Here is a 144,179-nt window from a genome sequence, read left to right as displayed (position 1 = left end):
TTTGCAGTGGAAAGGGCGAAGCATGTGCTGGCCTGGTCCAGTACAGTTCTGTAGCTGGGTGAGTTGGAGCTCTGATCTCAGAGCTCTCCTTGCTCTTGCACCATTTAAACAGCAGGATTGCCAGAAGTTTCTGCACAGTGGTCAGGGAAGGCATCTTCACTGCCTGCACAGTCCTAAACAGCCTAACACAATCTCTCATGTACCAGCCACACAGACCCTGCACCACAATATGTAACCGGGGAAATTTTTCTATTAAACAACCTTGAGCAACTGAACGATGGCTCCTCTTTTCCCTCTCTTCATTCCTTTTTCTGTTTGGTTTTCTTTTTTGTGAATTAATGCTAGATTTATTGCCTTGGGTGAGTTTTTCAAAGCATGCACAGTTGGCCTAATCCTGTTGCTGTTGAAGCCACTGGGACTTTTGCCAATGCTTTTAACAAGAACAGAGTTAGGCCAGTGCTGTCAGCTTTGAAGCCCCCGCTTTGTGTGTACTCATGTGAAGGTGGGGAACAGGGTGCAGATAAAATGAGAGCCAGTCTAAACCTGGATCCAGCTAAGAAAAAATAATGCAAGCAAAACCTTTCCTGTGTTTCAAAGAAATTTCTTCATTCATTTCTTGCATCAGTCGCAAAAAGCATCAAACAGATTTTGTAACCAGCACCTGAACTGTGGAAATGTTCCCCTCTGTGGGGTTATAGCTTGTTTTAAGCTGATTTAATTTACCTTTTGAAGATAGCTGTATTTCAGTGGAAAAGTGTGCAGAACACACCTTTTGTCTTCAAGTGCACCTATGAATAGTCTGCTAGAAATTCATACTTAGTCAGGAATTTTAAAACCAGAAGGGATTGTCACATAGTTACACTGTCAGCATAAAACAGTTTATAAAGGTACAGCCAACAATTTCAATATTCACCCACAGCTTCTCTGTGAGTTATAGTAACTTATAGAATATTTAAGTGTGTGTGCTTTCAGAGCTATAAATAGGGAAATATATACATAATCTACTGGACTGGGTGCACCACAAAGAGAGAAAGCATTATCAAGACTGAAACAGGAAAATTATTGTGAAAGACAAATTAAAATGAAAGAAGAATTTTTTTGTTGTTGTTGTTGTTTTATTTCTGAACTGCAGTAATATATTATTGTTGCCTTTAAATATATAGATTTTTTCATTTTTTTAAAGTATTGATTTGATCTGTTATGATAGCTAGATTGGACAAAGATTATACTAATAAACACAAAATGTTTTCATAAGCTAAACTTCTTCATCTGCATCCAAGAGTAATACTAAGAAGAGCATTTCTCCAGATAGTTTATTACATTGCCTTGATTTAGGCTGTGCCAAGAGAGATGATAAACAGGCTTCAACTTGATTGAAACACTCTTGCTGGTGTTAACATTTCAGGCAAGAAAGAAATGACAGTTTTTACAAATTGAAAAAAAAACCCAAAATTCAAAAAATTTGTGGTTTCCATAAACTACCAAATACAAGTGATTATACAATATTATTTTTAAAAGCCCTCAAGAATCTTTGGTAAAAAAAAAAGCAAAAAAGTAAAAGGCTGGATAAGAAACCTCCGAATTCTGGTCCTATGCTCTGTGTCCTTCTCAATGTCCAAGTCTCATGATAGTTTGGTTATCTTCCTAAAGCCTTTGATGCTAAACTTAAATGACTGCTTCAGAAATACAATTTTTTTTCAACAAAATAAAAAAAGGTTGTCTTCCTGGCAGTGGAATATATATATTTAAAATAAACTCTCCAGGTTTACCATTGAACAAGCCGTTAAAGTCTGTTTCTTTTCTTCTTCTTTTTTTTTTTTTTCTTTTAATCTTTCCCAAATCCCAGCAAGGGTGTAAATAGGGCTGGAGAACAATCTGCACATATTTAGGCAAATCAAAGTTCATGCTTGGTTTCTTGTAATCGTGGGCAAGTTTTCATGTTGTAGGAGCTATTAAACAGAGGTAAATAATCTCTACCTCAGAAAATCCCCGAGGACAAAGTATCAGGGCTCAAGAGCTATCATTCCCTGATTGCTTTGCATGTGCTTATATTCCTGCTCCCATATTCTTAGCCAAAGAAATTTGTGTGCAAATATTTTCAGTGGACACTATGCTTTGTGGACCTTCACCTGACTCAGATGGTATGTCGCTGCAACTAAACACAAGAGGCCCAGTGAACAAAGTTTCTGGAAAGAGGGTTTGGGACTGTGTGACATAATGAAGACTGTGCTATACCAGAGTGGATTTTTAGAGACTGAAACTCAAGGTAATGGCTATATGCCCCTGAGTGTAGCAAGGAGGCATGTAAGGATATAAGGGCATGCAGCCCCTCCAGGGTTGATTTGGAGGATGGTGTACTGCAGAGGGAGCCAACTCTGATGCAACACCTACGCTGTGGTTTGGTGGGAATGTTCCCTTAAGATACCTGTCCCTAGAACCAAGACTAGCTTCATCTTGGACAAGGTCAGTCAAGTAGAGCAGAGAGGTGAATCAGTAGTCAATCTGTCTCAGCTATCTGGAATCCAAGGCTCTTGTTTGCTGCCTGGCCCCTGTTTATGTAATAATGTAAATGTAGCCAATGTGACTATTGTGAGTTTTGGGAAGAGCATTTAATTAGCAATTACATCATGCTCTAGCATTGTACAGAATTACTTAGTGTTGTTGTACAAAATTTTAAAAAAAAATATCCTAAAAATCTTTCTTAGAATCACTTTCATGGTGTTTGAATGTATTACTGTCAAGACCATTCTCAGTCCTAGCTTGCAGATATCTTCTCTAAAATAATTCAAGAGCCTTGAAGGGTGCCTCTTTGGAACGTGTTTCCTGGTCTATTTTAAACCACATTTTCACTTCTGCTTTAAATTTAGTATTTGACTGTGTTTCTTTAAAGGTTTTTTCATGTGCTCTTCCTGTAAGAGCTTTGAATGTGTCTCTGAAAACCACTAAACAACAAAGTTGTTGTTGCCATTGCTGCTTGATCTGTCTGGGAGGCCAGTCCCACACAAACCTCCTTCTCTCTCCAGAATGCTGCATATTGTAAATACAACAACAACTTTCAGTTTAGTCAGAGGAGAAAAATGCAGTAGCTTTCTCTTCTTTCAGATCATGAATTAATTTTTTGTTTTGGGTATACCAGTTTCAATAGCTGCACAGTCATTTACGTTAACCAAAAGGCTTCAGCTATAACAAAAAACATGCGGGATGTGGTGAGATGGCTTTTAAAATCTGCCATTCTGGAATTGAACACAGCATTATATGTACTGTGTTCCCAGCTTTTCATTCCTTTTTCCACTTTTAAAGCTCTGCATGTGCTGTAATCCCAGATATTTAGTTGAGAAATTATATTAAAAGGATATTTCAATCATGTAGCAGGAAGATGTATGTTTTCTGTCTGAGTCAGTGAACTCTGACACTTCACACTGTAAGAAGTCTAGCTCTATTCACGTGACTGAAAAGAAACTCAGGGAAAGACAAACTAAAGGAAGAGGAAAGAACAGTATTATTCGTATTATATCTGCTCTCCAAATGTAAATCAAAAAGTATCCTTCCATTCCATAGGAGTTTTTGAGAGATTGCAACATTTTTTCCCATGCTGAAATGGGAATTGAAGCATAGGGAAATATCAAAAATTAACAGCTAAAAATTAATCCAAATCTGGAAAAAGAAGAGGGCAGGCAATTCCAATTGTATCTGCCAGTCTGATTTTACTGCTTGTTTCTGCTTAACTAATTGTTGCCAGCTGTCTTAATGTATGCTTAGAAGGTAGCAATGTTTTAGCACAAAAGATATCTAACAGTGATATTGGTGATGTTATTTCAGCTTTTTCAGCTCCAACTCAACTAGGCAATTAAACATGTTTTCAGTATGTTATTTCTTCATGCCAGAAAGGGCTGCAAATCAGAACTTTCCCCGTGTACTTCTCCGATAATGTAAGTGAAAGCATTTTACACCAATAAAAACTGTAGCTCTGAGGAGGGCAGAAGATCTCTTTGGACTTTGTGTTTGTGGAGGCAGTGGAGTGGATGGATGGGAGGAATGGAGAGGGGAAGGTAAACAAACTACAGTTTATCTAGTTCTGTAATGCGCTACTGTCTAAGGCTGTACATTGGCATGACCTCATGTCTTCCCATTCTCCAGTCAGATAGAGAATTTTCTTTAAAACTGTGGTCAGGAACAGTCCCCATCCAAAACATTTCACAGAAATATAATTAGATATAATTCAGAGACAGAATTTTTTAATAATTTAGATTTTCAGAGAACCTCCTTCCAGCAAATACAATCAGATCCTGAAGGCATGGGCTGTCTCTGAGAGAATCCAGCATGTGCCAGGGGAGTGGCCCTGCAGGGAAGATGGATAGCCCTTGCCACAGAACTTCCTTGCTACTAGGAATTTCAGGGCCTAGAGTGTCTTAACTTATAGCCAAAATTTAGAAATTCAGGACGTCTAGTGTCAGCAGCTGTATGCCAGCTCAAATGTTTAGACTGCAGATATGTCCAGCACTTCTTAAGTCTGTCATGTAGCCTACCCCACTTATCAATGGAAGATCTCTCCAATCTTTCAAATTAAAATGCATTAAAGTTACTTTTAAAACAAGAAAGAATAAAAGAGTCAGATCACCTGTACTAAACCACACTTCCTGCATCCATAAAAAAGTGTTTTAGTGAAAAAACTTCCATCATTACTTCTTCTTGACCCATGGGCAGTCTGCCCATGTGTAGTACAGCTTCCGTGCATGTTGTCATTCTTTCACCCTTTTTTGTGGATAGATTTCTAAACCTGAGAGGTCTGTCATCTACTATACTTGTGATTCTAGATATTTTTTGAAGTCTGAGTATTGAATATCCAATCATCACTGATCAAATCCTGATAACATGGAGATCTGATTCTTTCATGTATATTGTCTTGAAATCAGAATAAAGCAGAAAAAATGTATTTGCTGTTACAGAGGATACACAAAGAAGTGTACTTAGAGAGAAACAGAATCAAAATCTTGAAGAGCCAATAGAATAGAGATGTAAATCACTGCCTCTCAGTACAGCCAGGCAATGCACAAGTATGGCTTCTAACAAAGCCCTAAGGAAAGTGTTTTCCTTTCACACAAAAAATGCTTATGCCCAGTCAAGCTGAAGAATGAAATCTTGGGGAGGGGAATTAAAAAAGGAATTGAAAGTTTCAAGTAAAAAGAAATTTCAAGCCAGAGTGGGAATTTTTTTGTTTGATAATTTAGAATTTCCCACGAGAAACAGATTTCACTGAAAAAAATTCCAAATCCACTTCCATTTCCTTGTTTGGTCTTCATAGCAAGCCATGCCGGAATTGACCTCCTAAGTGCTGAACCCCAGACTTCTCTAACTGCATGCACAGTAGTCTGCACCAGTATAAGGTGATTTGCTCCTTTGTTCTGTTTGAAAAGACTCCGTAATTTAAAGCTGTGAACCATGGCTATGCTTGGGTTTCTGCCAGCATAAACTGTTGTTATATACAACTCTTCTTCCTCCTTGCTTTAGAAAATGAACATATTCCTTCATAGTTTGTGTTTTTACAATGTAAAGCGAACTAGACTACTCTAGTGTCTTTACAACATAGAATCACTTCTTTCTTCTCTGTTCCTCTCTCATTATAATCCAAACTAACCTTTCCTAAATACAACATCCAAGTTCGAATTTATTTGTACAAGAGATGTTTAATCATAGAATCATAAAAAGGTGTGGGCTGGAAGGGACAAAGACTACCTAGTTCCAGCCCTCCTGCCTGGGCAGGAATACCTCCTTTTATACCTGGCTGCTTAAAGCCCCATCCAGCCTGGCCTTTAACACTTCCAGGGATGGGGCATTTACAATTTCTCTTAACAACCTCTTCCAGTGCTTTGCCAATCTCACAATGAAGAATTTCTTCTCACCATTCTCACAATGAGAATTTCTTCCTAGCATTCAATCTAAACCTGCCTCCTTTCAGTTTAAAGCCATTAACCCTTATCCTCTCACTACACTCCCTTTTGAAAGGTCCCTCTTCAGCTTTCTTGTAAGCCTCCTTTAGAAAGGGGGCTGAGAGGTGTCTCCAAAATTTCTTTTTTCCAGTCTGAACAAGCCCAAATCCCTCAGTCTGTCTTCATAGGAGAAGTGTCCATCCTTCTGATTATATTCATGCTCTCCTCTGGACCTGCTTCAATGAGTCCATTCCCTGGGTATGTTGAGAGTCTGTTGCATTAAGGTTAAGCAATTTGGCCAGGACATAAACCCCCTTGCATTCCACCTGGTCCTCGGAGATCAAAGAGGCTGGGTGTGACTAGGCTTAATCTCTGATTTTAATCCATTTGGTACTAGAAGTCTCGTCATGTTCAATAAGAATTTGTGGTATCATAGATTCATGAATGGTGAAATTGACCAGTAAGAAACTTTGGATCCAGTCGCTTCAGTAATAACTTTGCAATCACAGATTCACAAATACTGTGGTTTATTGAAGCAACAGACATACAGATTCAGCATTGTTGCTGCTGAATGCAATAGCTGCAATAGAGCTCTAATAACAATAATACTGTGCTCACCGGGGTAATAGTAAGAACCATCCTACTAAGAAGCTCAGGAAGAAGGTGTTTCTCCTTGGGAGGAGGGAGAGGAGGGTTGTCAGTCAGCTGTTGGTAAGATGATTTTGAGTTTTTCTCCCAACTTAGGTGAAATTCCTACCCATATGTACAACCCAGTCTTATCCCCTCCTTCCCTGTTACATGCAACATGACCTAAGCAGACAGTTTGAGTAATATGGTCATACGCATGGAAGCATGTACTTCATTATACTTACTAGTATTTGCAGGACATGTATTTTAATGCACAAATTCAGGGCAAGAGAAAGTGGCCTCAAGCTACACCATGGAAAAGTTCAGGTCAGACATCAGGAAGAATTTCCTCACTAAACAGGTTGTCAAGCACTGGAACAAACTGGAAGTACTCAAGAAACAGCTGGACTTAGTGAGAGCTATGGTTTAGTTGGCAAGGTGATGATCAGTCAAAAGCCTGGATGATTTTGGAGGTCTTTTCCAGCCTGAGTCATTCTATGACTTCATGATTCTAAAAGTTACATTTTGGGTGATGGTTCTCTTTGAAGTTCCAATCACATGACTGTTGCTTTCTGTGCAGTTCATCAGAGCCATTCCCCATCCAAACTGCACAGGACCTTGTCCTTCAGCCAACTCATGCGTTCTTGATGCGCATTATGCAGTCTCCATCCCCAAGGATAACGAAGCAGGTACACAGTGCAGGCCATAGGCAGCAAGCCTTGGGCCCTGCTGGATCTTTCACCATCATCCCACGGGGTGCAGTGCTCCAGGTGGGGTCTCACAAGTGACAAGTGGAGGGGTCTGACTGTAACAGCATTCCATTTCTGATGGGGGTACTTCTAATACACACCAGCAGTGTGTTTGCCTTTGTTTCTGACTGCATCACATTGCACGCCTATAACACCTTTTTACTCAACTTCAACTAAGCTGTTATTTCTCACAAGTCATTTTCAATGGATCTTTTTATTAGGGTCACTACAGGGTAAAATTCTTCATAATCCAATTACAAAAAAATTATTTTTCTTCTAAAAATGTGGAGTAGTTTTATCACAGTGTTTCTGATGGCATGAAGTGCTAAGAAATTTTAGCGTGGAGGGATTTCTGTGCTCTGAAAAGTACCCTGTGGCTTTTCCACATACAGAAAATCTTGAACAGTTGTGCCAAAAAAAAGTCTATTGCAGATTGCATAATTTTTATAACTAGCTTCATATAATTCCTTTGGATCTTTTTACATCTGAGTCAGCACCAAAAATATGAAGGACATTCTGAAAAAATACCTAATTTAAACTAACAAGGAATTAAAGGAATTTCAGGAGGATCTCTTGAAGCTTAACTTCCTAAATGTGAAAATCTTACAGTAAATTCACAAAATCTTTGCTTGCCCTTACCATTGACTCTTCATCCTCATTCTGTTCTTTCTGGTGATTGACATGAGACTTGCTAAAAACTTCATGGGATTGCCTTGCCTAATGCAGAGAAAATTTGGGTGTATTACTTCTTCCACATCAAGCAACACAGCCTCTGCAACTACATTTTTAAAACCACACCACTGAGAGGTCACTTTGCCAAAGGAGAATGACTGAAGTATTTGTCTAGGTTTCAGAATTGCCCATAGTTAAACAATCTTTAATCAAAAAATACCATTCCAAGGAAAATGATACTACCTAACATTAGGCATATAAGAATACAGAAAACATAGATGTATTTTGTGAACAGAAAATGAAATTTATGTATTGAGACTTTTTAAACTTTTTGCATTTCTCTTCAAACTGAAAACTGTTCTTACTTTAAGTATGTATTTTATCTTCTGTTGCAGAAGTGGTGTATATCCTTATACATTTACTTACCAAAATCCATCTGTACTTATCACCTTCTGTCTCTCCATCAGACATATAACAAAAGTAATGAATTTTATGCAGTAAAATGCAAATAGTTCCAGAAACATGCTTATGTGTAAGTAATCTGGGCAGTTAAATTTTACTACTGGAAGACTGATGATGATTTTTTCACTTCTAAAACTAGAGAGCTAGAATGGATTTAGAATTTCTTCTCATGGAGCAGCATCAGGTGTTTGCACTGGTGAGGCCATACCTTAAGTACTGTGTCCAGCTCTGGGTCCTCACTACAAGGACATTGAGGTGGTGGAGATGTTGAAGAGTCTGGAATACAAATACTATGAGAAGGGCTTTAGGGAACCTAGAGAGAAGGAGGCTCGGTAGTGACCTTATCACTGTCTACCACTGCCTGAAATTGCAGCTGGGAGGGTCAGTCTCTTCTCCTAGGCAACCAGTGACAGGGCAAGAGGACGTCACCTCAAGCTGCACCAGGGGAGGCTGGACAGCAGTAGGAATTTTTTCATGGGAAGGGTGGTTAAGCATTGGAATGGACTGCCATCCAAACAGTGGAGTCACCATCCAAATGGTGGAGTCACCACCCCTGGAGGTGATCAAGAAAGAACAGACTGGATGTGGCACTTAATGCCGTGATCTAGTTAAGAGGGTGGTATTTTTAAAGGTGGGACTTGATAATCCCGGAGGTCTTTTACAGCCTAAATGATTCTGTGGTTCTGTGATTTTGGTGCCAACCTTGAGTGATCAAAGAAGAAGAGAAAGGAGAAAGGGGGGGAAAAAATTCTAATCACAAAAAGCTGAAGGTGTTGGTAAAAACAATGAGAACTAAATAAAAATGCATGTTGAGGGCTGCTTATTTACCTAAAGATGTTTGGATTTGCAGTGTTCCTCTTTCATGTTCTATGCAATAGGGCAGTTTGTGGAATGATATTATTTATGTACATTTTTTTTAGTGAAAGATGGGATTATGATGTAGTCATTAGATCCTTAAGAGATATGTTAGACTGTGAGAAGTGTCAAAATGGTGTGTCATTATCATTGATGTGAGAACTTCTGACTTAGGGAGTAGATTTTGGAACATATATTGAGGAACTTCTGACATTTAGAGTAGATTTTGAAAGTACAGCAGCAATTGCCTCTGAAACTTGTAGTGACAGATTTAGAAAGACATGTACATAAAAATACCCACTAAGTAGAACACTGAGACTGCTATGGAATGTGATGTGGAACTAGAAATGATGTACCTAGTGGCTCAATATGATGCTATGCTTTTCCTCCTAATAGCAGTAAGGTTTTCATGCATGTGGGCAACTGAATAGGCTTTAGCAAAATTACCGCAGCTGCTGATATGGAATAATTATTTATGGAGGTTAAAAAGCATGGCATTGAAAAAACAGAGTTTATAAAACAAGCAGAATAGTCCAACAAAATCCAAAGATTCATACTATGATAGAGTTGTAGTTTAGCTTTTGTCCTCTACATCTCCATGGTTTGGTAATTCCAAGATGTATTTCAAGTCATTCAGACAAATAAATGAGAATAACTGTCTTCCTGGGTAATTATTATTAATTCTGAAATATAATTCATAAAATCATGGAAAATGGCAATGTTAAGCAAATTATATTCACACTCTACTTCATAGAACTGGGCCACCTTAGATTTAAAAATCAGTTTTGTAGCAAGAACTAACAAGAAATATCAGCACAGTCTTCTTCTCAGAGACAAGCTACTGATTAACACTGAGTCCATGATATTTAAATTATACTGGGTACTGGCACTTTGCCAGTACAAAACTGTGTCAGTTGCAACACATATGTTTCATGTGTTGTATATAGCCATTGGATAGGTGGTTATATTAGTCTCACCTGAAAAATACTTAGAAGTAAAGAAAATTCATTGCATGTGTTTCCCTGAATTCTGCCTGAGGGACAGAACAAGGAGTGCTGCACTGGCAAGCCTTTTTCAGCCCTCACCCTCAAACTCATTGACACTAATCAAGGAAGGGCAGCAAGGAGACAGTTGATGAAAGATCTTCCCAGGCTCCTTCAAACTGATTTGGTTTAGAAACCACTTCAAAGGATGTGGTCAGGAGCACAGCTCTTCATTTTACATCTGTGGAGCTGCATCTGTGAGGTCTCTCCTCCTCATCTTCTCCACTCTGTCCTGGGCTGTCTGATGAATATTGAACTTGGCTGCATGGTTTTCTCTTTTACAGAAAAGGTACAATTACTTTTTTTTTTCCTAAGTACCATCACAAGAATATTCTACCTGGCATTAAATAAAACACTCAAAACAGAGCCAGCCACTTACAACAAATAATTTAGAACCTGTAATACTAGAACTTCAAAGGGAATTCCCATCCATTACAACTAATGAATGAGAACCACACTCCTTTGATAACTCAGTAGGCTATATGTGGTTTTACTCCATAACCTTCCAATTGTATGTAGACTTCTTCATTTGGAATAAAAACCCAAGTATGAATCTTCAGGACATGTGAGACAGACTAAACCTCCTGTTGCAACTTCACTCTGCAGGGTCTGTTTTGCACACACTCTCTGGATTTTCATAGTCTCTGAAAGACCTGAATGCTTAAGGGTTGCAACTATTTCAAATTCAGCTGGAGTCTGATATAGCTCTTCAGTTGAATGCTAAGCATTTTTGTCGTCTGTGGGAAGGGTTGGTCTCAGAAAATCAACAGAGATGGAAAAGAATAAACTGAGATTCATTTATAGAGTTCTATTTTGGTAAAAGCCAGCCAGGATTCTATATTTCACCTTGTTTAGACTAGTTAATTTAAAGGATATGGTGTTCAAAAAGTAAGGCCTTGGATAACAGGATCATGCTCCACCTTCAGCGGCTGACAGTTTTGTCTGAGCAAGAACAGCATGGCATGGTGCACAGTAACAGCAGATATGTCTGAGAGTGCTGGTCACATTTCTGCATGCATAGACACTAACCAGAACTGTACACACTGAGTGTTTAATTGTCGCTTTGCTGCATGGTAACAGCTGATACTACTCAGACCTTCCCCTCCTCTTTTTGGGAATTTCCCTCGAGTGCGTGGAGTCTAATGCAATGGCCAAATACAGCTCAACTGTGTCTAACTCTGGTGTGGTTTAGTGACAATGATATTCAGGATATAAATATCCTAATTCTGGCTTAACCTTGGGCCACCAGACTGCATGACAAGTATGCAGAAGACCAAATACGTGCTTGGAGGACTGTAACTTACAGCTGCCACAGTTGACAGGCATTCCCATTCAGAAAGCCCCTAGGGATTCACAAATAACTATCACACTACCTTCTGAAATACTGCTGGCAAGGACTTATTCAATTTTATGACCCCTGGTCTTTCTCAGGACAGTTGCACATCTGTCTTGGGTTTGGTTTTTTTTTCCCACCATTGCTTGCCCTTTTTACTGCATGGCACTTTAAACCGTCAGTATTGAAGTCCTTTAAAAGCCACCCATAATTTGCAGCAAAACACAGGACCTTTTCACAGGATTAATGCCTTGAAAACTGTTAATGAGTCTCATTAATAGCTGGAAAGTAATCCTGATATCATTGCCTGATTCCAGAAGAAAAGAGAAATCATACTTTGCTTCTTCGTGAGGAAGCTAGGTGAGGGAAACTGGTGAGGGAATTATTTGACTCCACAAATAGCTACTGTTCCATCTGACAAGGAATATCAGAAGTATATAGATATTTATGAAGAAGCCTACAGAGTGTCATAACAGGACTTAGAAAATTGATCAATTATTTTTCATCATTCATTTTAGGCACACTAATAGCTATCTCACACTCACTACAACTGCAGCTGAAAATTTGTAGCAAGAAGGAATATTCTGCAAATGCTGGAGAGCAAGAACTGTTTTAGCTCTAGAAAAAGCAGCAGATGGAATGCACTGCATGAATATGGCCAATATATCCAAACCAAACTTTACAAATCAAACTAAATATAAATAGTGCTTAAGGAATGGCATGCACAGGGACTCTTCACAAGTACTTCTCTAATTCTGGAAATCCCATAAGGACTTCCACAAAAAGTACACACTGAATGATTATTAGGAAAAACTCATCTGTCAATGGATTTATTTGCAAAGATCGGGTTTCATTGTCTGTCTTACAAATCTACACATTACTTCATCCTGATAATATCACTATAAGGTTGTATGGTGTTGGCCAAGGTTAAATAGCACTCACTTTATTTCAATCTACAAACTGAAGTCAATCAACATGCCTTGATATCACTCCTCCAAATTCTCGACAGAACTGAATAATAAAGAAGAGGTAAATCAAACCTAACTACTTTAGCTCCAGCCAGTCTGTCTCCACTCAGAGCATCCATTCAGCTGGGAAGTACATCAAAATTTATAGCACAGACATTTACCGTGAAAGGCTTTAACACTATGAGGAATCCTATACTCGTGCCTTGAAAGCCAATGATATGACATAGAGCCTATATTTGCACTGTCCTAAGCAGTGCTCAGTAGCTGACTACAGCAGCAAGCAAAAGTATTTTTTAGGCTGTGAATGTTATTTTGTCTGTGTACACTGATACTGGATTTGTTTTCCTCAAAGCTGAAAACAACAAAACATCAAAAATGGTAACAGCTCCAGCCTTTTTATTCTCTCTCCAACTGAGAGTAAGGAATCCCAGAATACCGATGTCATTCTCCATCAAAAAGTTGGGCAACACATTCCTATTTTCAATATCATGAATGACACAGAGCAGAAAAAATCTTGCAGTATATAGAGAAAATCTACTTTCATAGACAATGGGAGTTCATGAAAATAACTGAGATTGCAAACATTTATATTGCTGACAACCTCATGATTTAATTCTCAGCATTATCAGTGATAATATGAAAGAGATGAGTATCTGAATTACTCTCTTAACATGAAACAATAATCATCTTGCTTGGACAAACTCTCACAGCTTCTTAGAAGGACACTTTAGTGTATCAGAGGGAGCCGAAAGAAACCTCTGTTTCCTCTTTCAACCATAAGTCTAATTACATTGCATTTTCCTTGTGAGAAATAGATGTGGCTAAAGCCATGCGTAAGACATATTCCACTGTGTTTTTCTTTATGTTTGGACAAGTGGAAATAAGGTGAATTAGTTCCACACTATTTTTTTCAGATTGGGGTCCAGATGTAGAAGGCAATTGCCCAGCTGTTGGAGTGCATACTCTTTGCAACATTTGTTTTGTTAACAATTTGTATGACAAAGCCTGAATGTTAGTAAGAGGGGTACCTATCCAAGATTTTCGATCCTCAATGGACATGCAAACAGGTAAACAACTTTATGTTAATGCAGAAGAAATCTTCATGCATTCCTGAGTAATCAGCTGTCCTCATTGTTAAGCCACAACAACAGTACATAGCATGTTTTATATGTATTGTATGGCTTCACCACAAAGAAATACAATCGTTTTCTGCAATCCTAGTCAAAATATTATTATTATAAGCATATTATTACAGATTATATGACATCTTTCAGTGAGGGAGTTCTAGTTGTATTTATGTTGACCCAGCATTTCAGTTGCTTTTCTTCACTATTTAAAGGTTTTCTAGGTAGAAACTCTTCTTAGTTTGTCTGGGCATTTTTTTATAACTAATTGGGTGATAATATTTATCTCTTTATTCTTCCTACCCAGAAAAGTCCAGCATTTCAAAATCTCCTTGCCTGTTTCTCTCTAAGTTTACTTCAGCAAATCTTGGAAAAAAAGTTATGCTTAGAACTTAACAGAGGTACCAGCTGTAATGGACAGAATGTTTCAGCTTGAGTGACTATCATTTCAAAAGCAACTTCCCTTCCTGGCCTATATTTACTCTCAATAATTCATATTTTCCCTACCCCGGTGCCTTTGTCTTCTCTTGTGTTTGCTAATTGCTGACCAATGGCTATGCATTCACTTTTCAGGAGGGCTTTTAATCAGACATGACCGATGCATATTAAGAAAAAAGCAAGTGAAAAGCTGAAACACAGCACCATAAGGCAAGCTAGTGAAGTCAAGCATGGCCTGAGTTGCTAACACTGACAAGTTTATCTTTTGATAAAACTCCTTTTCTTTGCCGAAGCAAGTGAGTAGGGGACTGTTTTTATTCTGTTATAAAGCTTCTAGATGTGAGAAAAGTAAGAATTTCTTCTCTATAAGGTACTAGCAAATTGGAAGAGAATGATATTGCACGTTGCCCCAAAATGTCTTCAGAAGTTTCAACATTTCTTTGGAAAGAGAAAATTCATATTTGATTTCATTTCAGATATTTCAAATCAAACTCCCCAACCACAACAGAAGTAACAGCAGCTCTTAAGTGCTACTCTCTGGGACTTGGCAAAGCTGAAAACACTCCTGGACTGCTGATTTCTAGGGCAACATACAGGATAGGAGCTCTCAGGGGTGCCAACCCATTGAGTCTTAGGTCAAAAACCTAAGGATGCATTATAGGTACATGCCAAGCATACGGCTGAGCAAACTGGCAAACCCCGATAGAAATTTGTCTGGCAGCCAATCTTGGCAGCTCTCCTTGCAGGAAGTGTTCTTAGTCTGTCCCAAGATTCCCAGGTTAGTATTTTCTTGTGAGTGGATTTCATGTTATTTAGTTCACATTTTTTAACAGAAATAGATCCATTTGCACATTTCTGAGCAGTTCTAGCGAAATTTGTTACTAGAGCGTGGTGGTTTGACAGGAAATGAGTCTGCTGAAATGCTGTGGTCAGGCCAATGGGTGCTCAGATTTTAATATTGGCACCTGGTTTGGCCACTGGAACATTGGATCCGCCTCTGAGAACACAGGGTTAAAAGCAGAGCTCTGCCGTGGTAGGCTCCCTTTGGATTTCCAGCGAGGGAAGCAGGTCGGACCTCCCCTGCCCAGCTCTGCACTGCTGGGCGGGGGAGGGGAAGGCCATGTGGCCCGGGAGAGGTAGGCCTAACCCCGAGGGTGCAGGGCGGGAAGAAAGAAGTACCGGGAGAGTGCAGCCTGTGCTTGTGACTCTGTCACCTTGAAACTTGATAAACATGTGCCAGCAGCAGGCAGCACGGCTGAGAAGGATAGGAAGGGAGGGTGCACCAAGAAAGAGTCCAGCCGCTTGTAGGTGCTTTTAACTCTTTGTGGACAATGAAAACTTTACAGAACATTAACCCTTCCTAGAAGAGTGATAAGAGTAGAGGATGAAGAAGGGAATGGGCAAGTGATGAAGGTCTGGGCCAGAGAGAGAGATGTCAGAAGAATTGAGAGGATGGAGTAGCATTTTTGCTAGACTCTTTTTTTTGTATAGCCATGGGCTGTTTCCTTGTGATACAGAGACTGCTTCCAGGGGGGGGCAGTGCCTCAGAACCAGGAGGGTTCAGTGTGGGTACCCCTCGGCCCCAGGGAGTGCAAAAAATGTGGGGGAGACAAGTGTCCCAAAGGAGAGACTGTCCCCTTTTTTGCAATGAGAAAAGGCATCCTTAAAAGACGACCCTAGAAGCAGCTCTGGTCCGTGTTCAGTGGTGAGAGCACTGAACATGAAGGAAGAGATCACGATGGCACAAGAAAGACTCCTCTTGATGAACTGAAAATTGATTGTTTGAAATGTGGTGCCGGACCAAGAGTCGTTGATTTGGGGGAATGTATTATATTGGGAATTTGGTGGGGAGGAGGAGGAGGAGCTGTATTTGTGAAGTTTTCATTTTCCTTGTGTGTTTCTTTTTTTTCTTTCCCTTATAGTTTAGTTAATAAATTCTTCTTTATTTCTAAGTGGGAGCCTGCTTTGCTTATTCCTGGTCGCATGTCACAGCAGACACCAGAGAGAAGGTACTTTCATGGGGGCACTGGCATTGTGCCAGCGTCAAAACATGACATAGGGTTACCAGTAACAGCTGGTAATGGACAGAATGTATAGATATAATCAAGCATCAGTAACAGCTGGTAATTGCCAGAATATGTATTATATATAACATATATATAATATATATTATATATACAAAATATAAAATATATAATATATAATATCTCTAATATATATAATATCTCTAATATTTATTATAGATATAATATATATTATATATATATAATCAGGCATTATTCCCATTATCTCAGATTCCCCTGGCTTTGTTTTTGGTGAATTCATTTTCACTCTAGACAACTTATTAAATCCTGTCACCTGTGACATCCTTTAATTCACAATTCTTACTGAGCTTGAGTTCTGAGTCACATCCTTCATATTACAGTCACTAGCTTGATCTTTTCCAGCCAGAGGTCTTTCTCCTCACTAACCTTCCAGACAAATTCTGCTGCTTCTCAAAAGTTCTAACCTCCCTTCCTGTTGTGAAGAAATATTTTCTAAGAAAGGAAGATTCACATACAGTGAATTTGGTTTGCTAGAGCAGCTAGTTTTAAACATACATTGTTCAAGCAATTCTAAAATATATTAAGACATGCCTAATTAAGATGTAGCTGAAGCTACCTACTGTGCCCTGCGTTATGTAGAACCATGCTCTGAACTGACTAGCATTAATAAAAGGCTGAGGACCCCTTGGGATTCTAATAAACTATTTCTGATTATCCACAGGCTGTCCTGTTTTTCCATTCACAGTGGCAAGCCCTGTTTTTCTACACTAATGAAAGTTTTCGACAAATCCTCACCTTATATCAGCATCTTACCTCATTTTAGTTAAATTTCCCAACACACCTCAACACGTGTGAAATAGCAAACATGGATTGCTGTCATGTCTGCAGTTTTCTCATATTATGCATTTTCTGAGATGAAAACCTTTTCAAACTCCTTCCTACTCTGAAATATATTGAAGGCCTTCTGTGCATACCTATTATTTGTCACAGATGACCTCTGAAATGCAGTAAGATTTGCTTAAACATGCTTCATCAGAGAGTGTACCATATATATCACTTGTGTCTTCTGAAAATATTAACTTGAGATATTTTCAAGACTATGTTTTATTCTAGAGATTGTATTTTGAAGAAATGTCTCTGTGAAGAAAGCTGGCTGGCCATATGTATTCATAACACGTATACAAAGCTCAAACACCTGCAATTCAGATACTTAAGGTTTTTCAATAATCCCTTAGTGAATCTGATTCCATGGGGCAAAGCTGAGCTACATTGAGTCCAACTTCCATATGCTGTCTGACAATACCGCTTCAAGAGAAACTCTTCTCACGTCTTAAATTAACATAGAGAAGCAGCTCCCCAGGAATCTGTGAGATCAGAAGAATAGTTTGGTGTCACCTTGAGTGCTGTCAAGCACAAAGGATGACCAAAATAGATACAGCTCTGTTCCAGTACATTATGGTTACCATATGTGACTTAGGAAGTACATATTATGATATCTCATGACAACGTCTACCCAAGCAAAAACAACAGGAACCTTTCCCACCAATATATTATTACAACTCATTCACGGATTTCTCAGCTGCAACTGCAACTGTTGCATGTTCTTACTCTGTGAATAATCCAACTCTTGCCTATAAAAGTACAGATATTAATTAAAAGTGAATCTATAGTTAATTCGCTGTTTGTGCTGGTTTTAATGCTGTAATCTAATAATGGGATTTCAAATACGGGATAGGGATGATGAGTTAACTACATGTGGCAAGGTTTATTGCCAGGTCACAGCCAGGGTGAAAGGTTCTGGGGCTACAGGCTGGAGAGACAAAGGTCAGCCAGCAAAGGGCATAGTCACACGCAGCTCATTAGCTTCCTAGGAAGCAGCCTGCAGCAGCAGAGAAGGAGAAAAAGGGGAAGGGAGTTCCTAGTGAAATTCATAGGGTAAGGTTTGATCTTAAACTGTAATGAAGAGTTGCTACAGATTTTTTTATTCTTTCATGCTATTTCTACATTAAAATATGTTTAAACAGTTCTCCTATCTTGCTGTGGCTTTCTAAGAACTTAGTGGCAAAAATCACAGAGAACTGTTCTTCCATATGGATAGGAAAATACACAGGATGTTACAGGTTTCAGATCATTACTCCGAAATTTCAGTCTTCCCAAAGTGGATATTTACAGTTATGATTAAAAAGAGAGGGGAGGTATTGTATAGCAATCATGTCTTCAAGACTTGTTTGTTACAGAGGAGACTCTGCAGGTCTTCAAAGAATCAGTCTTTATTTTCACCAAAGACCAAAGGTGTTAGTAGATTGCATCTGGATTTGTCTTGTAGACTGAGTTCTGGTGGTGGTTTCTTCAGAGGAGAATGGATTCAGACATTTCCTAACAAGAGCAGATGAAGGAACTTGCAGAGATTGTAATTCACTGAGAGAATCTGAATAATTAGCAGCAACTTGCTTTTAGCTGGTGTGTAGCACAGATCAGTAGCAAGTCACATCATGCTGTCATAGCAAGCAGGAGTCTGATAAATGCTGTAGCATGATGGTTGTAAAGCATCCAGCATCTTGGGAGCCTGCGTGGGCTAACCCTGTACATGGCTGGAGTATAGGCATATCATGCTTGCTGTTCAATTATGCCAGCCACCAAGTAAAATATGAGGGAATACTTCAATAAATGCCAGAGTTTGGCATCTGCCAGTAGTGCAGCATGAAGTATGCTGTAAGAACTGGAAGAGAAAAGAAAAGGAGCTGTCTTTATAAAAGTCTTGTGTCCTGTCTTTGAATGGGATTAAAACCGGCAGACAGAAGTGCATATTGAAAATTGTTCCCAGCCATGTTGGTATAGACACAGTTGTAGAAAATAACTGCAACTATACCTTTAAAATAGATTATAATTTTGTTAGGAGTATGATTTTTATGCAATTCTGCCTGAAACTAGTGTGAGAGCTTATGAAAGACAAAACACCTCATATATAGTCTGTACCCACTTCACAAGTACAGGCCTTTCTTACTCACTCCCTTCTAAATTCAGGCTGGTTTTCTGGCTTTGAGTTACCTGCTGCTGAGAAAAGACTTGAGCAAAAACTGCAGTAGTCATCTCAAGTCGTTTGCACATGCTTCTGTAGACACCTGAAACAAGATCCGAGCCTATTTACAAAACAAAGTGGGGGACATATATGAAAGATAAGAAGTAAGAACAAGAAGATTTTGTTACCTTGCTCACAGACAAGAAAAAGCTGTGAATCATCTGGGGCCTGGTTTGGAGCCTTCAGGCTATCGCAGAGAAAATACAGGTGTCTGTCAGCAAACTGTGAACCTGGACAGAAGGGTAGTACAGAAAGATTCACACAGTTTATGTGAAACCAAAAATGATTGACAAATTTTAGTCAGGCAAGAAAACCTGATCTCCATGCTTAACTTAAAGGCATTAAGGGCTTCTTATTTAAAGATTAGACTGCTCAGGAAAATAATTGTTCACCCTTTAATGACAAACTGAGAGAGATATATTCAATTCTACAGGAATCTTTCAAGGAACAAGAACAGATGAAGGAAAGAATAAAAGAATAACTCTGGTTAGTATGGAACAAGAGCAAAGGTAAGAAGGGGAAGAAGGAGGCAGTGTGAAGTAAAGAAAGCAGGATGGAGATGTGGTGATCCACAGTGTTTGGAGGAAAAAATTACCTTGCCCTGTGGCACAGGAAAAAAGGAGCAGCATCTGCAGTGTCTGTCAGCCTTAACTGCCATATTTATGATTATAACACCTGATCAGCAAACCATTTGATTGCAGCTGGACTGGGAAACCAGCTGCCGTTACTGCTGAGATAAGCAGCAGTATTCATGTGGTGGCATGTGGCTGAGAATTGGCGAGGTGTGCTCTGAGGCCAGTGGGTAACTGCTAGCTGTTGATAGGAAACCCGCAAAATGAGAAGTGTTGCTGCAGACACCATCATAGCTGGAACACGGAGGGTTTCCTTCTCTGCTGAGCAGCAGTGCAGTGTGAACTCAGATCACAGCACAACACAAAAACATCTTCGGGAGTATTGCTTTAGGGTCTGAGTAGCATGATGCCAGATAGAAAACAAAATTTTAGAGGGAATGATTCAATCTAGAATTGCCTTAGCTTTGGTGGATACGCCTGAGGCTAGTGTCAGCTGCAGTTCTGGCTCTGTAGAGGTTTTCATCTTCTGCATCCAAGCCCCTGATGAAGGCACTTTTTGTAATTCGTGTTCTTGAACTACATGAAGACTGATTCCGGGGTTATTAAGTCCTGTTTAAAACTGTCTGCTTAACTACACTGCATGCGGTTAGCATTATCACCTCAACGGCAGTAGGGAAAATTCCAGGTCAGGTAGTTTTCAGAACTAGCAACTGTCTTCCATGCTCAGTTCAGTGATGTGTTTAAGTCTGAACTGAGCATGGAAGACAGTTGCTAGTTCAGCCCAGAAGCACTGACAGTGCAATAGTAAATGGTTTTTACAAGTGCCACTGGGTACACTGCCGGCTTGGAAACCCTTACCATACAAGAGGTATCTGCTCAGCTACATGGATCTGTCACTTGGAGAACAAGTAGCTGACATCCAGTACTAGGTTAACATTTGTCCACATAAGAGGATGTCAAGGGGTAATGATGCACATGCTTATCACAAGTACTTATCACCAGTGCTTATCAGAAGTTTCTGTTATGATGGAGAAGTAGTAATCCGTCTTTTCCATTCAGTTTGGTTTTGGTTGTTTTTTTCAGGAGATGGGCAGAAAGAGAAGGGACCAGGACAGTTCATCTATGATTTAGATGAAAGTTCACTATTAGGGCATGGTTTTTACTTCCTGAATTGCATCCTGAGTTGTTTACTGGAGTCAACAATAGAGAAGAGATTGGAGAACTTGGGTCATTCTTCAAATGAAGAAACTTTATTGTACTTGCAATTTTGCTGGCACAATTCCTCCATTTTGTCAGCTAAGTCTCTTACTGTGGCCTGTATAAAAAAGGAAAGTTTTAGAAAAAAATCTGACTCTTCATGCACAACAGGAGGTGACTGAGGGGGAGAGAAATTTTTAGGAATGTTAATAATTTATATGTGACATGAAGTGAGGAAGAACATTTTGTATTCCATCCACTTCTGCCTGAACAAGCTTCAAGTTGTCATCCTTCTCCCTGCTAAAATAAATGCTAAGCATTACTAATGACCAATGAACTTCATTGCTCAGAGCATTTGTGAAAACCAGTTTTTGGATCCACTGAGAAGTGAAGCTGTATTTCTTTCCCAGAAAAAATTCCAAAGTTTTTCACTGAAAGAAGACTCAAAATCCTACAGTTACTACAATGAAAACAAAGCTAAGGAATTTAAATTATTGGAATATGATCCCAATATTACAAGGTGGAACATGCGTGGGCTCGTCTGACCCTTGCTGCTGGGCCAAAGGCGGCAGCTGTGGTGTTTCACCTCAGAGACACCTTTGGCTGGCTGGAGGTTGCAGCTGGGCACTGGAAAGAGGTCCAGGCATGGAGGAACTCAGTTTACCTCTGGTGGAAAGGCTTCAGGCGGCAGTGAAGAGGAAAAGGAGACAGATTCTGCAGACGGTTTAGTCCAGAGTTTTATTCCATGGTCACAGACACCTGAATCTTAGGTAACAGCTCCAACAGAGTGCTGACCGCATGGTCCTGGCTCATTTAAAGCCCCGGGACAGGGGCAGGGGCAGGGACAGGTGAGCACCAACCAGGTGGGAGGAGGAGGGTCTCAGCGGATAAACGACACTTGGCTATGCCAATGACCCCAGGCCTGAGGGGCATCTTTCGAACTTGACAACCACATGCCTTGCTGGAATGTTAAGACTGACTGACAACCCAGCAAGGGGGTGAGGGGGAGGGGGAAGGGAGAGGTATTGCCGCACCTGGGAAGGGACTGGGAAATCTAAAATAGGAAATGAGCTCACACTGCAACATTAAGTAGTTGATGAATTGTATTAATAAGTAACCAAGAGATTATAACACTATGACTGGCTTATGTGATGCATCATTCATGCTGTTTCTGCAATTCTGCAGAAAAAAAAATTACACAGCAGGGAAGGAGTGGTAAAAAGCTGACAGTACTAAGTTACTAAACATTTATTAACCTTTTCAACAGTAAGAAAAATGAGTCAAATATTTGGAAGAAGGACTAGACATATCAGTGTTGGTACAGAAGTATGATAAGTAAATTATACTTCGATGCTGTCCTTATCTTATCATTGAAGATCTTGTTAAAATGTCATAGCATGAAAAAAACCCCAAAGAATTTGGAAGTTTCAAGTATAATTTCTTATAGCTACCTTTCAAAAATTTCTTGTAGTTGTGTAAATTATAGTACTGAAAATTGTGGATGCCATGGGACAGGGAGAGAGAAAAACAGCAACTTGTTTCTCACAGCAGCTTGTGAGAAGTTTTAAAGAGCTAGAAAGATGTGATAGATAACATGTTGACTATAAACAATCTGCAAGTGGTGTTTTTCTACTTTATTTTTCTGTTCCTCTCAAAAACAATGCGTAAGAAAGATGTTTCTGTTAGTTAGCCAATAGAATAGAATCTATTGTACCACTCTATAAAAACCATGCAGCTCTTTTGAATAAAGCCTTCTTTGCCTTTTCTACGATCCTGACTCTCGTCTGTTCCTGCCCTGACCCCGGCGCAAGAGTGACAAAAATACCTCTTTAATAAGAGATATTAGAAAAGTAGGTGAAAACAACACAAATAGAAAACTTTAAACTAGGTTCTCTCTTGGTGAATGTATTGCTGGCTTTGAAAACTTAAGACCTTCTTTTTTTTAGGCAATGAGCATCTCTGGTGGATGGTTCGATTGAAAGATACAAAAGTGTTTCAAAGAACTTTTAATTTGAGTATTAAAAAGATTAAAAATACTTCAGCTCAAGCCACTTTCCGTTACAGCTTAAAACACGCAAGAATGCACACAGACTAAAGTCTGCATGAGGGTAAATGTGGTACTTACATAGAAACTAGCTAAGGGCTCTATACCTGGACTTCACATCACTTCACTTAGTTAGCATTGCCTCTGTCCAGGGACAGAGTAATTGATGTGGATTTGCCGCGTGTCAACAAAGCATTTCAGAGGTCATGCTGCAAGATGTATTCAGTTATGTCTATGTAATTTAAAAAGGTGCTTCTTTTGATTTCAATCAGGAGAAAGTAGATGTGCAAATACTGAAGTCAGTTGTAGTAAGGCTGGAGGTATAGTAACCAACCTAGTGTAGGTTCTCTGCCTTGGCTATATATGCAAAGTTTGCTGCAAATCCCAGTTTAGATAACTTAGGACCAGACATCCAGAGCTGGAAGTACTTCACACTCTTAGAGGTGATGGGAACTTATATAAGTATCTGCAATCCATGCTTACTTTCAGGATGCATAGCCAGATTCATCCACTTAGCCATGTAGGTCCTGCAGATTTAATCCCCAGGTTTTTCATGGGGACCAGATTTGATGTAGCTGTTCTTTAATTATTTATGGATATGCAGGAAGATTAAGCTAATTTTGGACATTACCTCAAAATGGACTAAGCCAGGGACTCAAGCCATTCATTGTTATTCATTTGGGCAAGTTAAATGCAATACAAAGTGCCCTAGATGGTGTCTTTCTGTATGCTCTCCAACAGCAATGGGACATGTGCCAATGACTTTAGTGGATGGAGAATGCGCCCCAAATTCCCATTTTCCAGTTCCAATTTCTTCATTTGAATTTGTGAGCTTTACCTAGAAATGAGAACTCAGGTTCTCGTTGACAACTCTTTTTTCCTTATTATGGAGATTAAATATTTTTAAACCACCATTCAGATTAATATACATAGGGAGGGTAAATGTATCACACTTTGCAGACAATGAGAGTTGCCTTGCCTTTTACAAACAGGATTCCAGCTACTGGAAACATCCATAACTACAGAGATATTTCCTGTAGAACACTTTAACTGTTCTGGGAGCAATTACTTCATATAGCTGATGCCATATAGGACAGCTCACTGATACAAAAATCATTCTGTTTGGGAGGCTAAGGTAACAACAAGACCAACAGGTTTAGTATTGCCAAGGGAACATGCTGCCTTCTGCACCAATTTGCTCTTCTGTTAGTGATATCAGTAAGAGCTCAATGTTGGAAGACATTTCAAAAGCCTAGAGAGATTGACTTTCAAAAGTTATTTCAGATAAAGTAGAAATGAATTTATTAAATGAAGTGAAATAATTTCTTTCAGAACTTGCTGTTCACTGATGCAAAGGCTTCCAAGTGGTCTGATCCAGAAAAAAAAAGAGATATGTTAAATAGAAGGTCACATTTGTACCTTCTGGCTTTTAGGGTACATAAGACAAAAATTATTCCTAGTACATTGGCATAAGATGTGAAGCTTCCTCACTGACATATGCTGTGTCAAAACATGCTGATTCAACTAAAGCAAAATACTTTATTTGGACTTCATTGAGCTTCTGCAGTTTTCTACTGTAACAATTTGATTTAAACTAAGCCTTTAATATTTACTATTTTATACTTTTGGAAAAAAAATCCCAATTATAATAAAGTATTGTGACAACACCAAAATTTACACAGTGATAGAAGCAATCATCTGGGGTTTAAGACTTCATTCCGCAAGAAATTTAATGTATTTTATTTTATTTCATTCTACAGCCTGATTCCCACCTCTCTTGATGAGCTGTTCTTCTGGCCTCTGGCCATCATTTTTTCACTGGGGATGTTTCCAAACTCACTTGGAGTCAGCACTTAAAAAGCCATCTTCTAGTTGGTTGCTTAGTACATCTTGTTTTGTCATCTGTTTCTGTAGTGAATAAAACTCCATGATCTTACAGTTACCCTGTTGCAGAAAGGAAAAGGCAAAAGTCCATTTTGATTTGAAATTGTAAATCTCCATTAATTTCATTTTTTAGTGCCAGTAAATCATAGGCATTTTTCAAACAAACTTGTTAAATAAGAGCAGCTTATTTTATAAGTGGTATTTATAGCATCTATCAAAACTATTGAAGTCACAATCTTCCATCTGACAAGCTCAACATTCAGTGTGTTCTGAAAACTGAACATATTTTGTAGCAGCTTTCTTCTACAGACTGAAAATGGAAACTCCTGATGATGGAGCCAAATGAGAAAAAAAAATCAAAACAGAGAAGTATCTGCTCAAGAGGCAGTAGTAAATCTGAGACAGAAATACAGCCAGCGGTGGACTGAGATGTACAATGCTCTGCAGTGAGAGCTGGGATTTAGTGTCCTTCCAATGTACCTGAAGAACATCCTTACCTTTGAAGAAGGGGTAAGGTGTATTGAACAATCCAGGTTAGAGCCAACATCTACTCCTTAAAAAGATCTGGCTCTCTCTGCACAAATCCTGAGTGAACGTTCATGGGATTTAACTTTTTCTTTATGCCCTGAAACCAGCCTGGCCTACAACCTGCACAGTGGGGCACAAGTACAGTTCATCAGTCTCCCAGGTCCAGAGATTTCATTCTGCCTTACCTATTGTCCTCCAATAGGATCACAAAGATCTGATACAATAGAAACTATAAACATATTTAGAAAATAAAATCAAGTTGAGTATACTGATTATTTGACATTTCTGACTTAGAACAGGAAAAATGCAACCAAACAGATAACCAAGCCTTGGCACAAATTTGGTACCAGAAAAGAGTCTACTACGACAGGAAGAGAGGCTCTCTCTTTGTCCAACATTGATGCATTAAAAACATCTGTTTATCACTCAGTGATTACTGTATCTGCAATTTGGCCTTTTTTTTCCCTTTCCCCCAAAGCTGTAAACTGGCTTGTAAGACTGAAGTAGTTGTGGGATAGCATTAAGAAGATGAGATATATAGCACTCCTTAAATGACCGTTCTTTTTCCTTGGTTGAAAGATTTGCATAGATTTAATTGTACATGCTCGACTGGGATTGGATAAGTGTATTTCTTTTAGTTCTCTTTTACTGAAATACTCATAAAACTGGACATAGGGCAGGGAAGTTACATATTACTCCCTACCTGAAAGTTGTAATAGTCTTTGGAGAAGCCAAGGTATACTGTCGGAATTTTCTTTCTTATGTGGCTCTAGAAGCATCTGCCAGTGGGATTCTAAATGGTGTTTGCTAAAATGCTGAGCAATGCATGCTGTGAAGAGAGAAAGTGTTTTACACATGTATCACATGTATACCAGCAGATGGATGAACTGTTTAAAGTCAACAAGAGATGAAGAGCGAGGGTATAGTTCTGTGCACGCATACAGTTAATGTTCACAAATACCCTTCTAAGTGTTTCAGATGAGAACACTTTAATTTATTTATTTATAAACCTCATGTACTCTGGAATTTTATTAGTCTGCATTCCACTCCCAGGAAAAAGTTCCAAAGAGCTCCAGCAGTACAGAAAAACATGAAGGGGGCTGTTGTTTTGGACTGACTATAGAGGCTATGAAGTCATGCCACCAAATGTGTGGTGCTACCCTCTGAAAGAGGATACATGTCAAGTACCGGAGACCACTGTTCACTTTGCCATTAGAGACAAATGCAGAAAGATGTACATGAGAGAAAGAACCAAGAAGTTATTAAAACTAGGGTCTGAATAAGAGATACAAGTCACAAAATTAGGTAGTAATAGTGGATGCTAAAAACATTAAGTGGCATCTGTGACCACTTGTATGGAGTGGGCCCAATCCCAGATAAGAAGGTAAACATTCTTGCTGTTGCCTCTCTCCTCCATATGCAGAAATCCACCTAACAATTCAAGGACAAAACGTGTAATTTTTCTTGGACCTTCTAGGCCTATTTGAAATATTAAAAAAAAAAACAAAAACAAACCCAAAAACAAAGAACAAAAAAAAACAAAAAAAAACCCAAAAACAAACAAAACAGAAAAACCCAAACCCCAAAAAGAACCAAACAAAACAAACCCCATCAAAATAAAAAAAGAAACAAAAAACAAACAAACAATCTCCATTCTGCCACATATCCATGCTTGAATTTTTCTCTGAGACAATTGTAAAATTTCCATACCTGTATTTAATTCTCAGTATACAGTCAAAAGAGTACAACGGTAGAATTCCTTACCCAACAAAGAAAAAATAACTATTATTCTTTCTGCTTATCTCAGATTCTCAGGCCAAAGCTTTATTTTCTTTATCATATTTGAAGAGCAGTGATGTTTAAATGGACAATCTATAGACCCATTCTTCTGGAGCTATTTATCTTAAAATATCATTCTTCCTTACCTAACCATAAGTGTTTTATTCTGAAACTCTCCTAAGCCATTTATAACCACCTGTTGTGATGGCTAACAGCTGGTCTGGAGGCCTCACAGTCATAGGTAGCCTAACTATAACTTGACCAGTCTATGCCATCAGGGAAAAGAAGTAAACATCCCTAGGAGGGAGACCGTGAGGAACTGGGAGATTCTAATTCAAGTAGCACCAGCCAATCCCTGACAAGCACGGACACAAGGCAGGTATTGGCCAGTGAGCTGGGTGGTAACCTCCTGGACTTCTTACTTCTCTTTATGTGGCTACACTGCATGAAAATGACATGTGGTTTTCAAATATCAAGAGAAATTTCATTCAGAACCAAGTGTGAACTTTATTATTCCTACTACAAACAGATGATTCAGGCTGCTTCCATCCAGCAAGATTTACATGGTTTCATACGTGACAATAGAACTGAATCTAAGGACAATTAACATACTTGAAAGAATGAATGTTTACCAGGGGATACTTCTCAGCATTCTGTCTAGGATTTTTCCAATTCAGCAATACCTAGTGCCCGTTTATTTTTATATCTACACTTTGTTTGGACTTCAAGCAGTTTAGGCCATTGTCCTGTATGTAACAAGCTGGCTTCTCAGTGGAAGACGGCTTTCAGAGTTGTTGGCATCTTGCTGGTATATTACAGTTAGTGAAGCTGAAATACATCATTTGAGATACAGAAACAATGGGTAACTTGCAGAACCTTCACAGTGATTTCTTTTCAGAGCCAGAGTAGATACTATAAGCAGTAGAATTCACCATCCCTTTAAGGGAGAATTGGGCACTGCCATTCTTTGCTGTTCAGGTAGCAGCCATCACACACCTACTCAGAACTCATTTACAGCCTGTTCAAGAAAGGGTCACACTCATGGCTGTACTCATAGCAATGTTTCTCTTTAGCAGGACTTTGCAATTTAACCAGTTTATGATGCTGATACAAGCATTGGCGTTATTCATACTGGTATAGACTGAAAATGTGTGAACACTTCCACTGGACCTGCTGTCCTTGGAATGTGTGTTGTATTTAATAACCTCTCAGTGGCATGCTTAAGTCTCAACAGTTACATATATCTCCATATATTATGGCTGAATTTATATGTATATATAATACAGTTTAAATTAACTAGAATTCAGTATTCTCTAATGACCATCTCAAAATTATAAACTGGCCATTTCAACATTTTCAACAGAGCTTCTTTCTGTGGGAATTTGAAAAGCATTTCCTGAAAATTTATTACTGACCACAGCTTAAAATAATTTTGTGCTCAAAGAATCTCAGGTGATGCCATTAACACAGCATAAAATACCACAAAACAGCACAAGAGCAAATGGACTAGCAATTATCTAATGCATTTGCCTGGGATCCAAATCTGCCTTTTGGTAGTGCTAACTCAATAAATAATTACCATAGATAAACAAGTATGGCTGTAACTCTCAAAAAACTTAGAATTTTCTTTAAAGTGTTTTGCTTTGTTTAAAGACGTTATGTGTGGGATAGAGTTTGTATCTTACAGACTGCCTTAAAAATAAGAGATACCACAACCCCACAAAATCAGATCAACCAAGGCACTCCTAATCTACTAGTAATAATTAACAAAGTCTGAAGTTATATTTTCTATCTCAAAGCTTTGTACATATATCTATCCACACAAAACCACTGTAATTAACTACAACGGACATGGGTGCAAACTGCATGTGCCTGAAAGAGACACTCAGGTGCTCAGCCTGACAGTGTATCCTACACAGTGCAATGTATAAAATTGTCAAGTATGATGACCAATTTACAAACACTAGCCAAAGGAAGAGACTAGTCATCTCTCCCTCCCTTTCATCTCCTCACTAAATATGCTACCTCTTCTAAATCTCTGTGCAAGTATTTGAAGGGCAGCAAGTCTGAGCCAGTTGTGAGGGATTATTTTAATTTACAGGGGGATTGCACTGTGTTCAACATCTCAATTAACTTACTTGTAAAATAGGTAATGGCACTTGACTGTTAAGTTGTGAAGGAACTTGTTAAATGGATATTGGTACTTATTTAAAGGATGTGGTCTATGGTCTGGCTAAATAATTAGGACTCCAAAGTCTGAAGGGACCTAAACAGTATAATAGGCAAGACTAGATTACAAAATGAGCCCTGCCTCCTCATTCAGATACTTTCATCTATTTCACAGTACTTGAAATAGACACCGTTCTTTCTCAGATTTGAAACATTGTTGACCAAGGTTGTGCAGCTGTGTATACTCTGTGCTCAGGACTAGGATTCAAATACCTGACCTGATGGGTTAGCTGGCCCTGCCTGGACAGCTCCATAACCAGATCACAAGCAGTACTGGAAAAACTACTTTCATCTTTGGACAAGCCAGCTGGCATATATCTATCACTATTATATCCATGGACCAACAGGAAATGAAGCTTATGCTGTAACAAAAGAAAAAAGCCCTTTCAACAACATCGACATTCAGATTTCAATGTTTGAAAAGTGAAAAGATTCATTATTTTCACCACTGCCATTGAATAATGATGTTAAAATATACTGTTGTAAAAATAAAGAAGGGGGAGTGCAAGGATAGTATATACCCACCACAAAAGCCTTGGATATTCTTAAAATTCTCAGTCACATTCAATATGACTTAACAAACCAACAGCTACTGGATGTTGTCAACAATTGGAAGACAATTTACCTATTACTTCACTTTAACCTGAAGAGTGAAATAATTTAAGGACATTACTAGTAAAAGGACATGTAAATTTTAATTACACACCTGGACATGACCTGTAAGATGAAACTGAGACAAGATAGTGAAATGTTACCTCTTACAGTTTTTGAATGTTACCTTTGACAGTTTTTTTAGTTGACTTGTTTGTAACTTTAGTTTGAGCAGTTCAGCCATAGATGTGAACGGTGTGCAGCGTACCACCCTGTAAAACTGTGCTTATTTTTGATATTTCCTGGAAATGATAGTAAAAACTTTTTGATAGTATGTGGGATAGATAAATGGCTGGTAAGGCTAGGCTTGTTGAGTTGGCTGAAGAGCCTCCTTCAAACTAGGCTTGTCATTTGTGCCATCATAATTATTTCACATGTTGTGCCATGTTTGTCATCCTGTCTGCAAGGGCCCTGCAGAGAGTGACAGACACTGCATTTGTATTTAAAAACAAAAAGGGGGAGTTGTAAGGGCCAACAGGTGGCCTGGAGGCTTCACAGTCATAGGTGGCCCTAACTATAACTCAACTAGTCTATGCTGTTAAAGAGAAGAAGTAAACATCCCTAGGAGGAAGGCACTGAGAAGCTGGGAGATTCAAATTCAAACAACTCCAGCCAATCCCTGACAAGCATGGACACAGGCAGCTATTGCCTAGTGAGCTGAGTGGTAACCAGAATTTAGTCAATTGGGATCAACTGTGAGATTATTCGAAAACCATATTAAAAGAGAGCTATAATCAATAAAAATTCACTGTTGCTGCGTGAACCACGGAGTCATGTCATGTCCATCTCAACTGCAACAACCTGTGAGTCAAAGAACTTGAGTTCAAGAAATCTGGATGGTTAAGTATTGATCAAGGATACCTGTCATTTTAAGAATTCTGTGTGAGAAAGCTGGCACTCAGTACGTGGAAAGACTATTGAAAGGTGACAGAGAGTTCAGTGGCCCAATTACCACTATATGGAGCAACAGCACTGGAAAGAAAAGGAGCAGACTTTGCTTTTTGCGATCATATCTGCCCGCAGAATGCTGTCTGGTTTTTGTTTATCACATGTATAAAATTTGAAAATTTGGCAGGATTTATGATAACTTTTCTTGGCATTTGGTGACTTCAAAAACTTGAATTCACATTAGTTTGTTGCCCATTCTGAATAGCTGTCAGTTCTTGGATACAGTTCCATCTTTTGTAGATACTTGACAGGAGGATGCCTAGAATTCATAAGTAAAAGGTACACTAAATAAAGTTAAATGAATTGCCTATCTTGGAAATGTTCCGCCCAGCACAGAATCCAAATCTGCTCCAGAGTTCCATATTATTGGTTAAGACTGGTCTTGAATTTACTTAGCTGAAAACATATCAAATATCAATTCATCAGACCCCTATTATTGGCAAGGCAATACAAATCCTGAACTAGGATTTACACTGAGGAAAGAAGGAAGTGCATTTCCACACCAACGAATTAACTTGTTGGCAATAGAGTGACATTGATCCAAGAAGAGACAGAGACCATTTTCTTTCCTGCTTTTTACTTTCTGATTAATGAATTTCTGACAGAAAATTAGATAGTACTTTAATTTTAATTAATTGTATTTTTGCTTTTGCATCAAAGAAAGCTGTAGGAACACAGGGAAGTTGCCTCCAACAATAGAATCAATGAAAAGGAAATAGGGAAGGATTCTCAGTAGATTATGTGGTCCAGTATTTTGCTTCAAACTAGGAGAAACATGATTTCATTATTTATAACAGATGTTTGTCTTTCATGTTCAATAAAATGCATGGTGGGACTTTAAGGGGAATAGCAGAGAGAAATGCTCTTCTCAGATGCTGTCTAAGAACTGACTTAGATGATGAACTCCACTATAAATACCTGTCTTTGGAGATAACTATGTAATAAAACATTAAAATCATGTCAACACATGTCTTATTTCCTGTCATGCTTCTTCGGTCCATTCTCTTCCCATTCAAAATTATTAATTACTGAAGATTTTTCAATTTCAGTTGCACTCAATTTCTTTGCACTTTTCTTAGCAGAGTTTATGTCATATTCACCCTACAGATGGCTACAGAAATTGACAAACAATAAAAACAATTTAAGTTCAAAGGGGAAGAAGTCACAGTGTCCTTTTATCTGAACCTATTTGTGGAGAGAAGAGGAAGGAAATATTAATTTTATGTAGTTATTGCTACACCAAGCTTGACATCTTGCTTTGCTGTTGGTGTGTTACTACTTCTAGGAAAACTTCACACTCTGTCCACTATTTTGGGTCTTCTGGCCCTTTTCCCTGGACTCAGAAGATGTAGATTTCCTCCAGTATCTTCTTACATGGTTCATCACCTTACATTGTTTAAGTGCTGTAAGTTCATTGTTAAGCAAAAATAAAAAAAAAAGCACCATCTTCTGAAAGCCTTTTGAAGACTTCTTAAGTTAGCTACAGACATGTAAAGATCTAAAAGCTGTTAAAACCTGTGTTGTCTTCAGTCAGAAAGGGAACACTCATCTGAGCTGTACTCCCTACAGAATACAAACAAAAATCATACTAGATTCTTCTTCTTCATGGGTGATTATATAAGTCCTCGATTTTTTTATACATCTGAAAGCACACAAACATGTTTATGGCTCACTACCCAAAATGCAGTACCCTAACAGTCAAATAGCTCACCACATACAAAAAGGTTTACCTCTAGTAATAAAACCAAGCCTGTCCTGATAAGGCCCCCTTGTCAAATGACCAGACCAAAAGAGAATGTGCTAAGCTGTCTGTTGTTTAGAAATACAATATTTTCCATGAACTTTATTTCACCTGTGTTAACACTTTTGGCATCAAACAGCTGACAAAGTAGCTAATAAGGCACCTTTAACTGAGTTCCTTAAAAAATATCTAGAATACTGAAGCAAAGCTTCAGTAAATGTCTACAAAAGCTTAAAATTATATATTCAACCTCCCTTTCTTTCAGAAAGATACCATGGAAAGAATCATGTTTAAACAAGAAAAAGTTTTGTCATTTTTTCTTTGAAAAATAAATACAATTTAAATCCTTCAGACAAAAGGTAATTTATTGCATGTTGCACATTTTAAATGGTACTGTTTGGAGAACTGTTCCTACTCTCAGTCAGAGTAAAACCTTAGTTTCTTCTCTAGCATTGAAGCAGTAATAAAACTTTCAATGAGATGATGTATGATGCATGTCCAGCTATCACATTTGTATTAGTACATCTATACATAGCATACTATTAGCAATTTAACACCATTCCAAATTACTGTGAAGGTGTGTATTTCCAATCTATGACTAAATAATTGGTATAGAAACCAGTGGAATCAGCTTAGATTTGATGAGACCAAAATTTCTTATTCTTAGCTATTCTGGTAAAAAAAATCTATCCTCACAAATAAATAGTCTGAGAAAAAAACCCCTTTCAGAACCATAAATAATGTGCCTTAGCTCCTCAGTCAACGATGCATCATTAATGACATGACAGATTAAAGACAACAATATTGCAAAATGTTTTTTAAAAATCCAGTCTCCTGATATTGACCCAGCATATTTTCTTTCTGTCAACTTTTGTGCAGAGGTAAGTGTGTAATATTGACAGCCCAACCCAATATTAATTTTAAAATTCTCTTATTTTCTGCACTGCACAGCCTTATAAAATGGTATCATACCTTCGGAAAATAGGATTAATAAGAGCATATTCAGAGGATGAAAAAATTCTTTTCACAAGATTGTGGAGGAGTAACTGCTTACCTCAGCAACTGTGTGTTGTTGGGAGTAGACAAACCAAGAGACTGCCTTTCTAAAGGGATTTTAGCTTGCCTTTCTTTGAATAAATGTGATTCACACTGTATCTGTCCATCTGTAGGATAATGCCCAAAGATGATCTGTGCTTGATGTGCAAATGCTAGGTCTATCATTTGCATGCACAAGTGATATGCTGGGACCCATTTGCACTTACGTATGTAGAAGATGACATTTGAAAAACTGGCTTCTAGAATCATTCCTTCTGTGAATGTTATGCGGCCATCTGTACAAAAGTAACAACCAAATACTTTGCCATCAGCAGAGTATTGGCCTTTCAGATATTACTGGTTGAGAGTAGGGTTTTTTTGTACAAACTTCATTTCAACAGAAAATTGTTTTTTCAACTAATTTTTAAACACAATGTTGGTTTTCAGCTGAATCTTTCTACTATCAACATTGCCAAATTTGATTGATCTAATATATGCTAATGTTCATGTCCTGTGACTTCAATTTTCTCCACAGTGATAAGATCAGGGATTCTTGTAATACATCCTAGCAGCTCACTGAGGGAAATGAGGGTCTGTAGCTTGTGACAGGACCTACAACCTCCATAGCATTTGGGCGAAAAAGTCTTCACCACATTTCTTTTTCTTACTCCACTTCAGAAAACATAAAAAATTCAACAAGGAAAAAATTTTTCTCTAGTCCATCCAGTGAATCTGAAAATCCAAGTTTGTCACATAATGATACATCATTTTTCTAGGTGGGAACTGTCCCAGGACAAAAGTCCTATTCAGAGAAAGTATTTGGGACAAATTGTCAAAAATATTTCTTTGTCTTAAGATCAATATTAAGCCACCTGCTCAAACCAGGGGCAAACTGTTCAGCACTGTTTTCAATGAAGCCCATTGCCACTTGATCAATGGAGTGGATGGACAAAGTACACAATGAGGGAGGCATGAAGGGCAAGAGCTCAGATGATGAGAAGCACATATGGAATCCATGGGTCATTCACTATACAAAATGCTCAGTATGTTAATATTGATAATAATAATCTATCTATCAGAGGCTATGCTGTTGAGGCACTACAGTATGTCCAGTTACAGATGTTAAAATACACATGCTGCATGTTAGATTACACTTAATAACCTAAAACCAGGTGATAGCCAATGGGAGAACCCATAAAAAAGTCATGAAAACAAGCATGTGACAATATTCCACAATCTGCTGAAATAGCATACATGCCAGGACATGTGTTCTGCCTTTACACATTGTGCCAGAGAAGTTAATTAAAAAGTGGAAGGGACTTGTATTCATTATATTACTCTGAGTAAATACTCATTCCATGTTATCCTTCCTCACTGTTTTATATGAGACCAAGATCATATGTGCGCATGTATATACAGACAGGAGACATGAATAGGATATTTTCAATGAAGTCTTTCAATCTTTTGCTGGGAAAAAGAAAAGACTTTCAAGTTTTGCCTATATCTTTAGAAAAAAATTTGCTCTCAGCTGTAAATACTACTTATTGAACCAACCAGAATTTTACCCATGAGAAAAAAACCTCAACACAACACTAACCTATTCAGCCTAAGGAAATACTCCTGCAGAGTGATAACTTTCAGAGAGAAATGTTGCATTAAACCTTACTTGCAAAACCTCTATGGAGAGCCAATGTTCCCTTGGGAGAACAATGTCTATGCTCCCTTTAAGAGCAGATATTTGAAATTTGCCCATTTTTCACCCTTCTTTCCTTCTCACCATACCTGGTTGTTTACAAAGAACAATGAAGCAAATTTGTCCCATTTTGGTAATAATTTATTCACCCATCCTACTTTCATAGCATTTGATATACTCTTTCTGATCTGGTGAATTATTGTACTTGATGCAAAACAATAACAAATCAAGATCAAGAAGCTAGTGAACCTGGGATTTTCTTCTGTATATACTTGAAAATGTATTTCAGTAAATTTGGTCCTCAACTAGCATTACTAGAAACTATTTAGCAGTGCTTTTGTTTTGCTACCTGAATACATTCTAAGTCAGATTTTAGCAATAAAGGATATCCAATAAGTAACAGCTTCTGTGAAGAATATATTTAAAATCTTTCCTTGCTCTTCAGGCTGGCATCAATTTCCATAGAAACAGAGGTGGACATGGACCATTAGCATCAATGAGTCAAATTAAACTACTAGTGGTCAGATATTTTAACTGAAAAAAAAAAGATTGAATTAACAAAAACCAGAGTTTTAAGATCACCTCTAAAAAAAGTCTTTTAATGTATTCTTCTGCTCTTGTCACACTGGATCTTTGTGGAATGCAGTCAGAAATCATTCAGAGCCAGCAGGGATGCAGAGAAGGAGAACTCCAGATCACATGCAGATCACATGCTGGAAGTAAAAAGCAAAACAAAACACAGATGAAACTTTGGGGTTCTAAAGCCCCCAGAATTAAAATGCTTATTTAAAATTACGTTTTTTTAAAGAGTGACTTTTTAATACCTTTTAACAACTGCAAAAATACTCTTCAGGAATTCACTTATCTTGGAGAGAAATAGTTATCTCTAGGTTTCAGGGATATTTATTTACTAATCATATATTCTATAATATTTTGTTTTACCAGTGCAGACTATCCCCAAAGACATTAAATAAGGAAGTCCAAAGCATCTTATACTATGTAATTGCAAAATGCTGAGCTAGACTTAAGGTCTTTTGAGATTAGTGTTTAACAGCATGGTACAGATACTAAATCTCACATTTCTTTTATTGTGGTGAAGCTCCTTTTCTATTAATGACATTTGTCCAGCTTTCTAAGCATGAGAAGCTTCCTTTGTGGGAAATCAGGGCAATCAAAACCAGTTTTTCAGTGGCTACTTTAAAGCCTAAGTGTGCATGTGCTGTGCTTTATTACATGAAAAACAATATTCAACTGTAATTTTTTGCTCTTTTGTCTTTATATGCAGTTGAAAATGTATTCTTTCTAGAGTTCATACCCACTGCACAAGGCTTTAAATGCATCCCCTAGGAGTCTGTGCTGCAAAATCATCCTTCTATTTGAAGACAGAGCAGCAGCACTTCTTCATAGCAGTGTGGATGCCTAGGGCTCAGTAGCTTCTCCTCTCTTTGGATGAGTTTCACTCCCCTCACAGATGGTTAAAGGATGAAAATTACATGCTCAGTATTTTTTTTTTCAGGAATTCTGCCTTATTTCTACAGTGCATTGATATAAAGGTCAAATTCCATCAGCTTCTGCCAGAGAATTTTCTTCTTTTCTTTCCAGAACACTCAATTAAGCAGTACACATGCCTTTTAAATGTTTCATTTTTTGAGGTTTTGTTAATTTATTTTCTTCCAAAATAAATGTTACCTTTGTAAGCCTTTTGTTGATTTCTTTATTTAGCTCCATTATTTCAGCATTTAGTCTTCAGCAATGGGTTGAGTCCTTTCTTTCATTCTCGAAAGCTCTCAGGAGTGAAAAAGAACACCATGTTCCTGTGGACTGCCCAGGACACATGCTGCACAGCTGTGCCAAATTTGCAGCTGACAAATTGGCCTATGCTGCAAGAAGAGTCATTTTCAAAATTTACAATAGTTTATTTTAATGCGTGCCAGATAGGCTGATTCACTGTGAGAATTCTTTGATTTTATTGACACTTAGAGACTCATCCAGTTCCCAGTGAAGTCAATGGATGTCCTTCCAGTCCTTATAGCGAGACTTGGATGAATGTCTAAGAAGCAGAACTGCTTCCTGTCACCTATTTTGCTCACTGAGACATACAAAAGCTCACCAATCCCCATTCTGTACCATCTTATAATGGCATTTATCCTGGAATTTGAAGGAATTGCATGATCTTTAAAGGTAGCTAGCAAATTCAAGGGGGCAAATGATTCAAACTAATAAAATCAGTAGTGATAAGCTAGTCTTGGAAAGAATAAAATTGGCATTGTTTTATTTGGTTTTTATCCAAAAATAACGTCCCTTTTCGAGTCCTAAGCCCAGCTCAACTGAATATGGTGGCTTGTCTGGGTAAAGAAAGTACACAAACAAGGAAATGTTAGGCATCTAATCTAAAATACAATGCTGTGATTTCCCAAGCAGAATTTTTAAAAGAGTAAAAGCAGGCATAACTCAACCATAAAATGTTTTGATTAGCATTGTATGTCTGTAACTATTTCAGATGGAATATTTCAGTTTACAGTGCATATAAACAGGCTTATGAAAACTAGAATTTACAAAGATGAAATCATAATCTGGAAGACTCCAAACCCAGATGACATTTGAGTCTGAAGCCAATAATAGCATCTCCTCTGCAGTGTAAAATCAACAGGGCAGTAGCAATGTTCATACTTACTTGTATGCTAGTTTACTTGCATAAAATGCATGTATACTCTACATGCTCTGATGCCATTTTCTGGAGCATGCAAAAAGAAATGCTCACATTCAGGGCTTTTTTGCACCAATCTAGAAAGTTATTGGAATAAGACTCCTTAAAACAAAAAGAGAAAGTTGCCTATTGTAAGCACAAACATAGGTGACTTCTCAGAAGTGTATCTGAATTATTGTGACATCTCAAGAAAGGTGTATAGCAGGGAAGTCTACAGGAATGTAAATGCTACCCTTCATAGAAGAATGGGAGAACCACTTAAAATGTTATTACTCAAGGTTCTTGAGAATATCTATATGCAACAATTTTGGTATGAAGAGCATTAACTAGAATTATAAAGGGGCATTTTCCATTCCCACTTTCACTACAATCTAACAAAGGTACAAAATATTTTTCTACATTTCTGTAAAAGAAGTGAAACTCTATGAAATTAGTAAAGGGAAACACTAAATTTAAAGCCAAACAAATATAGAAGTAGTCATGTTAGACTGCAAGAAGAAAGGAAGAACAGACTTCCCCCCAAAAAACAAAAAAGGGAAGAATAAAAATCGATGCCGACGCAAATGTTAAAATTTTATAGTTTTCTTACTAAAATAGTTTTAATTTCCAGTTGTATTGTTTTCCAAAGAGAAAACAAAGTCAGTCATAGAGAGCTGACAAGATTGTGTGGGACAGATTGACCGTGGCTGGATGACAGGTGCCACTCTATCACTCCTCTCCACAACTGGAAAGGGGAGAGAAAACATAACAAAAGGCTCATGGGGTAAGAACCAAGAAATATCACAAACAGATTATTGTCATAGGCAAAACAGGCTTGACTTGGAGAAATTAACTGAATTTATTACAATTCAAATTCACAGCAGAATAATGAGAAGTAAAATAAATCTTAAAAACACCTTTCCCCCCCACCCCTTCCTGATTTCTAGGATCTACCTCCTCCTCTCCGGTGGTGCAGGAAGATGAAGAATGGGAGTTATGATCAAGTCATCACAGATTGTTTCTGATGCTTCTCAGGGAAAGGAGCCCTTTCATTGCTCCCACATGGGTCCCTCCACAGGAGACAGGTCTCAACAAACCTCTCCAGTGTGAATCATTGCCATGGGCTGCAGGTCCTCATGAAGGTGCAGTCCTTCAAGAACTGCCTGCTCCAGTGTTCATGGCCAACAGGGTCACAGCTTCCACAGCAAACCTGCTGCTGCATGGGCTCCTCTATCCACCGGTCCTTCCAGGAGCCTGTTACAGCGCAGACTTCCCACAGGGTCACAGCCTTCTTTTGGGCATGCATCTGCTCCAGTGTAGGTCTCCACCAGGGGCTGCACATGGATCTCTGCATCCTCAGGAACCTCCATGGCTGCAGGGCCACAGCTGCCTCACCATGGTCTCACCACGGCTGCAGGGGAACCTCAGCTCTGGTGCCTGGAGCACCTCCTGTCCCTCCTTTACCAACCTTGATGACTGCAGGGCTGCTCTTCTTACTCTAACTCTGCTCTTCTCTGAGCCCAGTTACATCTGCACTGTAACTTCTCTTTTGCTTCTTAAGTATGATATCACAAAGGCATTACCACCTCCTCTGGCTGGTTTGGCCTTGGCCAGCGGTGGGTCCATCACACTCCTCTCTATTCCTGCTCTTGCCAATTCTCAAACAAAAGAAGACAGCTGCAATGAGAAGGACCAAGAAATTACTTTTCATGAGTCACCATATATGGGGATCTACGAATTCTAGTTGTCACTATAGGAGGGATGCAAAGATATGAAAATAATGGAAATCTGCCTCAGCTCCTGGCGTTAGTGCCGTGGCCAGCTAAGATAGCACTCACTGCTTACTCATACCACAACATCGTTAAGAAGGTTTGAGTGGACAGAAGTTTCACAATCCTAGGTGCTATGTAAGCACAAAGAAAGGTATCCTCCTACTGGGGCAGGAATTGTAAGGTAAAATGAGTGCTTTGAAAATGTGACCAGTGAGCTGAAAGAGAAGAACAGAGAGACAGCAGCTACATACAGCACACCAAAGAAAGATGCTGAGAAACAGGTCTCAGGTCAGTGTTCCTGCCTAAGAAAATAATGGGCACTTTTCTTAGACTGTCTATGGGCTTAGCAGCACATTTAGTCATTTCAGTTCTTCTCTGAAAAAAAGAGTAGCTTGTACAGGAGAAGATCATGAAAATGGCAGAGTGTGAAAATGATGTAGGTAGTATGGATGAGCGTGCATGTGTATAAGGGGCAAGTCACATCACTGTTCTTGGGTTTTGCTAGGAATATTTCTTTACTATTTCTTTATTGAGCACTATATCATCAACAGTAGTACCAAAAGACCTTGAGAGAGATTGCTTTATACTCATTACCCTCTGTATGCTCTGATTCACTGAGCATACAGAGGGTAATGATTCAGTACCAATGACTTTTAGTTATTTCTTGGAAGTACACATCTGGAAGAATGTTTCTGGATTACACATCTGCACCAACAGAGCTGAGACTGCTGGAGCTGACCAGGGCTTCATTCTTTATTCTGTCTACCAGCTACACTCATTAAAAGGGAGGCTGCATAAAAATATACTTAAAGTATTGCAGCAGGCAGTGCTGGTGATGAGGACAGATTGTTTGCCCCAGTAATCACCAGGTCTGATTTTCAATCACGTTGGTGAACTTTCAGTGGAAGCATGAACCTAAGAGTAGGGGACAGGGAAGTGGCCCCAGAATACAAAAGGACAACCACTCTTCTGAAATCCTAATTAAAGTAGCAATGACACTTATATTTGTCATTAAGTCATCCTTTTGAGAATGTTTATTAAAAAGGAGCCAAATTGTTCTTTTAGCTTGTTTATAACAATGTCTCCTATTGCAGAAGCAACTAATGTTCAATCAATAAATGAATAAATGAATGGTTTATATCTGTTTAATATGGGCTAGCCATTTGCTTAGAAAGTTCTTGATAAGGATCTTAGATACGGAAGAGGAAATTTTTACTAGATCCTTGTTCAATTATTTTTACTTTCAAAATTGTCTCAATAATATTCACAGACTGCCCACTGAAGAATTCCAACTCTCTCTCTCAGAGATAAGCATACCAACACTCAAGATGTTCTCATAAAAGATTAAAATTCCTTCCCATATCAACAACAAATTAGTCATTCATTTTCACATTCTTGCACACTGGAATCAGAAAAAAATAAATTATTAATTACTGTTATACTCCATTTACAAGATCAACTATTTTAGTTAACTGCTATTTGATGATGGCTTAAAAACAAATGAGAAAATGCACTGTAAATTTTAGCACTCTAGTATATAAAGTGGAATCTACCTGGAACAATGTTAGCACTTAGTGGCGAGATTTGGGGAATAATTCTTCAAAGAAATAACTCTTAAAACAAAAAAGATTTGCTGAGGACTTCATTTTCCTACATAGTAGTATAAAAATGGATCATAGTGTTTAGGATACTATTTCTGTGGTATTTAGTGCCTATAGGTATTTTCTTACTTCCTGTAGCGGAGAATATGTTTACGTGCACTTGTGATTATTTAATAGGTCTGTGTGGTAATTTAATAATAAAATCCAATTAAATCTTGCCTATTGACTGGATTAATAATTATGCCAAGAATATTTAACACTTTAATTCATAACATTCCAGAATGGGAATACTTTAAACAGATTTGTCTGCATTGTTTTGCTAGCAATAAACTCAAATACATAAATAAATTAATGGCTTCGACAAATATGTGCTGGTTCACTTCAGTTGAGAATCTACAAGTAGGCTTTAATGGGACTCAACACAAGGACATGAGACTCTGTGGTTTGATTCCTTTGTGGGACAAGATATGACAATAATTTTCTAAGGAGTAAAATAACTTTTCACACAGGTAAAGTAGGTTCTGAAATTAGAAGGAATATTCAGTGGAATGTACACCATCCAGATTTATCATGCAAGGTAGTGAACATATGTAAATAAAGGATCAGCTTACAATTTTCTGAAATGACAGAGGGCTGCACCTGCTTCTTAGGAGTTTCGATCTATGAATTAAAAATTGTATTGGAACATTAAAGTCGGAGAATGTTCTTTTTTCTTTATTATACATGAAACAAGACCCTAATGGACTGAATTAGTGATCCATCACAGTACCACACCAAGATCTTGTTCACCTCTTCTGCAGATGAGAAGACTCTACCACATAAGCTGTAGCCAGGTGAGCTGGACATAATGCAAGCACAGAACTTAAAGCTTTCTGCTCAGATTATAATAAAAATAAAGGTTGGTAAGACATTAGGACTGTTGAACTGGAAAAGCTGCAGATCTGCTAATTGAGGCCTATGTTCTGTGAGCACATATGGGAAGAAGGAATTTGCACACCTACTCTACTGCTATAGGATAAAGTTAATATGTAAAGTGTGAACTCACTGGCCAAAGACGAGGCTCTGCAGAATCCTAGCAGGTTTCTCAGCATTGCACTGCTCTTCTCCATTGGATCTGTGTATTCCTTGATGCATTATGGAACAGAAGTAACTGCCACTAGCTGGAATCTGACTGCAGGGAAAGCAGTGAGACTCAGGCTTTTCATTATAAAAGTCCCCAACTTGATTCTAAGCCTGACTGTCCAGTCATAGCAACAGCCCTGAGGGTTACCATTCCTGCCTTCCCTGCCTCACAGCAATACTGAATCAAGGTCAAGGTGTGCAAGCCAACAGAGGTTTTCATGGAGAATGAAGGCATAAAGAGAAGCAGCACTCCAACAGTACTGACCACAGAGGGAGGAACTGGTTGGCCTAAGCCCTTTACCTACCTCTCATCATACAGGTCTCCAGAGTGACCCTCTTTTTGCAATGCCTGTTCAAATATAAGCATAGCAGGGGCCTGGATCCCACTAATACATCTAACTACAGGATACAATCCAGCAAAAATTAAGACCTATGGATCACATATATTTCTGTGAAGACACCCCTGCAACAAAGCTACTATAGAGATATCTTTCATCTCATTTGGAATTTGTGAAAGAATGTTTTTTCTTTTTCTATAAGCACACTGGCCTCATCACCAGCATCAGCTGACATGATGAGATGTCCTTTGACAGAGACAGTCAGGGCAACAAACTGAATATCCTGCTGTCTTCATGGAAGAAGGGTGAAGTCTTCAAGAAATACTGAGGCTTCAGAATTAAAACTCCTATTGAAAGGGAAGTCTATCTCAGCCTACCCCCAGAAATTGCCTCCCCTTCTTGCCGAGGCTCACTGAGATTCCATGGAGTGGCATAAAAATGAAATTAGCACTGTGCAGCAAACAAGTTTACCAGGCTCAATAGAATTACTTCATTCCCATTTAATTGTTACATTAATGTATAGAACTCTGATACAGAGATGATGCAGCCTGACCCTGTCCCTACTACAAGCAGTGGAAGCAAATTAAGGTTGCATTGTATGAAAGCAGAGAATTGAAATGTTCTTTAAAAAATTCATATGATACTGTCCAGTTTGAAATAAAAGAGGACTCCCAGCTCACAAAAAAAACCCTATAGTTTCTTGCAAACCATAATCTCCTTGACTTTTCTTTCGAATAAGGCTCCCTACTCCATCACAGAAATGCTATTCCAGCATTCTTTGCAACATTTTACCAACCATTAGCAACAACATGCGCACACACAGAGAGAAAAAATCCATAGGGGAAGCTTTCAGTAAAACTGAGATTTTTGATGGTGAATTCAACAGGCCCCATATTCCTTCAGCTCTCCTGATTTTAACACTGTAGAGCAGTGCATGAAACACCATGCACGGTGGTTCGCTCAGACCTCCCTCTGTCTCTCCCTACTCAAAGAAGAAATGCTCTCCAAGGACAACTGCTTACAACTTTTTTTCAGAGGTCAAGGTACCACACTTACCTCTGTACTTCAATTTTCCTGTGGATCTGTATGAGCCACAGTTATGCTCTCCAGCTTCTTTCATTTTCTTTCCATTTTGAGAGATTGTTGTGGCTGCACTAAGGCACATAAATGAAATTTGAGCAAGGCACACCATGGGCTCACTCAGATTGGAGTTTCTCTGTGTGGCACTTTAGTTATGAATCTATTAAGGCATCTGTGCTGAGTGAGCATTGTGAGAAGACAACCCTGCAGAGATGCTGGCCCTCCTTGGCCCCCCATTTTCTACTTCCTGGCTTTCCAGAAAAAATGTAGACTGTAGTCCTCAGGTGCTGTGGCTAGATCTGAGACAGGAGATTATCTTCCCACAGTTCAGACCCTTGTCAGTAATTCAATTCAGACTCATACAAGAATAGCCACAGTTTCAGAACATGTCACACTGCTTTAATAGCACTTCCTCTCATCATCTTCCAAGAAAATGTTTTGCTGTAGCAGCAATTCTCCTCTCCTGCATTTAACCATGATGTTTCCTACAGTTACCTCACCATATCCCTCTGTTCCTACAGCCTATATATTTTGCATGGTTTTTCCTAAACTCAAGCCATCAGCATTTTCTGCTTCTTTTAAGAAAGTCTTAAAATGTCAAGATTTTTCTTTGTCACATTTTATGGTGATTATTGTCTCAGTCCACTTCTGTACTGAGTTCAGCTAGTTCTTACATCCTCAAGGCTATCACAAGATCTCTCTGAGATCTGATTTACGATATGACACAGTTGATGAACTACAAGTTCCCAAAATTGCTTTACTTTAGAAAGCTATGTTTAAGAAAACAGGCCAGAGAGCAGTAGTGTCTCTTAAGAGGCTGCTGACCCTACCATAAGCCCCAGTTGCATCACATCGAGGGAGTACTTTTCAGCAGAAAGTTGCATGAATACATTGCCCTTTGTAACATAGTTTCTGCTTCAGGCAGCTGGCACACTCAAACAAGGATGGTAAGAGCAACAACATAACTCACTTTCTTCACAATTTGCAGGAGATTATAGTATCTTTGCACCAGACACTGATTTTTATTTGCCATCTGAACCTATACTTGTTCAAAACCAACAAATCAAACAAACCCCATACACCAGTAACAAATACTGCTGGAGACTACATGGCTCTGTTCAAGGTTCATTTTCCTGTCTTGTGAAGGTTATTAAGAGGTGCTTCTTTTCCCAAATACATTCTGTTTCCAAAGTCATAGAGAAGTGAAATACTTGTTCTCATATGAAACTTGTAACAACAATGTACAAATTGGTGGGTAATGGGTAGACAACTACTATCCTTATCTTTGAATTTCCATTCTTTTTCTTAGACCTAAAATCTTGCTTTAAACTGTGGTTTGCTCTCCCTCCCCCAAGGCTCCCCCCGCTTTTCTTTGTGGCTTAACAGATAAAGTCAGAACAGGAGGAGGTTTCACCACTTTCACTGCATGTAAAAAACATTAAATAATTCTGTTATTCTGAGGCTTGCTGATAGTATGAAAATGACAACTGAACACCAAGGATAGCATTTTCTTTTTCTGCTAGTAACTGAGGGCTTCTCTGGTTAGGCTTTTCAGTTTAGTAAATTCCAGATGCAATGTTCTTGATATGAGCCTTTCAAAAAAATTTTATTCTTTTCCCTATTTTTTCAAAGAAAGTACAATTGAAACATTTATTCTGTTTATATTGAAATATATTAGCTCCCATGCATTTGTAAAATCCTATTTTTATCTCATTAAAAAGATTTCCTAGTAGTATATACCAAATAAATACCCTTCTAGACATGTTACATATAATGTATTCACATTCCAAGTCAAAATGAAAGAAATTAAAATTTCATAGAATCACTGACTCACAGAATAATTTAGGTTGGAAAGGACCACTGGGGGCTATTCAGCCCATTCTTTGTAATTTGCTCCAAGCATGGCTAGCTTCAAATTTAGATCATGTAAACAGAAAAAGGTTCCAAACACTAATTGTTCCTATAATTGCTTATTTTACAGTGACATTAATTTAATAGCTTTGTGACATTTTTACAGTAAGACATATCTTTTTTTAGTACAGCAACTATGCTGTTGCCATAAAATGACACAAACGCCCTACTCAGATGGCAGCAGAAATAATGATCAGTTATATGTGCATATGTGTTGGTTGGTATGCTTGTGCACTGCAGAGAACCATGATGAATCATCCTGTCCTATAGCTGAAAGGTGGGACAGAAAATCTTCTGTTTGCTGTTCCTTTGGAAGAGGAGTAGGTAGGAATAATAAAGGCAATTTGCTGCCATGCATTTCCCCCAAAAAAGTGAAAGGGAAATGTTCACAGCCTTCTCAACTAACTGAGATTTAAGGAAGCCTGACTTTCTAAGGTGCAGCTCACAGCTCCTGCATTATCATTTTGAGCTTGCTCAAATGACAATTGTCATGTTGTGTGATAATATTTGCAATAAAAAGCTTGACATGTTGGAGCTGCACCCTTAGTTAGCAGTAGAATGCATCGATACATATAATTAATCACATTGCAAATTTCTCTCCGATTTTAAAATTTGATAGCTCTGACTATCAGTTTAAACACCAAGAAATAATTTATTTATCACTGCAACAAAACAAACAACCAAACCAAACAACCAAACAAACACCACCCCCCCCCCAAAAAAAATCAAACAAAAAACCCAACCAACCAAACAAAAAACCCACCTCCTTTCCTAGTCCAGAAAGCAAGAGGATACTAAATACACTTTTCTTTTGACCCTGAATTCCTACTAGCTTCACAGGATGAGCCCTAATTTTGCATTTGCTTCCTAGTACTGTAATTGCTTGATATGTCACTTTAGATGCATTTTATGTAGGAGCAACAGCACATGTTCCTGCCTGGCAGAATCTGGATTATTCATGCACATATTGCAGTGGGTTTCACAAGCTCTACAAAAACACATCTAAATTGGCAAGCTTTCTGATGCTTGGTCTTGCATCTTACCCACTTTGAAAGAGAAGGGAGTGTACCACCTATCAAATACCCATACTGAGATGTACTGTGATAAGTGACTCCTCTGAATAATTGATTTAAGGGTCCAGGATATCTCAGAAAATTGTAACAATATGTGACACCTTCCACCTTGATGTTATTAAAGAAAGGGCACAACTCTTACTCTGTAAAAACTGATACAAAATGACTAAATGGTCTCAAGTGGAACATAATCCTAGTCTGAGTTTATTTCTGCAGAATTAAAATTTCCCTGTGATCAGTGTCAATATCAAAAACTACAAATGGCATCTTTAGGAAAACAGTCTCAATAGAAAATGCAGCTACAAACGACCCTGGATATATAGGTACATTATTACACATGGAGGTCTTATTATTCCTAGCAGTCTTACTCAGACAGAGCTGAAACATCGGTATAGATGTCAGTGCAAAAATGATGCAGTGCCTGAGAAAACTCCTAAAATTTCTGTTCACTCTGCATCACTTGTCTACACTGAAGACGTGAGTTTTACATGGCTGTCAAACCTGACTTTTCTATCATTTAGCATACAAGCACTGAAAGAGCAGAGGAGGAATTACTCATAGATTTCATAAAAAGCAGAATCTTTGTTTATGTAATTTTATATGGTTGAAAGATAAACACAGATGTTGCATTTGTAGATATTATATTTATAACATTATTTTATCAATTGTGCTGTGCTTCAGATATGGAAAAACTTGGTATATTTATATTTCTTAATCCTTACCTATTTTAAAAAGTTTCTTGACAAAATGCATATTTTCATACACTTAGTCAAAATTATGAGACTAATGAAAAAAATTAAACAAAAAGTCATCTTTCAGATAGCTGAAAATAGTTTGGGGTTTTTTTTAAGCAAAATATTTTGAAGACTTTTCATGAACACAAAGTGTTTCCTAGATGTGATTAGCACACAAAAATCTTATTTCCCACTACTTTTGTGTTTTAAAATGTGATCTAAAGCAGACTGGAGAAATTCCTTGCTAAAAGATCATATTGCAGAAGCAAGGCCCTATTTGTTTTACAATTGCAGCCATCGTCTTTCAGATATTGGGTGGAAGCTGGGGGAGCAAATTTTGGGCCGCTTTGATTCTCATGGGAAAATTTATTTAAGAGAAAGTATAATTTCTCAAGGTTTTTGCCTGCTTCTGATAATTTGTATATATGTCCACTTATAGAATCGCAGAAGGCCTCCAGGGGCCACCTCTCTTTGGCTGAGTCAGGACAACCATTGTCTCAGCTGGGCAGATATATGACTACCTTCCTAAAAATCATTTAATGATGGAGATTCCATTGCCTCTTCAGGTGCATTGTATCTTGAATAGTGGAAAACAGCCTTAGATGTCAACCATGACATGAATATAAAGGGGAAATATATAAGGCAGATTTGTCTGATTAGCTGAGATATCCAAATTTATTGCTGATGTCAGAGTTTTGGCCAGAGAGAAACCATTCTATCCTTCCCACAGAACAGAAATAAATTCAAACCAAATCACGTTGTGATGCCCAGCATGATTAGCATGCTGCTAATCAGCTTCCTTCCAGTTTTAAAATGAAAGTTGTCAGGCCTACTTCTCTGATTCGTAACGAGATAGCAAGTTTTGCTTCTTTATTTCCTGAATTTCTCTGTCTTATTTTTAGCTCATTCTTTTCCCTTACATGCTAGAAAGCTTTTAAGCAGTGAAGGAATTTGCTTTTCATGGTGCTGTTTTGACTTCTGAAACACACTTAAAGCTACATTTCTGAAGAGCAATGTTTCCTTGTCCTGGCTATGACAGGAAAACATCACCATTCACAGTCTTTGATGCTTGTCCTTCTTGTGATCCATTGTACTTATTTTGCATTTAATTCATGTCTACAATAACTATGGATAGTTTTTCCTGTTGTTTCAGGGACTCCCATTCCTTTGGGAATTTTACATGAGTCATTTAGCAATGTGTGCTAGTAGAACAGTATAACTACACTGTATGAAATAATTTTCATCTTTGGGAGTAAAATGGATGTCTGCATTGATTCTCCTCCAATTCCTTCCCTGAAATCAGCTACCTGAAAGCCCCACTGCTGTAGGATGGTATGATAATATGTAGTAAGTCACAGGACCCTCTTCTGAACTTAGTAAATGGTATGTGCCATTAGCATTCATCACACCTAAGGTATATTGCAGTAAAACTCCTCTGCACAGTCTCTTCCACCTTTGTCTATCTGCCCCAGGAGACCAGATCCAGCACTGGTAAAATCATAGAGTTATTTAGATTAGAAAAGATTTTTAGGATCATTGAGTCCAACCACGAACTTAACACTGTCCATTAATGTAGGCATCTTACTTCGCAAATGGATTTGCCTTGACATCCTATAAGAAAAGAAGGAAATCTGCCTGCTTAAAATGTGCCAGTAAAGAAAAAAAAAGGAGTTTGTTAGTTGAAGTGGAAGAGATCCTATACTCTGGAAACTCTGCTTTCCCCACAAATCCTCTGATGAGCACATTTTTTTCCTCTCAGTTTCCATACTTTAAAATTTCCTTTGTAAGATCTAGCTGAACTTTTTTCCTAGAGGAAAGGGAGCTCCCAGTGTAGATCCTCTCCAGTGCTGCATGACCTTTACCACAGAAAGTTTACACAGACATAAGATGCAAAGGCTCATATCTATGCTACTAGTACTGATAAAAGAAACTGCTCACTTTTTTATTGCCTTCTCCTAAGCAGTTTCTAGCAGAAATGCTCAAAAGGTCTCCTGAAAGATGGAGACTACAGTTGTCTTAGCAAATACATGTATGTATGGTTTGTACCTTGATGATCCCACCCTCTCACCTATATTTTACACTTTTGTCTTCTGCTTTTCACTGACCGTTGCCTTGAAAATCCTTCCTGTTTACATGCTGCCTCAATAACTTAACCTTCCAATTTCTCAAAAATATCCTCCTCAACAAACCTAGAACTAATCAAAGACATCTACATGCATTAAAGCCCACTGTAAACTTAATATGCAAAAGCTTTATGGAGTCCTTAAAACCCTCTGAAAAGTACCTGATAGAAGAAGGAACATGGTTTTCAATTTGTGCATTCTTCTTTCTGTCTCCTGGGGTACTGCTTTGCAATATTCCTAGGGCAAACCTTGTTGTATAAATTTCACCTACCAAGATTAAACATAGGAAATGATTCCTGGAAACACTGGGATACTGCTGGGATCTATGGGGAAAGAGACGTGAAAGAGCTGGAGTGACCTTGAGACTGAAGTCACAACAGACAAGACAGCAAAGCCAGCAAGGAAAGCATCAAAGTTACATGCTGCTATTGCCTACCTCTTTTGGGCCCATTTCTTTCTTTGATTGACAGAGAAAGCAGCAAGTTAGATGCTCAAGGTGAAATCCAAAGTCAGGCTCAGGGAAGAAAACTCGTCAAAAAAGCAGACCCACACACTCTGGAGAAGCAGAGGGAAGTGAGGTGATCCTGGAACTTCCCAGAGGGACTTTTTCCCTCCACCGAGGGATACCATGCCAGCAGGGAGGGAGCACAGACATCGACTCTAGCCCTGCATTTCACCTGTGGGACAAGTCTATCTCACCAGCTGGGAAATGCTACTTTGGAGATCTTTATTTCCCCTAAATACTCATTGTTAGATCAGCGCCCAGGACTGGCATTCCAACCAGCCAGGCTGCCTAATCCCCTCCAAAATCCATGCTGTTTTTGCCTTCAGCAATAGCAAATGCCAGAGACAGCAGTCTGGACAGAAGAAATGAAACATTATTTCTTAATTCTGCTTCTGCCTGCATTTTCAATCCCACAAACCCACCCTCCCCCTCCACCACCCCCCCAAAAAAAACCCTGTATGAGCTGACATTTTCCTCAAAAAATTTACTGTTCACTATTTAAATTATAGCAATGTTTTTACTTGTGTACAAACAACAGTCTCTACTCCAAAAGAAGTATCAATTTAAAAAGCAATTCTGCGTCTCTAGGTTGCCAGGTAGACCACTGAAGGCATTTTTACCATCTTCCAGGGTCTGGGTCCGGGACCTTCAAGCACACAGCCGTGCAGGGCTCTTTCACACCCATGTGGGCCCAAATCCACACGGCCACCAAGCAGTGTCGCGGCGGGAGCCCCGGACAGTCTATCGAGGGAGGACAGCCGGCTATACTGCACGGCCTTGCTCCACACACAGCCGGGCACCCGCGGCCCGCGGTGGCTGGATTGTTCTGGACTTCACCAATTTCACAATTCACCAGCGTGACACACCACCTTAACACGGGGCAGGGGGCGGGAAGGAGAAGAGAGGAGGAAAATCCCCAACGAGGAACTAGCCAGAAGCACGTGCTCCTCTCGCTGCCGCCTCCCGGCCTGGACTGGCGTCCCCGGGCTGAGGCGGCGCCCGAGGCTTGCAGGCATCTCTAGGCGCCGCGCCCGAAGCTCGCCGACGGCGACCCAAAGGCCCCTGGCCACGGCGGAGACGCTGCGGGACACCCGGCGGCGCCCGGGCTCCGCACCGGGCTGTGCCGAGGTCCCGCGGAGCGGGGGGCGGGCGGTGCCGCCGTCAGTCAGCGGCCGCGGAAGGCGGTGCCTGAGCGGGTTGGCGAAGGCGCCGGGGGCGGGGGCAGAGCCGGCGGCGGGCACGGCACCGCCGAGGCACTGAGGCGGCGAGCGCGGTGGGGAGCGCGGCGGGACGGGCGCACGGCGGAGAGTGGGGCGTCGCGGCGGTAGCTGCTGCCCGCCGGTGGGAGGGAGGTGGTGACGGCCCCGCCGCTCTTGCTGTTCCTGCTGCTCCTGCTGCCACCGCTGCTGCCGCTGAGGTAAAGCGAGTCCGCTGCAGCTGGTGCTGGCCCTCGGGCGGCTGCCGGGGGCACGGGTGCGGGGCGGGAGGGGGCAGCGCGGGGCCGTGCGGCCGCCCGGAGCCAGGGCACCGGCCGCCCCTGTGGGGTGACAGCGCGAGCGGCAGCGCCGCCCCGCGCAACTTTTTCCCCCGTGCCGGGGCGGGCGTCCGCTGCGGCCGAGGCCGAGCCCCGGGGATGGGGCAGCCTGTTCCCTCGCGGCCGGGGGCGGCTCGGCCCGGCGCTTCCTGGACGGGCAGGGCGAGCGGCCGCCGCGGGGCTGCCCGGGTGGCGTGGGGAGCCGGGCTGGTACCCGCGCCGGGATACAGCCCCCCCGGGCGGCGAAAGGGGTGTCCGTAGGGAGCGCTGGGGCGGGAGCGGTCGGCTCGGCGTCCTCCGTGCCCGGGCCTCCGCCATCGAGTGCCGGCTCGGTGCAGCCCTGCCCCGGCGGTGGAGGGACAGCAGGCACTGAGCAGCGGCCCCGGAGAGCGGCTGCCCTGCGGCGGGGACTGCGTGTCGGCGCGGGCTCCGGAGTGGTTAACCTGCCGGCCTCTTCAACGGGACGGAAGTTCAGACTGTACTGCTTTCCTGAGTTTTTTCATTATCACCTCCCTTCGTCCATAGTTTGCAGCCTTTATAAGGTCTTTGAGATGTTTCAGAACGAGATGTGGTGTATAGTGCTTACAGTACTTATTCAATGTGTATCTGTTTGGACTCGTTTAAAGACTTGTGATAGAATCTCCACAGATTCAAAACAATTATTTCAGACTGTAAACGGTATAAAGGTATTACTACGTGATACATCACGGACCTCACTTTCTTGCAGAAAATAGTGTTCTAAAGTGGTACTTGGTCGTCTCCACTTGGAGAGTATATTTCAGAGAAAGCTGCAGTTTGAGTCACAGGTGTGTAGACACCTAGTGGGGAGAAGATTTTGGTCTCCAAGCAAATTTCCCTGCTTACCCCACAATTCTCATTATTTCAGTGTCCCCCTGAGTATGTTAGTCAGCTCTTCTATCTACCAAGCTTATCCTGCAATGGATAAGCAGGTAGGATTGCAGGGATTTCTCTAGGGATTTTTGGAAATTGTTTGAGAGATTGCACTGCAGGAAATATGGTTATTAAATTTGTTAATATAAAGGTGAAGAAAATCTTTGCGTCTTATACTAGGCATGCTGTACCAGTAACAGCCCACCCTTCTGGTATCACTGTGCATGCAAATGCAGTGTAGAAGTTTTTATTCTCCAGCTCCAAAGACATGATAGCTTGTGTGGGAGGAAACCCTTGGGTACCAGTGAAGTGGGAGCCAGATGTCTTTTTTAACAGGGGAAGAAAGGGAGGGAGAAGGGGCAGATTTCATGTCCCCTTTGTTTTTCACCTAAATTCGTAGGAATGTCTCGAGTTTTTCTGTTGAATATTAAATTTTTTCCCTACTGAAATGCTCAATATAAACGATTCTGCTAAGAGATCAGAATTCTGCCTGAACTCAGGAATCTTTTAGTGGCATCATGCTCTTAGACAGTAAATAACAAACAAATGAACATTGATTCTCCTCCTGTACTTCTTCTTCCTTTTCCATTTGACCAGCCAAATGGAAATCCAGTAATAAAATCATCTCAAATATAGGAGTATTTCTTCCCTGAAGTGTTTGGTTTGTTTGTTTCAATCTATTTAAGATGGTGTTCAAGCTATATATTTTAGGACCAGTCAGCTTGAGTCAAAATGCCTGAATGTAGAGACTGTGTAATTTCAATTGGAGTAAAAGGAATTTTTTTTAATGCAGGATCTTAGCCAAGCACTCTAAGAGGCATTTTGCATACACTGTGGTGTTACTGAGGTGAGGAAAACTGGTGTTTGTCCCTGTGTTAGATCTATATGCAAGGCTCTTGAACTCTGAGTCTTAGTTCATCCCTGAACCTGAGACACAGTAACAATAGAAAAAGGCATAAATCCAAGGAGTTCACAATGGCTGACTCACAGGAGTGTCTCCAGGTACATGAACCGTAGATCAGGAGGGCAGATCCTGGGTACTCTGTACTGAGGGTGGTGCTGATAAGTGAGCATGAACAGGTACTGCAGCTCTGAGCCCCAAGGAAACTTTGCTATCATAACTTCATTGAGTTTTTCTAACGGTTTGAGTTTTTAAAATATGCTTTAAAATTGCCATAAGAAGTTCTACTACAACATTTCCAGTTCTGTATGTTCAAGAGATTAATAAGAGACAGAAGTACTCATTTTAAATATATGGCCATAAAGTTGCTATCATACATTTGATAATAAAAGATCAGAGGAGTAGGTCAAGTCAGTTGAATTATGCAGTGTTTAGAAGACTTCGTTGGCTGCCAAAATGCCCACAGGCAGTAGGAGTTAAATAAGTAGTTGTAGCAGAGCACTTGTTGAACCTTCCTTAAAAAGAAAATAAATATTTCAGAGTATTTAAAGTAGTCAAAGTGGTAATTTTCTAGCAGGCTTTGCTGTATGCATGGTTGGTTTTGATTGGAAACATTTGTATTAATCATAATGCTTGGATCAAAACTGTTAAAGTGCATTTTTTTTTCTCTTGCTACATGAAACAGGAGAAATCCATGCTTTTGTAAAGGCTTCTCTGCTATTTAGTTGATACACTGGTACCTGTACTTTTTCCACAGTTTTTGTCTGTAGAATTTTCTCTGGTAGAAGAGTCAAAATTAAATATAAGTGAAACTATTCATGCGAATTACAAAGTCTGTGATATTTGGTAGCATCAGTCAGGTAGGCAACATAGTTTGGTTTTTCAGAAGTGGCTGCAGAAATCTCTAATTAAAACTTTGGTGTGAGCTGGGTGCCTAATACACGTGGATAGATTTGCAACTTGTTAAAATAAATACTTATGTGCAAGCTTTTTGAAATAGGAAGTCTAATTCAGGCCCACATAATTCTTTCCTACAACAAAAACTGGTTGCAAGGGATGATAAGGAAGTTCTTCTAGAACTCAACAAGATTTTCTTCTGTGTTCTGTCACGAGAGATGTTGTGCAACATGCTTCAGGGACCTGATGGGCTGAAGAGGAGCCACATATAAATTAGGGATCAGGTTTATTCACTGGCACAGAAAGTCCATATGCGTTCCTATAAACACTTCTTAGCTTGTCAATCACATTTCAAAGGACTTGATGACTGAGGCATTAGAAAAAATGGTATGGAAAAGAGCTGTCAGATGTTCCCTGTTCCAGCCCTGTCTACTGATGTCTCTTTACAGTGTAAAAAGAGAGTGTTTTACAAAAAAAAAAACACAAAAGGGCTTTCTATACATTGAATGCAAAGTACATAGTCAATATTTACCTGCTGGTATTACACAGCTCTCTCAAGTCTTTTATTCAGATGTAGTTTAGGACTTTCATTGCAGCTTTGTGTAGTTAGTACTTTCTGGTTTCCAGTATAGCATTTCAAATTATGATTTGGCTTGTCTTTTTAAGTAGATGTAAATGAGTAACAGTTGAAATAATATTTAGAAAGCTTTTACTGTTCTATATGTCTTCAAGCAACTGTTCTCTAAATAGATTTGGGTTTTAGTCATATTTTTCTTTTACTTTATGGTTGGGCAACCTTGAGCTAAAAGTTCAGGCCTGTGTTCTCTTGCCTTTAATGTAATTTAAGCCTGTACCCTGATATTTCACTCCTGCTAGGGCTGCTTAGGTGGTCTGGGTGTGCCTGTTTCAGTTGCTGATTGTTTTTCTAGTATTATACCATAAACACATTAGAAAACATCTGGAAGATGGGGGAGTGGTAAAGCCCCTCTGTAAAAAAGAAAAAGGGGAAATATGGTAGTCATCAAGTAAAAGTTATTTTGAGTCTTTGGTTCTTCTACAGATTACAAGAAGACCCGTTCCTCCAAAAGGTTTTTGAAATACAGGCGTCAGGATGGGGATTGTTGCCCATCCTCACCCTTGTCATAAAGAGGAGGAGACTGGATACCCCAGTGGTCAATGCTAATTACAGTAAGCTCCTCCTCTGTCTTGACAGACCTTTTGTGGAGAAGGGGTGTGGCTGTCTGGCTTCTGGAGATAGTATATAAAGTCTTGCTGCCTGGTTAGATACTGCACTAGAGTGGAGAGGAACAGCTCCAGGGCTTAGCCCTCTCACTCTGAGGCTTTTCAGTAGCTGTAAGTCACAGAGAAGGAAGTGTGCCTCATACTGCAGGGTTACAAATTTGGTTCAAGTAATTTGACATATATCCTTTATAAAAATGCAAACATTTGCTGTAGATATTTTTTGTGCTCTTGCTTGATTTTATTGTCACATAGGATTCTTGTGTGGGACAGAGTCTTTGCCAGGGTTGCAGAAAGCTTAAGCCAGAGGTAGAATCCCAAGTTCACAATCATCAAGTGAATGTGAAATGATTTCATGACATTTCTCTTCTCTTTCCAGGAAAAGCATGTGTGCAGAGTTTGGTGGCAGAATATTTAAGGTATGTGGGCAGTCTGTGGCAAATACATCTGAAGAAAGCATGACTGGCTAAAGAGTCGTCTGAACTTGTGTATGAAGACAAAGAAGTGCTGGGAAGCCCAGGAAAAGAATTAATTGGAAGAATATTGCTAGACACAGAAGAATTGGAACTTTTAACTTCTGCAACAGACAGTGACTAAGAATATATACATTGGTAAAAACATCAGCAGTGAAAAGGCAGACTGTTTTTTCATATCTTTTGGATTTTATTACTTAAGAGACGTTTTCATCATCCCATTTAATTAATCTTGAATTTCTCTGTACATAAAACTATAACTGGACAATTGCATTTCAATACTGTTTAGTAACACTTTTGAATGTTAAATCATTTGCCAAGATGAGTGCTGAGGGATATCAATACAGAGCTTTATATGACTACAAAAAAGAGCGAGAAGAAGATATTGACTTGCACTTAGGAGATATATTAACTGTGAATAAAGGTACCTTACTAGCACTTGGATTCAGTGAAGGGGAAGAAGGAAAGCCTGAGGAAATTGGTTGGTTGAACGGCTTTAATGAAACCACAGGGGAGAGGGGGGATTTCCCAGGAACTTATGTAGAGTACATTGGAAGAAAAAAAATATCTCCCCCCACTCCAAAGCCTCGTCCTCCTCGGCCTCTTCCAGTAGCACCAAGTCCTGCGAAAGCTGAATCAGAGAGTGAGCAACAAGGTCAGTATTCAAAAGGTGCATGGTTTCAAGTATTTTTGTTTCACAGTCTTGTCTGAGTGTACTTTCATGTATATGGCACCTGTTGGTTACCTTTTTTTAGTGTACAGCTCATTTCAGTCAATTAAGAATTGTTTCTACATTGTAATGTTTAGCTCCCACACTTTGTAGTTTTGTATGGTTTGTCTCAGGCACAAGGACCAGTGACTTACTGTGAGGTACATCTCACAGGTTAGAAAGTCTGTTTCTAATTCTCCACTCTAAAACCTTAAGTGGAAAATGAGCCAGTTAACATTTATTTTAGGTTTCTAAGAAATGGATGGAAGTATTTCCTTTTGTGGTTCATCAAACTCACTATTGAGAAAGTTCTTGGTGAGTCCAATACTATGCATTCTAAATAAAAGCATGTTCTTACCACAAATCTTTTGCTACCAGCAGAAGATAAATAGTCTCATCATGGGGGGTTACCTGTGGCCTTAAAGGTAAAATTGAATAATTTAAAATTAAGAATGAAATGATAATAAAGAGAAATTCAGATTTATAATTTGGGGTATGGCATACAGTAGAAAAAGATATCCTTATATGAAAAAAGGTTAAACAGAGGAAATATCTTCCTAAGTTGCTTTTTAAGCTTTATTTGCAACAGGATGCTAGGCACAACTTGGAATTTTATCAGAACTCTTCTGTTAAGAGAAGAAACAAGTCTTGTCTTTTATAATTGGAAAATCTTTGGGGTAAAAAACCAAAAAAACCCCAAAAAAATTCTTTCTCCAAGAGATTTTGTCTCTTTTACCTACTGACATTCAAATTTGGGTTTTACAGATCAATAAGCCAAGTACATTTTAGAATAGACTTTACAGCTTATTGGAGAAGTCTAGACTGGCTTTTAATTCTTCAGCTTCTAATGCTTCATAAATTCTCTGGGTTTCTAACTGTAGGTAATAAGAGTTGTAGTATGTGGTCATGTTCATTACTATGGTGTCACTACAGTGACACCATAGTAATGAACAGTATCATTGCCCTTCCTACACAGAAATGTTTGCAGCATCACTTGCAAATTTGTGGGATCAGTTTATCAATTTTCATCCCTTTGTGCATATTGTAACTTTATATTCAGCTGTGCTGGTAACCAGCAAATATAAGGGCAGAAATATACAAAAATGTATGTGGCAACCAAGTTAACCTGGCAGAAGCATTTCTAGGTTGGTGGGGACTTAACAAAGAGTGAATCTGCAGTGGTTTATACAGCAGTGTTCTGAAGCACTGCAGCAGGTATTCCTTACAAGTCTGCAGTGCCTAGATGTAAATCATTGTTAGGATGAAGCTGAGGGCAGATGAGGCTGTAGGGGATTTTAAGTTGTGCTGTCCCTATCTCTGAAGTCCTTGAACTCTTACCTGCTAGTCATTAGAGCCTCATGTTTTCTCTTTCATTGGCATAGTTCTGAAAATAGAGTATTTCCTTTTAAAAGAAAAACTATTATATCTTTGATCATTCTTTTATTGGATATTAATTATGCTGCTCAAGTGACACTGGCTGTTTTCTTAGCCCACCTGTGGAGGTAGTTATCATCATCCTGTGTAACTGCAGAAGAAATATGTTTTTTTGGATAGACACCTCAAAGTTGACAGGTTATTTTGAGAAGCAGAGAATGGAAAGAAAATACCATTCTTTACATGTCCTGCGGTGTGGTGAAGCAACGAGCGTCCTGGCTTTGATGTTTATTGGTTTAAAAAGTAGCACTTTGTAACTTCTTTAGTTTCTGTGCTCATGCTTGCTCGATGCTTCTGTTCGCAGCACCATGCTGTGAGCTGGCCGCAGCACTGCACTGGGAAGTCCTGGTGTTAATCTTGCTGTTTCCAAGCCTGCCTCAGGACTGTGTTTGTAACAGACATTTATGGGAGTTTCAGCTGCTGGGAGTTACTTTGGGAAATTCTGCTGCAGATTTGCGGGGGCTCTGCTTATATGTAACCTTCTATGTGAAATTTATTGCCTGTAGACAAAGTACTATTTACATACAATGTGTTTATTTTTAATACCATCGGACTCTGGGAATTGGAAACAAGAGAATGTTCTGATTTAACTGAGAATCTTCATCTCAAAGCCTGTGCACATAATCCTGCTGTGTTCTAAAATGCTTAAGAATCAGCTTGCAGTCCAACCTTGTTTTCTTCTGATTAAAAAAAAAAAAAAAGGACTTCCCATAGCTGGTTTTGAATTAAAGATTTTAAGCTTCATATAAGAGGCTAGACACCTCCATAATGCCCTAAGACCAGGGATTAGACCCTTCTGAATAGAAATTTGAACTTCAGGCTTAATTACGTTTAAATAAAGTATGCTTTCCTAAAAGAAATTAGGAAAAGTAATTATAAGTAGTCTCTTTACAGATCTTTTTTTCCTGAAGAGATCTGAGGCAGAGAGTGCTTTGAATCTTAGAAGCAGACTTGGAAATTTACTGAAATAGTATTATAAAAATCAAAATGAAGGTAAGACTTTTAAGTTAGCAAAATGCTACAAAAGTTAGGGTAAAATCAGAGGTGAGGACAGAAATACAGTTCAGATAAAGAACAATGTAGCAATATATGTTTGATTTTCAGATGGCTTCACTATTTTTGTTTGTGCTATTTGGGGCAGGGAATAGCACAGTTAACATTGTCCAGCAGCCAATGTAATGGGCAGTAGGCCAAGAGATTCTTCCCAAGATGATACTTCTCTCTACACCCTTAGAGTGTATTTCAAATAAATTAAGGTGTAGTGTGAAGTTGCTTGACCAAATGCAGTCAAGTTTACATTTTCACTACTTGAAAGTACTGTGGATTAAAATGACAAATTAATGGGGAACTGTAATTTAAAACTACTTAAACGTACCTCATTTATTTGTAATCTGTATCCTTTTTTAATTCTGTAAAGAGGGAATTCTGTATGTACTCCTGTTGCGTATATGTTGAATAAGAGTATCAGAAACTTGCGATTTCAAAGAATATATATGCATAATCAAAGAAGTTCCATTAATTTGCCATATACCTAGGTTTATTTTTTGAAGAAAACTTTTTAATACTTAATTATTGAATGGTACTTAATTACTGGATGGTTTTCCCCCTTGTCTTTATTAAGCCTGATCACTTGCTCATCAATGTCCAGATTGCTTTATATTGGGTATAATTTGCAGTATTTAAGCACAATGCTGCCAGTACTCATAATGCTCAGAAACAAATAATCATAGACATCTGAACACACTTTGCAGTCAAGGAGGCTGTTGACATGGGAAGAGGTCTGCTCATCAGACCTGTCTTACGCAGTCAGTCTTAAAAACAGAGAGCTTCCTAAATGTTAAAAGCCAATCTGAAAACAACCCCCCCCTTGCTGGTGGTCTTAAGTTCCATTAAAACACTTAACTCTTTCCCCATATTTTTATTTTATTCATCACTTATTTTAAGTTTCTTGAACCATTGGTTAAGACAGGAATTAGCATTCCTTGGCTGAAATGTTAGGACTATTATATTTTGCCTGTCTTCCCCTTTTCTTTGTCAGTAAAGAATTAGATTTAGTCTGATTTTTGGGGGATTTTTTTAAAATAGCATCTGAAAAGACATAAAAAGAAAAGAGAAACAAAAGCCCCAAGAAGTCTCTAGCACCTTCTAGTCTCAGTGTCAGATGATGTAGTGTCAGAGCTATGGCAAGGCAGATGTAATTCCTCTCACTGTTGAGAGATTCCAAGTGATCCAACATGCCACATTTTTTTCCCAGACAAGGGTGCCTGGCTGCTGCTGGGAGGATTGAGGTACTTGCAACAGTGGAGACACAGTAGAGGGTCATTTTTATTCCCCCCAGCAGATATCTGAAGTTTATGTGAAACAGTAAAGATTTCGCAAGACTGGGTTTTTTTCTCTTGGAATGATTTTTTTTTATTTTAATTGAAGCTACATTAGGCTGGTTCCTCTTGCTTATCCCAGTTTTCCTCAATTCTTTGCAAATGGAAAGTGCATAAGCTGTACAAAGTTCAGATACGGTTTTCAAACGTTGATTCAACTCATCTGATATGGCCATATATATTTAGAGTTAATTCATACAGTATCATTTCCCTACCTGTTTTGTGAAGGCTGATCTTAAGCATACTTTGGAGCATTAAGCTTTGATTTATGGACTGAAATACAGATTTAACTCAGAATGCTAAATTCTCACTTTGAAATGAAGATCAGATTGCAGAAGGGCAGACCAAAACTTTATATGAATAATTTGTCTGGTTTGCTGTTTTGGCACTTCCTGTAACTTCCTGTATAACTTAAAAGGGTTGTTTATGTTGACACTTTGTACTATTTCAGCTGATTTTGAGCCTAAAAATAATCTGAAGCTCTTCCTTCTTGTGGTGAAACTATAAAAGAGATTTTTTTTTTAAAGAAAAAGTCCAAACTTTTTTTCACTCTTCTTCTAGAATAGATACAGATCATCAAGTTACACAAAGATAATGACACATAACATTTGGAAACTCTTTCCTTTCACCAACCAGGTTATGCAATATCTGATAGAGTTCCAAACTGACAGAGGGCATAAAACCGTTTGTGCATGGTTTAACCGAGTGTGTTGTAGGATTTGTTCCTTTAATTTTGCTCTAAAGCCAGTGTAACGATCCATTTGTGAAAATTACTCAGATTTGTGTATTGAGGGACATAAGAGTGAGTGAAATGCAGTGAACCTGGAGCCTCCATTGGCAAGAAAACAGTCATCTTGGATGATTTAGGCAAATGGAAAAAGGAAATTATGAGATCATGAGCCACTATCTCATGACATATACAAATGGTAAATATATTTACCATTCAAGCCAGAGCCCTTGAATTCTTTCTTTTTAGAACCAGTTGGAGTATAAGCCTTTGCCCTGCTGCAGTTGTCAGAACTTCATTGCAGACATGAATTTTCACGTCAGTTGAGTTTGACTTGCACTGGGAAATGGGGAAGTTCCTGCTGTAAAGCCTTGCTGGCTGCTTGTGATAACACTTCTAGGCAAATTTCTAGTTGCCAGATAAGTGCATGCATCTGAAAACAGAGTCCTTGCCAACTGCTTTATCACTGATGATGGCAAAGATTTTTGCAAGCTCCACTGAAGTGAGATAGAACTTTTTTTTTCACAGCGATAATATCAGGGTTGATAATAACTAAAAAAGCCTTTATAAGCACCACAGGAAGCACAGGGATAGGCTTTGCAAGTTTGAGTACAAACTGCACGTGGAGAGAGGGCCTGGGCAAATTCATGGTTGATGCGTGGCCCCACCTGCTGGTACAGGAGGAAGGAAGCAAGAGGGAGGAAGGACCTTCAAACACACTGTCTTCCATGTTACATTTTAATCCTCACAGGATAAAAATTAAAGTGAGAGAGAGAGCTTTTTAAAATTATTCTTGAATTGAAAAATAGATATTCCTGTGAAAAATATATCGCTTGGAGTACACAGAACCCCCTTTTAATCCTCAAGGTTGATCTTAGACTGAAAAGGCTTGTGTTACTGAAATGAATCTTTTTTCCCTGACTGTATCAATCTAATTAATCTAACACATTATTTTACACATTTTTGCATTAAGAAGCTGAAATAATAAGACACTCCTGTTTAGCTGCTGTAACAAATATTTGTCTGTTTTGTGTCATACTTATTTTAATATGCCTTTCTGTGATTACAAAGGCGTCACTACGTTGAGTGACTTTGCTTACATTTTCTTAGCCTTCTGTTATACTGATTTAGTCTGCTAATACCTTGTGCTGACATGAAAACTGGGGCAGATGTAAAGCATGGCAAAGGTGAATTGGCCTACACTCTTATTGGAATCATCTTTGTCCTGTAGCTGTGATCCAGGAACATCTGAAAAAACCTTCACTGGTTAGCAAATAGTTGTTACTTAGGCTTGCATGTGATAACATCAGTTTGTGAGTTTTAGCAATACACGGTACTAAGTGTTTGCCAAGAATGGATCATTCAGCACCCTGAGCAAATAACCGTGCCCACTTAAATAGTTGTGTGATGCCATATATGCATCCAGATTTTCTTGTGTGAAAGAACACAAGTCTGTAACTGCAGCTGGCTGTGCACTGTTTCACATCTGCGTCTTACCAAAGCCACTCTCCATGATGAACATCCATGAAATCAATCTGAAGTCTAGAATACAAAGAACTTCTTTATTTTCATACTGGAGAAGGGTATTAAGTCCTGAGAATACTTTGGTAAGAATCTAAGTGCTTGAGAGAACTTAAAGAGAATTTCTGGCTTAAAAAAATAGTTGGTTAATAGTTGCTAACTTTTGTTCATGTCTTCATCAAAATACACGTCTAAAATGCAATTCTATTTTATGATGGTTTCATTAAGAGAAGGTGCTTGTGTAGATTTTTTTGCTAGGGTTTTTGTTTTTGTTTTTCTTTTTTCTACTGTCTTGTAGAAATGCCTGCACCCTTGCACATTGCCTGAAATCTTTTCATAAAGTGTTAGCAGGTGTAACCTTTTGTACTAATGAGACTGCTTTTTGTTCAGTCTTTTATAAATGCTGTATGCTGCAGTCCACAAGGGTAGCACCTAAATTTTGTTCCTTATTTTCACATGTTGACCCACTTTATAAAATAGTTTGTATGTAAAACAGCATTAAAAAATTATATTTAAGCTGATGGCTTTTCAGGTAACAAGATTCACAAGGCAGATTTTCAAAAACTCACTACTGCCTTGATCCAGGGAAAGATGTGATTGCATATGGTTTCTACACTTCAAAAATGTCTTTTGAGACTGTCTCTTACTTCAAAACTACTATGTAAACTATGACATGAATAGTGAAAAATGTCTTTTACAATTTAGTTAGCTGTCAGACAATTTTCTCATTCAATCCACTAATGTTTGTATGTGCTCTTCATCATTTGCTATGCTAGAACATTTCCCAGAGGTCAGTATCTGAGATAATTTCTTCACTGGAGGTTGTGGACGTTGAGAGCAAGAAGTAAGATCTGCCTTTGGTAGGTCTAAACATGCCAGTTTCCATCTCTGCTGGCAAATCACTTGGTGGCATCTGGGACAGGAAGATGCTCCTGCAGAAGGGAGACCTCTTGCAGGAATGGCAGTTACTTTGAGTCCATTTACGACGCAGCAATTGTATCTTTCCAGTAAAATAGATGGGGTTGATTTTTCTCTGTGGGTTTTTTGCCTTTTTTTTTCTTTTTATTGTGTGTGTTTTAGAAAAACAAAGTTAAGCTCTACTTTCCTTGAACATTTTGATGCTTTCCTGTAAAACACATGCACACCTTAGGTTGTAAAGGTAGTGGCAAAAAGCCAAATTATTCCACTCTAGAACATTTAATTCAAGTGGTCTCTACCTTGCTCTTTCTTCTCTCTGGAGTTGTATTTGTTGGATGCATCATGTTTGAACACTCCAGTTCCATAGCCTCCTGCTCGCCACCTGGGAAGAAAGGAAGCATATTGCAACCTGAGATCTGTAGTCTCGAGAGGGAATGCACCTCTGAGCTGGTTTGTGCTGGGATAGAGTTACAACGACAACCTAGCAGAAGGCATGGCTGCACCAGGTTTGTATGTCTTGTTTACAGATATAACAGTGGAATTTATTTGTTGGGGTCAGGAGAGAAAACTTCAATGCTATCACCTATTTTTCCAAGATCTCTTCATCCTGCTTGGATAACATTGGTAGATAAGCAGATAAGTATGGAGGACTATTCTTGGCAAAGAAACTTTTGAATGGTACACTGCAAATCAATGTTCCAAAGCATGTTACAACTTCTCCAGCTGTCTCTCTCAAGGAGAAGCCTCTTAGTTTGTGAGGTTACTCTTTTTTATTTCCCAGTCCTCTTCCTCAGCTCTTTTTTGCTGGAGGTAGATGAAGGCACTTAAATTAGGGAATTAATGAAAGAAACCACTAATTATGCATCATGTGGTTTCATTATCTCTCTATCCAGGAACATTTCAGAAATAAGCAGTTAAGGGGAAAAATTTTCAGTCGCTTTCATATTTGCACATGGTGTTCGACACTGTGAGCACAAATTCCAGTCCTCTGGTGCTATTTTTTCATGAAAATTTCACTGCAATTTTTCATGTGCTGCGCTTGGATGCAGGGAGCAGGAAAACGTCACTTGTGTTTTCAACCTTACCCTTGAATTGTCTCCTTGCCAAGACACAGCTGCTTGGCACAGGTGAGGAGCAACAGAGACTGTGGCAAAACCCTCCATCATTTCCTGCTTTGCTCTTAGTTGACTGGCACATGCATGAGAGACATCTGACCTGATGTGATCTGCCAAGAGTTGTGAGGTGCCAGGACACCATGGGATGCAGCGAGGTGTGATCTGTTGCTTGGCCTTTCAGTCTCTGCTGGTATATGGGTATTCTGTGAAGGCTTGTTTTAGGTACTTTGGAGTAAAATCTGTACAGATGTTTAAGTACAGTTAACAATATATTCTGGCCAGTCCAAATCTACTCAATTGTTCTGAAGCCAGAGGAGTATAGCCTAAATAAGTCAGTAGCCCAAATAAGTAATTTTCTTAATAAGAAAATTAAGGGAGGCCTTTTTTGCTCCAGTGCAAGCCAGTTCTAGCCATAAAAATTTTTCTAGTCATCCTTGTAATCTGGCCTGGCCAAATGATAGAATTTTAAGGAACAAATTCTAAACAGCAAGTAGCAAAAATTTCTTCTGAAAGAACCAAAAATAGGACCTCTGTTCATTGAATGAGGGCTTCTTAAGGGCACAGAGTGATGAATGTTTGAATTCTCTTTGCTGTATTTATAATTAATTACTGTTGGTTGAAAAATTAGTGTTCCCTGCAACTTCCATGTTTTTCTGACTACTTCTTGGATCAAACTTAGTGCTTACAGTTCTAAAAACTTTCTGGTAGCCTGTGTAAACTGCAGTCCCCTACATGAAATAAGAGATTTTCACAATCTCATTATTGTCAGGATTTGGGAATAATATTAAACCACTGGTTGAACAATGTTTACTACAGAGCAACTAGCATTAAATCTTGCTTCTTAGCAAATTGAAAGTCTCATCTATTTTTGATACTAAAACCTTCACTGAAGGTGCTAGTGGGCTGCTGCTGACTTCCAGAGTGATTTAGAATGCAGGACTTTGAGTTGCATGAACAGTTTAGCAAAAAAGGGGAAGACAGTTACCAACTGTTATGCTTTTTCTCCAGATGTTTCCTCTAAGACAAATATGTAGAGTTTTATTATGACACAGTAAGAACATGCCAATTAGATGAGTATGGTTGTTTTGTTGGGGGGGTTTTGTGTGGGTTTTGTTTTTTAATTCTCAATGTCTGTTTGAACTAAATAGCCAGTCAATCAAATACGGTGGTAAATTGTCTAGTAGTTTGGATGGAACATGCCCATGCTTGTTAATGTGAGCTGCTCTGTTCTAAATAGAGTACTAAAATCCTTTCTTCAAAATCCTTTTGGATGCAAACTAAAAATAAAATTATTGTAAAGTACTGATGTTCTTGAAAATACTCTACATGATTGAGGGTTTTTTTTCCTTTACTTCAAGAACTTGTTCATACACAAAGCCATAAGTTACTATGCTACTTTCTCTTAAATTTGTGGCAAAACCCATCTCGACTTCAGAAGGAACAGGATCAGACCTATAGTCAAGATTTAGCAGCATTGGGAAAAATCTCATAGTTCTTAGTCTTAGTTCTTTTTGGCAAAATTCACAACACTTTTAGTGTTTGGAGCACAAATCTTATCTCTTTTTGGAAGAGATTCCAGTATACCAGATTCATAGAATATGAATGTGCATTAAATACTACACTACAAACACTGGTGTAAAGAGCAGAGTCTGATTGTCCTTTCATAAATTTTGAAAACAAGTAAGGGACTTGTGAGCATCTCTTCTGAGGTCCTGGGCTAATGTAGGGCATGTAATTTCACCCTGTTATTCCTGCTTGAAGCTCCTAACTTCTAGATGAATTTAAAGCCTGTTATTAAATAGTCCAAACTGCTTCCTTTGTACATATTTAGTGTAGATTACTTAACTTTTTATCCCTTTAGTATCCAGCACATGATAAGAATTGTGAATTTAGTAGTAAAATGTTTTCATTTAGGAAACTACATAAATTTAATTGTATTTGGTGATGACAGTATAGAAACTGCTTTGACAAGGTTATTTTCTTTCTATATATTCAGAACTCCTCACTGATACTTGTTAAAAATTTGCTCTAGGGTGATAGATACTTTGGCAGGGCTGATGTTTTCCTTAGGGCTGCCTGTTTGGGTAATAATGTGATAGTAATAGGGTTTCTTATAATTGAGGAAGTGATATGATGACAGTTTTATTTGTAAATTCTTTTACTGTAACAAATTATTATACTCAGAATAAATACAGAGTTTTATCACCTTGATGTATGTGTGTATAGACACAGAGCTGCATACTACAGTAGGAGAACATTAGGGTTTCAAAACTGCATCTAAATCTTGTGTTTATACATAAAAGTACAGCTTCTTTCAGTGTATACCATCTGATGCAATTTTTTTTATTGATATAGTTGTCTCACCCTTTCCCCCATTTATTCTTGCTTTCCTTTTTTCCAAGGTCTTCACTGAATTAAGATTGCTTAATTCAGGTTGATCAGTTCCTAGTATTAAGCCACCTGTTCTTCACAGCCTTCAACCTTCTCTCTGGAAACAGGTTTTTGCATTGATACTTGTGCTCTTTCCAATGACATGACTAATTAGTGTTTCACAGAACTTCATAATGACAAGTACTAAGTCATCTTTAGGACACTTTTGTGAGCAAAGGTGCTATCATCGTTCCTGTAAGGAATAAGGTAAACAAAACAGACAATTAAAAAACAACCAAACAAACAAACCTATTGCTTCAGGGTAGTCTAAGGTTAATCTCTTCATGCCATGTACATTTCACTTCAAAAATGTGAACCTAGGAAGTAACTCTTAAAAATTCTTAACATATGAGAACCTTAGCAGTTACACTTCACTGAGATAAATAAACCCAGGAACCAGAAATGGATTAGGTTTGACTCTGCAAATCTTTATTTGCCACAAGGAGTGAGTACCATATTCTCACTCCGTGTCTGGCTTCAGTTACTATGTACTGGATGTCCAAAACAATTCCTTGCAGAACAAATCTTCCTGGCATGCCTCTTCCTGCACCAGCTGGAATCCAAATATAAGCATCAAAATCAAAATAATTACTAGAACGTGAATGCACAGATTCAACATATATGGTAACATAATTTAGTGTTGGCTTATTTGTTCCATGACTTTGCAAATCCAGAGTTTCAAATTCTCAGTAGTTTGTTGTTCCTGTTAGACATGCCTTGCAATAGAACATTTCAGTGACACATGTTTTAAGCACCTCTTACTTTAGGTTTTTATGGTGCATCTCTATTAGTTTTGAGATGTTGTATCATAGTTGTGATTCACAATACAGGAATATTTTGTGAATGGTGACATTACATAGTAAATTACCATTCTGGGAACTAGATCTTTGCTCTTGTAATACTAATCAATAACTTGCTTCCTTGAAAGATGCCTTTGCTCCTGTCTTTATCTTGCCATGTAGTAAGCTGCAACCTTAATTAATCAAGAGGTGTGGCAGCACAATTTTATCCTAGTATGACAAAGTTCAAAGCTTTTCCTGGGCTACTCTGTTGCTAGCATCATACATTAGATTCCTCGTTCAGGAAACACTAGTTTAGAAAGTGGAAGTCAAGACATCAAGTGTGGGTGACAGATGAGTAATGAGGGAGGTATGAAAAATACTCTTGACACCTGGAATGGTTATTCATTAACTTTCCAGATGCACTAGAAACGTGGAAAGAGTGTTCTGCCATGGAGGAATCTGTGCTGTCTTGCAGGAGACTTCTGCCAAATTGGAGAAATTGAAGGGTATACTTACTCCATATGAAGTTTTCTGCTCTTACTCCCTATGAAGTTTTCTGCACAAAGATCTTTTTGTTTTTAAGTTTTTCATTTTTCATATCTTTAGATGTTAATATGGAAATTGCAGGCTCATTGGGTTTGAGTGTACAAACAAGAGAGAACTCTGGAGAGCCATGGCATTTGATCTTTGAAAACTATGTATGTATGCATGCTCCTCTGAAAACCCCAGATTGCAAAAATCATTTGTAGTGGGCTAGAGAGGTATTTGACAGATTATGTGCAAGTACATACATGTGTGTTTCATTATTTGATTGCCTTAGGAGACTGGTGTTTAAGTTGGCAGATCTACTCACTAAAAGCAAAGCTCTTTGGCTGGCAGGATTACAGAATGCCTGAAGGAGAGAGTCCAAATGCTGAGAGCAAAAGAGAGGGAACATGTAATGTGCAGAAAGCGTGGGGAAGCTATAAAGCCAGCAGGAAAAAATAGATTTGAATATGGTTCCAATTTGTTCTATTGGGCTCAAGTTGATAGCCATGCAGAAGTAAAAACATGAAATTCTCTTATTTCAGTATGAAGTTAATGTTCTGGAAAATACTGTGTTTTTTATCATGCTAAGTATTATTTGGTTACCTATTTGCAGCTTGTCAGAAATCTTTAATCCATGCTTATTTTCTGACTCAAATTAAAAAAAAATCACAGTTTGTCTAGGATTTTTACAGAGCACTGTCAGACTGTGACATAGGTGGCTGCTATAATAGGCTATGAAACTTTGTTCTTCTCTTTATTAGCATGACTCAAAACTCCACTGTTGACTCCCAGTAGATGTTAAATTTCTGCATTTAATTTGGCGATATGTAATTTGTAGCTATTCTGGGAAAAAAATAAAATAAACTCCCAACCAAACCAGTCTTTATGCATTCAAGTTTGGAACGAAACTATCCTGCAATGCTTTGTAATCAGCAGACGAGCAAGTTGAGTATGTGTAGCTAGAGAAGTGTACACCTGTGGCATTGGACTTTCTTGATGTCTTGCTCCTCAACCTAAGGCAACACAGAGTAGCATTTTGACTTGGTTTTTTGTATTGCTCACTCCTACCTGAATGCCATTATAGAATAACCAGCCACCTTGCTCTGTCCCCTAAGACTTACTTCTCAGTTTGAGAGCAAGGTTTGAAGTATGGGAAGCTGACAGGTGAAAAGCAGACTGATGTACTGAAACAAGAAAAAGAGAAGCAGAAGGGCTGACTCCCCTGAGAGATCAAGAAATATGCTATTTGAAAAAACCCAAACCACCAAAAAAGCAAAAATAAAAGGGAATTTCCCTTTAAAAAAGGCCAGAGTTGAGATGATTGCTCATACTGATACATCTAAATTATTTTAGAGATTACAAGTGGCACATTTACCATGAAAGACTAGAATCCTTTGAGAGGTAATAGGTCCTGCAATAAAAAGGTCCACGGTGGTGGCATAGCAGAGTTTAGATGAGTTAGACTAGCTGTCTGCTGCCATTTTTGAGGAGCTTTATATTGTAAAATCCTCAGTAAAGTTGTCTGAAGTTGCCACATGTGAACTGTTTAGGAGACAAGTTTTTCCAGCTTCATGCAGGCAGTTCATATGAACTGTGCTTAAAAACAAGGAGTCATGTGCGTTTTAGAAAAATCAGGTCAGTTTAAAATTAATGTATCCCTCTTTTTCCTGTTCTCAGCAGAGAGCTGGTTCTTTTGGAATTATTTTCCTTCTGGAAGTCAAGTGAGATACCCTTTTGCCTTCTGGCATAGCCAATAGATAGATAGATAGATAGATAGATAGATTTGAAAAGGCAAACAAAATGAGGAAAATGTGTTCCCTTCTGCTAAGGCTGAATAAAGGTAACTGGTTCTTTCTTCTGGCAAGATGACCAAGTGATTCCTCTGGAGCACAATAACAGAAAGACCATAAATGTAAGAATGTAAGACTTCCTTTCTTTCCTCTCTCTCTGTCTGTCTGTCTCTCTCACTCTCTCTCTCTCTCTCTCTCTCTCTCTCTCTCTCTCTCTCTCTCTCTTTCCCCCAGCCCCCACACCCGGTAGGGTAGCAGGAAAACAAGCAATATATACCTGGCATTTTGACAGAATAGACAATTCTCAGTCCTTGCTGGCCAGTGTGGAGGAAGGCTTACTCCAGTCAGCCAGCAGCCTTTCAGCTTCTCAATCCCCCACCCATTTCTTAGTGAGTCATAGCTAGAAGGCCTTTTCACATGTTTGATCACATCTTGCTCAAGTCAGGAATGTATTTTTACTCCTTTATTGCATCCTATAAGCAACATTCCAAGTCAATTGAGTGATTTTTGCTTTAAGCTCGGTACATATGTGGAAATGGAGATAAATATATAGATAGATAATGCCACTGTATTTTCAGATATGGGTTAGAAGACCAGCTAACTTTCCTGGCAGGCACAGGATGGTGGAAAAACTGATTTATATGTTTTATGTGGGTGACCTCTAGAGGAGTGGTACATGAGCAGTACTTAAATATTCAAGACATTAGTTTTTCTTGTCATTCTCATGTATACACTTAGTAGTCCTCTAAGTTCAGAGATAGCATTGATCCTGTTACCCATGAATTTTCTACAAGAAAGTTGGAGAATGTCTACAGCACATTCCACTGTGCTGGAGCAGGTCAGTGTAGGGCATCTGCTGAGTAGCAGAAGTAAGGAATGGAAGCAGTGGATCAAAAATGCTTCTTGCTCATCTCTTGGGTCTTTGTAGAGGACCTAAAAAGAGCTTCTGCCTCCTCATTTACTCCATGAAAGAGCTGCTTTTATTTGATTCACCTGAGCTAAAGATCATTAGGAACATGTTGTCAGTTCTTAACCAGATTTATGTTTTTCTATTTTTGCCCTTCTGTAGCTTACACCTTCCAAGTTCACTTAAAAAATCTTTCTTTCAGTTATTTCATCCTATTCTGTTCAGTCTCACTCATCTACCACTGGTTTTCAAGAGAGAGACTTTTTTTTTGTTTTAGACCACAAGGCACTCTAACACTGTAAGGTTAGAAAAGGATTTCTTGGATTTGAAGTGTTTAGGTTTTCTTAGAGAGGCTTTGTCTCTTGTTTTTGGTCTCTTTGCAAATGAATGCACCCACTGCAGACTGAAATCCTGCTCCATACCTTCTTACCCTGACTTCAGTTAATCCTTGGCTTGCAGATGGTGATGTAAAAACAGCCAGTTTTTCATGAGCACCATCTTTGTTGTCATTGTCAATTTTCTTATACACTTTCTATAAACAGGTTTTACACTATGTGAATTTCATAACACAGTGTGATGGTCAGTACACAAATGAAGGTTTTTTGCCAGTTAGAGTTAGTTAACCAGTTGGAGCCCTGACAGCTTTGTAAAAGTTCATGAAATTCATTTGTCTCCCTAAGTGCTAAGGTCTGAATTAAAGCTACCTCAGAAGAGAAGTGTGAAGAAACAATGATTAATGAAAGAGAGATCTTTAGGTTCATGCATTAAGTACATGTACTTGATATTGTATGACATCTTTTTTGTTTGGGATCTTGGTAGTATGAAATATATTGGAATAAGAAAATAACACTGATACTGCTATGCAGAGAAATCTCCACGGGAGTATGATATGGGTCAAAAAATCTTATTACATATAGACTTAGAGTTTTCTTCTTCATCTGAAGGTAAAGAGGATGGTGGGATTACCTCTCTATAGATTCAGTCCAGGATTTTCCTAATAATGTTGTTTCTGTAACTATGTCAGATCACCCAATGGTTTAATGGCTGTAAGGATTAACCCAGTTTTACTTTCTTATAAGTCTGCCTTTCAGCATTGCTGTATTGCTGTATTCTGTTGCTACAGCTACGGCTCTAAGCTTTTCATTTTTTCTTTTTTTTTTTTTTTTAGAGGAGGAAACATGTTTGATTTGATTGGAAACACATTCAATTTTTGAATAAAAGTCGTGGTGCTGGAGAGCTGTTGCCATTGTTTGCATTTTTTTTCTGGGTGACTGCTGTACACTCATTATTTTTAACTTTCTGTGTACTTACAAATGTTTCCCACAATTCCCAAAAGATGAAGGAGCAGTGTTGACTTTTATCTGTCAGCAGCTTCTGCCAGTTCTTTTATGTAAATCTTCCAGATCTAAACAACTTGACTTCTCAAGCATAGTAATATGCATTATCTTTTCTTGCAGCTGTGAAGAGCCTATTCTTTTCTTCTAGATTTTTTTGTCTGTGGATAGTTTGACAGGGATTTGTTGTCATTCTTCTCCCATTAGTTTCTTCACAGCAAAAAGGTAACAAAACAAAGCATTCTTTCAGAGCAAAACAACATACTGCCCTGAATTTTTATGTATTATGGTTATTGAATAAAAAGAGAATGCTTTAAATTCTGCTCTTCTCAAGCAGAGATACTATCGCAGACCCGTGTTTGCCCTGCATAAGAAACTTTGTTACTGGTAAAAAGGACACAGCAGTAAGGAACAAGGATCCTTTAGAGATAGGACAGGTCATTCTCAACAGTGTTGCAGTGACCATGGTATCTCACAGTGAAGGTTCATCCACCGTCATGACCTGTCCTGGCTACAAAGAGCAGATGCTGCTGGAGCACTGCAGTTTCTAACTGTCACCATTTATATGGGGAAAGGGAATTGATATTAGTAGTCCTTGTAGGATAGCACCAGACATGATACTGCTTTTTAAAATACATGTTACTACTTTTTAAATGAAAATGGTTTCAGCACATGAACTTGCTCTATCTATGCAGTTTTATCTGATAGAGGTCATTGAAATAGTCTCACTATGGCTTTCCACTAGTCAGCCAGAACCACAATTTTCAAGTGCCTTTTGAGATGGACCTCAGCATTCCTTCCCTTAAAAAGATAGGCAACTGCCTCTTTCCTATGTGTCAAATGTTTTCAGGAAAAACCAAATACGTATTTCCTCTCCCACTTGCTAGGAAGAACTCAAGAACAAATTGTGGACCATAGTACTTTTACATGGGAAGCCATTCTAAGAGGAGATGATAGAAAATTCAGGTTTGAAGAGGAAAATAAACAGGAGAATATAAGCCTACTGCATGACCATGTGTCCTTGTACAGTCTAGATAATATTCCAGGTACTGAAGTACTCAGTTCTTCAGCTGAGTTTTATCCCTTGAGAGCTCTGGTCTTTGTGCACTGAAATGGGCAGTGTAATTTAATGGAGAAAATTCTATGTCATTATATGAAAAGAGACAAAAGCATGATCTGAAATTTAACATGCAGCCTTAGTTCTTTGTGGTCTTAAGTTTTGAATGCTTGACCTTGGTGGTGGTGGTCTTGACGCTCTTACAATATAGTTTTGTTAATGTGTCTGTGTGGTATGGCAGGCATCAGAGGGAGCTTTGCTGCTTATTCCTTATGGAGTGACTGTAGCAAAAGTACCATGTAAATTTTGACTAATAGCAAAAGTACCATGTAAATTTTGCTAATACATACTAGATGTATTAGCATACATCTAGTCACTTTACACTATATTATATTTTTAGTGAATTTTCAGTCTTACTTAGTTTAAAAAAAAAGCCTAGAGTGCAGAAGTTAATAGAAATCATGGCATAAATATCCTTGGGAATAATGAGGTAGTTTGTGGGAAGGCAGCTGGCAACAGTTCTAAGGGAATACTTAGTTAATCATAGTGCCAGTGAGGTAGGTTTTGTTTTGAGAACTATCAAAATTTTTTCTAATAAGGACTTCTATGTACCACCACTAAAATCTGGATGTTTAATGGCAACAATAACATTGAAGCACTGGGAACTTGATAAATAAGTCACAAGATGCAGCTGCTGGTGGAATGTGCTGTTTGTTCTCTCACCAGCACTATCAATACTACTCTTGACCATTTGGTGGTATATATTTCCCTTCTTGATAGTATGTATGGTTTCATGTCAAACCACTGTCAGAAGCTGAAATTGTCATTTAGTGTCTCTGAGGAGAACTAAGCAGGCCGAGTTACTCAAATTCTTGCAGATCTCAGTTCTTTTCTAGTCCTGGAACAGCCATCCTGAAGGAAGGGGAGGGAATATAACAAGCCTCACTTCATGAAAAAAGCAGTTCTGCACTTTATTGCTTCAGCTATTTAGTTGACCCTGTCCTGTTCCTTCTTTTCTGTCGTCTATCATCTCCTTGCATGTGTTGATGTAGTAACTTGGTACCTACATCAGAGCTTACCTCTCATCTGCTGGTATCTCTCTGACTGAAAACTGCTGGCAGGGAACCTGCAGATGTCAACAAGACAGGAAAAACAGGTGTTAGCTTATTAATTTTTTTTCCTCTGTCATTGGAATCATGCACTGAAATCCATGCTGGCTTGTTCTATTTAGAGATGTTAACCTGTCCTTCCATTTAAAGGGATGCTCATGGGAATGTGAGAACACTACTACTGCTGTGCTCCTGCATGTCACACAGGGCTTAGGTTGATCCCTGAGAGTGAAGGGTAAGAAGGAATTATTCACCAGTCTGCCACGCCTGAGAAAAGCATGAAAAGCCTCAAGCTGTGCCAATGCTCCAGACCACTTGAGGGTGGTGAGATGTGCCGCTCCTGGCAGCCAGCAGTGTCAAAGTTCCAGTGCTAGCCTGTTTGGTTTTCAGCTCCAGCTAAGCATATCCTGACCCACACTCTATCCTCCTCAGCTTTTTGAGTGCCTCCTCTACTTAGAAGAAGACATCTTTTAGTACATTCTTGCTTATTGCTTATTTTTTTCTTTCTGTTTATCTCACAGATCCTTGAAAAAAGAGTTGAATAAGGAAGTGATTTTCCCACCTCTTGCTTGCTTTTTGGGGGAAGGAGTTTCTTTGGCAAAACTATGTATGCATTATATATGGCATTATGCAGTGTACTTGATGCCGGCACATTTTACTTATTTAATGTTTTTTTTTTTCCTCAGAATGGTACTGCTCATGTTTTCTAATCATGCTAATAATAGTTGTAAATAGTTGCAGCCATTAAATTCAATTCTTTTTGGAAAAAGAGTGTTGCAAAAGCTCACCCATAGAGGGAAGCAGAATACTGTCTGAACTATGGGCTGCTTTTAAAAAATTATCCATGCTTCAGATGAAGCCAACAAAGAACATCTGTTATCTTAATTATAGCTTCTATTTCTAAGAAGTATGTTCTGTAGCAGATGAGAAAAATGTCTGACAGCTCATAATTCATAAAGTTATTGAGGTTTAATCTGATAGAATATTACATACAGAGTTTCTTCCCAGTACAGACATTATCACTTCCCTTTCAACTGATGATAGAAACAGGGCTTTATGAAATATTAAATTAATAAGTGTGAAACATGATTATCAGCCACTATTGAAAGTATTAAACTGTTATAAAGGACACACGTATAAAGTTCTCTATACTATGTTGCTTTGTGGTTTTGTTTTTCTGCTTATCTCTGCAACTAAACTTTCCTCAAGCCAGACACAATCTCTTTGTTCTTCCTTTCCCTACTTAAATTTTGCTTTGTCTTAGAGGAATTCTTTGTTGATAATGCAGCAGCTCTAGGACAAGTATTCATTTTTGTGACAGAGAAGGGTAAAAAGATCCTGGATTTCTTTCAGAGAATTGGTATCTTATTGAGTAAGACTTTCAATATCTAATCAGACATTTTTTCTTCCTAGTCCTGCCATCTATTCTTTACAAATTATTTTCTTGTAATCTATATTTACCAGGGTTTGTTTCACCCCTTTTCACATAGCCGCCCCTTGTCCTTTTTAGCCCCGAGAGTGCAGCTGGCACAGCTTCATAAACTGGAATGAAGAGAGGAATTAGTTCTCCTGGTCCCCAAAATTCCCTGCATAGTCACCATGCACATGATACTTTATCAACCACAGCATTGCTTCCATGTGTGCTGATAACCCTGAGAAGCATCTAGGCAAAGTAGGTCTCAGTTACAACATTGATTTATGCAGGTAACCTTGTCTTTTTGACGTACTATGTGTAATTAGGATAAAATGAAGTAACATTCAGGTTTTTTTCTGACCCTTTTAGATTTAGTGGGTTGGACTATAAATGGCCCAATCTTAATATATGTGTGTTTATCCTTCTGAAAAAATGACTGCCTTATTCTATTAAGTGTCATAATATTATGACAAGTTTTGTACATTTTTCTATAAAAGTCGGTTTGAGGTCCCTTTTTCAATGGTATAGGTTATGTGTTAGTACCTATCTTGCACAGAGGAATCTGGAGATGTTGGCTTTGTTTTGGGCAGTACACTGGGACTGGCGAGTAGGTAGGTCATGCTTGTGAGAACTGCTGTTGTCTTCGTTTTGGAATAAGCCCCTTGGATAAGTTGTTGTCACTCGGTGTTACTGATGTAGGATCACATCAGAACTATGAATGCTTTACAAAGATATTTGAAGTCTGAAAGTCTTGGAGTACTGTTTTGCCATGAGAGTTAAATGTTGCCATTAAAGCCCTTGAAAGGCTTTATTCAGTTCTGCTTTATTCAGATGTTCCATCATTGAAGACAGAGAAAAAAGAGGAATGACAGCAGATGTAATAAATTGTATTCTCAGGACAGATCTGTATTTCCTGGCTAAAATCTTCAGTGTTCTGTTAAAAGGAAACATGTAAATCAAGTTACCACTTTGTCCTCCAGTTCATACCCAACACCTGTTAGCTAGTGGAAGAAGCAGGCTGTCCTGGGTACATAATATTCAAGGATTATAAAGTGGTAGTATTTTCATTCTGCTTTGCAGTTGTACCCCAGTAATTTAAAGTCACCAGCAGGCATCATTTTCCATATTTCTTTTCATAGCACTGGGGTCATTCATATCACAATAAATCCTGAGTCTCAGACATTTTTTTGCCTCCATAATAAATGGACTTCTTCTGAGCTCAAAGGCTCATAGTGTTGGTGGGCATGACCATTTCTTTTTCTAGTGCTGCAATACTCTTCACCTGTCTTCAGTTCTCCTGAATCTAGTCTTCTCTACTGCCAAGGCTTCTGTGATATTCTGAGTCTGCACCCTGCCTGAATGATGACATCTCACAAAAGTAAGAGACAAGTAATAGTTGGCAGACTTATTAAGTTGCTTGTAATGATGTATCAAATTCATGGATGCTTAAGTCTCTTTCATATTTTTCCATGAATGATGTTGTGTTTTAAAAATCTTTCTAATGAAACCAGTACTGGAGAAACAGCTCTTCCTCCTGACACTTTAAATGGTGATTTCAGCCATTGAAAGTAGCATTTAACTATAGCCAAACAAAATCATCTCAGTAGGGACTAAGAAGTATTCTCTACCAACAGTTGCAGCTGAATTTGCTATCTGTTCCAGTCCTTGATTTATTTGAGACACACAGTAACACTGACTTTCTCTTCACTCTCACCTTTTTGTCTTTCATCTTTACCCAGTGAAAACCTTTTGCTAATGGCAATTGGGCAGTTCTGAGCATTGTTCTTTTGGTAAATACAATTAGGTTTTCTGAAAATGCAAATGTCAAGGCAAGGCTGAGCTCTTCAAATCAAATGAGTTGCTCCTTGTTATTTAATTAATACCAGACTTATCTTTTGTGTTGGTCTGACACTGAACCAAAGCACAGATTTCTGTGGAAAATTTCTCCAGAGTTAAGAGTTGAGGGATTTTTTAGCCTTTCATACTATTGTACGGAAACTTTTTGCAAGGAATCACTACTTTTTAAAGTAACATTTAGTAGATCACAGAATTCCTTTTCACTATGAATTAAGAGTTTTTTGTCAGTAAGGCTTCTTTCACTCAGGCTCATGTGAGGCTCATGTGGCCTTTTCTTCTCCAGCTGATTACAGCAGGTGCTGAGAGGGTGGTGATGGCTGAGGCTCAGCATCTGTACCAGCTGACACCACAGGGCCAGGAAAGGCTTCAGGTTGTGCCATCATCTGTATGATGGCGTACCTCCTAGTGCTTTCCCGGGTCTGAATTTGTGTTTCTACAGGCATGGCTTTTGCTGTGTTCCCAGCACAATGTCCTCAAGCTCTGGTGTCTCTGATGTGGGAGTCACTAGCAGCCAGCACCCTGGAGGGGTACATGGGACAGCTTAATATATACCACTGCCTGAAACGCCTGCAGAACTGCCAAACTGCCCTCATTTCCAATGCATCTTCACTAGAATTCAACATTGTATACTGATAAGCTGTTAAATTCAGACAGTATGAATCCTTATTGAAATCCAGATTCTGTTTCAAGGAAGATGGATGATAACAGTGGCGCATTGATTGAATTCCATTTCCCATACGTAGAGTAGAGTACATAACTGCTGAAATAATAGTATTTCAATCAAGAAAGTAAGCTCCTGTGTTTCCCAGAAATTCCAATAGCAAGCATGGGTATTGAACTATGTAGGAAACCCCCCATTGTCCACAGCTGGTAATGCATTATATGGATGGTGCTGCTGGCAGAAGTACTTTAGGTGCTTGAGCAGGCATCATTTCTTTACAGTTTGTTGGCTAATCTTGTTGGAGCATTATCACAACTTGCTTGACCATGATCCTTACCTTTGCATTTCTTCTTCTGCATTAATTAATATGCCAATGTTTAATATAGCTGATTTAAATACTGGTAAAACCTTTCATGTCTGGAGTTATTGTATGACTTCCAAACAAGGTACCTGTGTAAACCTATAGAAAATCATTATGTTAATGGATAATTTGTATCCACTAACATAAAGAGTATATCTGCATGCAGCATAAGTATTGTGATCATCTTAAGACATGAGCTCGCAAATAGTAGACTTTTATATAGAGCTGTATTGTCAACAAAAGCGCAAAATGCATGCACAAACTTTAATGCCATTTCTGGAAAAATAAGAACATTCGTGGAGTAGTCTTAATTCAAAATTAAATTCAAGTAGAGTTAGTATATAGTTCCTGTAATTATTTAGAAATTAAATTCCCTTTCATGGTACATACTGTACATTTTAAGGGGTTTTATTATATATGTTTTTAAATTTCATTCTTCTTCTAGCAGTAATGAAAGATATGTCTCAGAATCATCTGAAGCCAAATTGCGGCTTTAAATTTCCACTTGTCATTGCCAGGTACTAACTCTATATATTTTTACTGAGAACCCTTCCAAAAGGTACAGCTGTGTGCTGGTTTCATCTTGCACTTTGTAGCTGTGCTGGCAACCCTTGAATCTAAGGTATGCTCTCATCTTCCACACATTGCCATTGCCTTAGAGCTGTTCAGTCCTGTCTGTAACAGGGAGAAGGAAGAGTTTGCAGGTTGGAGAGAACTCTTGATTTGTGGTTCATCTCATTGATTCTCACTGTTGCAAGGTAAAAATAGAGCTAGTGGAAAACCCAGCTTTTATAAAGTGTCATCAGAAACTTCCTTACAATGTGAAGTAAGCTTCCTTACGATCAGTTTTGAGAACCGTTATGTTTTGGAGACCCTGGGATTAAGGGAAGGGAAAAAAAAGTAACAAAACAGAGGCATTTGGGGAGAAATATTGCTTTCAATGAAAAACTGATTTTTTAGCAAAGGCATCTACAAATTTGCCCAAATTCTTTAGAGTGGATATGGTTCTTCAAACATCTTTGCTGCCCTACAGCATTCTTCAAAGAAAAAGTCAACTTTGAAATCAGGTACTAAATGCAGGTTGCATGTGAGGTTTTTTTCAGTTGTCTTTTACTAAAACTGACCTATCTAAAAAGTCTTCCTTTCCCACTGCAAATCTTAACATGCATTCTGTGTTTTCTCCTGGTACACAGGAGAAAATCTAGGATCTAGGGACTTCTTTAATTATAATTTCTATTCTGACTCCTGGAGTAAAAAAAAAATTCCAGAAATTAGGTGCAGTTTTCTTAGTTTGGCTGCTGAGATTTCCCCTCAGCATTTTGAAACTGAAGCACACTTTTCCCAAATTAGGCTGTCTTCTCTATAAATGTAATAAAGTGGCTTCAGTTCTTTGAGTACTGTTGAGTTTTTTGTTTTTTTTTTTTTTTCTGACTACATGTGTCTTGTAAAGCCTTTTGCCTTTAAACAAACTTAATTTTCTATTTTGTGCGAAAGCTGGGAAATTTGAAGCAAAATTTGAGCATCAGTATGATGTTGTGCACTAATTATATTGAAGGTGGCACAGTGAGTGGAAAATCCTAGAACAGGTGGGAGGTTAAATTATTTTAATTTGTTCATGCTGTCTTCAGCATGCTGATGAAGTGAATGTTTTTCTTGTACATTGCTGAGCATTGTAACTATGTGACTTAGATGTTTTCTTCTTTAACTTCGAAGTTGCTGATAACTGCAGGTTTTGGACCTGTTTGTGTCTTTTTGCTGCAGAGCTTAAAAGAGAGATGAATATCCTGAGTATTCAGTCAAATACACAAGTATTTTACATACTATGTATTTATGGAAGGCATTGTCATTCACTTGAAGTCTCATGTCATATCTAAAAGTTCAGCAATGTCTTTGGCTATATAAGTTTCCAGTTTTGCAAAGGAATGGGATAAAGAAAGGAAGAGACATCAGCAATCCTCTGAACTCCTAAAATGCATATTTTATGCTAGCAGAAAACTTTTGGAAACTTTTCATTTTAAGCAATGCAGCATTTTGTTTGCATAGGCATGTTTTGTAGATACATTACTTATTTTGTGTAAATATAAAGGGAAATGCATAGCTTCCAAAAGGGTTTCAATAAGTAAGAATATTACTGATTGATGAATACTCTACAACAAAGATATTTGTAACAGATTATGATAAAAACCTGGCTTTAAGCTAAAGGGCTGCAGGAAGAGGCCCTCTCTGCTTAGGTAATTTAGGTAAAGTCTGCAGAGACAAGCTGTTTTCTGTATTGTATTGTCTTCACCTTGTAAGGGGCTTCTTCCCCTGTGGCTGGGTTCTCCTCTTTGCTTTCCTTGGACTCTGCCCCTTGTGTAGAAAGTCTACATAAGTGGAAATTAGAATTATTTTTCTAATAGGTATATTTCTAATATTTCTGTATATTCTTGATAGGTATTTGTTGATGTCTTGCCATCATTTCAAAGCACAATTTGGTTAATGGAAGAAAGCACTGTGCTGCTCAATAGCCTAGATGGGCCATCCCTGAACCACCAAGCTGTCACTTGATAGGATCCATCTGTCTGTCAGTTTTGACTTCCATCCTCTGTCTCTATTTATCGTTCTTTGTCTCTTTCCTCTGTTTCAGTTTAGGCTGTTGACTGTGGCTGCATGTTGCCTCCATCTCGAATTAGAAAATGAACATCTTTGTTCAGAGATGATGCACTTTTGTTGATGTTATGAAAGAGGGAGGAATTAAATGTAACTAGCTCCCTCAGGAACCAGAAAGTTACTTTCATAGGTCAATTTATGTAAGCTCTGTTCCTAAAACATATTCTTCCTCTGCTACCATGTAAGGGATCCATTTTAAGCCCTTAACATTCACTTGAGTCTACTGGTATCTCACAATCTGAGAAATTTCATAGCATACCCTTTGAAATCACTCCAATCTTTCATTTATTATTTCAATAGATTTGTCCATATCATAAGATAGATACATAGTTTGGAGTTGAAAATAACCATCTGATATGAATATTACAAATCTGTTGGCCTGTATTTCAGTATGCCTCAGCAGAGGCTACTTAGAGTGCAGCATTTTCCATTTGAGCCCATCTTGTGTTCATTAAGCAGATACAAAAGAGATGTTCCAAATGGAATCTGAAAATGATTTGAAGATGGAAAAAGCTGAAAAGTCCATTTGCTCCCTGAGTAGCTTGGTTCTACCTTAATATACCTATATAACATGCTTGCATTGAATTTAGCTTAATCGGAGTGTTATACTAAATCAACTATCTGGCAGAATTTTGGAGTTTATTATGTCTACTCATAGGCCTTTTTCAGCTCACAAAGGTGTCACTAAGGAAAGAACCTATCTTCTAAAAAACTGCGCAGATTATCCTTCATTACAGTGCTGTCTGCTGTCTTTTGTTGTATTATATGCACCTGGGTTTAGGTTTTTCTTTATTTTGTCCAGGACCTATAATGACACTAGCATGTAGGCATGTTATTTGTCCTTGCAGAGTATGGTATCAGGTGTTAGAGCTCTTTGGATCTGTGGGAGTTGTTCTTATTTTCCTCAAGTCATTAAAAAGCATCAGCAGGGCAGAGATCTGCATAGGCAACTCTTTCTAAACTCCTGAATGGTTATCTTCCAGGCCTCCTAAGTTAAACTGTTATGACTAACAGATGTTTTTCTAATACCATCAGTTATGAATGGGTTAGGAAAGTATTTCCATCATTATGGTACCATAATTTTCCTTCTTTTTGCCAGTACGCTTCACTTGTATTACTACTATTGTCTTTCACTCCTTGTCTCTCTACACTTCCAAACTTCTGTCCCTTCCTTGCTGTTTTTTAAATTTGTGCTGGTTTTGACTGGGGTAGAAGTAATTTTCTTAATAGTAACTATCCTTGGGCTGCATTTCAGATTCACACTGGAAACAGCGCTAATAGTACAAGGATATTTTAGTTATTGCTGAGTGGGGTTTATACAGTGTGAAGGCCTTTTCTGCTTCAGACCCCACCTCACAAGTGAGGAGGCAGGGAGTGCACACGAAGTTGAGAAGGGACAGAGCCAGGACTGCTGACCACAACTGACACAGAGACATTCCATACCACAGAGCACTGCTCAGCCCTAAATCTGGGGGAAGAATAAGGAAGTGGGAGATGCACAAAGTGATGGTGTTTGCCTTCCCAGGTTGCCATTACTCAGTGATGAAACCCTGCTCTCCTGGAGATGGCTGAACATCTTCATGCCAATGAGATGAATTAATACCTTGATTTGCTTGATTTGCTTTTGTATGTGGCTTTTGCTTTCCCTGTTAAACTATCTAAACGTCAATCTGCTAACCTTTTCTCACTTTTACCCTTCTGACTCTCACCCCTATCCCACCAGAGGAGAGTGCCTGAACAGTTGTGTGGGACTTGTTTGCTGGCTGGGGTTAAACCACAGCAAAATTGTTTGCATTTTAATGAAGTTATGTAATTCAAAACAGGGTGAATTACCAGCCAAAACTGTCTGCTCTCTCTTTCTCAGTTGATATATATTCTTTCTCAGTTGATTTTTTTTGTTGTTGTTGTTATCTCAAAGTTTTTAGTTAAAAACTCTCTGTTCATAATTTTCTGTGGGTTTTTTTCTCCTTCTACTTAGTTATCATCATCATTTTGTTTCAGTCTTCTGAAAATAGGGGTGGAGGGCGTGCGTATATATATTTATGCATATCCTTATAGGCACCTTTGTGTATGTGTGTTCAAGAATTGCTCTCTGTCCATGGTGAGTTTAATTGAGCAGAGATCACCATTGCTTAGGCAAAGGACAATTTTTGCTTCAATGATTAATTTTTTGTTTATCAATCATAATCCATCAAACTATGCCAGATGGTTCTGGCAGTAGTTTATGTAAACATTTTTGTTTCCAGGTGTTAAACAGCACCACTCTAAAACTTTTGAATTATTCTTTTGGGGAAAATTGTGTATTTAGAGATAGATCTTTACTCACAGAGCCAGAACATACCTTTAAGAGTGTGTTCTTTCCATTTAGAAACCAGATTGCATGAAAGCTGACTTTCTATAAAACCTGTGTGCAGTTTTGTTTGAATTTGCAAAGTGTCCCTTTCCAATTATACTGCTATTTATTCCTAACCAGTCCATGTAGAAAATTCATGCTTCAAGTAAACTATACTGTTAATAGTATAATGTTGGAAAATTGAAATGCACAGAAGTTGCTGAGCTTGTGTATGAGTGTGAGTTGTTTCTACTGCTCTCTCAGGCCTTTTAAAGTCTGTTTTACCCAGGGGATTAGGCACTCACAGCCAGTTATATGTTTAATAGCCCCTTCACTTGGTGCACAGTGTATGTGAATATCTCAGACAGAAAGACTTTCTTTCCTTACTTGCATTGTATTTCTGCACATCCATAGACTGCAAACTTTTATTGTGTTTTCTTTTCCTAGACAATATGGAGAGTGAATCTAGAACTGAGGTTCCTGAAAGAAAATGCTATAAAAAATGTAGTTGTCATAATTTTTATTCATTTTTTTGATTAAGTATGGAGCTTGTTTTCTCGTACAGCACTGACAACAGGATGTTCGTTCTGTGATTAAAAATTAACTAGTTGCATTATATGTCATGATTTTCATAAAAGTAATTGCATTCATCTGCAGCTTGGCTTATTTCTCTTCTTTTTTTTTTTTTTTTTTGCAGCTTTTTCACTTCCAGACCTTACAGAGCAGTTCACACCTCCTGATGTTGCTCCACCAATTCTTGTCAAGATAGTAGAGACAATTGAAAAGAAAGGTAGGCTGAAGAATGATCTACCAAAATGTTCTGTTGCTTATGTGAAGAACTGGATCCAGAGCTGGCATGTCCTCTTTCTAGAACTGATAATGCATCACATTACTTAACATCCAAAATAATCTCCTTAACGTTTGTTAAGGTTTTTGCTCATTACAGGCTATTTGGACTGTAGGAGCAAAACCAAAGCTTGCCTCAAATGGCATTTAATAATTAACATAAGTATTATTGGAAAGTAAGGGAGAAGGGTTTGGTATTGTAACGAGTAAGCACCTTTAGTTGGTTATGTAAATGCCAGCATAACATTGAATTGGTGGCACAGGGAAAAAAAGTAATGTTTTGCCCCAAAGCGGGGGAAAAAAAGAAAATAATAAAATATGAAAAGGTTTCAAGAACTGATTTTATTCTTCAGGAGCCAATTCCTTATTGCTGCTCTATAATGAGCCGGACAGTGTTATTTTTATGGTTTTTTTCTCTCACCTGCTTTTCTGTGTTGATGTCTCTCCATCCTTTTGAAGCTTTCCTCTTTCTCTTACAATGTCATACTTCTTTTGCCCTATTTATATCTTCCTGGCACCTCCACTGATGTGTCTTTCATAGTGCTGGTGAGGTAAGGAGCAGCTCTGTGAGTCCTGCTCATTTAAGGCCTTAAGCTGGGTAACAAGAGCAAAAGTGGTATTCTGACGAGAATCAGGCTGCTGTCATTGGGCTTATGGGTTCCAACATACTTCTCTGGCACTTTAAAAGACTGTAAGCCTTTCCTGAAAGAGTAGAAGCTTGCTGATACCAGCGTGGAGGGCCAGTATTTAGCACAAGTGTGCATAAAGAGCTGCTGCTTTCAGGAGACACCACTGGTAGAGTTAAATTGTCTGTGCTCTGCATATGGTCTCTTTCCTTGTGTCTTCTCTATTTTCACTGATGTAGAAGAGTTGTAAACAATATCTTTTATGTGAAAACACTTTACTGATGTCTTCTCTAACAATTCAGGTGAATTATTTTATCACATTATGCGATATATACAGATACTTTCTCTGACACTAGTGTGAATCTGTTTCCTAGTCCTGGCCTTTTGTAGTTGGCCAGCGGACAATTCTACAGAATATGATGCCAGCATCTCTGATCTTCTTTGGCCATCTCTTTCTGCAGACACAGCAGCTTGAGTGCACAAAGAGGTGTCTTACAGCCTTAAAAAAGCAATCACATTCTGTAGTGTGGTAGGTGAAAGAATGTTGCTAGTTTATACTGTAAGAACTTACTGAACAAAACAGAAATATGCTGCATCAGGGCAACAGTCACCAAAATATTAATGCTGTCCTGAACGCGTCCTATTGATTTTGTTTTGAAGGGCTGGAGTACTCAACTTTGTATGGAGCACAAGGCTCAAGCAGCGCAGTGGAATTAAGACAAATTTTTGAGTGTGGTAAGTACAGTTCTCTTCCTTAAAGCACTAGACAGATTTTGTGGTCAGACCACTCTCACACATATGTGCTGGTTCTCAATAATATACTATTAAAAAGACATATATAAATAAAAAAGTTTTCTAACTTTTACTCTTGATATGAAAAGTAATTTTCACTTTTACAAGTTGTCTTTTTTCATGGCTCAGCTGCACCTTTTTTTCCTAAGAGTATTTATTTTAATCTCTTGTTGTGTGGCTTGTTCAAAGACTGACAGTTTAGCTGTACTGAGAAAAATGAGATGTTTTGTTCAAAATCGAGATAAAGATAGATTAGTCCTGAAAGGCTGCAGGTTTTTATTTTGTAAACAAATGGCCAGTTGTTTACATACAGTTCTGTGGTGCGTTTTTTTTGTCCAGTAGGTGGGGTGTCAATAGCAGCCCATTATCTACCTGCTACAGAGTGATACTGAAGAAAGACAATTGAATTAATATTGTAGGCTGAATTCTCAGACAGTAAAATGCGACCACACCACATACCTGTTCAAGTTTCCTGAAATATATTTCCTCTTATTTTTTTTGATATACTTAATTTTTTCTTCAAGACAGAATATAGTGGCATGGCAGCACTGTTTCAGTATGAGAGTTGGAGGAGAGTTTGACCATGACTTGGCAAGCTGGGATGCAATGTGTGGCGTGAGCTTTCATTTGCCTAAAAGAGTGCAAAAGTACAAGGGGTAGAAAATGGAAATGGTTACGTGCCTTGTTGCCAAAGGGACAAAAAAAGCAAACTCACTCAGTGATTTAGTCTCCTCATTTTTAATAATTGCAAACATTAACAAAGCTAATTATACTCTGAGTTATCTGTTTTTTCAAAATAAAAGAGCATCCTATCCTATGCTGATTGTGGTAGGAGTGAAGAATTGTAAGTGTACAAGCAGGGAGAGAAGATAGGCATGTGGTGCTAGCAGCCTCATGATACCAGCAACCTCTTCAGTGTTGTGTTTATGTTTTTCAGTCTGCATGAATCCAGATTTTTGGTGGCATCAATATGATTACATTTCTTATTTATCTGAATCCTTTCTTAAGTCTCTAAACTGAGCTATAATTTTTGAAAGGTTTATCTGCCCCTTGAGATTAAAAACTCATGGTTTACATGTATTCCTACTTAAAATGTTGTTAGTTTTGAGTAACAGAAATAGAATTTTTCCCTTTAGTAAAAGTGTCTCTCTCTGACTTCTCTTTAAAATAGGATTAGGATCTTCAGCTCAGAGCTGGTGCAGTGAGTATCCAGATACAGGGATAGAGGCAGATCTGTTTCCTCTGCCTGCTGTCTTTGAATTAGCAGAATGCTAATTCAGAGAGCAAAGTCAGCTTTGGTCTCAAAGTTATGAACTTGTATTAGTCTTCTGTTCTGCTAGTGGTTTAAATACTCTCCGTTTTTTAATTGTATAACTGTCTGTTAGCATTAACACAATCCTATCTAGCTCCAAAATCAAAGCTGATTTACATTTTGTCAGCTCAGCAGTTGGAAGAGTTCGGGTCCGTTTATGATATTACACCCAGAGAGTTGCAGAATAAGTATATTCTTACTCATGTATTCATATTAGTAATTTGGGACATACTTCAGAGAAATGGTCAACAGTGAAAATGCATGATTTAACTTGGCTTATGAATTAAAAAACAGCCAGTAAGCAGCAAAATTAATGAAAGGTATTTCTTTAAGAATTTGTGGATTCTCTGACACATAATTGATCTTGCAGAAATATTCCCACACTGCAAGTTTTATATAATTTAAGACATTTATTATGCCATTTCACTCATGCAAATTCTTGGGTGTCTGAGAAGGTTTGAGCTCATACTGCAAGCTCTTTGTTGAGGAAAACAAAGGAGGTGGAGGAGCACTAAGTTTCTCATTACCCCCTCTTGGCTGCCTTATTTCATAGTATTGGTAGACACACCATCTATTTGAGTCCTCTACCTCCCTGTTCCCTTTGTTTAAAGTAGACAAAAAGATTCAATAGTTATTTTACCAAGACTATTGCTAGATAGAAGGCTGATCAGCATTAATGCCTCCAAATTCTTGTACAAAATAAGGATCTTTTTGTATACACTTAGGACTTTACTGTGCCAGAGTTTCATGTTATAGGATGAACCCTAACCTTGCTTTCACTAAATAAGGATTTTTGTATTTTCTCATTTTAATTTTTGCTGATGATATTCTTTGCTCCAACACTAACAAGTAGTTCTTTATGTGACACTGCCAAACCTTATCCCAAGTCATAACTATCCTGGAAGGGTATCAGGTTTTACAAGATAAATCTCAACAGCTGCATAAAACACCAAGCACACTGTTCTGCACGTGTATATTTGTTTCAACTTACTTTCATAAATATTTGCAGACTTGAATCCCCAAGATGTTAATCAAACTTTTAGTCATAATAGAAGTAGCTCCCTGTATAGAAGCTGCATTTGGCCAAACCTTTGATTAGTACTTACTTCTTACACAAAATATTTACACATAAAACAGAGACCTGTTAAAAATATTCTGATGTTCCATAACATTGCCAAGATGCTGCAACAGAAGGCCACACACAGTTATGGAAATCATTTGGTTTATCAGATGCCAAGGGACTGGGCATGGTGTTGAACTCTGTGTGTTGTTCTTCTCAAAGACATTTCTTGGTGTCTTACGTTCTTATGAATTGTTCCCCATGAACCATATGTAAGTTAGCAATTTTGGCTTGTTGTGAGCTTGTATATTTTTTCCAATTTCTGAAGTCTTAAAAGCATGTTGCTCTTTCCCTTTAGATGCCTCTTCATTAGATTTAGAGACATTTGATGTTCAGACTTTATCAGATGCTCTCAAGAGGTATATCCTGGACCTGCCAAATCCCATCATTCCAGCAGCTGTTTACAGTGACATGATTTCTGTATCTCAAGGTATGATTATGACATTATTTCAAATGTCAAACAGAAAGCCTTTTATTAGAATTCTGGATAAGTGGTGGTTCAGCTGTTACAGAACAGCAAAAATTCTACACAACCTGGCAGCATCTCAGAAGCCATAAATATACCTTTACCCTTTTTTATGAAAACTGTTTCATAGAAAACTGGTTTTAGACATTAGTCTGCATTATTTGGTATTTAGGCAAACATAATGTAAAATATAAAGGATAACACAGTTCTCTTCATTTGAGTAAGTAGAAACACTATAGAAAAACTGGGGGAAAAAATCAAGGACTGTATACAGAAAGCTAATTTTTAACTTTTTATCAGTGCTGACAAAGTACATGTATTAGAGGTCATGTAGTGCTGTGTTACATTGGAGTTGCAGATTATGAAGTGAGAAATACATGAATGTGAGATTCGTCATCTACAGTGGTCATTTCAAACAAGTACAGCTTATAAGCTTTCAGCACATGGGCCAAGTATTCTGTTATATATCTCAGGACAGGATATTGTTACTGGTAACCTTCAAAGTTAGAACAGCACCTGTGAGACTTATCTAGTGCATCTCAGAATTACCCAATCATGTGTGACGCTAAACACAAGACAGACTTCTACCAGTACACTCTGAACACGTTGTGGTTTTTACAAAAATGCATATCTGTTTCCATTTGACTTTTAAATACTTGTTCTTTACTCTTCCCTGAGTGTTTCTCATATTTTAAAAGAAGAAAGATATCTTTTGGTTCTAATACAGGACAGATTTTTTTTTTCTGTAAAATTGGTGTTTCTAAAGGAGCCACATATAGTTTCATTTTACTTGAATGTTTCTGTGCTGGTTTCAAGAACCATTTATCTGTTTGCTTGCAGAAGTGCAGAGCTCAGAGGAATATGCTCAGTTGCTGAAGAAACTGATCAGATCTCCAAATATACCTCCTCAGTATTGGCTCACACTCCAGTATTTGCTCAAACATTTCCTCAGAGTTTGTCAAGCCTCCAGCAAAAATCTCTTGAATGCAAGGTCTCTGGCTGAAATTTTCAGCCCTCTGCTTTTCAGATTCCAGATAGCAAGGTATGTGGGTCATCTTTACCATATTTTGTACTGTAAATATGAATTAGTTACATGCAAAATAAGATTAATTAAATAATTTTCTGACCTTATTTCTGATGTGAGGGCATTGTAGTAAATTCTTACTATTTTGTTTTAATAATTTAAAGTAAACTTTTGTATTTCTCCTAGTTCTTACTGCCTAATCCATCTCTTGCAGCTCTGATAATACAGAACACCACATAAAAATCCTAGAGGTTTTAATCACAAGTGAATGGAACGAGAGACAGCCCGTACCAGGTAAAAAATATTTTTAATTTTAAAAGTTATATGTTCTCTTAAATATTAAAATTCAACTTAATGACAGTAAATGCTTGCAATTTTTTCTATATAAATCAAACTTCATGCAAAACAAAAGTGCACAATTACAGAGCTAAGCAGTTGTGTGTTTTATAGTGGTGTGTAATGTTTGTTTTATAAGAAATAAAACATTTTTCATTAAAATCATTTTAGTGCCTATAGTTTGTACAGCATTAGGACTTTTGTTCTCTTTCAGTAAACAGCAAATTGGATTTTGTGAGTTTTTTAAGACCTGTAAACAAGTAGAATGCATGTCATACAGTGGTGGGGAGGCTAATTCTTGGGATTTTATTGAGCTCTCAATTTACTCCCAGGCAAATTTTCTTAGATTTGCTATACCCTATGGAGACATTATTTACATACATATTTACATACATATTTTTTAATGCAGATACACAAAATATGTATTTATCAATATCAATAAATAATGTAAAAAATATTAAGAGCCCATCCAGGAAAGTTCGTTCCTACTTGTATTGCTTCTGTAAGTTAGCATCTAATTAAGTCAACAAATAGTAAACACACCGGTAATTTATGCAAAATCCCTGGGTTTGAATCAAGTATTCAGTAGAAGCAAGGCAGAGTTGCTAACTATGTGCAAAGGAAATTATTAATGCAGACAACTTTACGTATTAGCTGAAAGCAATTCCTTTCACAGCTTATTAACAGAGAATAATCTAACAAAGGAAAGGGCAAATAGAACATTGGACATCCTATACCTTTCCCACCTCTGTAGTCAAAGGACAAAATAAAGTTCATGGCAGTAGGATTTGTAGGGTTACTTAAGTTCTGAAGAGCTAGAACACAGCAGAAAAGTACTTTATTTCCTGTATTTCAGGTCGGCACATTGTATAATCCTCTTCATCAGCTAATGAAGATTAATTTAAAATAGCTACAATTTTTGTTCCTAATGCTATGTTTGAAAGGCTTTTCTGATCTTGCCAGTTCTGTTAGTTAGGAAACTTTCCCTAATATTTTGTGTACATCTGTTTTCAGCTTGCTATTTAGTTTTGTTCAATTTTGGTGAAGTAGTTAACAGAGATTTCCAGAACCACTGTGTATTTTTCTGCCTAATGCTTTGTAACAACTAGGAGAGTCCAGACTTACAGTATTTGTCCTGTTTTACTAAGAATCAGCAAATAGCTGCTAATTGTTAAAGAATTATTGTCTTTGTCACATGATGCAAGACCTAAAAAGCAAAACAGATTCTAATAGTCTGATACTAATAGCATTTTTTGTAGTTACATGTTTGCAAATGCTTTGGAATGTGTAAATATATATGTCTCGAAGCTGGTTGGGAGGTTACAAAGGTAGGGTCAACAGTTTCTTCAGTTTCAAAGCAAGAACTTCAGAAGTTTCATTTAAGAGGTCACTTTGGTTGCTTATCTGCCCAAGTAGCTTCATGTGAGGAAAGTATAAAAGTGAAAGGTGTTGATGTTAGGACGACTAAAGAGAACAAGGAATCTAGTCATTTTGAGAGCGTCATTAGAGTGCTTGAAGAAATGTATCCACCAGATTTATATTATTTGACACTACATTAATAATTGTAATGGAAGACCTGATTATTTTTAATATTACTTCTGCACTAATTAATATAGCATGATGCAGTAGTTTACTTTGACAGTCCTAGGATTTTTCATGTGATCTGTTACAAAAATAGAACTCCTTCCCTGTGCATTTAAGTCTATCGTGTCTAGTAGAATGTTTTTTAGTAGAACATTTAGTAAAACACATGCACAAATATGCTGGTAAAAAAACCACAGATACAAATTTTCAGGCTTTGTAGTGCTGGTTAGCTAGTCTTTGCCCTCAGGCCTGTAAGGAGTTTGACTAATTTTCCAAATTTGAATCTTACTAATATGGTTTGTAAGTTTGCAGGATTATGTCATGAGTCCATTTCCACACCAATATCATTCAGTCACCTGAACATCTGGAGTGGTCTGTTTTTATTGTTCTCATAGAACTATAAAAAGCACTCTAAGATGCGTTTTTCAGAATTGTCATCTTTAAGATTACTGCTTTTAGTGGCTTGATTTTCCATAAAGACTGTTTAGATAGACTCTAATAAAAAGAAAATCCCAATAAAATATACCTTCTTTATCATGTAAGTATTTTGAGAATTACAATCTTAAATAGAATTTTACAAGTGGAGAATTTGAGAGGTCTTAAGCAGAAAGAAGTTTACTTATTGAAAATAACGTCATGACAACTAAATGATAACAGGGAAGCTAGTGCTGCCAGGTTTCTTCTCTTCACATGGGCTGGAGTGATGGCTTCCTTCCTTCTTAATTCTTTTTGTTAAGATGAGAACATTCTGTCTGAAACAAGCTGCGCATGAAGTTCTAGTGGTATCTTATGCAGTATATAAATACATTAAAGGTGGTGTTAAGAGATAACCGATCTGAATAGCAGGCAGATCTTTGCACAGCTGTGGGTTTTTTCCTTTCCACATCACCCACTAATATACTTGTTACCTGAAAACACTAGAAAGTAAGCAGCTGGACCTTACATCTTACTGTATTTTAAAATCTGTATCTTAAATTAGGCATCTTCAGTTGGACATCTTTTAGCTAGAGTGGTGCTTCTTGGATGTCATAACATGAATAAAATAATTACTCCTAGACCATTACTTGACTTACCACAGAACATATGGATTGGGGTATTTTGCCTGTCATGGTGTTCATCAGCAAACTATAGATTCTAGTTTGTGGATTAAAATAGTGCTTAGTCCTACAAAGAATACTAAAGCTAACAATACTTATTAATAGAATTGTAGATTTTTGTGTAGCAGATGAAGACAAAGTAATGTTGCAGGAGAAAGGCTGGAAAAAATTAGATCAATTTTCTGGTTTTTGTCTCATTCTTCAAGTTTGTCAGTACAAAAGGAAAAAAGATGGTGTTGGTGGGCAAGGCAGGTGATTCTCGTATCCCATCTAAACATCCCAGCTTGATGTACAGCTGCACAGACTTTAAAGAGCACAGTGAGAAACAAAGTACAAGCCTCTAAGTGTGCTATCCAAAACAGTACTATTAGAAGAAAATGTCTTAATTGTAATATACATTTTAGCAAATAGTGCTGCTCAGGTCTCACAGAATCTCACACATCATACAGACTTGTGATGGTAAATAGGCTATATTAGGCTATATTTGTAGGTATAGAAGACTGGGGTAGTTTTTCAGTTAATTGTCAAGGATCTTAGAGGCTCCTGGTTTTTCTTTGTGGAGGCGACTTGCCCTGGATGAAGATCCCAAGGCTGCCCATAGTAGGTGTAGTAAGTGCTCAGAGCAACAGGGTTTGTTTAACTCGTAGCTGTGAAAGCAGGCCACACAGGGAAAGTTGGGAAGTAATTTTTGGTGGGGAGTTTAGAGAGATAGGAGTCCTTTCTGGAGCTGGAGTGTGTGAGAATAATATCTCTTTAAGGAAGGCACGGAGGAAGTGGGATTTGGCGAGAGAGCAAGGGGATGTGGGGAGCTCATAGCACTGCTGGTGAAGAGCAGAAGAGGAGCTGCAGCAAGGAGCTGCCTTGTATCAATGAATCAAAGCCTCCAGCAGCCTGTACACTGACTACAGCTGAGCTGCTTTGTCTGGGCTGTCTATCCCAGTTTATTCCTGTTTCCCAGGCCTATATGTAACATTGTAAATAACAGCTCAGACTGAAATACTGCAGCCTGAAGAAGCAGTTTTTATTACTCAGAGCATCATATGCAAGAATGAGTGAGGTAATAAGGCTGCCTTGCATGTAACTGCTCACTTGTTGGGGATGAGGTGAAAGTCGTGATTGCTTCACCAAAGTGCAGAACTTTGCTTTTGGCTACAAAAAATATTCACAAGAGTGGTGGCATAATAGCTAGAGCAGGGCAATGTAAAGGCTGATCCAGTGCCTCCTGGAATTTGATCCTCCTCAAAGGTACAATGCCTGTTGATACAGGCATTAGCCTAAGACCACAGTCCTGTCAGTAATGTCCTGGGGAAATAAACAAATGTGTAGGAATGCTATCAGTTGTCAGAACTTATCTGCATCGTGTCAGAGTCTTGGCTGGACTGCTAGCAGCGCCGAGCGGGGTTTGGAGCGGGCAGAGGGCTGCGAGTGCCAGGGACAGCGGATGCGGTGCCCACGGCGCCCGCGGGGACCGTGTGCATCCGTGTCCTACCCAGCAGAGGGCTCCCCTTCTAAGCTAATAAAAGCCAGGCTTTATCCCCGACCTAACGGAAACCACACTGCTTGGCTAACCACCGTGCTTTGGAATGCTGTATCCTTGGTTTAAGGTTTCACACAAGCCAGTGCTTTATGTTTCTCAATAACTAATTGCAGGAATTTTATAAAAGTGAAACAATGTGTACAACATTATTAGCGTTTTTAAAGATTGTTATGTCCTTGTGCAGGTATGTGTGTGCAAAACATGTGGAAGCGTGTCAAAACTGCTAAGTTCTTTTCCTGCTTCAGACATAATATTTTAGAAAAAAAAATGTGCTGTGTTAATAGAGGAACACTGTGAATATGACTGCAAGGAATACCAGGCTGCAAATTAAATGGGCACCACTCAATTTTTTGAAATTTAGATAAAAAGAAAAGACTTGGCAATATATCAAGGAAAATACAGGTGTGTGCATGCCAGTATCTCTTTTTGACAAGACACTTGTATCTCTCCTGCAGGATAATGATGAACTCATTATCTCTGTGTGGGTATTTGTGCTTTTTTAGAGATAAAAAGTGAATGAAGTTTGCATTGTCTTTTCTCTTCTGACTATATACATCTGTATTGTGGTCCTAAAACCAAAGAAATGTTCTCAAATCCTTCTGTAATTTTACCAGTAAAGAAGTATATCAAGTACAGTCTGAAGCTAAATTAGTTGAGAAACACAGGTTTCCATCTCCACTTGAAGTAGGCTGTACCTTTATGACTGTGCAGATTTAAATTATATTTAGAACTGACAATTGTTCGAGTAGGCAGAGGCTAAAAGTAGGGAAGCAAGGGATTGTTATAGATGAAGCTAATCAATCAAGTGCAAAACATAAATGTACTGCAGGTATTTGGGATTTCATTATTAGGTACAAGTGGTGTTTCATAGTGTAGGAGGATTTTGGTATGTGAAGTATGAAGAAGGCAAAAACTTTTCAATACTATTTGACTGCCTTGAGGAGCAACAAGCAGATCTCAAAGAAATTCTCAGTGTTTTTATTAGAAATTCTCACTGTTTGCAAGAAGGGAGAGGAAAATATTAGTCCTCTCTTCCACTTTTCTTAATGTGTCTGCTTCTCCTTTTACTTTGAATTTATTTCCTTTTGGAAGTTTAACTGGCAAAGAAGATAGATAACCTCTGTGGGCTCTTCAATTGCTGCTATGTTCCTTTAGCAATTTTGATCTCCACCAAACACTAAGGCAAGGAAAACAGATTTAACCTAAGTTACTCCCTTTTCGTACCATTCCTTTTCCCACCTGCCTGCCCAGGAAATGAACAATCCGGATGTACTGGAAACCACCATGGATACAGACAGATTTTTTTTTTTTTTTAATATTTTTAGTATATTGGAAATTGATAAACAGTCTCACAGCCTCAGACTAAGGGTCTTGAAGGAGCACCTATATTTATGATCCAGCATGAGCATGTACAAAGTGATGCTGTGCTTGCAAGCAGGCTATTTTGCTTGCACAAGGCTGCTTCTACAGATGCAGCTCTTTTCAATGAAAATTTTTATTTTATTTTTTTCTGCAGTAGCCACTTCCTGTATTTGGCTGTTCATGGTGCTTTTCTCATCTTCAATGCTGCATGCAACAGCCAGTGATAGGGACTATTCTAAGACTTCTTACAATGGTCTTCTCATTTACTTAGCTAAAATGAGAAAGTTAGTTCTGCATTGGCCACTTGTTAGTTGATGACAACTTTTACTTTGAATATGGCTCCCATCCCCCAGCTGAAATTCCTGGCTCAGCAAATATTTGAACCTACCCAAGTTAATCATGAAACTGAGATCTTTATCTGAGAGGGACGTGCAAGCTACTGAGGGTGGTGGTTTCTTTTTTTTCTTTCACAGTACTGAAGTCAGGTTCACTTTTAATGATGAACCAGAGTAAGTGGATACCTTCTGCACAGCACAGAGGTTTAAGCAGTTGAGAGAGAAGGCTTGGCTTTTCTCAATTCCAATTACAACTCTACTAGGGGGTTTTTATGGAACATTGGTTGGAAAGCAGAGCAAGTTTTTCTTCATTGCTTCAGAGAAGCTTCCTAGTAAATGGAGATTTTCGCGTTTATTTTTAAGCAAGATTTTTATAAGAGGAAACCAATATTGGATTGTATTTTCAACTGTTTTACAAGAGTGATCATTTGCGATGCATAATTTACAAAGTAAGTGATTTTGAATTTCTGTGGTTTTTTCATCATCTTGTGGAAGTATTATACTGCAACTGATTACCAGGTAGAGCTTTAAAAGTTTTAGAGATACATGAATTCAAGTCTAGCACTTCAGTACCTCTCCAGGTTATATATGAAATGGGTAATAGCCTATCTGCCTCTTCTGTCTTTTCTTGCCTGCAGGCTAGGCTAGTCTGAACTGAGCACTAACCTGATTATACAAGTTTGTTCAGTCCTAGATTTGGCCACCAGTGAAACTCTAGGGAAGTAATTTTTCCTGAAAGTCTTTATTCAATGGAATAAAAAAAAATTACTGCTCCCATATGAGACCTAAAAACAACAATGCAGTTTTTGTAGGAAATCTTTGTAAGTTAATTTAAATAATTACCTTGGCAAGTTAATTGTTTGGGCAGCAGGTGGGTTAAACCCCAAAGTTTAGCATTTAGACTTGTGTCTGGGGTGATTCTCATTTTGGAAATTGAAAGAATCTTTGGAGCTTATCTACCTCAACAGGAAGGGGAGAGTCTACTTCAAAATGAAGCTTCTTAATGTACAAAGCAAACTAGCTTGCATCTTTTTGTATATGTTTGTACTCCAGACATGCTCTTGTATGCTGATGCTTGTCTGAAAGGAGTAACCTGCTCACAGGCACAGACAGTGGGGGGGTGAAGGGGGGCAGGGGTGAAATATTTGGAAATCATACAAATTGTGGTAATTTTTTTTATGTGAAATAGAGCACAGTTCAGCAGTTCCACAATTTCTTAAGGTGTAAGGCACAGGTAGTTGCTACAGCTAGTTTTCATTGTAGTTACTTTTTGTCTCTGGTTTTCTCCCCCCATAGATTATAGCAAGTATATTGCGTTACACAGCAATATATAGTTAATAGTCTATTCTGTCCATGTTTCTTCCAAGTGGTCAGAGAGAGTTATGGTCAGTGATGAGGAGAGTTTAGGTAGAATATTTCTAAATGGTTGGAGGATGCTGCTGACATAAAGGGGCAAAGGAGACACTGACAAGGGGCAGAGGAGACACTGACAAGAGACTCTTGCTTTTAAAAACAATTAACTTGATAAATATATCAATGAGAATAGGGCAGAGAAACTGTGTGAAAAGGCAGACTAAATCTTGTTTTGTCCTTACAGCCTTTTTAATGTACAGCAAAACCATTTTTGAAGATTTTGCTCAGTTACAACTTTCTTCCATTGTTTGAGTGAATCAGCTGAATGTAAGATTACAGTATTTGGGGTTTGGATTTCAAATTAATTAATATAGATTGATTTGAATAGCAAGAGAGGAAGACATCTCTTCAGTAAGCACATTTATATCATAATATAAACTCTATCAGACCTATGTGCCCATAAAAATAGTAGAAGTATGGAGAGTTTAAAAACATAATCCATATTTCACTATGTGGATATATACATCTCTCTGTGTGTTTGTGTAAAATGAGTGTGTAATGGATATACACACACAGTCATGCTCTTCTCTAATGCATCTCTAATATGTGCAGTAGTTATAGAATCTTTTTTAATATTTTTGAATTACAAGCTTCAGGCATTTAAGCAGGACAATGCACCTGAGATGTGACCAACCTGCTTCTGAAGGGAGCTGCCCTGTGTGTGAGTGTTGTGTGCGCCTGTGTCTATGAGCTACGTGCTGCAGCATATCAGCCTTTTGTCATCCTGCCAGGATTGGACTGTACCATGCTGCAAAGTCAGGAAAATGAGCCAGGAATATGGGCAAGGAGAGTCCACTTGCTCCTTTTGCATGTAATACCAGCTTTATATTGCAATTCTGCTAAATAGAGATTCTTCCCAAAACTGAAATTGTTTTAAGATTAATGTGGAAAAAAAATGAGAAAGCAGGAGTGGTTTGCTGACATTATTTTGACATGATTGGCTGAGGATTATGATGTAATAGGTTACAGTGCAGCCCCTTATAGGTTTTAAAATGAATTCCAAGACACCATTACAAAGACAGCCTGACTCTTTTCTTGTATCTGAGCTTACTCAGTGAAACTCATACAAATGTACAATACTGTTTGGAATATGGAAGAACTGGATATAGAATATCCTAAGACAGATATAAATTATGGCACAGACTTGATGTTTTACATAGAAATGGATCCACCAGGTAAAACTGCAGTCTTATTATAGAAGACTTAATTAATTTTGGTCTTTACAATAGCTACTGAAAAATTCTTACTGGATATGTAGGATTTCTTTACTTTGTTATTGATACAAATAGGTTTCCTTTTTTCATAAATTAGAATAAAATTGTGAATTAGTGCATGGTCGTAGTAATTAGAATCTTAACATGTTAAAATACCTGATTGCTTACTTAATTGAATTTTTACTGAATTGACCTGTTTCTGTTTTGATTGTATTATGTCAAATGTAGTTTTAGTCCTGCGATTTTATAATGTAAAAATTGTATTTCTTTTATTACTATTTTTGCTCTCTCTGTTCCACACTGTGCCTAAAAGGAGATGCTGTAGTAACACTCATATTTCCTGAAACAGTAATTCCAAATCATTGGCTTGGATTGTTAAAGAAAAAACATTTTTAAAATCTAGCAATACTAATTGAATGCCTGTTGTAGCATCATTTTTTCATATAATATGAAAGTATTACATGATCCTGATATTCCTTGCAACTTTAAAAACATTGTCTTTTCAGCCTGGTCATAATATACAGGACAGGAATGTTGTACTTACTGGAGAACTGAAAGAGCTGAGTTGATTTTTAATCCTGATTACAGTGTAGTCCCCCTTGTTACTAAGTCAGTGCTGCAGTATCTTCTCTGGCACCCACTGGTATACATATGCAGCTTTGACATTGAAAAAAGAAGGGGAGGTGTTTTTTCAATCAGTCCTGGCATTTGGAACACAATTTATTCTGTGGGATACAAAGATTAACACAACGGATATTTGGGTCACAGACAGGTTTCTTAAACTGTTGAGTTTGGTTTTTTTTGGTTTTCTTGAAAATCATTGCACAGAATGCTGAGGATTTTAAAACCCTGATGCTTCTTCTACAGTATATTGCTATGGGTTTGCATCTTTTATTACTCAGCTTCTAGGTAAGAAAATAGCAACATTCCTCTAAGATCATTACACAGAAGGATAAAAAAAAAAAAAGCAGCATGTTTTATTACTTGTGTTCACCCAAAGACGGTGAAAGAGGGTAAAAACAAACTTCAGATTTTTTTTTTCTCAAATGCTTTCTTCACAGGGGCAGGAGTTGAGTATGGTGTTATATTTTCCTTAAAATATTATTGCAAGATAGCATCATTTTTTGAAACAGTAAAACTTTATTTTGAGTTATTTTGTTTTCAGATTTCTTGATTCCTGTAGTGTCTTTTAAATTCTGTTAATGATGGACAACTCTATTTGGTAACCAGTTCTTTTTTTAACGCACTCATAGAATTTTAAAATTTATGTAATAATGTGTAATTTCAAGGAATATTTGGTAATGTTTTCAGTGAGTTACAACTTTTCTGCCCCCCTTTCATTTGCAGCACTGCCTCCTAAGCCACCGAAACCTAATACCGTAACTAACAATAGCATGAATAACAACATGTCATTACAAGACGCTGAATGGTACTGGGGGGATATCTCAAGGTAAATCACCTCAAGACATGTATTTCCTATGTTTAGCTTTGTGCTGTTTTTGCTGTGCTATTCTTTGTATATGTATTAGGCTTTGAGTATAGAAAATTCACAGTTTTAAGAGCAATTTTATTATAGTTTCCACCATAAACATATTACAGTTGGTTTTATTCCAAATATGACTAAAAAGTTACTGGCAGTCACTAAGAATGTAGTATGCAAAATGATTGTTCTGTTACTTTAAGACTTATATGAAATGCTAGCATGAAAATATTGCACTAAGAAAGAATTTTGTTCCTGTCTTTCATTCAGAACCTCAGCTGTAGGCACTATAGTCAGCAAGTCAGACTAACAAGTGCCATATATTAGCAACATTTTTATCTGTACTATATATAGCTATATTAGACCAGCACTGACTGCTCCACTTGCATAGGCTTGTATGAACAAGCAGAAAGAGCTTTGTATGAATAATAATTTTGTCCAGTAGTGAGAGCACAGAGTATGCCATATTTTATCCCACTTGCTCTCTAAATGTTAAATAAGGTAATATATTAATATGGAGACATAGAAGGCTTCTAAAACACACTTCAAAACATTTGATTTTGAATTTAGAGCACTGTGGAAGAATAAGTGTGTGAGAACTGATTGAAATGTTGGTTACTTTTGCTTTCATTTTAGAGAAGAAGTGAATGAGAAGCTTCGAGACACAGCTGATGGTACCTTTTTGGTACGAGATGCTTCAACCAAAATGCATGGGGACTACACACTGACACTGAGGTAAGACTAGTTACACTGGGTCTGTAATACTTGATAGTAAAATGCAACAACTGCTCTTAATGCAGGGTATTCTTTAGGAAATAGTACTTGAAGCATGCCTAACTTTTCAATATACTTTATTTGCAGGAAAGGAGGAAATAACAAATTAATCAAAATTTTTCACCGAGATGGAAAATACGGCTTCTCTGACCCATTAACATTCAACTCTGTGGTCGAGCTAATAAACCACTACCGGAATGAATCTCTAGCCCAGTATAATCCTAAACTGGATGTAAAATTACTCTATCCAGTGTCTAAGTACCAGCAGGTAATTTAGTTTATTTTATTTGCATTTCACTTAAAAACAGAGAAATTATTGCCAAACTTGCCAAACATGAAACACTTCAGCTGTTACTGTTCAAAAAAATCATGTGGGTACAAAACCTGATATTTTTGTTTAAAATCAATTCCATGCTTTGCATGTAAATATTTAAAAGTTTAAATAATGCAGATGCACTGTTAGGAAATAAACATCTTAATAATTATCCCACTCAGTGGTGAAATATGTAATTTTCAGTATAAAGCTAAACACTTGCAATGTAAAATTCCTTTTTGTAATTAATATCTCATTTGCATATTATGCATTTAGTGTATCTCCATATCGGTGAAAGAGGAGTCACATTTCCATGTAATTATCTAAGCATTTTTAAGCAGTTTTATCCAGAAAAACTGGGCAATATAATTGTTTCCTTACAGAATATCTTTCTTTCTGCTCATCATTCCAGGATCAAGTTGTAAAAGAGGATAGCATTGAAGCAGTAGGAAAGAAATTACATGAATATAATACCCAGTTCCAAGAAAAAAGCAGAGAATATGACAGACTCTATGAAGACTACACAAGAACATCTCAGGTAAGCTGGATTTGAACCAAAGGGAGAATGGAAAACTTTGCAGATTTTGAAGAATATTATTGTGAATTTGTATTGTCATCTTCCTACTCCCCTCTTCCACCACCACTGCATTGCCCTGATGTGCTTGCTCAGAACAGTGCAATTGCTTACTCATGTTTGAACAGCCACCACCTGTAAACTAAGCCACCCTCTGCCCAAGTCTGACAGCTCCATCCAAAGCAAGTACATAACTGTCTTTATTTACACCACTTCTACATACTGACCTCATCAAGCTGATTTACAGTTTTCAAGGCACATTTCCAGGGAAGCATTGCATTTTGTTTTGAGTTTTTGAAGTGTTTGGTTTACCTATACAGGATAAAGAGATGACATGTGTAGACAAAATGCAGGAATGAAAAGCTGCCTCTTTCAGCTTAATCAATTATTAGCCATGCCTTGAAGTGCCTCTGAAAGTCCAGTTTTAAAGTCCCAGAATCAAGAATGCTTCTTAAAAGTGTGCAGGAAATACATCTAAAAAGAATTGAAGAAAATTGGAGAATTGCTGCCAACTTGAACTATTACTTAAGACCTGGCTACCAACTAGTTATGTAGGGGCAGGAGGGTAAACCAGATAACCTCCTGAAACCTGTCAAGGCTGCCTTTATTTCAGAAAGCCAGGTGTGCCTCTAATGACTTGAGTTCATACAAAGGGCAAAGTGCACTGCCATAAGGTTCTAAGCATCAATTTATTTATACAAAGCAAAGATTGTAAGTGATTCTTTTTTTGGCAGTTCTATTTCTTGATAAACCTCATCATGGAAATCTTATCACGGTAACCTTTTGCACAGGCCTGTTGTCTCTATGCCATGACGCTCAGCAGACAAAATATGTTTTGGTGAAGGGATATTGAGATGAAATTCTTCTACAATATCCTGAAGTGTTTCTATGATACAAGCCAATAAATCTTCCCCTTTATCTGATAACAACTGCAATAACAATTATTTTATTTTCAGGAAATTCAAATGAAAAGAACAGCCATTGAGGCATTTAATGAAACAATAAAAATATTTGAAGAGCAGTGCCAAACACAGGAAAGATACAGTAAGGAATACATTGAAAAATTTAAACGGGAAGGAAATGAAAAAGAAATACAAAGGTCAGTATTTGATTTTGAGTCCCAAATTGTATGATTTTTGAAAAAACAATGCCAAGTATAGGTCTGCCTAAAATTGAAGCAAGATGGCAAGTTTTAAATTGTTCAGCTGTAAGCAAAGAAGCCTTGAATAGGGTAGACATGAACTGGCAAAATGTATAACTATATCTAGAGAAAGAATCTGTTCTCTTAGGAGTCTACACCCCTAAATAGCAGACTATAAAGTTATGAAATCAGAGTGTAACCTGCCACATTGTTCCATCTAGGATCATGCACAACTATGAAAAACTGAAGTCTCGGATAAGTGAAATTGTGGACAGCAGGCGTAGATTAGAAGAAGACTTAAAAAAGCAAGCAGCTGAATATAGAGAGATAGACAAGCGTATGAACAGCATTAAGCCAGACCTCATACAGCTGAGGAAGACAAGAGATCAGTATTTGATGTGAGTATCATGAATTAAAAAATTTTAAGTTGTGTGGTTTTTAATGGTTTCCAACTTTTGTGACTAAAAATTAATTTCATTTGCAATTATTGTCCAGGTGGCTGACTCAAAAAGGCGTTCGGCAAAAAAAGCTAAATGAATGGCTTGGAAATGAAAATGCAGAAGAGTAAGTATTGAAAGATTTAGATATTTCTGGTTGTTCAAATCACCTAAATACAGAAGTGAGATAAGGCATATTTAAGTCTTGGATCACAAAGAGTAAATCTCAAGCCTAGGTCTTCAGTAACAATGCGTACTATTAAGACATGACAGCCTACATAATGCAAATATTAGAAAGGATACTGTCTCACCCTCTGCTCTCATCCTTTTTTCAGCTAAGTGCATATACAAGTTACTGTAGCAAAGCACTGAAATGTAACCTATGTCTTTTATCTTCCCAGCAAAGTTAAGTTCATAAAGTGTTAGTATTTTAGAGAGATGTCATATGGATGGATAAATTATTCAGAAGGTCTCTTAGGCATAAGCAGGCTTTTTCCAAATCTCATCTGTGGGTCCCATGATGTTATCCAGTATAGGGGTACCCACATCATTGTGTCACATTGCGGTTGGAGATGAAAAATTTGTATGTGCTGAAGAATATCCTGTAGTTTTGTGGTCTGATTTGTTTTTCTGGAAAATGGCAGGGTAGTATTCTGTCCTTTCAGTTTAGTTTACTGTAGGTTCTGACAGAGGCTAGGCTGATGAATACATTTAATTTCATTCCTGGGAAAAAAAAAAAGGCAAAAAGTGCTTGGGTTGTGTAAACATAGGCCAAATTTAAACAAAAGCAAGACACAGAATAATATCTGAAGCACAGTAACAGTGAAAAATGAACAAATAGAAAAATCAAAATTGTCTCAGTAGTATTTGTATCAACATTTTCTGCCTATGTAATTTCTTATGCATCCCTTTTATGTTGCCTGATTGAATATAATATGAAAGCAGCAGACTGACAATGACTGTAGTGCATTCTGCCTTGCATTCTGGCCTTGTCCATATCTATTTTCATTTGGCTTGGTTTATTGTTAATAAAGAAATTCTTACTGTTATCCTGGAAATTGTGCTTATCACTGTGGTAGTAGCAGGAGATAAAATGACATACACATTTTAAAGCCATGTTGGTTTCTCAGTCTTAGCAAAGATTAGATACTGTAAAATAGGTAGGCACCTGTTCCGACTAGTGTTCCTATCACTTAAACAGTAGACAAAGAACACTCTGTCAGTTTAATGTAGCATCAAAATAGTAATCAAACTGTTTGAAGAAAATCTTAATTTTCTCTCACTCTGATACTCCTTGCTGGCAAGTCTGATAACTGCTGAAAAATTAAACTTTTAGAATATGGCTTTTCTTCTGAAGTTGTAGTGCAGAAAAAAATTCCCCAATATAATAAGCAGGATGAAAACAAGAATTCCTTTCTCTAAATGCTGGTTGAAAACAGAGCTACTACTGAACGTATGTGAATGTCATGCAGGTCAAAAGAGAGATGGGATAAGGGACCTGGAGATAGTGTTATCTGAAACAAAAAGAACCTTTTCTCTTTATGAAAAATAGAACTGTGCGACTGCTGGTTTCTGTAGACTACTTTGAGAATCTTCAGAAAAACAGAATCATGGATGAGTGAGAAGTTATCTTTTCTTAGACCAAGAAAAACTAATTAAAAGCCTATTACAGAGAGACTAAATGCATTAGCCTAACACAGACTTACTGCAAGCTGAACAGGAGAGGCAGGGCCAACCACTGCAGACTGTGGGATTGGGGAGCTCTGCAACTGCAGAATTCCAAGGTGATACCCACACAGCTGCACCAGATGCTTCTTTTTTCATGGTGGCTCTAGCTCAGAAGGTTCTCTGTAACTCTGAATCAGCTTTATAGTTGGTGGCTGATTTAATAGAGAAGCATGTATTGCATGCTATTTTAACAATCTCCTTATAAGGGGCAGGAGGGACGGAGAAGAGAGAGAGAGGGAGAGAGAAAGCACTCTACTGTTTTCTTGCACCTTTTCACAAAGCCATTCCCCTATAAATAATTAATGCCTCCCTGTGCAACTGCTCAGAGGTTCTCTAGGAGCAGCTGCAGTTGATACATTGCATGATTTTTCACTGCTGATCAAGTGTTCTGATCTTGGGAAATGAAGCTGACTCAGAGAGTACTGATTTTGTTGGGCTTGCTATTTACCAAAACAGTGAGCAATGATAGAAGTACTAAAGTGCTCACAGCATATTCTGAAAAATAACACATCATCTTTTTGTATTCTTCCTAAAATTTGCATTTCAAAGAAATAAGAAACAGAGCTTATATTTTACTTTTATCCAGTGGTTTAAATGGTGCAGTATTACTTAGTTTAAATCCCCAGTTTTGCCTGGGAGGTATCCTGCTAATCACTGTAATACTGAATAAAGATTACTTAATTAGTGGACTTTGTTCTGTGTTTCACAAACATATTTTTTCTTTCCAACAGCCAATACTCTATGGTAGAAGATGATGAGGACTTGCCCCATCATGACGAGAGAACGTGGAATGTGGGAAATATCAATAGAAGCCAAGCTGAAAATCTGCTGCGGGGAAAACGAGATGGAACATTCCTTGTTCGAGAGAGCAGCAAACAAGGCTGCTATGCCTGCTCTGTTGTGTATGTACCCTAACTTGTGAATGATAAAACCCACATGCAAGGGGCTACCTTCAGCTGGGGGCAGATGGTCACTTGCATATGCACAATTCCTCTTGGACCTTTTGGCTTAGTAGCAGCTCAGGGACTCCTGAGTATTCTTACTGCTGCTCCATTTCCTACACAGCTCCAACCTGTGCCACTCCCACAGAGGAGCCTCACTCAGAGGGGAAACCAAAATATGTGTGCTCACCTTTCTGTGCAGCTGCTAAGTCCTGCCTATCTCCTTCCTCCCTAAGCTAGGATGACATTCACAAATTTGGACTAAACATACTTTTTTACCATTATCCCACCACAAAACAGAGGAATTCTATGTACTGACTAGCATCTTAAGATGTATAACTAATACCTTATTTTCTATCTTAATTTTACTGTACTCAAAAACTAAAAATTGTTTGGTTTTGTTTTGATTTTTTTTAGGGTGGATGGTGAAGTAAAGCACTGTGTGATAAACAAAACACCTACTGGGTATGGATTTGCAGAGCCATATAACTTGTACAACTCGCTCAAAGAACTGGTGCTACATTACCAACACACGTCACTTGTGCAGCACAATGACTCTCTCAATGTCACGCTAGCCTACCCAGTTTATGCACAGCAGAGGCGATGAAGATCCTGATACTCTGGGTTGTTTGTTGGTTTTTTTAAAGAAATTACTTGGCAACGTTGAGGCCTCTGGAGAGAAAAGGCTCCTTTCAGCTTTACTCAAGAATTTGTAGTATCAAAGCTATTTGTCTTCAGATGGAACTAAAGATTTCCTTCACAACTGCAGTGGGAGAGATCACAGTGTTATGCTGTGAATGTATGTTTGTAATCTAAAGTGCTTTTTTTTTTTTTTGTAATTATAAAAGAAAAACACAAGAGAAAAATCCAAACCTGATCTCCCTGCAGGGACATAGAGGCCTTTAAGCATGGTGCTTGTTTACGACCACTTCTGAAGCTTTACCAGCTAGAACATTGGATTATGCAGACACAAGGTATAAGAGGTCTGTGTCATTCAGTTATTGGAATTTCGTGGTCATAATCTGACTTGGAATGGTGTTGCTGCACTCAGTGGATCCAGACATACAGCCTTGTGGTTCTGTTTTGGTTTCTGGTGAATGATATGTAGCAGAGTGGCACTTTCATTTCTAAGGGACACTTTAAAAGGACTTCAGTTACAGTATGTTGCTCAGAGTAATTGTAATAGCAAAGTGCCAGGAAGTGTTTTGTTTAGATGATTAAAAATCCTGTTTTAAGAATATATTTAAGACTGAAGAAAACAGGATTTTCAATGGCATACAGTGTATAATAATGTACATAGTACTGGATGACTAACTGTCATTGATGGAAACTGTCAATACCAAACTGCTTCGTTTTTTCCTTTTCTGTTCGCTCAAAGCTAAATTTTTAGACTATGCTATGCAATACTGAATTTTCTTTAGGCTGTAGTCTTCTCTCAAGCATATCTACAGATTAAGCTTGTTTTTCTTGGTTTTTTGTCTTCTTTTTTTTTTTTAATTTCTTTTCCCTAAGGATATCCTTCCTGGCGATTGCTTTTTGTTAATAATTTTCTTGTTTGTTTTGTTTTGTTTTGTTTTGTTTTGTTTTAATGTACAGGGAGCCAGCAAGAGTTGGCTTGAAAATTTAAACTGTGGAATATTTGACAATTTTCATTGTATAGAATATTGAGCTACTAGGTCTAAGTTTAAAAAGTTCATAATTTTTTTTTGACTAAATACTTTGTTGGGCAGTGCCTGATAAGCTTCAAAGCTGCTTAGTTCAATAAAATTATATGAACATTACAAAATATCACTGAGTCCAACAATACTGTTTCAGAGATATCTTTAGAATACGGTACCATGCTACATTTGCTTCTTGAAGCATTTTGGACTTCTATAATGATTGTCTTATATATGGAAGACAAGGAAAATAATGTATCCTTCTTTGATAGTGACTGCAGAAATAAATGGGGATATTTTGCTACTGCAGTGTAGAGTGTAGATAGTTTGGATCTCAGAATGAATCCACCTTCACAGTAAATAAATGACTTCTTGACCTCCTGTGACAGAATTTTTGTCAGGCTGTAAAGGTATTTTCATTTCACATGAAGGAAGTTTCTCCAATCTGTTGCCTAGGTTTATTTTTTGTATTAGTATTGCAGAAAAAAAAATTCCATGTCTACAGAGAACATTTGGATACAATATAGAACTAATTAAGACTGGAAAATATCTTTTTTTAAAATGATTAGGCTATGATATGTATTTTCAAAAGTCTGTAGGCTGAGGCAGTATCAAAGTGAACACTTCCATAATTTTAGGGCACCAGAGACAAAATCATGGTTCAGTTAAGGGAAACAAATACATAAATCTCACTAAAACAGAGTTACCCATAATCCTGAGATAGTTCACTGTCAATAGTTTGCAATGGTTATTTATTGTTCTGACCACTGAGGAAATTAACACGTTGCAAATCAATAAAGTAATGACATTCAGAGAAATCTTGGAGAAGATTTGACTAAGTGAACATATGAAATTATTCTTCCCCCAAGATGCAAAAGATAAGATCTATTACTATTAAAGAGAGTTGCACACACAATCGAAAGAATGAGACCCATGGAGTTCTCTCATAATAGCTCTGGTTAGAGATCCTTGTGTTTTATTTCAAAGTATGCAATGCTTTATAAGCTATTGGAAATAATAATAAGAAATTTGCTGGTCTCCACTAATCTTCATATTATCTTTTCATTTTTACATTGTTACTTCAGTTCTGAGGCTGTAAGATTTTTGATTTTACTTTGACTTTGTGGTCTTTTTTTTGGTGGGTTGTCTTAGCTTTCCTGTAGTTGTATTTTCTTATTTATATCAGGAAACAAGATCCAACAAATATTGTTTCACGATAGTCATCACTTAGAAAATTATTCTGAATATTTTTCCTGAATAGAAGTTTAGTCTTCATGCCTTCCCTTTCCCATTCCACACCTTTTTCAGGCCTGTAGGACCATGTGAATCTGTTATACAAATAACTGGTTTATACTACAAAAAACACCAACAATTACTCTAGCATGCCAGTTATACTACTGGGCTTGAAGTTACAGATTAGTTCAATATACAGCAGTTTAACGCTTATAGCAATCCAAGATATTCTTTGGACATATATTAATTTCTGAATGTTAAATATTTTAAGAGTAAAATTGTATTTTTTCTCTGTAGGCAAAATATATGTAATCTGAATTGATGTTTCACGTAGCATTTGTCAAGAAATTTTATCATAGTTAAAGCATTTGGATCTAATTTTCCTCATATTAAGAAAATCCCTGCTATGTCAGTGGGCCATATCCTTAGCATGCCCAGCCCAGTATGGAATATAATTCATTCCTGTGTGCTGTGCAACTTCTCTTTGTGTGTGGCTGTAGCAGAAAAAAATAGTGTGTGTGCAGATTTGACACTTGCTTTTCTTGCACAAGCAACAATGAGAAATAAGCTCTATGTTTTAATGATGAATGCTTAGGGCTTCTTAAGGGGATGTTCTGCCTACACAGGGTCTGTGCAATTTGCAGGGATCATTTACGCCCTCAAATTGGCATAAGTGGGTTTTCTTTGGTACTTACATATTGTGTGGCCTCTGCATTTCTCTCCCTCCTTAATGCACAGAGCTAAGTCCTGCCAAAGGCCCTATTCACTGCAGAGTTGTTTGTCTTTAATGTACCACATTGTTCACTCCAGTTTTGATCTGATCTCAGACTACTATATACAGAAAAAAAAGCATGGGGATATAACTAAAGAAACACAGTGTTTTTCTGTATTTCTATTGATGCAAAGTTTTTTTCATCTAATATAATCAACGGATGGGCTTAACTCTGTTACTTTTTTTTCCTTTTTTTAATTTGCGTAACTTTTCATTTTATTTTAAGTCCCTGAGTTATGCTGCACTGCAGCATCTCTTTCTCAAGGCCTTTGAAAGGCATGAGACATTGCAAAGAGAACCAAAACTCACAGGCAAAATTAAGAGTTTCTGATTTAATTCAGCTGAAGTACAAATTTGCAGGTTGGGGATGCATATCTGTGCATACTCATACACACTTGCTGTGTTTATGTATGAACAGTTCCCAATATAGATGCATTTTCACAGAACATGATCATTTTGCTGAATTTAGTAAGTGATATCATTAACTTTGTTAAAGACACACACATGCACACTAGACCTTTGTGGGTGCAGCATGTTTCCAGATACAGTTAGAAACCTGAGTTTCTGTGTTGTTGAATAGTTTCTTTAAAAAAAAAAAAAAAAAAAAAAAAAAAAAAAAAGCTTGTCTGTATGGTTCCGTTATCTTGTCAAGCAATCTGTAAAACCAAATCTTCAGATTTTCTATTTGGTGTCAACTGTTCTGTAGTGAAAAAAAATGGCTTTGTCTTGTAATTGGCAATGAAATAATAATGCTTGGGAAAACATTCAGATGCTTCTAATGGGGAAAACTGCCGATTTTCACACAGTGCTTTTGCTATGCATGGTATTAAGTTGGGAAAGTGAATCCTGATACTGGTTTTTTTCAGGTTCACTTTAGAAATGGGCAGCTCAAAGCATAATGCCTCCCATGGGACAAGGTTACAAAGTGCAACATTTTATGTAGAGTCATGTTCTGTTTACTGCAGTTGAGACTAAACTGTAGGAGTTGGTAAGGTTACATTGCACTTGTCCTGATGAGATTGCATTAGCTGCCCAAGATGCTGCTATTTTTTTTTTTTATTCTTGTTTCTTGAAAATAAAGCTCTGTTCTGTTACATGTCTTTAAAACATTAAGATTGCTTTGTTTCAAAATTGTTGTTGAGGAGGTGGAGAGTAAAGCAGATTGTAAATTGCCTTTACAAGGCAACAGTGAAAACATGCCTCCTTAAAATTTTGTTCAAGCTGTAGAGTTGATGGAGCTGTGTCTTGTTTTTGAGTTGCTTTAAAAATTGTAATAAGTCTTCAAGCAGAATAAAGGTTGTTTTGAAACTGCAGTTCATTTGTTGGGGCTTCAATAACGACCGTGCTATCTATTTACCAGCATCCTTGCCTAACTCTTCCTGTCAATATGTGGCCTTCTTTGAAAATGATACCCAAATGCTCTTATTATTAGAGGAACTAGGGAGCATATCGTTTCAGCTGACTCACAGCCATTTTGTGTCTTGAACTGAATGAGGTAGTTGAGTAGCTCCAAAATAATCTCTTGTCAAACAGTGACAAAATGATGGTTTTGCTCATCTCATGCTATTGCAAAACCAGTACAATACTCATGATCTGTGATCTGACTCTTGCAGTGCAGATAAAGTTATGGTTCTTCTGAAAAGTGTGTGAGTTTTGTCACTGATTTCCATGAAGCCAGCCCCTCAGCATTTGCCATTGAAAGTCATTTACCAGCTTCCTGTCTGCATCTAATTGTGAAACCCAGCAGAAGAGTGAAGAAGAGGGAAGAAGTATGGGGGGGAGGGGATTGGGTAAGGGCAATTGTGAATATTGTTTGCTTCACCTCATTATTGGTATATGGTATCTGACTTCTTCGAGTTCATTCATATCTTGCCCCAAGAGAGGTCCTCCAGGGAAGACAGCCAGCTATTCTGGAAAAAGAGATTCCTATTCCCATTCTGTCCAAGGTTTCCATTCTATACTTTGCTTAAATATTGCTCACACTAATGTGGAAATACCCTTCACTGAGATATTCAGCCCCAACTTGAACAATTTTTAACAACCACAACATTGTCATTGGCCCTTAGAGATTCTTACAAAAAACTTAGACTAAGGGCTATTACTGTTTTTTTAGCCTGTTTAATAGCAAGAGGGACTAGACCTCCAGCACTTGCATCTGTTGCAGTTTTTCGCAGAAGACTGACACTTTTATACTGACACTGAGTTTATCTCACTCCTGCCCCCTGAACTAATGTTGGGGACCAAAACGCTTCTGCAGCCACAGAGTCATCACTGAAAAATAAGATGAGGTAAGTAGTGAATCATGTGTTATCTGTCATCATCTATTGGAGAGAAATTAAGACTGATGGATCATAATCCAGAAAAATCTATGGACTGGCAGATTTCCTGCCAGTACCACACATTGTATAGAAATTACTTGGCAGACTAGAAAAGTAATTTGCAAAAATGCCATTCTATTTTTACTGTCTGCAGACAAATGCTCCCCCATTTTCCCTCTGCTAAACTTTGATGGTCACAGAATCATAGGAAAACTGCTTAAATCTATTTTTGTGCAGATACAAATGGATGTGATATTTTAAAGGCTTGGGAATGCTCATGGGCTGGGACTTTTTCTCCCAAAGTTGCTTGACTTGTGCAAAGTTGTGTGCAAGTAACTTCACACAAATCTCTTTATTTGAGCCATGAAGCCAAAAAGGGGAGGAGGTTTTGAAACTCACTGTTGCTGTTTCTGTGGCTCTGCGTGGACCAACAGGTGCTCCTAGGGCTGCAGCTGGGCACAAAAGGGCAGGGGCAAGGAGAGCAGTTCCTCTGAAGCCACCTATCGCTGCTCATCATGGCCCTCCCAGCTGTCACGGGGGAAGAGCTGCTCTTGTTCTTATGGACTCTCCTGAAGTGATTGCCATTAGGAGACATCTAACATTTACCACAGGGGCCCCATTCCCTCATTTAGAGGGTGCAAACTGAGGGAATAGCAAACAGCAGGGACTTGCCAGCATCCCTGACTGGAAAGAAGGCTAAAAATAAATGGTTTTGCTTTTTCTGCAGAACAGCTTGCAGGGGAGGAAGGTCAGACATGCTTCCACACAGATGTGGGCTGTGCAAGAGGCATCAGGCTTCCCTATTGCCTCTGGTACACAAAAAGCAGGAACTCTGGGAACACCACGTGGTTCTGGTGTCTCTTTTAATCCCTTTGAGGACCTATGTCCTCAAATACATAGACCACCAAAAAGAGAAATTCTGTTGGGACCTTCTAGATAAACGGATATTAATTGATCAGCCACTATTTAAACTTTGGATAATCTTTGCAGGGACAAGCTTTTTGACCTCTGATCAAGCAATGAGATAACCAGAAATGCCCTTCTTCGAAAAAAGGGCTTTTATCCATGGCTATTCCAAGGCTTTTTTTCTGCCAGAATGGCATTACAAGGACACCACTGGTGCCATTCTGTCCTCTACAAAGAAATTATCTTTGCATACTAAAAATGGAGGCATTTAGGGTTACTGATTTAAATGTGCAAATATTTACAGGACTAAAATTAACAGGGAGCATATAAAAGGATCTAAAGCCTACCATTCTCAGGTCTTTCAACAAAAAATATTGACAAAACTGGACATGAATATAGTTAATTCAGATGATGATTTCACTGTCCACCTGTGTCTGGTATTCCTAGCTCATTAGAAGTCATAGCCTGAGAAGAAAGATAATGAATTCATACCTGAGAGCATTTAATCCTCTATAAATGTTTGTTTTCTACATGGTTTACTTTCCCCCCCCAAATCTTGTGCTCAGTATAAAACAAATATTGCTGGATTTATAATTCCCACAATTTTGTGAAATTAATTTAATTTTCAAAATATGTTCATGTTGTAATTAGTGGAAGTCCTCCAGCAGTCATCCATGGGGTGTTAGGTGAAAAAGACACATTGAGACTCAATGTTTGGAGTCAATTCTGCAGGAATTGTGTGTCTTGTTTGTGTGACAGGGTCATCCATTACCCCTGCCTGCACAGTACCCATGGCAGTGGTTCATACAGGTGGTGGCTTTCATGGGCCCTCGTGCCTGTCACTGCACTCACAGCAATGAGCAATAAGCTTTACCTCTCTAAGAGGTATAGCAACTCTTCATAGGTTGCTTGCTGTATGGCTGAATGGGAGTAGAGACCTCCTACAGCATGATGTGGAAATACGAGATGAATGCAAATCTCGAGGTGTCAGAACTGGAGCCACACCTGGGAGCAAAGGTGAGAGGAGCAGCTTTGTGCCTCTCACTGCAGGCTGAGCGAGCACCTCCCACCCAGACTGCACCGTCCACTTGCCTTCCACCCTGCCTGTGAAATCCATGAAGGATTGGCCTTGGGTGAAGGCTGTCACTTAAAAACATCAGCTGTTTGCATTCTCATGCAATTTGCAGCTCTTCATTGTTTCAGAAAGACAGTGAGTTTGAACATTTAGAGGCAGGATTCATCTTATCTAATTTTAAGCACATGAAGAAAGGCTCTTCATCAAAGCTGTCTGGCAAAACTCTCTTCAGAGAGAGCCAGGCAATTCCCCAGAGTGATTCACTCCACCTACCTCAGGCACTATTCCTAGGATGCAGTGAATCACTCTATGGAATTGTTCCATTGACTGGATGGAGAGAGCTCAGGCAAATCGCTTATGCTAGATTGCACCTTTAATGTGGCTAAGGCTGGATGAACTCAGTCTCTTCCCTGCTGATAGGCAGTTCAGTTTTAGTCTTTCCAGTACCAGCTGCAATGTCTTCTGCTCTTAGGCATAATGATAAAGGACAATTAATTTGGGTCTGGAATTTCAATTGGTTCATAGAACTTGGGGTTTTTCATAATAATTGCAAGGGTGACAGACAGGTTCAAAGAGATTCTGGCCCATATCTTCCTTGGAGATGTAATGCTGGACTCCACACAGAGGAATCCATGATACTACCGCCGGCAGTAATGCCATGATACTACCGCCTTCCCTGACTGCTTCAGGGAAAAACCTGGCACTACCTCAGACCCAGCTTATCAGTTCCTCCCAACAGTCTTTGTGAGGGCTATAGACCTGTCTTTTGAGGAATAATTTGGTCTTTTGCCAGCCATGTGGTCACTGAAAAGACATGGATGAAGAAGATGCTACTGTTTTCTCCAAGTAAGATCAGTTTGTTAATCACCACATCTATGTTTCCTTTCTTATCCAGGGGAAATCTAGGGAACTTGACTTTCTTTCCTTCCAGTTGGCTCATAGCCAAGACCACAGGGTGGGGTGCTGTGATAGTAAAACTAAGATAGGAAGGACTTTAGTCAAATTACCTGCCAGTCAGACTGAGTTCTACCTCAGGGCAAGAGAACTGTGTGAAATCCCCCAGGCATCTACTACATGAAAAATTCGAGAAGGTGGCAGGTCCTATAGTGATTTTTGGGTACATTATGTATGCATACCTTCTCCAGTTAAATTGAACCTTTCAGTGCAGAGTGTTCTACTGGGAAGAGCCTGCAGACAGCCTGGGGAGTTTCCTTATCCAATGAAATGGAGGATCTGGCCTTGAATAGCTTCAGCGGCTAGAGCAGATCCAGTGTCAGGTCAAAGGCAGGAACATTTTGGGGAGAAGCTTCAGAAGTCTTGAGATGAAGGAAGACAAGCTGCTACGCAAACAGTGTGTTGCTCTACTGATAAGAGGCAATGTAAACAAGAAAGCCAGGGATTGACAAACAACCCTTGAGCACCAGGATTTCTCCGGATATGTTAGTAAAATCCTCAGAGTGGGTTCACAGCATTGCACCTCTTTATGGTAGGCACTGTAGATTTCTGGGCAAGAACATATTGCTTCTAGGTGAAAACAGACTGACCTAGCTCGTGAGTGAATTTATACAGCCACTCTCCTGCAGAGCTGTATTTCAGACAGAATGAGAGGACAAACTGATTTAAAGGAATAAAAAAAAGGCCAATTGTGTACAAATACACACAATTAAATAACATTGTTATTTCAAAATGTCTTGATCTCCATAACCAACAACAGAGTTACTAAAACTGAAATCTTGTCATGGCCTGCCAAATTTGCACTGTAATCTTGGCAGGTGTGGATGAGCTAGGTCTTGTCCATGGCTCTCCAGTAGAAAAAAGGCCTCTTATCTGGCTGGGCCACATGTACTTCCAGCAGGGTGTGGCCAGAGACCAGACACAATTTGCCTGTGTGCCCTTCTGACAGCTGTCTGAGGCAACTCCTGAGTAATCCTGACTCCAAACAGCCATTTCCAGAACATGGGAGCAGCCAGGAAAAGAAAGGTACTGTTATTAAAGTTTTGATAGTAAGAATTTTCCTTTTGGCGTCACATACCGAAGAACACATTTTCCATGAAGATGGTTGGAGAGAGCTCCTTTTACTGGGGAAGGCAGCTAGCTGCGGCAATTACATGAACAAGTTCTCCCTTATTTTCACTATACCAGTGTACATGCACATGCTCCCTTCAGTATGTCTCTGTTGGAGACACAGTGACTGTAACATCCATGACCTAAGGCTCACCTAAGGTGACATTTCTTAGTGAAATACACCCAATAACGTGACCTTAGGTCTGAAGACCAGCTAACTTATGGCAAGTGTGTTCAGATTCTTAAGCCAAGCCATGCCAATGAACAGTCTTCCTTTCAAAATGCCACTCTTCCCAAATTTCTGAAATTCAAACATCCTTTGAAATTAGTATAAAATTGAGGAAAAGCCTCTGGAGAAGCCAAAGAAATCCATGTCAATGCCTAAGTAAAGAAGTAACTGTGATGCCCAAGTGAAGCACATTGCTGCAGAGGTTTTCCAGAACAGACACTTGTGGAGCTTGATAGATCCTGTCCCTATTGTACATATTTGTTAGAGGTTAGGATTTTTCTGTTTTTGTTTTCTTTCTCTTAGGGCATTTTCTCCCATTTTATTGCTAAAAAGTAATAACAATTGCTACTTAGGAGAAAGAAAAGAAATAACCATGGAGAAAGGGATGGAGTGCAGCTGGCTTTACTATGGTAGCAGAGGGCATTCTCCTGCAAAGGGCAGAGATACCACAAGACTGGGGCTGAGGGAAAGGGCTGGCTGCAGCTCCTAGCTCTGTCTTGCTCTCTCAGCATTCGGGGGTAAGAGAGGCTGGGGTCACTGTCAGAAGAATTCGCCACCAACTGCGGGATTGTGTCTTCTGCTGCCTCCTACCACGAGTGGAACTCTGCTCATAAGAAGCATTGATAGGATGTTAATAAAGTCCCAATGCTTCTTATGAGCAGAACTCTGCTCATAAAAAGCACTGGGACTTTATTAACACCTTACCTCACCAGAGAGGGGAGCCTTCCCCGTCTGCTCAGCTCCCTCAGGGCATCCCAGGATGCCTGAGCCCCTTTCCCCCTCCAAGGGAACTTCTTCCTGCCATGTTCAGGAGATAGGCTGCTACTGCCCAGCCCCACTACCCCTCTGCCACTGCTCCAGGTTTTTTCCCCACTACACTGCAGCCCCACACCCAGTGCCTGCCAAGACCCGGTGCTACAGCCGCAGAGTTTCTGATCTATCTTGTCTAGTACTCTGGGACTCTCCTGATCCCTGCCGTTCCAGCTGCTGCTCTGAGATCCCAGCTACAACTCATTACACTATCCAGAGGGGCACCTGGATTGGCTACCCCTGAGAATTTGTAAAGAAAACCTTTTTTCCATCCTTTCCCATCTGGGCCAAGCCGCCATCCCCGCGTGGTCCCTGAGCCCGTGGCACAGCGCCCCCTGCAGGCACGGGGGAATCACTGCGCTGCCCGGCCCGGAGCCAGCAGCGCCTCTGCTGGCTGTGACTGGAACTGCACCGAGGGGAAATGGGATAAACGGCCGGGAGGAGACTTGATTGGGTGTTCTGGTTTGTTTGTTGTTATCACTTGTTTGCCTTGTTAGACGCATACATCAACCAGTAAAGAACTGTTATTCCTTTTCCATATCTTTGCCTGAAAGTCCCTTATTTTCAGATTTGCAATGATTCGGATGGAAGCGGACCATATTCTCCATTCCAGGGGAGGTTCCCACCTTCCTTGGAAGACACCTGTCTTTCAAACCATGACAATATTTATTATTTCTAGACCAGATCTGATATATTTATCTCCAGTCAAAAAACAAGGGCTGTGCTCTTTTTTACTGTTCTCAAATTTTAGTGTTCTGGCCACTGACTGGGAAACCAGATGAAGCAGCCAAAGCTACTCCCACCCATGCACCTGGGTTGTTTTCTGTGGCAACAGAGCTGTGAGGGAAGGTGGTGGCTGACTTATGCCCTAATATGAAATCAGGATGCATGTGAAAAACATGCCTGATCCAGAAACTACAAAAAATACTCTCCCATCTGGTAACACATATGTAGCCCTTAACTGGCATGCGTCCATGCCCAATTCAACATGTATGTTTTCTTCTTTGAGCTGACATCTTCAGAGTTTCAGCACATAATTCACATCTGAAGTTTATCTACATTTTCATCTCTAAGGCTTCTGATGCGAACCTAGCTCTGGAGTTCTGAGAACTAGCTCTCATTGCAAGCGGAGGACCACAAGACATGAAAAACCAAGTTTTCTTCCATAATTTTCCTGAGCTACCCATTTGCAGTAGATTATATTCCTGGTGGAACTTCTTAAATGCAAACAGAAGAGTGAAGGCACGAAAACATGTCCAGGTGTCCACACAGTCTTCTAAAACCTTGGATTTACTTATCTTTTTAATTTTGCTCTGCAGATAATAGAGGATAAGTCTTCCAGCTCAATATCCTTATAAATTCAAAGTTATTGGTGTATTTGTTAGTGCTGATGCATTTGATAATCCAAGGTTATATTCCTGTGTGATATAAATGACACACTTAGCAGCAAGATGTCATAATTCTCTGTCCTTTCCTAGAAACTAATTTAGTCATGAACCTTGAAAGACCCTAGGAAGGAAAGGCTCAGTATGCACAAATTAGAGTTGATAAAAATCATTCTTCCATAGAAATTCTTATTTTTAAAACCTCACTTATTTTATATTAAATCCCCAAAAGAGTTATGAATTTAGAGGAACTCTTTTACAGATCACAGAATCACAGAATATTTTGAGTTGAAAGGGATCCACAAGGGTCATCAAGTCCAACTCTGAAGTGAATGGCCCATATGAAGGTTCAAAACTAAAAGCAGGACTTCATTTTCCATCTAATAAAGCCTCTTAGCCAACAGTGACCATCCTTGTAGCCACTTAGCCCATGTGAGATCTAGGAGAGTCTTCAGTGAGCAGAGGCTGAAGTCAGAGAGAAGGTGCTCCAGGTGAATGCTTTATGCAATTTTCACCACACTACAGAAATAGTTTCAATTCATTGGTGGTTTTAGTCCACCAATAAAATAAAATAAAATATATTTTTTGGATAATGAAAACTGTTTATAATGCCTGGTTTTGTCACTCAGCAGATAAAAGGGAAGATTGAATTCACATCCCTGCTTCAATAATTACTGCATGTCTAGAGCAAGAAAACTAGGCAGGCTTTGGGTAGATATGGGTAATTGTATAGTTATAAAGGTGGTGATGTTTTTCTATAGGCAGTTTGAGTTCTTTGGTTTTTACTGAGTATTACAGACCAAGAAGTGATATCTAGATCAGAAGTATTTTTAGATCAATATCCACATTTTAAGGCTTAATTTGTCTGCAATGTGAGTCTGGCTTTGGATACCAAAGTATCAACGTCTGGGAGATTTTTCGACCATTAAAAGCTCTCTCATGTAATCACAGAAATAACAGACCTGCTGCTTTGGACATAAGTAACTTAAAAACAGAGCAGGAAACCATACCTAGCTGGATCTGAGTATGACACAGAAACGAGACTGGACTGGTATAGTCATAACCATATCTTATCCATTTAGAAATCAAAGGTTTGGCTCCATTGTACTGAAAAACTCAATACTGCCTAGTCTTTTTGATCAGAAACACAAGCATTTGACCATAGCAATAAAAAAAGGCCAATGAACACATTAGAATCTTTTATGGCTGCATATAAGACTAACCATATAACATAACTAGCTATTACACTGATTGGAAACTCCAAATTAGAAAAGACCCATTCCTATTTGTTTCAGACCTCTTCCCTCCAGACTACTCCCATCTCAACAGAAATTGGTGTGAACTAGAAATAGACAAATATACATGATGGAGCTGCATGTGCCAAAACTCTCTTTAGGTTCACTGATCCCATCTAATCCCAGCACAAAATGTCTCCCTAGAATTACCTACCCTATAGGTAGATCTGGCTGCCATTCAGGTCACTATTCTTGGTGTTAAATTACAGTGATTAGCCCTGCCTATCTGCTACACTAGAATATTCTTACATGGTTTCTGCTTTCTTTACTAACATTTTTAAATGTGGCTGAACTAAAATCACTGGTCAGACCTCCCAGTCTTGAAAACATGCATCATCTGTTAAGGAGAAACTCTTCTCCTATCATTTCCAAGGGAGCAGTATCAAAGTGCAAAACTTACAAGTGAGTGATAAAATTGCATCAGGGATATTAATTTCAAAAAGTTTAGCAGAAGGAAAGTCACATTAAAACTTCACTCAGACAGTTCCTTTCACAAATTATTGGAGGGGCACTTATTCAAATGCTGTTCAACCAGCAAAATGGTTATCATATCCATTAGGCTATTTATTTGACATCTTTTTCAATAATTTATCTAGATCTGATGATACTGCTTTTGTAAGTGCTTTTGTAAATTATCTGTCTCACCTAATTTTTCTGCCACAAGTTCCTGTGGACAGCTTTTGTACAAGTGTCATAGAAACCTTTTCCCCTTCTGTGCTTGACTGATTGCACCTACTGCACCTGAATAATATTTGCAATGGAGAAGAGAACTTGTCTTTCCTAATTAGTGAGCTTGACTGTTCTTACAGATGATCAAGTTTTTTAATCTCTTTGTCCTTTGAATCTGAACTATAAATTTTGTTTATATATTCTTCACACAAGGTGGATTTTGTCTTTTTAGGTTCTTCTGCATGTTCATCTCCCTGTCTGAAAAATAAACTGGTGGGAGTGAAGGAGAGAGAGCAAATTGCCAGTCTGATCAGATGCTTGTCTCACTGAGTCATCAGGAGCCCCACTCTTTCAGGATGGGGCAAGCAGTTGGTACAAGAGCAAATTTCAGGGGATGGTGAGAAAATTGTCTCGTGGTTACCTTATTTTGGAGGGTTCAATATTTTCTGTCTCTTGTTTCTTTGTGGAGATAGCTGGGGTGGGGTGTGGGGAGGAAGTGGCTTTTTTCATTAGTCATAAAGGCAAAGGGAGGTGTACCTTTCCTCTTCTAAAATTGCAATGCTTCTAAAAGCTGCTGGGTTTCTGGCTGTATTTGTTTGTTGGTTTGGTTTGGTTTTTTTGTGGGTTTTTGCAAGTGTTTCTTCAGGCACATAGGACAAGTGAACAAGTAAATGTCACTGCTAGAGCCTCTCCGGCACCATGATGACAATCAGCCCGAAGACCCGTACAGACACACCTATTGTTTCATGGGCTGGTAGTGGAACTTCACACTTCAGTGTTGCCTTATCAAACCTGAACCTTTGAGAAAGCCCTTATATAGAACCCATCTCAAAGAGGCTCAGTTCATAAGTTGGTAAACAACTCAGCTGCTTCAAAGATAGTGGGAGTCTTTGACTACATATGGTTACTGTCTTCTTCATTATGAAAAAAAAGCAGATGACAAGCAGATTAAAAAGCTAGCAAATGTAGAGGTAGCATGACAAATGTGGTCTAAGGTGTGGCATAGCTTCACTGAAAGAGGACATAGGGTGCTTTTGCTCAGCAAAGAAGCTGATGAGGAGGTGTGATAGGTACAACCACTTCTGAAAAAGAGAAAAGGCAAACAGAAAATTTAGTTACTGCTTCTTAGAACACAAGGTCCGAGGACATCAAACAAACTGAACAGGTGGTTAACTTAAAACACATGAATACAAATAATATATAGATGCACTGTGAAATTCTTTAGCTGGGAAACCATGAATACTGAGGGGTGATAAGGCAAACTCATTGCAGTCAAATACAGCCAGACAACTGAATGAAAAACTGCTGCTACAATTAGAGGCAGTAAAACCTGTAGACTGCAGGTAGAACTGAAGGAATGATAAACCACAGAAGCTATTATAAAGGGACTAATCAAGTGTATAACAAAAAGATATTGAAATCATTCAGACCTGGATGCCAAATTTTTGAAGGTTTTGAGAGTTAGACCCTTTATAGCGTCACCTGTGGTTATCAACTCCACATAGATCTACATTCAAAAATGTCAGGTCTTGTTATGCTTTGCCATTTTTCCAGAATTTTGGTTCACATTTAGAATAATACTTTTTCTTTTTTTTTTCTTCCTAAGTCTCCCAGAGCTCATGAGAAATTTAATAGAAGTTCTGGAAAAATCTATAAGAGTTTTCTCTCAAGAGTCTGTGAGACTCACTTTCAAACTCTGGAGTGTGCAGTACCATAACTACGCCACATATTTGTTAACACAAACAAATAAGACAATATTCTTATTTTGTTCTTATGACCTTTTGCTTCAAGGGTAAATGCAATCTTAAATTCTAACACTTCTCAGCTTTTGCAGTGGTATTCTAAGAGGCTCAGTTTTAAACAAGATGGAACATGTTCACAGCTGAAATCTAAATGGGTTCTGCATCCCTGTTGAAATGTTCTGCTTAAATGTTTGATCCTTAATGCAGTCTACGCTCTGCCCACAGCAAATGTTCCTCCCAGCTGCTGTTCTTCCCATTAACAGGAAGGGGAAGAAGAATTAAGGTACTACTCTATCTGAACATGTTGAAGCCAAGAGTTCTTTAGCTGCTATCCAAAATGGATTGGACTATAAGACATTTAGTAGTTGCCTGCCCATATATTCAGAACTCATGCTGCATGCAAATAACATTTATTTGGTTAGAAACATCTTCCTGATAATTTAGTCCTTTAAATTTTCAGTCATTCAAACAGGGCTTCCTCCTCCTTTCCATTCTGGAAAACACTCACCAAGAAGAAAAAATATGAAGATTTTTTTTTCATTCTTTCTCTACGTTTAGCCGTAAGGGGAAGTTTTGTCTTGAAGTGAAAGGAGAGAAAACGAAAGCCCTACGATCATGCTGGATTAAGCCTATTAATCCCTGAATTATCATAGATTAGTCACTGCGTTTCCACCTGATGAATTTCTGAATTTTTATCCCCTCTTGCCCTTTGTCTCCTTTCTCATTCTTCATTACTCAAAAAAGTATGAGGAAAATAGAATCTCCTTCTATTTCCAGACACTGCAGGTACAAAAAACAAAACAAACCCAAAACCCAAAATGAAAAAAAAAAACAATAACAAAGACATGAAACTAAAAAACCCCTCATTTAGACAAAGCTAAAAAAAAAGTAACAACCTTCAGATTAACACAGTGACAAACCAATTTTTCCCTCCAGCTGTGAAGATACTAGTACAAAGTTATATCATCCTGATTAATTTTCAAGGCAGATATTGCAGTTCCTCCTGTTCAGTGGAATGCAGATACATCTGGAATTCTTTCCAGGCACAAGATGAAGCCCTGTGAGAGGATCCACTGTGCTAGACAAGCCTGTCAAACTCTGTCTATTCCTCAATTCCTCAGTCTCACCCAGTAGCCTTAGAGCCACTGTACTTCATTTTTGGCCTTATGTTAATAGAAATTATTTGGAAGGACACTTTTCCGTCAGACCAGGCTGCTTGTGGAAAGCTCAGTCACTCTCATCAGCCTGTCTCCTTTCCTCTAGATGACTCTGGGAAGGAGAAATAATTCACCTAAAATATCTGAGTCCCCAAAATTTACTCACCCTTCCCTGGGAGGGTTGGAATATAGGTGGGTTTTTTCCTATTCAAATTCTTTCTTTTTTCTTCTGTGATGTTTTTCTTGTGGCCATCTGACTATGCACTAACTAACATAGCATATTAGGAAAGCAGAATTCATGTGAGTGTATTAAATTACCCAGTGCAAGCTTATTGCAATTGGTCACATTTTTTCTTTTCTCTGTTTTAGCAGAGCCTTATCTCTTAGCTTTCTACCACAAGCTTCTTTGAGGTAGGGAGGAAAGGCATGAGAGAACACTCAATCCATAGAGAACAAAATGTAAAAAATTAGACACACAAATGAAAAGTGAAAAAAACCTCTTAAAAGAAGCATTTTGGTGAGGCTCTGTGACTGCAGAGCTTCCACTTTCCATGTCTGGGAGAAATGACCAAGGACACAGTACTTCTGGAAGAGTGTTGTGCTATTATAATCATACACCATGTTTAGCAAAGTAATATCATTACCATACTCCACCAATACCAGCCTCTTTTGTGGGAGTTATTCTTCACTGTGGAAATAATTCAACATTCACTGGCCGAGAGCAATGATAGGCAATTAGGAGGGATATGATGGCACAATGGCTAGATCTCTCACTGAGGGATATAAGAGACAAGGTACAAGATCCTTCTCTAGCATCTATTTAATTATTTATAAGCCCTAGTAGACAGTATTTATCTACTTTAATAATATTAACGAGAGTTTTCATTTGGAAAAGTCATATTTCAAGTATGTGGCTGCATCATGGCGAGAGTACTCCACTACGTTGTGGACAAGCTGCTTTTTGATTTCTTAAACTGACTCAGGAACAGAAGCTCATTAGCAATTAGCCATTCTAGTGAGCAGAAGACTGTTCTCCTTTCCCTTGGGTTTTCCCCCCACCAAACAACAATGCCATTCCTGTGGCAAGAAAAAAGCATCCCAGCTGGTAGGTTTCCTTATGTCATTTGATACCTTTATCTGGAACATATAAGGAAGTTGTTATAGGTGAGTAATACAACAGTCGGCTCTCACAATTAAGAGATAGATATTAGGTGGATGTTAAAATGTAGAGTGATGTTATGGCAATATGTCGTCCCATATTCCCCTTTCCCTTTCCCCCTTGCCCTTGTAGTAGCCTCAGCTGCCAGGACATTTGGAGAAGGCGGGCTTGTTACCAGGAGGCGCGGTGTAACAACACCTGACCTCCAATTAAGGTGTAAGAAAGTGATCTCCACCAGTGGATGGCAGAGAAGGAGTTGACTGACAAAACTTTGGGCAGAGCTAAGGGTATAAAAGGCAGAGCATTCCTTTTGTAGATGAGCCCATGGCTGGTAGTCATGGGGGTGAGGCTTAGCGTGGCTCCATTCCCAGCACTGTAATTTTTTCCTTATTTAGTCCTTTTGTCGTATTTTTTGTTAAGGTTTAATAAACCTTTTAAAATTTTAAAATTGAGCAGTCGTTTCTCACAAAGTCAATAGCTGTTGTAAATGGATTTTAAAGTCCTCTGAAATGGGCTTTGCTTGTGGGAGCAAGTCAGCAGTGTGGCATCATCTTGACTCTTTCAGGGAAAACAAACCCAGGAGAAAACTTTCAAGCCACTACAAACTCTAGGTCAGGGTGGAGCTCTGGCCCCAGTACTAAGGCCTGTGGAGTAGACTTTGTTACAAATCAGCTAAGCTGAAATACAGTTTTTTGAGGATTATTGAGAGAACAGCTAACAGCAGGATAATTTGGTTAGACATGGAATTAGGTGAAGGAGTGGCTTAAAATAAACTGCTTAGATGTTTTAAAGCTATGACTAATAGGAGAGACTGAAAGAGTGTTCTGGATTATTTTTTGTGTTAGATTTTTGAAGAAAGCACTCAAGAAGATTTGCTGGTGGCGAAGGCTGTGTTGAGGAGGAAGTAATGAGCACACGGCACTGGGCACAGATACAGAACCACAGAGGGCTGATACAGGAGTCTCTCTCGTGGGAAAGGGTCCTTGGCAGGGTATAGTTTAGGAAATTATCTGTACACATGGGTTGTTATTCCAGTTTGGACTAGGAAATAGTTTTGCATTGAAAGGGATTTTTCTTAGTTTTCATAACGTATGTTGGTTGCAGTTTTTCTCAAACAGAAACTGAAACACTGACGCAGCAAGCCCTATCAGCAATCAAAATACCACTGGGAAGCAAAATCAGCATCATATTTTATGCTTGGAATGGGCTTGCAGCAGTACCAATACTCCAATCCATCCCTCACTAGGCAATTTGTCATCATTATTTTTACTTTAACTGCGCAGAAATTTAAAAAAATTATTTTTTTAAAAGATCACCAAAAAAAAGGGCCAGCAAAAATGGCAGTCAAATTGTCCCAATATGTGATCAGAAGTAATTAAGGTGGTTATTGTGCCCTGGGCCTCAGTAACCCCCTAAGAAGTGTTTAAGTGTCAGTGTAAAACTCCCTTCAGGCGGGGAGTAAGTTAAGTTTTGAGAAGAACTCATTTGAGCAGTGGAGAACCTTTTGCCAGAGTAGTTCTACCACACCACACAAGTCAGATGTCCAAAACTGCAGGGCCTTGCCAGGCCCTCAGTTTTCCAGCTCTGCTTCTCATTTTTACACGGATGAAACTGAGACAATGCACAGGGTGTTGAGATTCCAGCTTCTCTCCACCCTGCTGCATGGGCCCCTGGCTCTCCACAGCCCTGTTTTGCTTCTCTGACAATGAAATTCTCTGTGGCAATTGTTGCCCTGATATGTGCGTGGAATCAATTCCTTCAGAGGACAAGAACAAGGTGTCCATGTGCATGGGAAGGGCACCATCACCATGCTCATTGTTGGACCACTGCCAGTCGGTGTTCAGCTCTTGGTCACACCACGCCACAGTCAGGCTATGCTGCAGGTGGGGCTTAGGTTTGTAGCAGTGCTCTCCTTTTGAAAAGAAAAGCATTAGCAATTCCAAAATTTTAAAACATGGTGGTGGTTGCAGTGGGCAGGGGAATCCAACTCAGAATATTCAGAAAGCTGACAGCACCAGGGAGAGGTAAGCCATGCTTTGCTTGATCTTCTGAGCAGCCTGACCTCTGCTAGGCCTGATGTAAAGCAGCCCTGACCATGAGCTACTTCCAGCACAAATGAGGGGTGATTAGAGCAGTAAAAAGTCCCCTCCTGTAGTTCTTTTAAACTCTGTTGGAGGCTGGGTGGAGGGAGGGACTGGAGAGGGAGGAAGGTCCACCAAGAACCCTGCAATGCAAGGACTTGGAGAATAGAGGGTCATTTCATGTCTCTGTCAGGAAAAATGCACAGTCATAAGCACATAAAATTCTGCACTTCAGACACTTCATTTGCTGTAGAGCATCTCTTCAAGGAAGACAAAATTTGAGAGTATGGCATAAGCCATGATGACCTCATGAGCCATTATAACTAAGGAATAGACCTAATTGCATTTTGTGATAAATCATGAATTGATCTTCCATTTATGTCCTCTTTTTAAAAACAGCGGTGTGGCTGCAGCTTTGGGGCCATGAAATGACTGTCTCATGGATGGTAATTGTGTTGCTGTTTCTGCAGATCATTTGGGAGCAGCCAAAGTTCCCTTTCTATTTGTCCCTTCCCAGCCCCTGCCCAGTGTCTTGGAGGCCAACACTGAGCCTCCAGCACCGTGTCCTGCCCCGTGGCTGCAGCCACCTGTGGTTTGGGGCAGCTCTAACCATCAAGTGCCTAAATTGAGCTGGGAGGACACACTGTGTGGGAAGGAGCCTGAGGATGTGGCAGCTTTCCACGCTTAAGGGTGTCCATTTGCTGCAGGGTTGGTGAGCCGCGCCATGTCCCCGGTGCAGCAGGAATCCTTCCCGTGGCTCCTCCAGGCTCCAACTGTGGTGGCACTGAAGCCACTCTGTGACCAAATTTGCAGTGAGCCCTCTGAGCTCCGGGGCACGCCAGCACTGCCGGCCAGCCTGACTTGCCTGGCATTCCTTGCAGGCTCTGCCCTCTCAGGGGGAGTCTGGAAACCATCCAGGCAAGTCCTGTTCCTGCAACCAGGGCCAGCGCTGACCGGGCCTGGCTTTGTGAAGCCCCGTGTTAGTGCTCCCGTGTCCATGAACCGAGGTGGCAGTCAGCTGCAACACAGAGCATGGCTTGATTGGCAAGCAACACCTTCTCATCAGAGCGTGAGGGCAGTGTGCCCTTCCTCCTGAGCCCCCTTGCAGCAGGTAGGCCGAGGGAACACTCTGTGCCTGGGCACTCTGAGGGCTGGCCAGCTCCGAGCAAGGACAGCCCCGCCTTCCCTTTGGCTGTAGGACATTACGGGCACGGATGCTACGTGAGCACCCAGAGAGGGGCACCGAACAGGATTGTGCTGCCCAACGCTGTCCAAGTGCAGAGGAAGCCCCAGTTAAAGCAGACACAGAGTTAAAGAGACCCAGAGAAGGATGCAGCTGGAGACACGACAGGGACCGGCGGGAGTGCGGGGCGGCACCGCCACTCTGTGCAGCTGCAGGAGCTGCAGAGTGGGGCCGAAGAGCTCCCTTTTCTCTTTAGCATCACAAAGGAAAGCTTCAGTTTGAAGTGAACTTTGTATTACCTCATTCCCGCAAGTGTTCAAAGCCAGTCTTAATGGGCCTTTGAGCGACCTGGTCTACTGAAAGTTGTCTCTGACTATGGCAGGGGAGCTGCAACAGGATATTTTTTAGGATCACTCCTAATTCCAACCATTCTATGACTTTATGATCCTAAACCCTTTGAAAAATGAGGCTTGATTCTTACTCTGGGTTTGAAATCAGAAAGCAGGAAGCAAATCCCTGTACAAATTTACTTCCTGCTATGTGCTTTAGGACCAGTAGGAAAATGTGTATCTTGTATAAACTTACTTAAGCAAAACACAACTATTTGACTATTCAGTCGGGTTAATGTCATTAATCACAGTTCAGCAATAAGGAAGAGGTATCTTTGATCATGGGTCTTTCATTCCTCTTTAGGAATAGAAAAGGTGTAGCTAGGTTAACTTAGGGTGATTGAAAAGCCCAGTGCAGTACACAGATGAAATTTTCAAATATTTTAGTAACTCTTTTATATCCTGTAACTTTTGTGTGGGCTCTCATATCACTGTTTTGAATGTCACTGGAAAGTTGCTAAAGAAGTTAGATAGTGAACCTGAATATACATCTGTCTGCATACAGATGTATGCAGAATATGTTGGAATACGTTTATACCTATATTGTTTCTTGGTTTTATTTATGCTACATTAAGAGCAAAGCGAAGTTTGAAGGTGTACAATGAATTGTAGCCTACACTAAGTACCCTCCAACCAAATATGAGCAGTTAACAAGTTTTTGAGCATATTAGCCTGCAGCTTAACATAACAGTCTTTGAACTGCATGATTTGCATTGCTTGAGCTAATATGAATGCAAAATTTTACCTTTTAGAATGCTGAAACCGAATCTCTGAGGAAGCAGGAACAGAGTTCAAAATTAAAAGATAAACTTATGCTGGAGATTGACTTTTCTGCCCAACAAAATAATCAGGCCAGATCCTGAAGGTTTGTGAATGTTATCATAACTGTCATATAGGTGTGGTGCAAAAGCTACTTGCTCTTTGCTCTACCCAGTGAGATTTCTAGTCCTGAACTTAAACCATATCCTTAGACAACCAGTGAAGTGTGGCATAGTTTGTAATGCTGCAGTGAAGAAGACTTTGGAAAAGTTGTTTTGCAGCTGCCATGCATAGGATCACCATGGCTGGATGGGACTTCAATCACACACTCCTTGTCCAGCCAAGTCCAGCTCTCTATTACACAGAGCCAAAGTGCTGCATTGTCTCGGGACTGCATATGAGCCTACATGTAGAGGTGTTGATCACTGAGATTATAGACATTTCAGCCTCTGCCCACCAGCAGGTTATCACTTCCCTACCAGCACTGCCCTGGGTTCTGATTTGCAGTGAGCCTGTTGACTAAGTTCTCTCAGAGAAGAGATGCTGAGCACCTACTAATCCTTTTAACTTCTTGGAATTTAAAGACTTTGTCACCACTAGGAATTACACAACAGCTGGCAAGGTCTAAAAGAGGAACACTAAATGCAATATATTTCTCTGTTACACCTCTGCTAAGATCTGCACATAATGTCAGGCCACGTAGAGATTTAATGTACAATTGGTGATTCAAAACCATGGCTAGTTTTCAGAAAACCTTCACTACATATTTGTCAGCTCTCTGCTCACTCACTGCACTCAGAAATTATCATCCTAAATACAGATGCTTCCACTTGACATTTCTTCTCAAAGAAGGAAAAACTTGTCTTTATTAGACACTTCAAAGCTGTAACTCCTTGAGGTTGTTTCCCATTATGTCTAGAATAATGTAGATGAAAAAAGAGATGATGAAAGCTGCTTCTCTATTATGACCAATCTGCTCTACAGGCCTCATTAGGCCTTGAGTGTACTGATCCTCACTAAACATCAAGCTGAAATGCTTAAAATAATTTCTAACCGTAGACCATTACTCCACAACTGTGCAGACAAGATTGTTTTGTATTCTTGGCTTTCTCTTACCTCATCCAGGCTCCACCTTGACCCCATGGGAATGACAGCACATAGCTACACAGAAATGAAAGACTCAGAGACACTTTTTAACAACTTTTTAATGCAAGATCTTCATTATTTTTTAATGTAAAAGAGCTGTAATCCTACTGTTCATTACATAATTTCCCTATCCATTGGAAGCCTTAAACAATAGACAGACGCCAGATAGCCTGCCTTACCTCCTGGGAATCTGGAGAGAACCAACACCTCCTCATGGACAGTTTGGAGATTATTAAATGCCTCTCTACAATATTTAGCAGAATAATAAATAAAATAATAATTCTTCCCTTCATCTTCAGCTGCAGAAATGGCCTCAAAAGCAATAAGCAGTAAGCATTAATCCTTGAATTATCCTCTCAATGAAGCCAGTAGTGTAAGTATTGCTCTCTCCTATATCACCACCCTGCCTCCACCTATTGCTTTTCCTCTCTGGTCCTTATCCCCTGAGGAAATAATTTGAAGGACTGAGACAGGTACTGGGAAAACCAGCTCACCGAGGACATGATTTAGGCTTGAAGATTAGGAGTGCAAAAGCCTCCAGAAATGCTGAAGATTTTTTTAATGTACATTTTCACATTACTATACTTAGCTCTTTGCCCACATTCCAATTTTCTCTTTAACACAACCTGGCAACTTGTAGGCTTGATTGCTTTATTTTGTAGCAGATCTGAAAGGCCTAGTTCCTGTAGGCAGGAACAACCCCTGGGTAGCTCAGGGCCATTTCTGATCTGTACTCTTTATTTCAAGTTCCCCAAGACTTCACGCCTCTAACTGCTCCTACAGAGGATTCTTGATAATCCTAGGGAGCCTCTTACCCTGCACTAGACATGGGGCTAGGCCGTGCACTTGAAGGGAAGGGATGCCCTGTGGCATAACTTCTGATTGGCACTGGGACCATCAGAACTCAGACCCAAAGCTCTTTGAAGCAACATAACAGTTTTTAATCTTCTAGAGTTTAAAACTTGTAAATAGGAAAGCTGGAATCTGCTAAGATTGACCTAATGTGAAGTCAGAAAGATCATGTTTGATTTACTTCGAAAGACATATATAATTTAGAGCTAGGTGTTTCTATACTAATTTGTCTTTATTAATCTTCAGGAGTATCCCACAACTGCGAGTTTTTCACTTTCTTGATGGTATAAATCTGTGACAATATAGAACAGCATGAAATACTTTCAACAATTAAACTTCAGCTCTTAGAGATATTTTATGCATATGGTTAACTAAGTGCAAGGAATTCTCTTTTGAATACACATACATATTTGTCAAAATCAGATGTAGACTTGTAAGATTATGATCTAAGTTATCTACTGTAGTATAAACATGGTCACTATGTCAGCAAATCTCCTTTATGTAGTTTCACCAGACTGCAACGTGACAGAATCTGGGCTGCTTCTTAAAAGAACCAAGAGGGTTAGAAATCTCTGAGGTGGAGTTAGTTGCCAGAAAAACCATCTATGCCATATAGGGTACTCTGCATGCAGGTGATCCTGATCGTCTTTTCACCTTTGATGTGATGGTATCAATGTCTTAATTTGCAGCTTAGAGGAAAGATGAGAGTTCACAGATCAGACTTCCAGAACGAGACAGTCAGAACTAGAAGGTCAAACATTAAGTGAAACAGTAAACATTTGTAAGTACAGGGAGTCCACACACACCAGACATCCCAGTTCTGAAATACCCTCTTCCTGTTTAGATTGCATAGAAATACAACTCAGTGCAAATTAGCACTTCTTTTAGATAAGATAACCCTCCTCTGAGAGCAGAGATACTGTGTCAAGAGTTAGATGTTCAGATTTCAAATGTTCATCCCAAAATTTACCACAGTTTTTAATCTTCCAAATTTGCTTGCAGCATATATACAGGTTCCATTAGCCTTTGCTTGCTCTGCTGAAGATAAAATGCTACTAAGAAAGAAGCTGGTTTTACCCTCAATTGAGGTTTAGGTCATCACCTGACACATCCCTGAGCTCTGTTACTAGCCAGGTCCATGGGTTTCGTCATTGTCAGGGTATCTGTTATGGCTCATTCCTACACCACGCCACCACCTCAAATACTGATCTCACAACTATTAGTAAGAACTGAAGAGCAGAGCCTGAATAAGTGCTATACAGCCTGATAGGTGTTATACACAGAGATGTAAAAGAGCAAGAACTCAGAGAAACCTGCATTTGTCCTGTCATGTGGGTAGCAGCTGTGAGATATAACCTAAACCAGCCAAAAATTGTATACTGGGGAATACCTTGAACTCCAAGAAATCAAATTTCTCCTTCTCATGTACCTCTCCTTTTTAGCTGAATGCTTCCATTCAGTGCATTGAGAAAAGTTGCCTCAGAAATAACCTAATAAAAACTTTGCTGCTTGTTCCACTGCTCAATTAAAGTAGCAGCTATCCATCTCCAAATATTGAACCTGAGCCTTTTTAGTCCCCACCTTTGCTGTCTAACTGCAACGCATGTAGCAAAGTTTCAGATGCAGGATGGACTACATTGTTCAGTTGAAGTGGGCTCTTTGACCAAATTTGACCAAACAGCTTTTCCAGTAACTGGCTTTACTTGGATAGTAAAAGCTAAGATAAAAGGTAGCATTTATAGCTCATTGCATCACCAACCACAGCAACAGACCCCATTAACAGCCACCCAGCTCAGGGAGAGCTGCAGTCCCAAATGTAAATCAGTTAAATGAGAAGGACTGGCATCTAATGGTAGATAAAATTATTTGACATTGACAAGGTCACAATTGCCTGTCTGTTTTTAAAAGATACTGCTATCAAATTTAAAAGATGTAAAAGGTCAAGTGTACCATTTCAGGAAATACAAGGTTAAGGGAAGAACCAGAGAAGAAGATTTAGCTGCATGCTCCTTAGGTAATGATATTCATAGATTATTCTTCCATTAACTCCAAATCAGGCTAGAAAGGACAATACTTGTTTGGTTTTTCCTTACAACCCTCTTTCTACTGCATAGACTCTGCAAACCATAATCCAGATTCTAGTAGAGAAACTTGTCAGGCTTCTGATGGGGCCAGAATTTTATAGATCCAGTAACCTCCTGGTTACCGGGAGCAAAATTTATAGATTTCTCACGGGGGATGGGTCAGCTGTGGAAATCTTTTTGCCTTGACACCTTGAAGTTTGGTTTCAACCATAATTAGACAATAATACCTATGTCATATTTCAAGTGCAAAACTCAGCTGGCCTCTTATCAGGGAATTTAAGCAGTTGCAAAAACAGTCACACTGGAGTGGGGAACCAGAAAATTATTGCCTTACATATTCCACTTTTCAGTGTGAAATGGGAAGCTTAAAACCTGTCTATAGATATATTTCCTTTGAATAAGATAAAAATTTAAAGTGCTTTTCATTGAGTCTCACACAACATGGTTTCCAAGACAGGATTTTATTTGTGATCTTTTATTTTGTTTCATTGATATGAAGATTCAAAATTGTCCATGCAGTTTGTGTGTGCTCTGTTCTGCAGAAAGCTCAAATCATGAGCAAGGAAACAGTGTAGCTGTACCTGTGGATGAATTAGGCCATCAAGGGAAGAAAAACTCTTTCCTTTTCAGACAGGTCTTGTGTTAGGGACAGTCTGATCATCTGATTAACAATCCCCTCCTCTGCAAAATTACTTAAGCATTTTTTCTTTTAGCTTGCTAGCATGTTGTATAGTTATCTGGCTGGATCTCTGCTGAGAGACTGATGGCTGAAGATGGAGACTGCTGGACTGCTTCAGCACTGTCCATTAGGGTCAGGCTGCTGGGCAGTCAGACAGCTTCTAACAAACCTGTGAGCCCAGCCTAGTCCTCAATGGTGCCTTGAATCCATTCCCACTGGTGATGGACAACAGGTCTTTATAAAATGATGGCAGTTCTCAGAACAATGCTGATCACAGCGCCTGCATAGATTTGCTTGAGATGCATTGTGTGCTCACAGTTGAGTGGGAACAAGCTGTCAGAGCACAATAAGCAAAATATTTAGGAGGACACAGTTTAGACAATTTCAAAAGACCCTGTTCCAAAGCATATGGCCCTTCTTTTTAACTAGAATCCCTCAATCAAAACAGCTAAGTAAAAAATAATGTTTAAAAAATCACGTTACAACAGGTAAAAGAAAACTGCTTTTTAAAAATCTACACACAAAGTAGAAAGTAAACATTTTTACCAATAAAAGAGAAATATACGTGAGTTCTGCAGTGTTACACAATTGCCATTGATTTTACATGAAAAGTTTTCAGGTACTTTGCCAATGGTCATCTACAGAAAATCCTGAGACAAAGAGTTGTAGATGTATCTTGCAGTGAAATACTTGCTTTGTCCCAAAGTTTTGCATTGCTTCTCTGCATAACAAAACTTCAGGGCATGAAATTACCAAACCTGTAGATGTCTGTAGTCTCACAAAGTGGGCACAGCTTCTCTTAGTAACACTGCCTTGAACTAGAAATGTCTCCATGAAGTACAGCAAGGGCTTGTGACAGCAGCTCTTTCCTTTTTCTTCAAAAAAAATCTTGGGACTCCTTTGTATAACAAACAGATTTCACACAGGCAAAGCAATCTGCTATGTATTGGCTTCTATTTTTCTGTAACAATAACCAAAAGAGCTGCATGAGGCAGAAGAATGAATTGTTCTGGCTTTGTCTTGTTCTAAACAGGTACAAAAAACATTGCCATGAAAATCATCCCTCAGTGGCTGATAAAAATAGAGCTGCAATTTATGCTCCCAAATACTACCTTTATCTTAGGGCTCTTAAGGAGCATTTTCAGTAATAATGGCTGATTTAGATGGATTCCCAGGGTGCTGGATCATTGCCAATGACATTAATGGTTTAAGGCTCCCTGAATTTTGATTGATTGCTGTAATCTGCAGAAACTATTTCAGGACATAGATTTATTGTTATTAAGCCTATAAAATGGTGTCAGGGTCAAAGCAAGTTGATGATTTGTGTTGTGAAGCAAACATAGCACAGGAGAAGATGAAATCTTTTAATAAACGTGAAATTTGTGAGAGAACAATGTTTCATCTTCTTTGAAGAATATGGGGCCAGCCAATTCAGATTGCAGCAGCAGGAAGAGTGTTTTTAGGCTAAGGCTACACTGCAAAAATTATTCTTCAACAGCACACTGATTCCACTGAGTGCTATTCCACACAGTGATTGAGGTGTTTCACTTCTTTTACAAAGTTAAAATGTGCTCACTTCCCCTTCCTCATTCTCTGTTTACATAGTCGAATATGATATTCTTTATTTCACTAAATACCGTGGTCCTAAATCCATCTAATATCACGCAACATTTCAAAGATGGTTAAATTTTTCCCCCATAAGGCCCATAGCTAAATAAAAGGAAGACCACCTATACTCCGACACCTCCAGAACATAATGGAAAAGGCCAAAACTGAATCTAGAGATCACTGGGGTTTTTTTCCTATTTAAATGGGTGTTCATAAGCAGAATCAGAGCAGATGATTTCTTGTAAAAAGGAGAAACAGGACTATAACAAAGGAATTCACAACATTGCACGATGTAAAAATATCCTCATTTGCTTTTCCCCTTGGGACTGGATTACAAAATGTTGTCAGATTGAGGACTAATAGTACAGCCAAGGAGAAGGAGAGAAACACATACTCTCAAAAATGAGGTGGCACATGGTTGTTTTGCAGTAGTCCAGACTGCATGTTGATGGGTTAATGGTTCTTTATGTAACTGAATAACTTCAGGCAAAAGTTCTTTTTCTGCTGTTGATAGGACAGCTGCTGAAACACTGAGAAGTCCACAAAATCTGATCATTCATTTATTCTGGTGGTTCTGATCAACTAATGACTTCGGATGAGAGATTACCAGTAAGCTCCAAAAATCATGATGTTTGTTTCATGTTGGCACTGTTTAACTTCATTTTGTCCTATTGTGTATAAAACCATTGTCATCTCACTAAGAACTTACTATATTATTGTTGTGAACACAATCCACTATCATCAACAAGATGCAAAACCAGAATTAAAAACTCATCTTTATCCCTATTAAGTTTACCGAAATACCTTTAAAAGCAGAAAGACCTAAAGAAATAGGATTCAGGAAAAAACAAGCGAAGTACTTGGTTTTTTTTAATCTATAGTAGATGTGAGGTGTTGTAAATATTTGTAACGTCTATATTTTCTGTCATTATACAGAGTTCACTGGAGTTGGGGCAGGATATTGGAGGAGAGGGAGAGAAGAGGAATAGGCAGGGCAAAGTGCACAAAGGCTGCTACAACAGGATTTAGATGTGACTAAAAGCCAGCACCTGCACAGCATATAAGCAACTACCTAAGACAGAAGGTATTTCTAGAGTTGTAGCTGCTGAATTAGAAGGCCTGGAAGATTAAGGTGTATTTGATAATGAGGATCACAGATGAGGACTGGAGAGAGAAAAGGAAGGGTACTCATGTGTGGGTAGGACTAAGAAGAACCTTTTGCACTGGCTCTTGTGGTTGAGAAGTAGCAAGAAATGTAAACCTGTTGAAGATAGTAATAGGTACTCTCAATCCCTGTTCACTAAAATATTATACAAAACCAACGGTTTCATGAATACATCAAGTTTTTTTATTTGAAATTATAAAATTGTCCTAAACAAAATTTTCCCCAGTTTTCCTGGTTAGTCTAGTATCTATTTCACTCTGTTTAGAATGTGTCTTTCATGCTCCAAAAAAAGTCAATTTAAACTGTTTCATCCAAAGGCAATGAAATACTTTATTTGTGCCAAACTCTGTATACAAGGTGCTGAATTCCTTCAATATTCTGTAATATCACTGGAGGCAGGCTGGAGCCCCTGGCAAGGATAGTGCTCAGGAATACATGAAGATGGCAAGCAGTCTGTCTATAACAGTTCAGTCCTGCATCTTTGGCTACTTTAGGGAGTTATGTCCATAAAAATTTAGTGGAATGCAGAAGTAACACTACTGGGTATCTCTTTAGTGAGAATGTCCCCAGAAAATGCAGTCAGTCCCATGACCACTGCTGAAAATGTGTGGACAGGATATGCTAGCAGCCCAGGCTTGGAGAGCTGAGGGAACAGCTCTGGATCCTTTCACAGAGAATCTGAGCAAGAATTTGGATAAGCTTCCTCAGTGACAACAAGGAATATGTCCACATTTTTCTTCAGAATAAGAAAAAATTTAATTATCCCATGTAGATAATAATGCAAAACAGTTCTGTAATGAGGATTAATTAGAAGGAATAAATGCTCTATGTCAAAACAAGACAATAAAATCATTTAGTGGTTTTGCCCTTTTCCCATATTCTTCATTGTTTCTGACTATCTCTTTTTGTGTATTTATGTGCTCAACTTTCATGGTACTCTTTGGTGGATTTTTCGGGCAATGTCACAAAAGGCCTTAGTGTTTATTGTGTGTGGATGATCTTAGCAGTCTTTTCACAAGCTGTACACAATCAGTTCACACGATAGGTACAGTCACTGATCAGCCAGGGACACAAGCTTAATTTGCAAATTGCTTTGCAGACCAAGATAAAGCTGGGAAGTAGGGAGGAGCTGATCCAATGTCTCACTGACCTGAGTCTGAGGCTATGCTGACTTTTAATGGGTTCTTTCATAAGTTGTTTTAAACAGTGAAAAGTAAAGGGGCAGAGATTTGGAGACAAGTGTGAAACACAGTAAATAATCTATGAAGTTAGAGTGTAGAAAGGTAAAAAAATTGATAGAGAATATTTTCTGGAAAAATGTTTTTAAATAATTAATTCTTCTTATTTAAATGGTAGAGTGTGAGGACTATAAAAGTCTTTGGAAATCTAAGTTTGATTTTTGGCATGGTTTTCTAAATGAAGATTATGACATTGGTCTGCTGTCTCTTCAGTATATTTTTAGTAGATTGGTTGATTTCTACCACCTTTAGAAGGCAGAGAGTTAAACTTGAGCTGATTTTGTGTTTGTTTGGGTTTTTTTTCAGTTGAGATCTTTATTATACTAGACTATATAGAATATTATCCAAGAATATTATCCTGGTCTTCACTCCTTTAAAACAGAAAGAAACAGATATGCACATCTAAGAGAGTGTGTGATTCTCCAGTTATGCTTGTGTAGAGATACATGCATGTATAAACTATTGAGGCTTAAACCATCTTAAAACTGCAACCTATTTTTATAATTACAACTATATAACTATACAGCTTTTTCATAAATAAATTTAAATATTAGCATGATCTGATGAATGCTAAAACATTTCAACAGGCTCCAGGTACCTGAAAGACTAGATGGAACTTTCTAGAAGGTTGGGTCTTCTTTTTCTGTGTTCTTTGGTGTTATGCTGAAGCTTTGCAGACCTTATCTGTGTTTTTCACTCATTGCATTACTTCTTATCATGTTATGGGGGCATAATAATTACTGCATCTGAGTAAGCAAAACATTAAATTCCCTCACTTTGCTGTTAGTTCACTTCACTGTATTACAGCCAGAAGGGATTTACTCACAGTTGCAGATCATCTTAGCAGCAGAGTGTGGGACAGGCACCAGATCTTTTGAGTCACAACCCAACTAAAACTATTTTGGCAATCTAGCTCACTGCAAAAACAGTACAGCACTGCTGATAAGATTACTGATGAATGTTTGGAAGCAAAAGATAATATTTGGAAAACTGAACAGCATTTCCAAGGTTACATTCCTGAGCTCATAAACAGAAAAGTCAAAGTAATAGGGCTGCAGTTATATCTCTTTAAGGAGATGGCCCCTCACCCACATTCACCATAGTCTGATAGCTGTGATTTCTGAGCATGGCATCACTGGTGCCACCTCCCAGCAGGACCACCCCACACTGCGCCACATCAGTCTGGCAGTCTGGAGACACTGCACCTCAGAGGGATTAGAACTGAGCTGGTCTCAGAGACAAAGAGGCAGCTCTGGAAGCAGCTCCTGGGACCCTGAGATCCAGGGATGACCAGGATTCTCTCTCTAAGTAGCCAAGTCTCTCCTCAAAAGACCCAAAGGATTTCCTGAAAAAAAGCCACATGACTTCCAAAATAGAGTCAAGCAAAAGCACCCTCAACTTTACCATACCTCAATCCTCTGTATGCCTTCTTTGAAGTTTCGGTGGATTAATTTCAGGTCATTGGAAGAAAGCCAGAATTTATGTCTGAGAATTTTTTGAGAAAGGAGCCTGTCATAGGTTCCCAGAATCATGTGCAAGGCACAATCGCAGTGTGACCTAGTGGGCCATAAGCAGCCTCACTCTGCAGCACAGAACCCACTGCAGGATATCCCTTTCCCACAGGAGTGGACCTGAACCATCCATGGTAAAGAGGTTCATGCTCCCCTACAAGAGAGCAGAGACACCACCATCTAGGTCTGAAGATAAGTACTGCACCTGAGTATTAACCAAGAGCAAGAAAAATAAAGCCCAAAAGGGTGAACATCAGCCTTCCTCCCTGCAGTACTCGACTCCCTGCACTTTCCTCCTTAGGCAGCTGGGAGACAAGTGACTGGGAAACTACTGCTGGCCCATGAAACAAGAAGATATTTAACTGAAAAATGGGCATAGAGCAAGGAGTGGGAAAGCCGAGAGGCAAAGGAGCTAACATCAGTCACCTACTCTCACCTCTCATACATGAAGAATCTTTGTTACCAGACCTAAAATATTCTGGTAAGCAACTAAAAAAATCGTAGCACTGGTGGTGGCGGGAGCTACACATTCAATTCTGCAGTCAGTGTGGGATACAATAACAAAGGAGGCCAATGCACAGGAGAGTTGTGATAATGGGAGGAGGAGGACTAACGAGCTATTCAGGCTGAAAGGCCGCCTGGAGAGCCCCGAGTACAAACCGGATCTGAAGGGGTGTTCTGGGGGCAGTTGTCCCTCACAGATGTATCGGCAGGTCTAGCAGGGCAGAAGCAGATAGCCATGGCAATCAGACCAAGAGCAAAGTTTTGTCTTCCTTTTTTCAGAAGCAGCAGACTCCTCTGGGTGGCTTCCAGGCAAAACCTGTTTGATTTGCTGTGATCTCACTTTATTGCACAGTTAGATGGGGCAGAAAGCAAAGCTTACCTAAGCAGTTTGAAGTGAAGATGTATTTTAATGCTGCACTTCTTTTTTTTTTAAACCTACCTTGCTCTGACTGTTTCCTAGCACCAAAGGTAGGACTCTCCCAGGACAGCAGTTTTTTTTCTTTGCAGTATCTTAGGATAAATAAATTATCCAGCAGTTCCTACTTTCCTTTGCTGGACTGAAAGGACACCATTACTTAACAGCTCTCTTCAGTTCAGATCAAACTTACAAAAACATCTCAGCTTCGTCAGTAAAGATACAGCTGCTTTATCTTTGTCTAAATTCAGAGTTTTCTGAGTAAAGTTCAAGGGGAGTTGAACTAGCTCTATTCAGGCCAAAGTGAGATACAGACTTTTAATTGTGCAGGTAAGCAACTGACAAGGTTTCTTATAAAGGGTCAGAGCTAGTCATGTGGTTGTTTCAGAGGCAAATCTGAATTATTTCTTTGTGTAATGTAATCTTTCTCAAATGCCCTTGGGCAGGAAGCCACTGTAATCAAGTTGACTAATTTACCTTGTCCCTTTATCAAAACGCCTTTCCTAAGTAACCAGTTCTGAATTTGCCTGTGAGGTCTGTGGAGAAATACAAAATGGGCTACAAAGATAAACAGAGTTTTTAATCATCCAGGTGGAAAGAGCAATTCATGGTTAATAACTTATCCAGTTAAATCAGCCTGTTTGTCTGCTTCCAGAATATCCATAAGCAGACCACAGCTCCCCCTCACTTACTCTGTTTGCATTTTCCCAATGAGTATGTTGCAAGACTATACTCAGTGACCTGCTCCCTTCCTCCTCCTGCCAGCAGACTCTTCTTTGTAAGAGCCTTAAATGGCTCTTCTTTCCCCAAGACTCTGCATCTCATGTCCCCCTTTCCCACTAAAGTCCTCAGTCTCCTTTTCTGAGTAATACTGGGTATTTTAACAAGAGACTTTGAGGCTGCTACTGGTCTCAGGGTATTTTTTCCTGTATTTTCTAAGCCAAATGGTCCATAGCAAGGACAGAAGAGAGTACAAAGTTGCTGTGAAGCAGATGTAATGAAGAATTACAGTATCTTACAAGATTTTTGTTTAAGGCGACCTGGTCTTCTTGCTCAAAGAGTCTTTCATGAGAGTCAGAGTCTGTTGGGTAAAGTCTTAACAGTCCATGTCCCCCTCTTCCCCTGTGTAAGATAATGTGCTTTTCTGGAGAATATACCTCATTTAGGAGGGTTTAATTGGAAAACTCTTGACTGGTTTAACTTGAAAAACGAACAAAGATTCCCCCATGCAAACTTCTGAGCCCAAACAGACCTTCACAACAGTCAGACCATGCAGATGTCTGATCTCATACACCTGCATGCCAGGATGACATCAAAAATTTCTGGAAGGGTTTTCCTTCTTCTTTTTCCCCAATGTCAGTTTGATCTATTTAAAATATTACAGCTGTATATTAATGACTGCTCTGGAATTTTTTGTTGCTTCTGTAAGTGACACAAGTGTGTGTGAACCCATGATCGCCAATTTCTCCTCATCTCTCTACCAAAAAAAAAAGGAGGAAGCTGAGTGTCTTTTGCACCAGAAGCCAAAATCTAGAGCCTGCTGCCTCCCATGGATTGTTGATGGATGTGCAGATTGTCGTTTGTGCATATTTTACCAACAGGAAAAATGTTGCTGTGTTCCCATTAAGCTGCAGTACCATCCAGAATGATTAATATAATTCATTAAAGCATTTGTATCACTCCAGAAAGCAAAGATAATTATATGGAATTTGGCATTTGAAATCAGTGCTACAGGCTTGACCCTGTGTGGAAACACAGAAGTGCATAGGTATTGCAAAGGTGCATGGACCCACAAATAGATAGACAGGCTTATTTCTGTGTCTGAAATATATTTTAAGGCTGTGGTCTTTATTTATGCCTATTCTAATACATTAGTTCCACAAGGCCAATTTTGGTCTAACCAAGAACCAAGCTGAAGAGGGTTATCAATCACTGAATGGATAAAGTTGAAAGAGCCCTTGGAAGCCATCTAGACCAACCTCCCTGGTCAAGATGTCCCCTACACATCTAGAGTAGAGTAGAGTCCCCTAGCCCACATTACACAGGACTGTGCCCAGAAATTTTTTAATATCTCCAGGGAAGGAGACTCTACAGCCTCTATAGGCCTTGTGTTCCACTGCTCAGTCACTCTCACATCAGTGCAATAAAGTTTATCGTGATGTGAATCATAAAGAAAAAGAGATTTGACTAGCTGCAGAAAATTTATATTGGTGAATGATCCAGCTTTAGATACCCATCAGATTTTAACTTTCCCCTTCTTTAAAATGCACCCCATCTGAAATTGCAGTGAGAACTATTAGTGAGAACTATTACATATATTTGGCATAACTGTCATCTGTCCCATTCTATTGTATTTTTTCTGCTCTGTTTCCATGGAAATGGGAGAAGGGAGGCCAAGCATATGGTATAGGCAATTGTTTTAAAGGAGCTTGAAAGGCTTTATTATTCCCTGATCTAATTTTCGTCTGAAAATGGTTGTGGGAATAAAAGTCAGACACCCCACTTGTTATTTTTGGTGGTATTTAATTTCAATCTGTATTTCCACAAAGCCAGGAAAGGCCATTTTTCTTCCTTCTGCACCTAGGAAGAAGATTGTTCTTGAGGGAAAGTGATGAGATAGGCATCTCATATAGGAAACTATTCCTGATCATATTGATATAGTCCTGTCAAGTCACATGCTGTATGACATTGCTATGTAATGTCTGAAAGGCCCAGCCTCAAACAGGGATGTTCACACCTACATGGGAAGGGAGCCCCAAAAGCCTGTTTGTCCATTAGGAAAAGGGAGAACTATTTCCTCAAGGACATTTTGAGCCTAGCTGTAGTTACTCTTGGAAAGAATTTTGACATCCACCATTGGAAATTGCTGTAGATGGAACGCATTTGCCTTCTTGCTACCACTAAGTAGAACTAAAATAAAGGTATTCAACTGCTCTCTTTTGATGGTTTTCTCCTATTTTATTGTTGTAGCTCTTAGCTTTCATTTCCATGGAAACAGAGAGGTAGTTTTTAGCAGTGTGAGAGTCTTAGTTGAGAACAACACGTGTAGATTTCAGCTGTTGGATGCTGGCTGATAACTATAAAACGAAGGTACAATACAAGGGGAATGACAAGAAGGAAAGGAT

The 144,179-nt window shown here is 38.8% G+C and overlaps 1 protein-coding gene across 4 annotated transcripts; it reads left to right on the top strand.

Annotated features, from left to right (window-relative positions):
* The first annotated feature begins 51,838 nt into the window (after positions 1-51,838).
* On the top strand, positions 51,839-111,904 carry PIK3R1 (phosphoinositide-3-kinase regulatory subunit 1). 4 transcript variants are annotated; one of them, XM_058824497.1, is made up of 16 exons: positions 51,839-51,985; positions 56,410-57,158; positions 85,214-85,306; positions 86,649-86,723; positions 89,511-89,642; positions 90,519-90,720; positions 90,917-90,996; positions 100,928-101,030; positions 101,697-101,795; positions 101,922-102,102; positions 102,560-102,685; positions 103,678-103,820; positions 104,084-104,260; positions 104,358-104,426; positions 106,759-106,929; positions 107,386-111,904. In XM_058824497.1, exons 2-16 carry the CDS (start codon positions 56,825-56,827, stop codon positions 107,573-107,575), a joined length of 2,175 nt encoding a protein of 724 aa, XP_058680480.1. In that variant the 5' UTR covers positions 51,839-51,985; positions 56,410-56,824; the 3' UTR covers positions 107,576-111,904. The 4 variants fall into 4 exon arrangements, with proteins under 4 accessions (XP_058680480.1, XP_058680481.1, XP_058680483.1 ...); XM_058824498.1 differs by lacking the exon at positions 51,839-51,985 and adding an exon at positions 56,089-56,144; XM_058824500.1 differs by lacking the exons at positions 51,839-51,985; positions 56,410-57,158; positions 85,214-85,306; ... (2 more) ...; positions 90,519-90,720; positions 90,917-90,996 and adding an exon at positions 97,133-97,402.
* Positions 111,905-144,179: the final 32,275 nt, after the last annotated feature.

The sequence above is a fragment of the Ammospiza caudacuta genome, chromosome Z (assembly GCF_027887145.1).
Source record: "Ammospiza caudacuta isolate bAmmCau1 chromosome Z, bAmmCau1.pri, whole genome shotgun sequence".
NCBI lineage: Eukaryota > Metazoa > Chordata > Aves > Passeriformes > Passerellidae > Ammospiza > Ammospiza caudacuta.
This window is presented reverse-complemented; position numbering and strand designations above follow the sequence as displayed.

What these genes read in the sequence shown, in the direction of transcription:
- PIK3R1 (XM_058824497.1), top strand. Translation starts at nt 56,825, where the DNA reads ATGAGTGCTGAGGGATATCAATACAGAGCTTTATATGACTACAAAAAA. An exon ending in CATGATTTCTGTATCTCAAG is followed by an intron (nt 89,643 to 90,518) that starts GTATGATTATGA and finishes GTTTGCTTGCAG; the next exon opens with AAGTGCAGAGCTCAGAGGAA. An exon ending in ACAAGAGATCAGTATTTGAT is followed by an intron (nt 104,261 to 104,357) that starts GTGAGTATCATG and finishes ATTATTGTCCAG; the next exon opens with GTGGCTGACTCAAAAAGGCG.